The following is a 144,179-nucleotide window of genomic DNA, read 5'->3' as shown; positions in this document are numbered from 1 at the left end:
AAGAAGTAGAAAAAGCAATCATGAAATTTATTTGGAAAAATAAGAGACAGAAAAATAAGAGACACAAAAGTAGCAAAAGCAATCATGAAATTTTTTGGAAAAATAATAAGACATAGAAAAATAACGGACATATATAGAATATTTCATCCTCAGCAAGAAAAGTGAAGCAGGAGACATCACAATACCAGCCTTTAAACTATACTACAGAGCTATAGTAACAAAACCAGCATGTTATTGGCACCAGAGTAGACTTGTAGACAAATGGTACAAGATAGAGGACACAGAGACAAACCCACATAAATACGGTTATCTCATACTAGACAAGGGTGCCAAAAACATTCACTGGAGAAAAGATACCGTATTCAACAAATGGTTCTGGAAAACTGGAAATCCATATGTAGCAAAATGAAATTAACCTCTCTCTCTTACCCTGCATAAAAATTAACTCAAAGTAGATCAAAGACTTAGGCACTAGAACAAAGACCATGCACCTAATAGAAGAAAATTATGTCTCTTATGCAAAGTGACTTTTCAAGCCTCTTGCCTGCTTTTCTTTTGGGTCTCTCTAAACATTTCATGGTGTATTTGATTAAATGTGAGGAAATGAATTTCTTTGACTCTCTGACTTGTCCTTGTACCCTTTATTGGTATCATTTGATGAATACAATTTTTATTTATATTATATATTTATGAAATTTTGAAAAGTATTGTTTTGTGTAAGTTTGCAAAAAAACAGCTCTCTTTTATATTTGTTGTTACTTGTTCCCCTCCCTTTGTGATATTAGGGATAGAAGCCAGGGTATCCTATCACTGAGTTGCATCCTGAACCCTTTGAAAATTTTTATTTTGCCTCAGGATGTTGCTCAGTTGCTGGGGCTGGCCTCACAATTGTGATCCTCCTCACAATTGTGATCCTGCCTTAGCCTCCAGAGAACCTGATATTGCATGTGTGCATCATAAAATACACCCTAGTCCACCTTTCTTATACTGACTTTCCACTGCTTTATATTCTCTTTTTATTTCAGAACTTACTGCATTTGAAAATGACTTCTTATGTGGTGTTAGTGAAGGGTACAATAGCATTTTTATTTTCACATAGGTGTCTCATTATTTCATTTTTGGGGGACAAGAATTTCATTTTTTCTTATTCTCTTTAAGGAGTAAATTACACTAATTTTTCTAATGTCAAACTACTGCATCTCTGGAAGAACGGTCACTTGAACATGTATTCTATTCTTAATATGCTTTTGAATGCATTTTGCATTCAAAATATTATGGATTTTTGCATTTATATTTTCATCAGGGATTTGGATCTGTAGTGGTCTTTCCTTGGTGCATCTGTTGGTTTTGGGTATGAGGGCTATGGATTCATGGAATGATCCCTTTGATTTCATAGCATAATTTGAGAAAGACCAATGTTATTACTCCTTTAAAGATTTGGTAAAATTTATCTGAGAATCCTTTGGTCCTGTCTTTTCTTTGTTGGTAGGCCTTTAAATAGGGTTTCCAACTCATTTAGTTGATATTGGTCTGTTTAGGTTTTCTGCCTTTCTCTGGTTCAGCATGGGAAGGTCATATCTGTCTAGAATTTTTTTAATATCTTCTAGATTTTCCAGTTTGGTAGAGTCAACATTTTCACAGTAGTTTCAAATGATCCTTTGAATTTCAAAAGTGTTTGCACTAATATCCCCTTTCTCAGTTCTGTCTTTGTGGATTTGATCTTCTCTCTTTCCTTTAGTTAGTTTGGCTATGTGTTTTCCAATCCTTATTATTTCAAATATCAAATTCCCTGGTTGTTGTTGTTGTTGTTGTTGTTGTTTGTTTCTTTGTATTTTTTCTCACTTTCACTAATTTTTGCTCCCCCTCCCCATCTTCTACTGGTTTTCGAGCTAGTTGGTTGTTCTTATCCTAAGGCCTTGAGATGTACATATAATTTCACTTATTTGGAGTTATGGTTTTTTAAATGCATATATTCAATGGTAAACATTTTCCACTGGTTGTTTTCATACTGACTCAGATGTATTGATTGGGTTTTTTTCTTTGCTCCTATTTGTTTAAAGAATATCTTTATTCTGCTATTGTTCATTTGAAAGAATATTCTTCAATATCCATATGTTCATGCGGTTTTAATTATTTTTCTTGCTGTTGAATTCTATTTTAATTTCAGTATGGTCTGATGGGATTGTGAGATTATATTGCCTTTTTTCTATTAGCTAGGACTTATATTGTGAGATATGAAGGAGAGTTTGTTAGATATAGAAATCTTGTCTGGGAATTGTTTTCTTTTAAGTCTCGAAATGTCTCATTCTAAGTCTTCCTTCATTTTAGAGTTTAAATTGAGAAGTTAGAAGGGAGACTCGTTGGCTTGCCTATAAATATGATCAGGTTTTTTTTTCCTTTTACTTTTTTTTTAATTTTCATTGTTGGTTGTTCAAAACATTACAAATTTCTTGATATATCATATTTCACACTTTGATTCAAGTGGGTTATGAACTCCCATTTTTACCCCGTATACAGATTGCAGAATCACATCAGTTACACATACATTGATTTACATATTGCCATACAAGTGTCTGTTGTATTCTGCTGCCTTTCCTATCCTCTACTATCCCCCCTCCCCTCCCCTCCCCTCCCCTCTTCTCTCTCTACCCCCTCTACTGTCATTCATTTCTCCCCCTTGTATTATTTTTCCCATTCCCCTCACTTCCTCTTGTATGTAATTTTGTATAACCCTGAGGGTCTCCTTCCATTTCCATGCAATTTCCCTTCTCTCTCCCTTTCCCTCGCACCTCTCATCCCTGTTAAATGTTAATCTTCTTCTCCTGCTCTTCTTCCCTACTCTGATCTTAGTTACTCTCCTTATATCAAAGAAGACATTTGGCATTTGTTTTTTAGGGATTGGCTAGCTTCACTTAGCATAATCTGCTCTAATGCCATCCATTTCCCTGCAAATTCTATGATTTTGTCATTTTTTAATGCAGAGTAATACTCCATTGTGTATAAACGACACATTTTTTTTTATCCATTCGTCTATTGAAGGGCATCTAGGTTGGTTCCACAGTCTTGCTATTGTGAATTGTGCTGCTATGAACATCGATGTAGCAGTGTCCCTGTATCATGCTCTTTTTAGGTCTTTAGGGAATAGACCGAGAAGGGGAATAGCTGGGTCAAATGGTGGTTCCATTCCCAGCTTTCCAAGAAATCTCCATACTGCTTTCCAAATTGGCTGCACCAATTTGCAGTCCCACCAGCAATGTACAAGTGTACCCTTTTCCCCACATCCTCACCAGCACTTGTTTTTCCCCTGAGGATTGGATCCACTGAGCCACATTCCCAGCACTTCTTAGTTTGGTCTCACTAAGTTGCTTAGGACCTCGATGAATGGCTGAGGCTGGTCTGGAACTTGCAATTTTCCAGGCTCAGCCTTCCAATTTGCTAAGATTAAAGGTGTGTGCCACCACATCTGGCAGGATATCCTAGTTTAGAAGAGTCTTTTGAAGTATTTTCTTTCTACTGATGATAGTTAGGGGGAGATTTTTTTTTAAATGCTGACTTAAATTTTGTGACTTCTTTTGGGAAATATTAATGAGGAGAATGAAAGGAATATAGTGGAAGAGATTCTACACAATCTACTTTTCTATGAAAAGGAGGTGAGTATAGCAATAGAGAAAATGAATTCTCAGATATGTTCTCTATTCCTCTTCAAATATTTGAAAGTATGTATTTGTATGAACACATATTTTGAAATTTCAGCATATATGTCAGGCAAAGTATAAAAGAGAATAGTTTTACTATATGTAGGTATGTATTCCATATTTTAATATACTAGTGAGATTGTGTGTGCAAGCATTGGGGAGTAGTGGTGGCATTTTATAAATAAAATTGGAATTACCACTGAGAAGTCCTTTCCAGTGATATCGCTTATTGAATTATTTGACCTTCTGTTTATCATGGAAGGTTTTCATTTCATACTCAATTATGTAGGATCATTTGGGTGGGTGGATACAATAAGCTTGGTTGGTAACTTAGTTTTTTTTTTCAGGACATGAGAAATATGTTTTGAAGCCCTTTTGTTTTTTAATGTCACCACTAAAAAAAATTAGTTAAAATTCTAATTGGCTACCTCAAAATATGCCTTCCTGTTTTTTTCCAGGATTTCAAACTTCCATCCTCATTGCATATGGTAGACGTTTTGATTATAATGTGTTTTGGAGAACATCTTTTTTGCTCTTGTCTCTTTGGGGTTCTAAGTGTGTCTTGCATGGAGATTTATAACTCATTCCTAAGGTTTAGAAAATTTTCTATGATTTCATTAAAAACCTTGTGCTTTCCTTTAGTTTGTGCTTAGGTGCCTTTGTCTACACCAAGTATTCTTAGATGTATTCTCTTAATGTTATCCCGAATTTCTATAATATTCTGTGCATGGTATCTTAATGTCTTTTCTTTGTTAAAAATGTTACTTTGAACATTATAAACTTTCTCTTCAAGGCTTGAGAATGTGTCTGCCCTGTGGATTAATCTTCCTTTCCTAAGATTTATGTTTTCTTCTTTCATAGCATCTCTCTCTATTTATTGAAATTATATTTCTCATTCCATATTTCCCTCTAGTTCATTACTTAATTCTTATAGTTCATTGATGATTATAAATATAAATTTTCTGAATTCTTTCTTCAACATTTCATGTCAATGAGATCAGTTGTTGAAATTTGTGGGCTGTTTGGAGTGGCTTTCTCCTTTTTCTTTATTGTTTGTATGTCTACCCATGTGCTGGGATGATTCTTATAATTTCATGCAAAGGATTATTTAGTGTGTTGTTTTTTTTTTTATCTTAAGTTTCCTGGATAGGGCAAATCCCATACTATGTACACTTAGCTCTTCCCAGTATGAGCACCCATTTGAGATCAGATACTGAACTCTTGCTACTGCAGTCACTTCAGATCAAAGCAATCTATCAGCAAAACCTGGTGGTGGGGTGGCATGGAGAAGATGCCTTCCTTAGTTCCTTTCATCCGGGTATGAAAATTGTAGTAATATTTTGCTCTGTAAGTCCAGTGCTGTCAAATCCAGTATGGGCTACCCATGCTTATTTTGGTATGTGTGGGGGGTATGGTGGTCTCAGAGGCATGGTGCTACATGTCTCATGGTGGGTGCATAAGGGTCTGCTGCCTTCAGGTCACAGGACAGTGGAAAACTATTAGGGTAAACTGGGTAGTAGGTAACATATGTGGTGTTCATCTTTATAAGTCACTTTGTGGCTTTGGGGAACAATGTATGCCCAAGGTTCTGTGCTGGCTGCTTGGCATTTTCCTCAAGAGCTGTCTTCTGAAAGTCTGAATGAGAGTTGAGTTAACTAACTCCTCTGAGACTTAGAACTTTGCATCTCCTCATGCTGGTGGGGCACAGGTATTACTTTCTAGGTTGCTATGGTTTTCTCACCAGATTTTTTGTTGTTGTTCACTCCAGGGGCCTGAATTGCAGCAAGAATACCTCAGAGTATGTTATACTGCATCTTTTGGCTGGTTTTTTTGGGAGCAGAAACACAGGATGCAGGAGTCGTGGCTGTTACTGATGGTTGTAGAATGCTGAGCATGCACTCCTCTGCACCAGGTCTTCTTTCAAATGGCACAGAACTTTGTGGCTGCCTTCAAGAGTGGGACCTGTGATTGAAGACTGTGTGGGATCTTTGGCACAGTGGGCTCCATTCTGGCTGGTATACAACACAGGGGTATCATCCCTGAGTCTGGGGTGGAGCATCAGTTTGTCTGCTTGTGTCTGAGCTCCTGTTGTTGCTGGTGGTGATTTTTTGAAGCCAAGTCTCCTCTGCTGGAACTTCTGTAGAGTGGCTCTGTGTATTTTCTGCCTCTGTGTACCCCCTGACTATGGGATCTCTGTGGGCTGTGGGTGTCATAGAAGCCACTACCTTAGCTAGTGCATCCTTCCAGGGATTTTCCAGTACCATGTTTGAGGGTAGATGCCAGTTGCTCTGCATATACTGAGCTGCTGCAGAGTCTGTGGGGAGTTCTGGGTTAGGGTTAGTAATCATTTGTGTTTACTTCTTGAAATTTATTGGTCTGTATAAGTAAATCAGTGCCTTCACCAATATATTGGAATGTGAAACTCATATATTCTTCTAGCAGTTGCAAAGTTTCTTTCTTTGATCCACTTTAAGTTGAATTTTGTGTAGGATAAAAGATCTAATTTCATTCTTTTTTTTTTGAGTGGACAAATACAGTATAATCATTACAATGGAATACTACATAATTCCACAAGGGAGCAAACACTTGATATGTCAACATCAATAAGTCTACAAGCATTATTGATGGAAAAAATAAAAGTTATAAAGCTATGGGCAGAATAATATAAACATATATAAAGAATAATTTTATCTCTAAAACATCCAAATGTATAAATTTAGAATTACATGCTTTTTTACTATATATGAAAAAACATATATGTTAATGTGCAAAATATATATGAAGACATAGACATAAGATTCACAACCATCAGTAGTAGTCAGTAAGTCTGTGTGGGGAAGAAGGGAATTCACTCACAGGAGATAGAAAAGGGACGTAAAAATGTTTTAAGCCAGCTCAATAGAAGGTGAATAGAAGGACTCTTTTTGTTATTATTATTTAAATGTACATGAGATATATTCACTTCTCCATATGTTAATTAGAAATGTAAAACAAAAGGAAAGTGGGTGCTCACTCAAGACAAAAAAATTGCTTTTCACCCAGATAAATATACAAAAATGAGCAGCAGCAAAATTCACAATCCCCCAAAGGTAGAATAATATAAATACAGTTATACTAAAAATTACCAACAATAACATGGATAATTAATGTTTGACAGGTGATACACAAAAATATTCTAAGGAAAAGAGTCCCTTCACCTGAAGTGTATTCTGTTGTATCCTAATTGATAGCATTAACTGAATAAATTGAGATATTAATTAAGAGAACTCATCCACTCAAATGTCCATTGTCTTTGCCTTAAAGCTGTATTTCTCATAATAGAATATTTTTATGGGTACTTTATTGTCTTTAAAATATAACTTCTTTTTGAATTTGATTTACACATAATAAATTTTTCATATTCTAAGTACAATTCAGAGTTTTGCAAAATATATATGCCATATAACTGTCACCTCAAAATATACAACATTCTCCTCACTTCTCACAGTTTTCACCTGTTTATTTGCCATCAGTTCTCAGATTTCCTTTTAGTCTCAGGCCAGCCTTGCTTTTTATTTTTACAAATACAGTTTTTTCTTGTTCAAGAATATATTAATAAGTCATAAAGTATATATGCTCTGTATCTGATTTCTTTTGTTTGGAACATTTTTAAGAGTCATCATGGGCTGGGGATGTGGCTCAAGCGGTAGCGCGCTCACGTGGGGTGCGTGCGGCCTGGGTTTGATCCTCAGCACCATGTACAAACAAAGATGTTGTGTCCACCAATAACTGAAAAATAAAATGTTAAAGTTCTCTCTCTCTCCCTCTCTCTCTGCCTCTCTCTCTCTCTCTAAAAAAAAAAAAAAAGAATCATCACTGTTGTTGCAGTTTATCAGTGGTTAATTTCTTTTCCTTACTGTTCATAATTTGCTTATATGGATGTACCAAAATTTGGTTATTCTTCTATTTATTGACATTTGAGCTATGTTCAGTTTGTGCTCTTATACAGAAAGCCACAAACATTTGTGTACCAGTTTCTGTATCCATAAATGTTTTCAGATCCCTAGGGTAAATGCCTTGAGTAGCTGCACATTTAACTGTGTGTGTCTGTTTTCTAAAATGGTTGCACTGGGGTTGGGGATGTGGCTCAAGTGGTAGTGTGCTCGCCTGGCATGCGTGCAGCCCGGGTTCGATCCTCAGCACCACATACGAACAAAGATGCTGTGTCCGCCAAAAACTAAAAAATAAATATTACAAAAAACTCCTCTCTCTCTCTCTCTCTCTCTCTCTCTCTCTCTCTCTCTCTGTCTCTCTCTCTCTCTCTCTCTCTCTCTCTCTCTCTTAAAAAAATAAAATGGCCATACTATTTTTCAGTCTCATGAGGAATAGCAGGAATTCTATTGGCTCTACACTTTTTTCTATACTTGATACTGTCTTTTTAATTTTAGTCATTCTCCTTGTAATTTTAATTTGCATTTCCCTAATGATTACTAATGCAATTATATTTTCAATAGCCATTCATGTATCTGTGACTGTCTATTCAAATCCTTTGTCTTTCTTTGTTGGGTTGTCTTATTAAAAGTTATTTTTCTTGATGTGACTCCATTGTCAAACATAGGCTACATAAGGATTGTCTCCTAGTCTGGCCTTATTTTTTTCTTTTCATTATACTGTGTCCCAAAGAAAGTTTTTTATTTGTCGCTTTTAGATAGACATGACAATAGAGTATATTTTGACATATTGTACATACATGGAATACAACCCATTTGAATTACATCCCATTCTTGTGGTTGTATGTAATGTGGAGTTACACTGGCCATGTAACCGTTTATGAGCAAAGGAAAGTACTGTCCAATTTACTCTACTGTCTTTCCTGTTTGCAACTCCTGCCCTTCCCTTTATCCCCCATGTCTAATCTAATGAATTTTTAATATTTCCCTTCCTACCCTCCCTTGTTGTGGCTTAGCATCCACATACAGGTAGAACACTCAACCTTTGGCAAAGCATCATAGTATAAGGGGGTGGCATGTTCTGGAAGCCCAGATAGCCTAGGCCAGGTGGATTAGGGCCTGGCACTGGGTCCTGTGGGCCTGCAGCAAAGCTGTGTGCTGGGTCAGTGGGTCTGAGGGCAAGGCTGGGTTTCAGCAAGCTGGGTTGTGGGTGGGTGGCTGAGGAGTAATGTATGAAAGGTTTGAGCACAGTCATAAGGAGGCAACTTCTCACAAGCTGCAATAAGATGATCAGCTATAGCATTGCCCATTGTTGAGGGGCCTGGAAGTTTGGAATGAATTCTGATATGTCCAATTAAACAAGGATGCTGACTTGAATTGTTTTTTGTAAAGTATTAAATTGCTCTTCTGATGACATATATCCAATGGTGGCTGATTCAATATGCATAGTGACTCCTACTTCATAGGTACTATCACTGTAGGTATTAACTGGCTGGTTAGCAAAATAAAGTAAAGCCCAAATGAGAGCTTTAAGGTCTGCTTATTGAGCAGAAGTCTGCACCACTTTAGTATAAACAAGGCTATATTAACCAGCCTTAACTAAATTGGAGCCATCAGTAATATTGTGACTGCCTTAGCCACCAGCTGATTGCCTACAACTTGGGGGAAATTAGATGAGGTTATAGTAGTAAATTGAATAGCTCATCATGAGAAAAGTAATTTTCTATTTGTCCAGGAAAATTATCAAAATCTACCTGTCAAGCATGCAAAGATTAGCAAAGCCAATTTTGTTGTTGAACTGAAAAAGTTACCACAATAAAAGAAGGCTCAGTTCTCACCAATTGTATGACTCAAATTCTACCTCTAATAACAAGCTGAGTGAAAAAAAATCATGAAATGGGGTTAAAGATTTTGAAGAGTTTTCTCTACATTTCTTCTCTTCTTTCTCAAGCTTTTTGTTCACAGTAGAGATTGGGATCGACACCTCTGGTTTGAGCTTTAGTCATTTAAACTGTGGTTCCAGATCCTCGATAGTGATGATGAACTGCATGCTCAGGAACCCAGATAGGATGTGGTGCACCTTCTGGAAAGACACAGGCATAGCTTTTACCCCATATTATTGTTGGATATGGTCCATTACATTGTCCTGTTTGTAATTCTCTCCACCAGATTAGGAGGACTATAAGGAATAATTGGTGATCAATATGATATTGATCACAACACTGTCAAAAAGAACTAGTATAGCTGAACATTATCAGTTTTAATTTGTAGAAAGTGGCCCAGCACTGCAAAAGCTGCTAAGCAATGAGCATTTTTTCATGTTCAAGCAGTGGCAAAAATGAAATGAGAACAAGTATCAATAAAAACATGAGTATAGCACTGTGTGCCAAATTCAGGGTGTGAGTTATATCCATCTACCACAACTGATTTGGCCACAAACTGCATGGATTAACCCCAGTAGGTAAAACTGGAGTGTGTATTACAAAATGAGAACATTGACCTACAATTTTGCAAGCTTGTTCTTAGGTGATATGAAATTCTTTTCATAACTAAGAGCACTCTGATGGTGATTAGGAGGATCTGTGGTTCTCTACCACTCAATTTTATCTTTGTTTTTTTCTTGTGAATTACTGTCACACAGACCCCTATTTTCATGGGAAGTAAATCATCTTTCTGAAGCTCATAATCCCAAAGTGCATAAGTGACTCTTGTATTCATTATGCCATTGTCTCCTGAAATACATAAAGAAATTGAGAACACTATATGTAGTCATCCTCTATCTCCTCAAGCTTATGTGCAGAAGTCTGCATGTCACTGTAGGTCATGGTAAAAATAGCTGCTCCTGACTACCAAAAGCTTACACTTTGTTACATGAGGTAGTATTTTGTTACATAAGGTAGTACAATGCAATTGGGTCCATCCATCACTGTCAGAAACATTTATATATTCACACCAAACTGCACCAGGAACTTAATGATTTCTGTGTAGCCTGCACACAGAATTGTGGAGAGCTGTGATGCCTTCATCATTGGGCAGTCTTGGGTCATCAACCTTATAAATAATTCTCTGTATGAAGTCAAAACTCTCCTGCCAAAGATAAATGTAGGAGTAAAGCAAGAACATTGAATTTCACCCTCATTCTAATTTTCACCCTCTGAGCCAGTTTTAAACAAGTTTATACTTCTGCCAGGAGGCAGGGAGTCCTGCCCAGTGGTCTCAGGTGGGCACATGCTCATAGCATCTTCTCCAGCACTTCAGACTCCCCACATGGGTAGTATAGAGGCAGATATGGGGGGCACTCCTCCAGATACACTGCAAGCAGATGGGGAGCCTCTGAGATTGGTTCCTCTGCATTGTTCTGGAGATTTGGGCTGCTATCTAGGACTCCTTTTGGCACATAATCAAGGCTATGAGAAGAAGCTGGCATGTCAGTGTTCTGTGAACTGGCACTGCCCACATTCTCTGGGGAAAGTGGCTTAGGAGCTAAAGAGACCACCTCCTTCTCTGGCTCCATATATAAATATGAATTCAGAATTCATGTGGATCCTTCAGAGCCAGCAGCCACTGAGTTTGATGACTTAGATGGGTAGAATGGGACAGAAATGCTCTCCATTGCAGCTATTGTGGGCTCTGATACAAATTTTCTAAATATTTTGTCCATTAGGACCTTCTGGCTCTGTAATAAAGCTACATTTCTTTACTGGTCTGAGTGCATTAGACAGTTTTTTTTTTTTTTTCATAAGGCTTCTAAGTCAGCATCACTATGGTTTTGGTAATGGTTAAGTGAGAAAGGCAATAATTTGATTAGGCTGAGTAGTCAAGGAATTCTTTCATTTTCATGGTTCTCTTGAACTGAAGAAACAGGTTCTGTTTCAGGTTCTGAACTGCCATGCTTGCCCTGGCTGTTGGAGTAAATGTTCTCTGGGTGCTGCTGTGAATTTAGGAAGTAGCAATCACAGACATTCAGAGGTTCACCACACTTCAGCCAAACATCAGTCACTCTAGCCAGCCTCTGTGCACAGATCTACCACATCTCTGCATGTTGTCTCTTGAATAACTGGAACTTCTGTGCAGTGCTGCTGGTTGTTACTAAGGTACACTCTTAGAAATATCAGTATCATTTTGGATCCAAACTGCATCAAAGGGGGTGGTGAAACAGTGCTCCCAATAGAGCCAAAGCTCCCTGGGTGTCCAGGATGCACTGAGAAGGGCTGAGCAGAGGGCTAGGCTGCCTGTGATTTGGTGCACCTGTTGTGAGGCAGGGCAGGTGACACCTATGATGCTGGGGTACAACAGAAGCACTAGCCCATCCCCTGCTGGCCTGGGACTGGGATTTATCTCCTCCATGCTTACGGAGGCTCAGGCTCCCTCATCAGTTCCAAAGACAGCTAACTAATGCCAGCCCTGGCCTGGCTTTGGAACCTGCACTGGCCCTGTTCCCAATCTCATCCTGCCCAAGAAGTCCAATCACATCCTGCCCAAGAAGTCCAGACTGCTCTTGGGAAGGGAGTTGTGGGGCTGTAGACTGCAATTTTTAACTAGTAAAATTTAATCAAATGCCAAGCATATGAGAAGCACTCTCAATGATCTTTTGTTTGCATCAATTTGACTTAATGTAAGGCACCATGGGTTGTGAGATGATCCTATGAGTATGAAGAATATCTCATCAATGCTTCCAATTACTACTGTGGAACATCATGAATTGTAAGTGTCATTTCAACACTGGGGATGGTCAAATGTAAGAAGATCCTCTTGTACTGATTGTATTTCATAATCCTTTATAAACTTATCTGCCCATTAGGTATACTTGTGTTATTTTATTTCATGGAAATGTTATCATTGTGAAGTGATAGTGATGGCCACATAGTGATGGCCACAGTAGAGGGAAAATATTGAACTGTTGTTTTTACTGGAATTTCTACATCCACTTTATAGAAGCTCTCTTAGGCATCACTGTGTTATCCTATTAGGTAACTACTACTTCATTCCCAGTTTATGAGTGAGGAAAGGGACACATACAAAGACTAGGCAATATCTAGTAAGTAATATAGGTTAAAGTAAGACTCCAAGTGTAGTTGTGCTAACTGTGACATCCATGTTCCTTCTTTTCTACTAGGCTGCTCTGAGCAGGGCATGTACCTCGAGTGTACCATGCTTGCCTAGCATGAGTGAGGTCCTGGCTTGCAACTCCAGGATAACAGCCTCATCCCCACTCCCAGTCCTTCCAATAGGTAATTGATATTTTCAGTAGTTAGGCCTAAGAAAGATCATACTTTCTGCAGAAAATAATTAAGCATTTGTTTGGAAAAAGGAGGAAATATGTGATATTAAACATTTGCAGTTTTATAACTTATTTTTGATTTGGACATAGTGTTCTATACTTTCCTGAAAATCCTTTCATTTTCATAGGACTGCTCTGCATTACATCTGTGCCTGTGGCTATCCAGAAGTGGTGACACTCCTGATACAGAAGAAATGACACATTAACTTCTATGATAGTGACAACAGCACAGTTCTGATTAAGATGAATTTGATTAGAATTCCTAGAACCAATGCATTTTTTTTTTTTCATTCAAGTGTGGCTAGTTGGTGAAACCTGTCTCATATTAAATGTGAATTCCTGCAGATGATAGTCCCTTTCTTGGTGCAGTCCTGACACACTGCACAATTCCAGGAGGGACAATGTGCTGACTTTGCTGAAATCTGGTGCAGATCCAAATGTGATAGACGCCAGGGGCAGTACTGCTCTGCACTTCGCCATGACAGTGAGAATACAGGCACAGCAGCAGACCTGATGATGGACATGGCAATCATTGAAGCAAAAAACAAGGTGTATTTAGATCAACTTTATTTACAATTATTCGACATATTTTTTAACAGTTATACATTCAGGAGAATTTCAACATTCATCCTTTTAAAGAAATACTGGAAGTTGCAGGTTTTTTTTAAGGTCTTTAAAGTAAATATTAGTTCACAGAAGAGAAATCTAGTCATCAGTTTATTTTTTTCAAGCAATTTTTTCTAACAATTAATTTTTCTAATTAAACAATGCAATACAGCACAAATGTGCTTGTGAATTAAGCATTTGTGTGTGTTGTATATGTGTATAGTTATTTGTGTGTGTGTATGTGTGTGCACACACATGTATATGTGTCTGTGTAGTACTGAGAATAGAACTCAGGGATGTTCTACCTATGCCTACATTACCAGTTCTTTTAAAATTTTATTTTGATACAGGGTTTTACTAAAATGCCCAGACAGGTTTTGCAGTTGTTACCCTCACACCCAAACTGCCTCAGTATCTGATATTTCAGGAGTGTGCCAATGAATCCAGCCTGTAAACAGGCTTGATCTTTAAAAATGCAAACCAAAACAAAAATGCCTTTGATGAGCCAGAGGAATTTAGTTACTGTTGACAAGTTCTATAAAAGGGACTTATTTCTCAGTGATGAGGCTCAATTAGGGGAAAAGGAAAAGGAAAGCTATATATAGAACTATAGGCAAGTACAAGGAAAAAAGAGACTTGTGATGTAGAAAACCATTTTCTTTCGGTTTGTGTATAGACAAGGTTCTTTTCACATTGGGGAAAATAAAAATGTTTGTGACTGAAACTTAAAGACTTGCAAACATACACAGGAATCAGATTAGGAGGACTAATCTGATTGAAAAGGTGCTAAACAAGGGGGATAAATAGGTAATTGATGTCAAATTATCTGTGTCTGACAGAGGGAGCCACCTGTATGAATCTAAACCCTTTTCTGAAATGTATAATGTTTTGGTGGGAGTGGGAGAGATTTTCATTTTTGTGTGGACAAAAGGAAACATAATCACATTATTATTTGACTAGTCTCCATCCTTCCCCTACCTTGGAAAATGGTATAGGACTTTTGTACATGACTTTTGTACACTTTCTTCCTTTTTGCCCACTCTCCAAATGATAAAGGGTATATGTCTCTGAATAGAGTTGACCATGTAGTAGTGATTTTCTGTCAGGTTGTGCACTAAAATTGTGCATCAGCATGTTCTGGAGAATGTTTTGAAAACTTACAAGTATAGGATTACCCCTGCAGATCTAGATTCAGTAAACGTAATAAGGCCTGGACATGTACATTTAAATTTATTTCATGGAGATTCTGATAGGATTCCTAGATAAGAGCCATTATATACATTCAAGTCATATATGAATCCCAGTTGTCCAGAGCTGATGAAATTTCTGGAAGAGTGGGATATTGGTCATGCACTCCTTCTTTACACCTCTCCATTTCAATAATGGTAATCTAACTTTTAACCCACCTTTAACCACTTCTATGATTGATAATTTGAAAGGAGTGTTTGAGCATTATCTATTGACTTGCACAATAGCATCTTTTTTCTTTCCAACCATTACTCATTCACTGCCATTCAGGAGGCATTAGAAATGGGCTTATGGATCCCCTTTTAATAAAGAGAAAATGATGCTTTAAGTAATTTATGCCTCCTGGTTGTCTTCAAGGTCATTTTGACCACCAATATTTTTGCATGCAGAGTTTTCCCATTATAATAGAAGCAAATCATGAACACTTATTCAGCGGGAGTTGTGCAATAGACTGTCTCAGGAGGTCCGTTTGGTTCCTAAAGCCCTGGCATGACCTGGGAGTGTTCAACACTGCAAACCATGAAGTGTGTGAGAATACAGATGGGGAAACTTTTAATAAATATTTTTAAGAAGTTATTAAAAATAATTATTTATTAACAGAGAGTATTTTTTTACAAATATAGTATCAATTAAAAATAGAGGAAAAATTCTTAAATGAGGTATTCTCAGTCTTCTTTAGAATATTTTTGGACCGGATTTTTATGGTATCACAAGATACAACAAGAGAGAATGTTTATCTGACAAAATGTGGCTTTGAACACAGTCCATTTGATAAAATCCCACAGCAAATATACCCTCATCTACACACCAGGTCTATGGACCAAACATGGTCTATGCATATATACAGCTTCCCACTGTGAACTGAGTCAACATGAAAATTAAGGAGTTCCACGCAGAACCTGGCTATTAGGCCCACTGCAAGAATTGAATCTGTTCTCCTATGAGTCCATACTACACTCTTGTGAGTGTTGTGGAGTGAGGTCCTTTATCTGAGGACTATGAGTTCTCCAGTTCGCTGCTAATCCACATAGGTATTTCAACAAGTAAGCCCTTACCTCAAGAAGTATTTGAGTTTATTTTATTTCTTTTTTTATTGGTTGTTCAAAACATTACAAAGCTCTTGGCATATCATATTTCATATATTAGATTCAAGTGGGTTATGAACTCCCATTTTTACCCCAAATACAGATTGCAGAATCACATCGGTTACACATCCACATTTTTACACAATGCCATATTAGTAACTGCTGTATTCTGCTACCTTTCCTATCCTCTACTCTACCCCCTCCCCTCCCCTCCCCTCCCCTCCCCTCCCATCTTATCTCTCTACCCCATGTACTGTAATTCATTTCTCTCCTTGTTTATTTTCCCATTCCCCTCACAACCTCTTATATGTAATTTTGTATAACAATGAGGGTCTCCTTCCATTTCCATGCAATTTCCCTTTTCTCTCCCTTTCCCTCCCACCTCATGTCTCTGTTTAATATTAATCATTTCCTCCTGCTCTTCCTCCCTGCTCTGTTCTTATTTGCTCTCATTATATCAAAGAAGACATTTGGCATTTGTTTTTTAGGGATTGGCTAGCTTCACTTAGCATAATCTGCTCTAGTGCCATCCATTTCCCTGCAAATTCTATGATTTTGTCATTTTTTAGTGCTGTGTAATACTCCATGGTGTATAAATGCCACACTTTTTTATCCATTCATCTATTGAAGGGCATCAGGGTTGGTTCCACAGTCTAGCTATTGTGAATTGTGCTGCTATGAACATTGATGTGGCAGTATCCCTGTAGTACGCTCTTTTAAGGTCTTCAGGGAATAGTCCGAGAACGGCAATAGCTGGGTCAAATGGTGGTTCCATTCCCAGCTTTCCCAGGAATCTCCATACTTCTTTCCAGATTGGCCGCACCAATTTGCAGTCCCACCAGCAATGTACAAGAGTACCCTTTTCCCCACATCCTCACCAGCACTTGTTGTTGTTTGACTTCAGAATGGCTGCCAATTTTACTGGAGTGAGATGGTATCTTAGGGTGGTTTTGATTTGCATTTCTCTGACTGCTAGAGATGGTGAGCATTTTTTCATGTACTTGTTGATTGATTGCATGTCCTCCTCTGAGAAGTGTCTGTTCAGGTCCTTGGCCCATTTGTTGATTGGGTTATTTGTTATCTTATTGTCTAATTTTTTGAGTTCTTTGTATACTCTAGATATTAGGGCTCTATCTGAAGTGTGAGGAGTAAAAATTTGTTCCCATGATGTAGGCTCCCTATTTACCTCTCTTACTGTTTCTCTTGCTGAGAAAAAAACTTTTTAGTTTAAGTAAGTCCCATTTGTTGATTCTTGTTATTAACTCTTGTACTATGGGTGTCCTAATAAGGAATTTGGAGCTCAACCCCACAATATGTAGATCGGAGCCAACTTTTTCTTCTATCAGATGCAGAGTCTCTGATTTGATATCAAGCTCCTTGATCCATTTTGAGTTAACTTTTGTGCATGGCGAGAGGAGGGGATTCAGTTTCATTTTGTTGCATATGGATTTCCAGTTTTCCCAGCACCATTTGTTGAAGATGCTATCCTTCCTCCATTGCATGCTTTTAGCCCCTTTATCAAATATAAGATAGTTGTAACTTTGTGGATTAGTTTCTGTGTCCTCTATTCTGTACAATTGGTTCACCTGCCTGTTTTGGTACCAGTACCATGCTGTTTTTGTCACTATTGCTCTGTAATATAGTTTGAAACCTGGTATCGCTATACCGCCTGATTCACACTTCCTGCTTAGAGTTACTTTTGCTATTCTGGTTCTTTTATTTTTCCATATGAATTTCATGATTGCTTTAGCTATTTCTACAAGAAATGCCATTGGGATTTTGATTGGTATTGCATTAAACCTATACAGAACTTTTGGTAATATTGCCATTTTGATGATATTAGTTCTTCCTATCCATGAACAGGGTATATTTTTCCATCTTCTAAGATCTTCTTCTATTTCTCTCTTTAGGTTTCTGTAGTTTTCATTGTATAAATCTTTCACCTTTTTTGTTAGGTTGATTCCCAAATATTTTATTTTTTTGTGTGTGGATATTGTGAATGGGGTGTTTTTCCTCATTTCCGCTTCAGAAGTTTTGTCGCTGATATACAAAAATGCCTTTGATTAATGCGTTTTGATTTTATATTCTGCCACTTTGCTGAATTCATTTATTAGTTCTAGTAGTTTTTTTTTTTTTTTTTTTTTTTTTTTGTAGACCCTTTTGGGTATGCTAGGTATAGAATCATGTCATCTTCAAATAGTGATAATTTAAGTTCTTCTTTTCCTATTTTTATGCCTTTAATTTCTTTTGTCTGTCTAATTGCTCTGGCCAGTGTTTCGAGAACTATATTGAATAGAAGTGGTGAGAGAGGGCATCCCTGTCTTGTTCCAGATTTTAGAGGCAATGCCTTCAATTTTTCTCCATTCAGAATGATGCTAGCCTGAGGCTTAGCATAGATAGCTTTTACAATGTGGAGGTAAGTTCCTGTTATCCCTACCTTTTCTAGTGTTTTGAACATAAAGGGATGCTGTACTTTGTCGAATGCTTTTTCTGCATCTATTGAGATGATCATATGGTTCTTATCTTTAAGTCTATTGATGTGGTGAATAACATTTATTGATTTCCGTATATTGAACCATCCTTGCATCCCAGGGATGAATCCTACTTGATCATGGTGCACAATTTTTTTGATGTGTTTTTGTATCCGATTCTCCAGAATTTTATTGAGGATTTTTGCATTTAGGTTCATTAGAGATATTGGTCTGTAGTTTTCTTTCTTTGAGGTGTCTTTGTCTGGTTTCAGAATCAGGGTGATGTTGGCCTCATAGAATGAATTTGGAAGAGCTCCCTCTTTTTCTATTTCCTGAAATAACTTAAAAAGTATTGGTATTAATTCTTCTTTAAAGGTTTTGTAAAACTCCGCTGTATACCCATCCGATCCTGGGCTTTTCTTGGTTGGTAGTCTTTTGATTGCTTCTTCTATTTCATCCATTGATATTGGTCTGTTCAAATTGTGTGTATCCTCCTGACTCAGTCTGGGCAAATCATATGACTTAAGGAATTTATCGATGTCTTCACTATCTTCTATTTTATTGGAATATAGGTTTTCAAAATAATTTCTACTTGTCTTCTGTATCTCTGTAGCATCTGTTGTGATATTGCCTTTTTCATCCCATATATTAGTAATTTGAGTTCTCTCTCTTCTTCATTAGCATGGCTAAGGGTCTGTCAATCTTATTTATTTTTTCAAAGAACCAACTTTTAGTTTTGTCAAGTTTTTTCAATAGTTTCTTTTGTTTAATTTCGTTGATTTCTGCTCTGATTTTAATTATTTCTTGCCTTCTACTACATTTGCTGTTGTTTTGCTCTTCCTTTTCTAGGGCTTTGAGATGAAGTGTGAGCTCATTTATTTGTTGTTTTTTTCTTTTTTTGAGGAATGACCTCCAGGCAATCAATTTCCCTCTTAAAACTGCTTTCATTGTGTCCCATAGATTCCGATATGTTGTGTCTGTATTTTCATTTATCTCTAAGAATTTTTGATTTCCTCCTTTATGTCTTCTGTAACCCATTGATCATTCAGTAACATATTGTTCATTTTCCATGTGATGTAGGATTTTTCCTTACTTCTTTTATCATTGATTTCCAGTTTCATTCCATTATGATCAGATAAAATGCATGGTATTATCTCCACCCCTTTATATTTACTGAGGGTTGCCCTATGGCATAATATATGGTCTATTTTTGAGAAGGATCCATGTGCTGCTGAGAAAAAAGTGTATCCACTTGATGATGATTGATATATTCTATATATGTCAGTTAAGTCTAGGTTATTGATTGTGATATTGAGTTCTATAGTTTCTTTATTCAACTTTTGTTTGGAGGATCTGTCCAATGGTGAGAGAGGTGTGTTGAAGTCACCCATAATTATTGTGTTATGGTCTATTTGATTCTTGAACTTGAGGAGAATTTGTTTTATGAACGTTGCAGCACCATTATTTGGTGCATAAATATTGATAATTGTTATGTCTTATTGGTGAATGGTTCCTTTTAACAGTATAATGTCCTTCCTTATCCCTTTTGATTAACTTAGTCTTGAAGTCGATTTTATTTGATATGAGGATGGCCACCCCTGCTTGCTTCCAAGGACCGTGTGCGTGGTATATTTTTTCCCAACCTTTCACCTTCAGCCTGTGTATGTCTTTTCCAATCAGATGTGTCTAAAAATATGGAACACTTCAAGAATTTGCATGTCATCCTTGCGCAGGGGCCATGCTAATCTTCTCTGTATCGTTCCAATTGTAGTATATGTGCTACCGAAGCGAGCACAGTATTTGAGTTTACATCTCCTGTTTGATAATGTATTTTCATAAAGATGTTTATGTCTTTAAAATTGCTTATTTTAGAAAAAAAATAGGCCCAAATCTTCACCATGTTGGCTTAGTACCTGACTTCCTTAACAAAACTCCTAAAGCACAAGAAGTTAAATCAGAAATCATAAATGGAATGGATTCAAACTAAAAAGTTCTCAGCAAAGGAACCATCAATAATATGAAGAGAGAATGTACAAAATGGGAGAAAATCTTCACCACATACACCTAACATAGAGCACTAATCTACAGAATATGTAAAAAACTCAAAAAACTTAATTCCAAAAAATCAAATAATCCAATAAATAAGTGGGTTAGAACTGAACAGACACTTTACAGTAGAAGAAATATAACTGATCAATAAATATATTAAAAAGTTCAACATCTTTAGCAATTAGATAAATGCAAATCAAAACTACTCGAAGATTTCATCTCATTCCTATCAGAATAACAATTATCAATAATACAAGCAACAAAAAATTGGTAAAGATATGTGGAAAAATGTACACTCATACATTGCTGGTGGGACTGCAAATTGGAGTAACCATTATGGAAAGCATTATGGAGATACCTTAGAAAACTTGGAATTGAACCACCAATTGTCTCATTTATCCCATTCCTTCATTTATACCCAAAGAACTTAAAATCAGCATACTACAGTGACACGGCCACATCAATGTTTATAGTATCTCAATTCGCAGTAGCTAAACTATGGAACCAACCTAGGTGACTTTCAACAGATGAATGGATAAAGAAAATCTGGCAGATGTACACAATGGAATATTACTCAGCCTCAAAAGAGAATGAAATTACAGTATTCTCTAGTAAATGGATAGAATTGGAGAATATTATGCTAACCAAAATAAACCAAACAAAGAACTAAAGGTTGAGTGTTTTTTCTGATATGTGGATGCTAATTCAAAATAAAGGGGGTGGAGAATAGAGATATTTTGGATGAGACAGAGAGGACTGAGGAGAAGGGATGGGATATGAAAGTAGGAGTGGTATAGAATGAATTGGCATTATGATCATGTGTGCATATATAATTACATGACTTGTGTAACTGTACATTATGTACAACCCAGATTATGAGAAGTATACTCTATTTATACATGATGTGTCAAAATGCATTCTGCTGTCATATATAACTAATTAGAATAATGAACACATGCAAAAAGAAGAAATGAATATGAAATTCTAGCAATAAAAAATAAATAAACCACTAAAGCAAAAGACTATAAGTGCATATTTTTTTTGCCTCTTGATGAAATAACTAGAAATATCCATATTATAAGGACAACATGGTATTGTTATTTTTGCCTAAAGGCATCTCTTTTTGGTAATAGCAAATTATTTTGAAACTTATTATCTTTTTTTTAAATACCTTTAATGGTTTTAAAATTATTTTATATGACCAAATTGAAAATTTTAAAGATCTTCACTTTTACTTTATAATAAAAATTTATACTGATTTTTTCAGAATCAACAAAATGCCAGCACCTACTAATAAAGTTCATAAATATTTTTTACAGTGTCAGATAGAGACTCTTAACTGTGATGTTCAGCACCTTCAACCCCTGTACTATTCAAAAGTCAACTGTACTTGGTTCAGTGAATAAGTGATGTTGCTTGTATAGCATACTTTTTGTTAAAAAGGTACACTAAAATAATGAGTGAATAGATAAATGAAAAAAAATGATATTATTAGCCTTTTTTAAATTTTAGGCATTGACATAGGTGTCCCTTAGTATCTCATTGTGGTTTTAATTTAAATTTCCACAAAGACTAAAGGTATTGAATATTATGTATATCATAATATGTATATTATTCTTTAATTACATATAATATATATTATTATTTAATCAAATATGTATAATATGTAAAGTTTATAAATGAATGAAAATATTATATATATATATATATATATATATATATATATATATATATATATATGTATGTATATATATGATTTTTATACACACACACACACACACACACACACAGGCTTTTGTAAAGTGTCCAAATATTTGGCTTTCCTATTTTTAAATTGGGTGGGTGCACTGTATTATTAGGTGAAATTTCCATTATTCTTGGTCTACTGAGAGTGTTTATCACACATGGGTGTTGAATATGGGCATATATTTTCTTTTTTTTTTTTTCTTTTTCACTTTGATTCTGTCAATGCTATTCCAGTGCATAATTTTTCATATTCTAACAAACTTAATGTTTTAATGAACTTGCATTCCTGGAATAAACCCTGGTTCATCATGATGCAGTAACATTTTTCTATATTGGTGGATTTAATTGTTAATTTTTTGGGGGGCACCATAGATTGAACTCAGGGCATGCAACCATTGAGCCACATTCTGAGCCCCATTTTCATTTTTTTTAGAGACAGGGTCTCACTGAGTTACTTAGCATCTCACTTTTGCTGAGGCTGGTTTTGAAACTGCAATCCTTCTGCCTCAGCCACCCAAGCTTCTGGGACTACAAGTGTGTTAAAATTTTGTAAAGGATTTTTGCATATATACCCATGTGGAACTTTATACTCAAGTTTTATTTTTAATTTGTGCATTATAATTTTTACAGCAGTGGTATTCATTATGGCATATCCATACACACACATAACATAATTTAAACAGTACCCTTCCTTTCCCTCTTCTCCTCCCTCCTCCTGATCTACTTGCTCTACTCTACTGATCTCCATTCTATAATTATTTTAGTGCAACACACACAAACACACACACACACACATGAATATATATATATATATATATATATATATATATATATATATATATATAGTGAACATTACATAATTTGGAAGATTTTATTCCCCAGGGCTTCTCTATAGTCTCCCTTCCTCCCCCACTCTCAATTCCTTTTCTGTACACTATTAATCTCCCTTTTATTTTCATGAGACTATTTTTAATCCTTTTTTTTCTATCTGCAAATATGAGAGAACATATTTTACCCTTAACTTCTGATAGACTCAATTTTTCTTTTAATGTCTTGCTCTTTTAGAAAAAATTTTAGTTGTAGATGGGCACAATATCTTTATTTTATTTATTTACTTTTATGTGGTGCTGAGGTTTGAACCCAGTGCTTCACATGTGCTAAGCAAGCACTCTACCATGAGCTAAAACACCAGCCTAATATCTTGTCTTCTTTTGTCAGCGTAATACTGACCTCTTAAAATGAGGGAACCAAACTAATTATTTATTTCTTCAGTATTTCACAGGATTCTTGTTTCCAAAAGGGTAAATAACTCATGGATCTATTCTCCAGTTAAAAAATTATAAACAGTGAAAATTAGAAAAACAATGTAAAGACTTTAGAAATTGTCATAGAGGGCATTTAGCAAATGAATTCACATTCAAGGTCATAACACTCTCAGTAAAAACAGCAAGAGTCTGTAGCACTAGGTTCCACCCTCCCCCCACATCCCCAACCAGCAAAGTATGGCATTCATTATAGGTGGATGTCATGGATGTCACCAACCTTCTTGCCTGCTCCCCACAGTTCTCACCCAAGTTATATTCATCAGAGGAGCAGACAATTAGCATTTCTCACACACTTCCCAACTCTACATTGCAGAGGCTAAATTCCAGGAAAATGCAAGGGATTCCCTTCTTCCACTCATCTCCTCATTTATGGGATAGAGGTTTTAATTTAGGTGTAGCAGTGTGTCTGAGAATAATGAAATTCAAATCACTTGTACCCTAGCTTGTTCATTAGGCATAGGTAGACCACATATAGGGGGAGAGGGAGGCCATAACAACAGAAATTTCCAAAGCACTCCCCAACATCCATGACTTTATTTGAGAAGAACTTGAAGGAAATTCAAGCCCCAAAAGACTCCTGAAAACAGCAGAGATTTGCTAACTACAAAGGAGAAGATAACTCTATGGGGGCAACAGTTAACCACAGACCAGCTAGGTCAGGAGACTGACTCAAAGAAATACCTAAGAACTCTCCTGGGGGCAGAACAAACCTCAAAGACTAGGCATAAAAATTACTCCTGAAAGGAGTGTGCATTTAATTGGATCAAATTGTGAACAGATTCATGCCCTAGGTCATTGCTGAAAACAATAAAGGAACCATCAAGCAAGTGGTGAAGTCTAATAGTTGACTGTAATTCCAACAAAGGCAAGACTGGCTTAATAGAAAGATCAAAACTAGATACAAGGAGAGCCCTGTTAAAATCACTGTGGTTCCAGGATGACTGTGTATGCTCCCTATCCTGTGCCCTCTGAGGAGTGACACAAGAGGTTTCATATTGTATGGGAAACAAATTGCTCTAAAGTATTCCAACCAAATTACTGAACAAACAAATTAGCAAACAAGTCCACCACTCACTTTCCAGAATGGATCAGTATCCAGAATTCTGACAACAGAATTAACTAAAACGTCTAGTTCTCAACCAAAACAAACAAAAACTAATAAAAAAATAAAAAAGAACATGGAAAGAAATAAGAAAATATCATCCATAAAATGGAAAAATAAAAAGTAGCCAAAATAAATTTCATGTGAAAGGGTTCAGATATTAGAGATAACAAAGATTGCCAAAAAGGATTATAAATATTTCCAAATTACTAAAGGAAATGATGCTTAAAGAAGTAAATAAAAGTTTGATAGGAATGTCTTATCAAATAGAGGACATCAATAGAGATGGAATCCATAACAAGAATCAACAAATGGGACTTACTTAAACTAAAAAGTTTTCTCTCAGCAAGAGAAACAATAAAAGAGGTAAATAGGGAGCCTACATCATGGGAACAAATTTTTACTCCTCACACTTCAGATAGAGCCCTAATATCCAGAGTATACAAAGAACTCAAAAAATTAAACAATAAGAAAACAAATAACCCAATCAACAAATGGGCCAAAGACCTGAACAGACACTTCTCAGAGGAGGACATGCAATCAATCAACAAGTACATGAAAAAATGCTCACCATCTCTAGCAGTCAGAGAAATGCAAATCAAAACCACCCTAAGATACCATCTCACTCCAGTAAGATTGGCAGCCATTATGAAGTCAAACAACAACAAGTGCTGGAGAGGATGTGGGGAAAAGTGTACTCTTGTACATTGCTGGTGGGACTGCAAACTGGTGCAGCCAATCTGGAAAGCAGTATGGAGATTCCTGGGAAAGCTGGGAATGGAACCACCATTTGACCCAGCTATTGCCCTTCTTGGACTATTCCCTGAAGACCTTAAAAGAGCGTACTACAGGGATACTGCTACATCGATGTTCATAGCAGCAAAATTCACAATTGCTAGACTGTGGAACCAACCCAGATGCCCTTCAATAGATGAATGGATAAAAAAAATGTGGCATTTATACACCATGGAGTACTAGGCAGCACTAAAAAATGACAAAATCATAGAATTTGCAGGGAAATGGATGGCACTAGAGCAGATCATGCTTAGTGAAGCTAGCCAATCCCTAAAAAACAAATACCAAATGTCTTCTTTGATATAATGAGAGCAAATAAGAACAGAGCAGGGAGGAAGAGCAGGAAGAAAAGATTAACATTAAACAGATACATGAGGTGGGATGGAAAGGGAGAGAAAGGGAAATTGCATGGTAATGGAGGGAGACCCTCATTGTTATACAAAATTACATATAAGAGGTTGTGAGGGGAATGGGAAAATAAACAAGGAGAGAAATGAATTATAGTGGATGGGGTAGTGAGAGAAGATGGGAGGGGAGGGAGGGGGGATAGTAGAGGATAGTAAAGGTAGCAGAATACAACAGTTACTAATAGGGCATTATGTAAAAATGTGGATGTGTAACCGATGTGATTCTGCAATCTGTATTTGGGGTAAAATTGGGAGTTCATAACCAACTTGAATCTATTGTATGAAATATGATATGTCAATAGCTTTATAATGTTTTGAACAACCAATAAAAAAAAATAAATTAAAAAAAAAAAAGAAATGTCAATAATGGTGTTGAAAACTCAAAAATGGCAAGAAAAAGCTCATTAGAGGGACTCAGTAGTAGTTCTGAACTGACATAAGAAATAATTAGCAAACTTGGAGACAGATTGATAAAATAAGAGAGAAGAAAGAATGAAAATAAATTAAAGTCTCAGAGAAACATAAGCATATTAGCATACATGTAATGGCAGCACCAGAATAAAGGAGAGAAAATGAGCAGATATTAGATACATGTAATGGCTGAAATTTCACAAATTTGATGAAACAATCTGTACATCCAAAAAGTTCAATGAATTCAAGCAGGATAAAAGGTAGAAATCCATGATTAGTTACATAATAGTAAGAGTGTTGACAGTTCAATACAAAAGGAAAACCTTTAAACTAATAGGAATAAAACAAATTGTCAGGTACATAGGACTGTAATAAGATTAACAGCTGACTCCTCATCAGAAACAATGTAGGCTAAAAGCTAGAAGGATGGCATGTTTAATGTGCTAAGAGCAAAGACATTGAGCACTAAGACTCCTTTACTCAGCAAAAGTATCTTTCAAAAAAGAAAAGGAAATAAAGACATCCCTTATTAAACAAATCTCAGAGAAACCATTGCTAGCAGACCCACCTTATCAGATTTGTTTTTTTTTTTTTTTTTGGAGGGGGGGTTGGGGCTGGGGAATGTATCTCAGTGGTAGAGTACTCCTGAGTACTCAAGCTTTCTGTATTTCTAATACCTTTCTACTTACTCTTTAAATTATTAAGGAAATAATTTTTAAATTGCCATTTGTTATGGTTTCAATCTGGAACGTTCCCCAGAGTCTTACATGTTGAAAACTTCATTCTTAATGCAGAAAACTTCAGACATAAGCTTTTGGGAAACACTTGGATCATAAGGTCCCTGACCTCATTAGTGAGTCAATATATTGATAGCTGTTTTAGTTAGCTTTTGCATTTCTGTAACCAAAATACCTTACAAGAACAATTTAGAGAAGAGAAAGTTTATTTTGGCTCATGATTTCAGAGGTTAAGTCCATGGTTAGCAGACTCCAACGCAAGGGGCCTGAGATGAGGCAGCACATCAGGACGAAAATGCATGGTAGAGGAAAGCAACTCAGAACATGGCAACCAGGAAGCAGAGAAAGAGCGTCACTCACCAAAGACACTCCTCCAATGAGCTACTTCATTCAGCTAATCCCTACCTGGTGACATTTACATCCAATTAATACACATCAGTGTATATTCACCAATGAAGTTGCAGTTCTCATTACCTAATCATTTTACCTCTGAACATTGTTGGGTTCTCACATACATGAGCTTTTGAGGGGCACCTCATACTTTCTCCACCACAAGAACTGAATGGACTATGCGGAGGTGGTGAAAACTGTGGGCGGTATGGCATGGTTGGAGAAGTAGGTCCTTGGGAGCATGTCCTGGAAGGGTTTTTCTTGCCCCTAGCCCTGGTCCCCCTTTCTGACTCATGGCTGCCATGAATGAGCAGGGTTTCCTCTGCCACATTCTTCTGCCATGGTGTTCTGCCTCACCTTGGGCCCAAACTAGTGAAACCAGCTGGGTGATCGATCCTGGATGAAACCAGGAGCCCAAGGAAATCCTTCCTCCAGAAGTTATTCATTTCAGGTATTTTGGTCACAGGGTGGGGAAAAAAGCTAACTAACACATTATTTAATATTGTGGATATTTCTTTTTCTTTTTTGCTTTCTTTTCTCTTTCTTTTTTTATTTTATTTTATTTTTTTGTTTCTGTCAGTTTTTTGCCTCATACATCTTAAAACTTTGTTATTGAATATACACAAATTTAGGGCATTGTATCCTCTTCTGCACTGGATCACCACGACTTCACAACAAACCTAGTCCTCCTTAAATAGAGAAAGATTCAAGTTCAAGAGGCCTGCTAAATTTCCTGGGGTGAAATCCAATCTACACTTTTAACCCTTTTGCAGTCTGAGCGAGCTGGCCTTGCTCATTGCGCCTATGCAGCCTGTGTCAGCTGCTTTTTGCCTGGGTTTGGGGATTTGTTTTCTGTTTTGCAGTTGTTGTTGCGGGATTGGGGGTGCGCGAAGGTTCGGTGTGGGTTGGGTTGGGGTGGTGGTTGATGGTGCAATGCTTTTTTTAAAAAGGCGGGGAAGGGGGCGCAGAAGGGCGGGCAGCTGGGAATGAGAGAATGTGTCTTCGCGCTGGGAAAGTTCAAGGGTACAGCCCCTGAACACTTCCGCAGGAGTGAGGAGTGGTGATCCTTTGCAGGGAGCTGAGCTGACCCTGTGGGAGCAAGGGGGACCGTGATCGAGTGAGGAGGGCCATGAGCAAGTACTCAGGGTGGCAGGGCGAGCTGGGGAGAGGGCCGGGTGGGGGCGGTGTGGGTGGGGGGAATGGAGAGCCAGGGATGAGGGAGGGGGCGCGAGCTCAGATCTCCTGGGCAGAAGCCACCTCCACCTATGCCTGCGCTGGCCCCACAGTGCCAGCCTGCCCGCCCAAGTCTGACCCGGATGAGCGAAGAGGCAGCAGAGGTGGCTGCTGCTGCTGCTGCTACCGCCCTAGCTTACAGCCCAGGGGGATCAAAAGAACCTCCAGAAAAATCCCAAATGGTAAATCCCGCTCTCCCACTTGGCTCCAAGCTCCTCTCTTTTCTGCTCTAGGCTCTTTTTCCCCCTCCCTCTCTTGCTTTCTGTTTTGCAAAACTTGGAAGTTGGAAAATTCACCGATTCCACCCTCTGGGCCCCGCTAGAGCTAAAGAAATATTATAATCTTAGTGCACTTTTTCGGGATATGAATAATAAAATACCCAAACTGAAATTTTCATCGGGTGTGACAGCAAACTTGAGCCAGGAGAAAAATCAATGAACTTAAAAGCAAGTCATTTGATATTATATCCTTAGAAGGAAAAAGAAAAAGAGTGAAAAAAACTGAACAGAGAGGATAAAGCACTTTTAAAACACCATCAAGCAGGTCACTAGATGCATTATAAGCATTCAAGAAGAAGGAGGGACAGAGAAAGGAAGAAATATTGGCTAAAATCTTCTCAAATTTAAGAAAAGGCATGGCTCTGTAAATCCAAGGGCTCAGTAAAGGGTGTGTTAAACCCTAAGAAACTCATATATCAAGACACATTATTATCAAAGTGTCAAAAGACAAAGAGGGAATCCAAAAGTAGCAAGAGAAAAGCAACTCATTACATACAAAGGACTCCTAATAAGTTTATCAGTAGATATCCCCAATAATAAGAAGAAATCTTGCAAGCCAGAGACAATGGGATAATATATTTGATGTACTGGAAGAAAAACTGTCAACTGAGAATTCTGTACCTGGCAAAACTGTCTTTCAAAAATGAGAAAGAAATTAAAACATTGTCAGATATACAAAAGTGGAAGGAGTTCATTACCATTTTATCTTTCCTATAAGAAATTATAAAAGAAGCCTGTTAGGTAGAAATATGAAAGGGTGCTAGGCTGTAACTTGAAAGAAAAATGTAAAGTTGTCCAGTAAATGTAATAATTATATGGACAAATATGAAAATCAGCCTTTTTGTTATTTTAGTTTATAACTCCACTTTTTAAAAATTTCCACAGGATTTGAAACATAAAATGCATACATATACTTATAAATCTATGTTGATAAATACACAATATATAAAGATGTAATTTGTGACACCCATAACTTAAAGTTTGGGAACAAAGCTAGAAAATGGAAGTGTTAAATTAGTACCAGTTTAAAATAATTTTCTGCAATTTTAGGATGTTATATTTAATCTCCATGATAACAGCAAAGAATATATATATATATATATATATATATATATATATATATATATATATATATATATATTATGTACACACACAGAGAGAGATTGAAACACATACATGTCACTGCAAAAACACTAAATATAAAAGATTATGGAACTGGAAGAAAAGAGTGATTAAAAATCTATAACAGATACAAAAACATTCTTAAAGGCAATAGTAAATCCTTCCCTATCAATATTTCAATTGTAAATGGATTAAATTCTCCAGATAAAGACAGAGCCAAAACTTGTTTGCATTCATAATAGCTGCCATTCTGACTAAAGTGATTTAAATTGCATTAAATCACTATACAAATTTAATGCAATTCTGGTCAAAATCCCAGTAACATTCCTCATAGAAATAGAAAAAGCAGTCACAAAATACACCTAGAAAAATAAGAGACCCAGAATAGCTAAAGCAATCCTTAGCAAGAAAAGTGAAGCAGGTGAAATCATTATTCCAGACCTTAAACTATACTACAGAGCAATAGTAACCAAAACAGCATGGTATTGGCACCAAAACAGACTGGTAGACCAATGGTACAGAATAGAGGACACAGAGACTAACCCACAAAATTACAATTATCTTATACTAGACAAAGCGCCAAAAACATGCATTAGAGAAAAGATAGCCTCTCCAACAAATGGTGCTGGGAAATCTGGAAATCCACGTGCAATAAACTGAAATTAAATCCCTATCTCTCACCATGCACAAAACTCAACTCAAAAATGGATCAAGGTCCTAGGAATAAAGCCAGAGACCCTGCGTCTAATAGAAGAAAAAGTAGGTCCTAATCTCCATCATGTGGGATTAGGCCCCAAAACAAAACAAAACAACAACAACAAAAAAAAAAGACAGAGGTTGGCAGAATGGGAAGAAAACTGGATCCAGCTATATGCTGTCTACAAGAGACATATTTTAGATTTAATGACAAGAATAGATTGAAAGAGAAAAGACAGAAAAAGGTATTCCGTACAAATAGCAACAAAAATGGAGTAGGGGTAGCTGTGCTAATATCAGACAAAGTAGACTGTATTCAAAAATGATTAATAAGATACCAAGGAAATCATATAATGATTAAATTGTGAATTTACCAAAAGATATAACAATTATAAACATATATGCATCAAACATTAGTGCTCCAATATATATGAACATTAATTAAACTAAAAGGAGAAATTGACTGTTCTGCAATAACACCCAAACAAACAGAATATATATTTTTCTCAATTGCATAAGGAACAAACCATATGTGAGGCTGCAAAACATGCCCTAAAACTTTTTTTTAAAAGACTGAAAATATGGAAAGTATCTTTTCTGATCAAAATGGAAGGCAGCTAGGAGTTGACATTAGAAATACTGAAAATCTACAAAAATTTAGAAATTAAATAGTATATGATAAAACAACCAATAAGCCATAGACAAAAAAAATCAGAGAAATTAGAAAATGAATTGGGACAATGAAAATACAACATAGAAAAACTTACAGGATGAGGCAAAAACAGTTTTGAGAGAAACTTATAGCTATCAACAGTAAATTTTTAAAAGGAGGGAAAATAGCAAATCAGTAACATAGCTGTACAATTAAGGAATTTTAAGAATTTAAGAAGAGAAACATAAGCCCAAAGGCAGCAAAAGGAAAAAAATAAAGATGAAAGTGGAAATAAATAAAATATATAACAAAAAAGAAAGAGAAATCCATAACCAAGAGTCAATTCTTGAAAAAGATAAATTAAAAAAAAATTAACAAATCATTAGGTAAATTTACTGAGAGAAATATAGAAGACATAAATAACTAAACCTGGAAATACAAAGAAGAAATTATTACTGATTTCAGAGAAATAAGAAGGATCACAAGAGAGTATTATAAATAATCATACACCAAAAATTGGATAAACTAGATGAAATGGACAAATACATAGAAATGTAAAAACTAACAAGATTAAAACATGAAGAAGCAGAAAGATCTTAGTAGGTATAAATAGTAAGGACATGAATCAGTAACTGAAAATCCCTCAAAAACAATAACAACAACAAAAACCTTCTAGACTAGATCACTTCACTGGTGAATTACTACCAAGTATTTAAAGAATTAACACCAGTCCTCCACAAATACTTTCAAAAATTTTAACAAGAAGGAATATTTACTAACACATTTGTGAAGCTGCATTATCATTACCATGACACCAAAGCCAAATACACACACAAAAAGAAAGAAAGAAAGAGAGAGAGAGAGAGAAGAAAAAATGGAAGAAAACTGCAAACCAATATCCCAATGGACACTGACGCAAAAATCCTCAATGAAACAGTAGGAATCTAATTTTTAAAAGCATATTAAAATTACCATATGCCATAGGTGATATGCTCATGATATACAAGTCTAGTTCAACATATGAAAATCAACCAATGAAAAACACCATATTAACAGAATAAAGAAAAAATAATCACATGGTCATTTAAATTGATGCAATGGTATTTGACTCAGCCATAAAGAAGAATTAAATTGAATCATTTGCTGGTAAATGGATGGAACAGAGAACATTATGCTAAGTGAAATAAGCCAGACTCAGAAAGCCAAGGATCAAATGTATTTTATCCTATATGCAGAAGCTAAAGAGATATAAGGAACTAAAAAAGGGGAGTGAGGAGACCTCATGAAAATAAAAGGGAGAACTCTAGAATAAAGGTAGGGAATCCAAGGGGAGGAAGGAATGATGGGAAATGGGAGGAACTGTAGAATAAAATTGATCAAACTACGCTATAGGCATGTGTGAATATTTCAAAATAAATTCCATTTTGTGTATATCTATACTGCAACAATTTAAAAACAATAAATTAATGGAAGAAATATCAATAGAAGAGAGGAAGGGGTTGGTGGAGGGAGGAGGGAAAGGAAAGGGAAAAGCTTGGAATTGAAATGGAGTAAATTATATTGTATACATGTATGGATGTGTTAAAATGAACCCACTATTACATACAATTAATATTTTAAACATTGATACAGAAAAAAGCATTTGACAAAGTTCAGTGCTGTCTCAAAATAAAATAAAACACTCTGCAGATTACACACAGATGAAACTTACCTCAACATAATAAAGGCATATGTGAAAAGCCCATAGCTTTCATCATACTGGGTGGAAATACTGAAAACTTCTCCCCTAATAGGAGGAGCTCGACAACAATGCCCACTTTCACTTCTGCTTAACATATTACTGGACACAGAAATCAGGCAAAATAAATAGATAGATAGATAGATAGATAGATAGATAGATAGATAGATAGATAGATTAATTAAAAGGCTGGAAAGAAGTAAAATTACCACTGTTTGTGTATAGCTTTTTTATATATGTAGAAAACCCTAGAGCGCACACCACACGCGCATGCATGTCCAAGCTATTCCATCCCCAGCACCAAAATGTGGGGGGGGGGGGAAAATGTCAGAATGAATTGAGCAAAGTTTCAGGAAATAAAATTAGTAAGCAAAAATCAGTTGCATTGGTTCCCTGCCTGGCCTCTGCCTCCGCCTTGGCCTCCACCTCCCTCTGCTGGGCGATTGCTGCAACTGCCCCTCCCTGGAGCAGAAGCTGAGGCGCTGTGGCCACCCACCAGACTGGTTGCGCGGGAGGCTGGATCCGAAAGAAATAAACCAGAATGAGTTATGTAGAAAAGCCTGATGAAATCAGGAAAGATGAGTGGATGGAAAAGCTCAACAACTGACATATCCGGAGGGTGGACATGAATCGCCTCATCCTTAACTACTTGGTCACAGATGGCTTTAAGAAAGCAGGAGAGAACTGGGATTGAACCTAGCATAGATCCGGATACTCTTGATGAGACAATCAAGATTCAGGAGATGATTCTGGAGGCCACCGCAAGCTCTTGGACACAAACCTGTACCTTTACTTTCATCTGCAGCAACAACATGTAATTGAGCTGATCCGCCAGTGACAGATCTAGGCTGCTCTAGAGGACAGCAGGGCGAGGAGAGCAGAGTGCCTCACGGAGATGGAGCCCCTGCTGGCCCGCTATAGCCCTGAGGAGTCAAGCTTCAGAGACCTCCTTCACAAGATGCAAAAGCAAAAGGTTTGGAGTGAGGTTAACCAAGCTTTTCTACATTATAAAAATCAAGAGTCAACACCTAAGATGACAAAATTACAGAAACTGTTATTTTGGGCTCAGAATGTGCTGGACCAGAAGAAAGTAAAGTATCCCAAAATGACAGACGTTAGCAAAGGTGTGATCCAGAAGCCCAAGGAGAGCCTTGCAAGCCAACCCCGCGCACAGGACTCACCTTCTTTCCACAGGAACCAAAGACTTCCACTGCAGCAGAAACATTTTTCCCCTCTTACAGGTTTGTTTGTTTGTTTGTTTGTTTGACTCAGCATCTTTCTTAAAAGGAAAATGGCCCTTTTAAATGCTGGAAGCCCCACAGTGAAGGGAGCCTTCTGGGAAGGCTGTCTGTCTGTGCACTTGGTATGTCTTGAGGACCTCCACACCTTGGGTCACTGTCCTGCAGCTCCTGTGTCTGGCTGTCATAGGGGCTGGGTTCCTAGGGCTGCTGTTATAACCAGCCCTCCCTGGAGGGACAAAAAGAGCACCCATCACTCTTACTTTCTGCTGGCTTCTAGGCAGACAATTCCTTTGTTAAATTTCCTAAGTCTTATCAGGCCTTCACCTTCCAGTTTTTCCTCACACCATGCTTTCCATTTGTTTTTGGTTTTGTCTTCTCTAGGAAAAACTATACATAAATTTATAAATCCTAAAAAAATATCAGTTGCATTCCATACATTAACAATGAACAATCAAAAAAGAAACAAGAAATTAAGAAAACAATTCTATTTACAGTAACAACAAAGAGAATAAAATACTTGGGTATAAACTAAATTGAGGATTTGAGAAACTTATACACTGAAAACTATAAAAGATTATTGAAATTAAAGAACACACAAATAAATGGAAAAACATAAAGAATTTAATACTGGTAAGATTTCAATATTGACCAAAGTGATCTACAAATTCAATACAATTGCTATCAAAACCTCAACATTTTTTATTATTTAGTTATAGTTATACTTAATATTGGGATCCATATTGTTATAATCTTATGAGACTGGAATATAATTTGCTCCAATTCCATCCCCCATACTTCCCCTTGCCCTCCCCTCCTACCATTCCCATTCATTACCCTTTACTGGCCTTTAATTTATTTACAGTTCTTTTTAAATTAATGGTTTATAGATTACACATAAGGATGAAATTCACTGTGGTTTATTCACATATGCACATAGAATTGTTTGGTCAATTACATTCCACCATTCCTCCCTTTTTCCTATCCCTGCTCCCTCCACTCCAGTGCCTTCCTGTACACCCTGCCTGCACTCCACTGATCTCTTTTCTATTTTCATGGGATTCCCCTTCCCTCTTTTTTTCCTTATTTTGGTATAGCTTCTGCATATGAGACGAAATATTTAACTCTTGATTTACTGAGTTGGAATTATTTCATTTAGCACTATGCTTTTAAGTTCCATCCTTTTATCATCAAATGCCATAATTACTTTTTTTTTCTTAATGGCTGAGTAAAACACCATTGTGTATATGCTACATTTTCTGTATCCATTGCTCTGTCAATGGGCACCTGGGCTGTTTCCATAACTTGGCTATTATGAGTTGTGTTGCTGTAAACATTGATGTGGCTGTATCAATCTAGTATGCTATTTTTATTTCTTATCATAAGTACTCAGGAGTGGGATAGGTGGGTTACATGTAGAAAATGGTATGCTAGTTCCTTAAACAATTGAGCAGAACTATCTATCATATGACCCAGCAATTCTGTTTCTCCAAAATACCTCTAAAGAATTAAAAATATGAGCTCAAACAGACCCTTGTACCTCCATGTTTACAGCAGTGAAATGACATATGTGTCCACTGATGGATAAAGAGACAAACAAAGTGTGTTATATCTGTATAGTGAAATATTTTTCAGCCTTGAAAAGGAAAAAAAATTCAATGCATACTACAACATGGATGAGCCTATAAAAAATGCTAAGTGAAATAATCCAGTAACAAAAGAGAAATGAGGTGTCTAGAATAGTCAAATGCAAAGATAGAAAGTAGAATTATAGGGGGAAGAGGAATGGGATTATTTTTGTATGGGTTCAGTGAACTTAATTATCAGTGAACTGCACACAAAAATGGTTAGAAGGATATGTTTTATTCAGTATTGGTTTTACCAAAACAAGGAAAAAATTACCCAGAATACAATATAAGGGGACAAGACAATAGAAAATATAAAAGCCAAGTTAAAAGATATGGAGAGAATTAAATGACTAGCTTGTTCACAGAATAATTCATGATTATTTTTTACCTGAATCTTTGAGGCTAACATCTTGAAATTATATTCTCCATACTAGTTGCCCTACTGGCTTCAGAAACTAGAGGATAGGAGAAAGGGAGATACCAGGATATTTCTCCTCTCTCTTTGAGTTTTGTGGTAGTGTCTCCATCAATGACTGTGTGTCCTCTATCATACCTTTTCTTATAGGACAGAAACATAGTGTTTTTAGATACCCTCCACTTCTAAGTTCTGGTAAGGCTATTTTCTCATTGTATCCCTAAAGTCCTAGGAAAGTCAATAGTTTTTTTTGCTATTTCTAAATTTTAACTTGTCTCATTATTTCCTATTTGGCATTTAGATGCACCAAAATATTTGTAACTAGTTCCCTGTATTGAATTCCTTTTGTCAAATTGCCTGGCTTTAACTCTCTTTTCCTGACTGCTTAAGTCAAGCACACATCTCATCTAAGTTTGAGAGGAGAGAGAATAGAGAATGGGAAAAAAGCCATCAGTGATGGCTGAGTTTTCCCAAATAAGTTCAAGGTGTAAACACTCAAATTAAGAAGTTCAAATAGTATTATTAAAAGGAAATCCCCCCGGGCGGGGAATGAAATAGGACTATGAGTAGATCTTAACACCAACTCATCAATGCAAAAAAAAAAAACCCAGAAATTATTAGCCATAGATGATTTACAAGAGATCCACATAAAACCTACAGACAGAGAAATATTGGAAATAAAATAAGAGTATCATAGAAATACTAACAAAAGAAAGTGGTGTGTCCTAGATTAATATTGGACAAGATATGTTTTAAGACAGAAATATTTATTAGCAGTAAAAAGAGTCACTACATTTAATGAAGACTTAATCCACCAAAAAAATGTAAAAGTCCCAAACCATTGCAAAATATATAAAATAAAAAATGAAAAAAGGTAAATTGGAGAAATTCAGTTTTATTGGAAATGTTTATTGTACTTTCTCATTGATGTCATTCAGGTGGTGGCAAGGATACTGTAGGCCAAGTTTGTTGTGATAATCAGGAGCAGAAAGTAGGCAGAAAGATATGAAAAACTTGCAGTTTGGCCAGAAAATTGGGAGGAAAACTGGGACTAAGAAGGTGTGGTTGTTAAAGGGAATATGGTTGTTAAAGATAATTCACACTAAAAAATAATGCTAATTACTTCACCCAGAAACAATTGGAAAGAGGGCATCTCATGCTTAAGGACTAAAGTAAAAATTTCTTTGAAATGACACCATGGGGGAACTTGGCTTGCACAGGGGAGACCTAGGAAGTTGTTATGCCTTGCTCAGCCACCCATGCACTCAAAGACTGTTGCAACCATGGTCCCAGGTGGCTTGACTACTGCTCCAGATGGTGGTAGACCTTGGTGTCAATCATGTGGTGCTGATTCTGCAGGAATGTAGGATGCTGGAGTTAGGGGTCATGGAGGCTTTCACTGAGATTTCAAAGCAAGACTTTAGAGGCCAGGCAAAGTACAGCAAGAACAGAGTCTTTATGGGCCAATCTTGCAAGGGCAATGTGTGAAGATGTGAGAAGAAAAACAAAGCTGCAGTAGAGACTCCCAAGATTAAGATATGCCAGTAACATGGAACATCTGCCTAGGAAAGTTGAGAAAATCCAGTGGACATAAGCCAAGTGAGAGGCCATGTGGGCTGCAACCAGCAAAGCCATAGGGACAGAGCTATGCAGGCCATTTGGAGAGAACATCATGGTGTAATGTGCTCCAGATGTTGGACCTGGAGCTACAGGACTTGAACTAGTGATCTTCCTGTCTCAGGAGGTTATCATTTCAGAGAAATTTTCTCCATATTTAAAAAATAGCATTATAGAAAATTTAAAAATTGGAGGGTGCTGAAGATACCAGGCCGCTAGGCGGCAGGCTGCCTCCAGTGCCGCGGGATGTAGCTGAGGGACCATGGCTCCCAGCAGAGCCTGCCCACCCAGCCTGTTTGCCATCACAGGGAGATCTCTGCCCCCTGGGGCTGAGAGACCCCAGCCTTTTCCCAAGGTGAAGCTGCAGGGTACTGAGGTACCAGCCAGATGTCTTCCCACAAGGGATCTGTGGTGGCACAGGGCAACGGGGCTCCTGCCAGTAACAGGAAAACTGACTCGGTGGAACTGGCTGAACTGGGACACCTGCTAGAAGAGAAGGGCAAGCAGGTAATTGCCAACCCAAACAAGACTGAAGAAGAGCAAATATGCCCATGGCCCCAGGAAGAAAAAGAGGAGGAACGGGTACTGACACTTCCCCTGCAGGCCCACCATGCTATGGAGAAGATGGAGGAGTTTCTATGTAAGGTCTGGGAGGGGCGTTGGAGGGTCATCCCATATTATGTACTTCCTGACTGGCTGAAGGACAATGACTATCTGCTACATGGCCACAGACCACCCATCCCCTCCTTTCATGCTTGCTTCAAGAGCATCTTCCGCATCTACACAGAAACTGGCAACATCTGGACCCATCTGCTTGGTTTTGAGCTATCTCTCTTTTTGGGAATCTTGACCATGCTTAGGCCAAATTTGTACTTCATGGCCCCTCTTCAGGAGAAAGTGGCTTTTGGCATATTCTTTTTTGGTTCAGTGCTCTGCCTCAGCTTCTCCTGGCTCTTCCACACCGTCTATTGTCATTCAGAGAAAGTCTCCGGGATTTTTTCCAAACTGGACTATTCAGGGATTGCTCTACTGATTATGGGGAGCTTTGTCCCCTGGCGCTATTACTCCTTCTACTGCTCCCCATAGCCTCGGCTCATCTACCTCTCCATCATCTGTGTTCTGGGCATCTCTGCCATCATTGGCACAGTGGGACTGGTTTGCCACTCCTAAGCACTGGCCAACAAGAGCAGGAGTGTTCCTGGGACTTGGCTTGAATGGTGTTGTGCCCACCATGCACTTTAGTATCTCTGAGGGCTCTGTCAAGGCCAACACAGTGGGCCAGATTGGCTGGTTCTTCCTCATGGCTGTGATGTACATCACCGGAGCTGGCCTTTATGCTGCTTGGATTCCTGAGCATTTCTTTCTGGGAAAGTTTGACATATGGTTCCAGTTCCATCAGATTTTCCACATCCTGGTGGTGGCCGCAGCCTTTGTCCACTTCTATGGGGTCTCCAACCTTAAGGAATTCCGTTATGGCCTAGAAAGTGGCTGTACTAATGACTCCCTTCTCTGAGCCTTTCCACCTTGAGATGGAGGAGGAACTTCCCAAATACTTTTAAAGATAACTTCTTTAGTGAAGTGAGAGGAAGTTCTGAGTTGTCTGTTTCTAGAAGAAACCTCTTAGAGAATTCATACCAGTTAAGTTTCAGCTCACTTTCACAGACACTGGGCAATAAACTTTCCACTCCCTTTCCCCTAGCTGGGGAGGGTGGGGATGGTCAACACCATCCCCTCCTTGGCAGTTACCGTCCTCAGCAAGACAACTACTATTCCCTTGCAGAGATAGTACTTTGAAGCTCATTTTGAGATCTTACCCCCTCCTTCAACCATTTTGGGAAAAAAATTATGGCTGGGATTCTTCAGAAATTGTTTCCTTTTTTTTCTGGAAGAAAATGTCTCTCTCTTACCCCTGTCCTTACTTTGTAACGTGGCTTATAACAGGCCATCTATTTTTGTAGCAGACTTTTCAAAAACAATTATAACCTCATCCCATCTTTCTGGGGCTTAGGTCTGCTTACATAGCAGGAATAATAAGACACCAACTTTTACATAGCCCGGCTAATCATGGAAGTGTGTCCAGGCTTCAAATAACTTGAGTTTTATTTTTTTTTTCTTGGCAGAGTAATGTAAAATTAAACTGGGAAAATGTATTTAATATTTAATACTAAGCTTTAAAAAGAAATCTTCTATCATTGCTATGTATCTTGATGCAAAGATTATGATGATAATAAAAGAAAGTACAGCAAACACTTGGCATTCGAAGACTTTTTTAAAAAAAGAAAATTTAAAAATTGAAAGATGCCTTTTAAATCATTAGATAAATATTTTAAGTGCTAGAATAAAAGTAGGAGTAAATGTTATAGCTGTAAAATGGAATAATAATGCATGACCAAGCAAATTTTTAGAGTTGATATAAGTATCACCTAAATTTTATGAGGAAGTACTTTGTAAATTGTAATACAGGATTATTTTCCTCCACATTTTAAAGGATGGCTTATAGTTTGGACCACATAATTAACTGTTCAATTTAGTAAGGGATATTTCCAGAGTTAAAAAAAATACAAATGCAGATGTATAAAGGTACAAGGGAGGTGAAACACATGAGTGAAACAGGTCTTGATGAAATAATTCAGGGAGTGGCAGCCTTGTGGCAAAGTGGAGAGTGTATGTCCCATAAAAAGTGGGCAACACAGGGTTTTAAAGAAAAGCTTGGACTCTGGGAATTTATGCAAGTTTCACTGATTTGAAAATGTTGATAGGTAAATTGATTCCCATGTAAACATGTTTTAAGTTCAAATTCAGCTCTTAAACTATAAACCTATGATTTTTACATGAGGCTTTGTATCCTTATTAAATAATGTCCAAAAAACAAACTTATCTATGTTTAATTACCCTCAGATATAGGAACAATGGATAAAGACAATGGCCAGCATTGTTCTGTTGGCTTACTGTATTCCAAGTACCCATGTTCTTATAGTTCTGTATCCATTATGCCATTTGATACTTATAAGAAAATTTTAAGGAAAGTTATTATTGTAACCTATAATTTTAGAAAGAAGACAGAGGATTGGAAAGTACTTAAGGTCATAATACTGTAAATGAGTCAAGACACAAACCAGGTCAAAGTCCACAGTAAATCTTAGGTGTTTAGTAATATATGATTGCAGTTTAGTTTAAAAGAGCAATGCTTCCCATTCTGAGGTTCCTAATTCCCTATCTGTCCTCAAATTGATAAATAGACTTATGTGACTTAGTTTAAAAGCCTAATAGAAAACTATTTCCAGGGAAAGGGAATTGCTAGAATCACCTTTCAAATTATCAAATTATATAAACTAATTAAGGGATCATTGTAAGAAGAAAAGTTAGAAAATACAATGCAGAATTATTTTTTAATATTTATTTTTAGTTATAGTTGGACACAATATCTTTATTTTATTTATTTATTTTTATGTGGTGCTGAGGATCAAACCCAGAGCCTCGCATGTGCTAGGTAAGCACTCTACCGCTGAGTCACAACCCCAGCTCCAATGCAGAAATTATTAAAATGACAAATATTTTACATCAAACCTTTATATGTTACACAAAGAACTACATATCCTAAAGTATATTTAAGCTTTAAAATATTTGTTTGACAAAACTATTAGTAGCAATTTATGAACCTTCAAGTATTTTAGATTTAACAGATAAAAGATATTTTTCAAAGAATGTAAGCCCAAAAATATTATGCTGAAAAGACCGTTGAAAAAGGAATTGCAGGATGAGGCTATTACATTTTGCGATGTGACCAAAATCTCTTCCAATAGATACGTGTACTAAAATCATATTAAAGATCATCAAATTGAATCTCTTACTTTGCATTTTTGTCCCCAAGAATAATAATAAAGAGGGACCAATTAAGATGAGAGTAATTTTTCTCAAGCTAGACATCACATCAATATATTCATAAAGAATATATATTGAAAACTTATACATTACTAAATCTTCTCATTTTAAAACAACTCTTTAATAATGTATTAAAATCAATACAGCATCAACAACATACACCCATATTCATCTGTCAAAACTTAGCACTTAGGCTCTGCCAAATCCAGAAAATGTGTCAACCTTATCACCTACCTTTAGCAAAGCTTGAAAATATAATGTTCAGATACCAAGACACATAATACACATCTAAGGCTGCAGCTGGGGTCCTGGGTCTGTAACACACAACAACCACAAAAAAAATATGCCATTATAAGGATAAATATTCAGTATCTGAACTTAAACACGTTAGGCAAGAACAGCAAGACTGTAACTCATTCTTCGGGTTGAGCACTTTTACACAAGGAACACAAAGTTCCTAATTCACCTAAAATAACTCTAAAGCTACTGGACTAATATGAGTTACAAAAATTCTTGAGAGTTGGGACTCCTGGACAATCAGTTAATTCACCAAACTACAGAAACCACACGAAAAACCCATGAAAATACTTTGGATTTTCACACACATGCCCTTTTTTAAAGTTAATATCATTAAAACAGCTATGTCAAGGTTTACACGTCCATTTCCATTCTAACAATAACAAAGGCTTTTAAAAAAATCTCAAAGGGGGTTTTATGATGGTGCAAATACAAAGCCCTGGAGAAGAGAACAGGACAGCTGGTGAGCAAGCAGAGATGGATTCCATTTCAGGCAAGATTTCTCTGTTTCTTTATAAGAATCGCACTTCTCTGCTTTCTCTATTCTTAAAAGGAAAATTCCTTTATAGATGCTTTGATGGGACAGGGACCTAAGCTCCTAGAGGAATCAACTTTCAATACAATTTGGGGACTCAGGGTGGACTGTAGGCACCAGCGCATGCCACAGGACCTCACCAAGCAGACCAGGCCAGGGGCGCATTGTTAGGGTGTGCAAACAAGTCAAGATGGCGCCTGGCATTTTGCCAGGGGGAGTGGTTTGTGAAGTAATGCCAGAAAGCCATTAAGTGTGGAGATTCCTTATTGGTTGACTGCTGTATGTAGTTTTTATTAATTAAGATAAGCTGTGTGTAATGTATATATACCCCTCCTGTTCTACAATAAAGGGCTCTCACTCCTGCTGTATCAATCTACACAAGTTGCTCCTTCACCCCTGGTTATTTTGCTGCAGCCAGAGTATGGCAGCGCATTAGCTCTCCAGTTCACCCCTCCAGTCTCGCTCAATTGCTCCCTCTTATTCTCTCCTTAAAGTCAGCTCTCATAGCCCTCTGTATCCTAAAAAACGTTCTTGGCCTCTATGTTGGCGGCTAGGCGGCCTCCTGCTCTCTGAGCCCAAGTCCTCAGCGCCTGAGGTTCAGCGCTACGTTCCTGCCACCGCCCCTCGGGAGTCCCAGGTGCTTCCCCAACCCTTACTTGGGCATGAAGCTGGGAGCTCCTTAGTCCCTACTGCTCGCTGGCTGCAGGCGCTTCTGGAGGCAGATGGAGGGGTGGCCCAAAGCGCCTTTGTCTTGGTAGAAATGGGACCGAGAGGGGTGGGGCGGAGGTGGGCAGTAAGAGTGGATAGGAGTCACCTATGTGAAAGGCACCTGGTAGGTCTCTGTACCACCGCCCTATCCAGTGGAGGTTCTGCTCTTCCTCCTGCAGCGCGCACCACAGCCTCTGATTAACAGCCATTAGCAGTGGCTACTGACAGGACTCTGGGCTGAACAAAAAGGGGCTTCAGGGCTCCTCTGACTTGGCGTTGGAAGCGAAGGGAGCCCAGCGTCAACCCTGGAGCGACCTGGTTTGCAGGATCTCCCCTTGTCAAGGCCAAGTGCCTCAAGGGAAGTCTCTTTCATGCTCTGAAAGGTGTCCAAACCCCAAGGAACTTCCCCCAAATACGTGAGTGCTGGGACCACGAGGATGCAGTCTTCTGGCAGTCAAGCTCTGATCCTGGTAAAGAACCCTGGTTTCATTCCTGAGAGAGCAAGTGGCAAATAAGATCACCCCAGGCATCAGTTCACTTTGACAGCCTGCTAAGGAAGCTAGGGCCTGATAATCACCAGCCCTTTCTGGCCTGCAAAGTCCAGTGGGCTGGACACACTGGGATACTCGGTGGGAGGGGGGTGCAGGGATGAGATCCAAGCAGGCAGATTCCTTGAAAAGCATCATGGAACATTTTAGGTTATGCCTTTTTACCTTCAAAAGGCAAAGATAAAAATGTTCTTTAATTCTGTTAATAATCTAAATGGGTCTGTGGATTATATCAAAGGAGAATTATAAACGAGACCAAAAGAGACCATCTAGCTGGAGACTGCATCTGTCTTAAATGGGGGGGGGGGATATATATATATAGTTTCTTAGTGTTTATATAATTTATCAATATATAACTTCTATGTATAAATTTTATATACATATAAAATTTCTCAATAATCCTGCATTTTCTTATTTTTCTCGCATTTCTGCTACATTTTTCATTTTTAAAATCATTCCTGGCTATTTCATGTTCTTTCTTACAATTGAGAATGGGATCCGTTTTTTTTTTTTTTTTTCTATTGTATTTTGAGTATTGTTTACCTATATTAAAATTGCTGTTTTACTGTATGTGTATGTGCATATGGATGTATGTGTATAATATAAATGGAATTATTTGTCAGGCTGTCAAAAAGACCTTTGGCATATTCACAATCCTTTCTTGTAAAATAACTTAAAATTTAGATACTGAACAGTGGATTTTTAATACAGAGTATATTGAATCAATGGCCTAATGTATAACAGCTTCAAAATTGCAAGTTGTTTTTTTTAAAGATCACAACAAATATATTTTTAAACTTTTCTGATTGTTTGGAATGTATCTAAGAAAAAATAAGAATTAACAAGAAAACAGCCATACACACAATAGTGTCCGTACACACAATAAAGCAGCAGTTTTAAATAGGCAAACAATATTCAAAATACAATTAGAAAAAAAATGATTCAATTCACAAAGAAATAATTGAGAAAGATAAAAAATGAAAAATGTAGGAGAAACATAGGGAAAAATAAAAATAATGCAAGACTGTTGAGAAATTTTTTATAAGATTTTACTAATTGGAAAGATATAAGCTACCTAAGTGAGAACATGAGATTTTTAAATGTGCAAACTTCAAGTGCATTACCCTATTTTATATGCATACTATTCCTCTCTAATGAAAATATATATAATGTAGATATCTCTACTAATAAGGAAACTGAAGCAAAATAAAATGACTTCTCAAAGGTCATAATCTTTGTAATGTCTTTAAGATAATAAGCCCCAATAAAGCTCTGTAAATGCTCAGATTACAGTTTGATCCTCATGGAAGTACCAGAATGAAATTGTGCTGCTTCAAATGGTCTAGACACCATTTATTAGTTTCCCAAGCACAGGAAGATTAGCAAGAATAGGATTAGGCTTTGCTGTGCTGGAAGAAACTTCTTGGGACCTTTCCCTCCCTCCTCCTTCCATACTGAATACACATCTCTTCTCTACTTAACCAAACTGTTATAATCTCTGTTGTGATACACTTGTTTATTCCTTTCCTAGGGAAAACACACCGCACCCAGGGGGGAGGGGACTCCCCACTCTAGGCTGGAGTTGCCTCTAGCTGGGGTGTCAGGGGAACCCTCAACACCGCACCTAGGGTCAGGGACACCCCCTCTAGGGCGGAGACCCCTCAAACCAGGGTGATGGGGGGAGCTCCCACCACACCAAGTGAAGGGATTCCCCCACTATGGCGGAGACCCCTCAAACCTTTGTGTCGGGTGGAGCTCCCACAGCACCCAGGGTCGAAGGGACCCCACCTAGGGAGAAGACCCCTCGACCTGGGGTTGTGGGGGAAGCACCCACCGTACCCAGGGTCAAGAAGACACCCCAAATAGGGCAGAGACGCCTGGAATCGGGTGTCGTGGGAGCTCCCACTGCACCAGGTTCGAAGAGACCCCCCCTTCTAGGGCATATACCCCTTGAACCAGGGTGTCGGTGGGAGCTCCCAATGCACCTAGGGTCCAGGGGACCTTCAGTTCTAGGGCAAGGACACCTCGAACCGGAGTGGCAGGGGGAGCTCCCACCTCACTCAGGGTCGAGTGGACCCCCCTTTAGGGCGGAGACCCTGCATACTGGGGTGTCAGGAGGAGCTCCCACAACATCGAGGGTCGAGGGGATCCCCCTCACTAGGGGAAGCCCCTTCGAACCGGAGTGCCGAGGGAGCTAGTACACCATCGCACCCAGGGTTGAGGGGACGCACCCCTCTAGTGGGAAACCCCTTGAACCGGGGTGTCCGGGGAGCTCATACACTATCGCACCCCCCCCAAAATGGGGTGTCAGGGAGAGCTCCCGTTGCACTCCGGGTAGAGGGAACCCCTCTGTAGAACAAAGATGCCTCGAACTGGGGTGTAGGTGAGAGCTCGTACTGCACACAGAGTTGAGCGGACCCCTACTCTAGGGCGGACAACCCTCCAACCGGGGTGTCGGGGGGAGCTCCCACTACACCAGGGTCAAGAGGACCACCCCTCTGGGGGGAGACCCCTCAAACCGCGGTGGCAGGGGGATTTCCCACGCACCCAGGATGGAGAGGACCTCCTCTAATAGGGCAGAGACCCCCGAAGCGGGGCGTCGGGGGGAGCTCCCACTGCACCGAGGGTCGAGGGGACCCCCATCTTAGGCGGAGACCCCGCTAACCGGGATATTGAGGGGAGCTCCCACCGCACCCAGGGTCAAGGAGACCCCTCTTTAAGGCAGAGACCCCTAGAACTTGGGTGTCAAGGGGAATTCCAGCAGCACCAGGGTCCAGGGGACCCACCCTCTAGCAGGGAGACTCCTTGAACCCGGGTGTCAGGAGGAGCTCCCACCCCACCCAGTGTCGAGATTACCCCCCCACACACCTTATAGGAAAGAGACACCATGAACAGTGTGTTGGGGGGAGCTCCCACCGCACCCAGGGTCATGGTGAACCCCAATCTATGGCAGAGACCCCTCGAACTGGGGTGTCAGAGAGAGCTCCCACCACACCCAGGGTCGAGGGGACCCCCCTTCTAGTGTGGACACCCCTCGAACTGGGGTGTCGGGGGAGCTCGATCGGAGGTTCGGGAGCAGCTCCCACAGCACCCAGGACCCCCCACTAGGGGCGAGACCCCTCAAACCGCGGTTACAGGGGGATTTCCCAACACACCCAGGATCGAAGGGACCTCCTCCAATAGGGCAGAGACCCTGCAAACTGGGGCATCTGGGGGAGCTCCCACCATACCAAGGGTCGAGGGGACCCCCCCTCTAGGGTGAAGACCCCTCAAATCAGGGTGTCTGGGGGAGCTCCCACTGCACCCAGGGTCAAGGTGACCCCCCTTCTAGGGCGGAGACCCCTCGAACCAGGGAATCTGGGGGAGCTCCCACCACATCCAGGGTCGAGGGGACCCCCCTCTAGGTCGAAGACCCCTTGAATTGAGCAGTCGGAGTTAGCTCCCATTTCACCCAGGATCGAGGGGATACCCCCTCTAGAGCAGAGATCCCTTGAACTGGGTGTTGGTGGGAGCTCCCACTGCACCCAGGGTTGAGGGGATGCACCCTCTAGGAAGAAGAACCCTCAAAAGAGGTGTCGTGAAGAGCTCCCACCGAACCCAGGGTGGAGGGAACACTCCCCACTAAGGGGGGTAGAACCCTCGAACTGGGGTTTTGAGGGGAGTTCCCTCTGCACTCAGGGTTGAGGGGACGCTTCCTCTAGGGGGTAGAACCCTTGGCCCTGTTGTTGGGGGGAGCTCCCACTGCACCCAGGGTTGAGGGGACACCCCCACTAAGGGGGAGAACCCTCAAACCAGGGTGCCAGGGGGAGCCCCCTCCGCACCCTGGGTCGAGGGCACCACCCCTCTAACCGGTGTGTCAGGTGGGCCCCCTCCACTACACCCAGGGTCAGGGGAAGTCCCTCTTCTAGGGAAGAGACCCCTTGAACCAGGGTGTCGGGGACCCCCCCACCGCAACAAGGGTCAGGGTAACTCCCTTCTCTGGAGTGGAGACCTCATGAACTGGGTGTTGGGGGGACCACCCCCACCACACCAGAGTCGGGGGGACCCCCGCTAGGCAGGTGACCCTCAAACAGGGGTGTCAGGGGGAGCTCTTATACCATCACACCCAGAGTCGGCAGGACTCTCCTTTTTAGGGGGAGACCATCCAAAATGGGGTGTTGGGGGGACCTCCCACCGCATCCAGGGTCAAGGGGCCTCCCCCTCTAGAAAGGAAAATATCCTAACTGTGGTGTTGGGGGGACCTCCCTCCAAACCTGGGTTAAGGGGACTCCCCCTCTAGGGGGGAGACCCCTCAAACTGGGGTTTCTGGGGGACCACTCACCACATCCATGATCGAGGACACCACCCCCTTGGGGTGAGCCCCTTCATACCAGGGTGTCAGAAACCCTCAAACCCGGGTGTCGGGAGACCTCCCACGGCACCCAGGATTGAGGAGACTCCCCCCTCTAGTGGGGAGACCTCTTGATCGGGGTGTCTGGGGGAGCTCATATACCATCGCACTTCCCTCGAACCGGAGTGTTGGGGGGAGCTCCCATCTCCACCATCTCTAAGGCAGGACCACCCTCTCTAGGGTGGAGACACCATGACTGGGGTGTTGTTTGGAGCTCCCACCTCACCCAGGGTTGCAGGGACCCCCCCACTAGGGTGGATACGCCTCGTACCTGGGTGTCAGGGGGAGCTCCAACACACCACACCCAGGGTCGAGGAGACCCCCCACTCTAGGGGGGAGACCCCTCGAACCAGGCTGGCAGGGGGAGCTCCCACCTCAACCAGGGTCAAGGGGACCTCCCCATCTATGACAGAGACCCCTCAAACCAGGGTGTTGGGTGGAGCACCCACCATACCCAGGGTTAAGGGTACCCCCCCTAGGGCGGAGACCCCTAGAAGAGGAGTGCTGGGGGGAACTCCCACCGCACCCAGGGTCTAGGGTATCCCCCTTTAGGGCGGAGACCCCTAGAATCAGAATGTAGGGGGAGCTCCAACCTCACCCAGGGTTAGAGGACCCTCCCCTTAGGGTGGAGACCCCTTGAAATGGGGTGTCGTGGGGAGCTCCCACAACACCAAGGGTCGAGAAGATCCTCAATCTAGGGCAGAGATTCATGAAACTGGAGTGTCAGGGGGACTCCCACAGCACCCAGGGACGAGGGAATCCCCCCCTAGGGTGGAGAACCTTTGCACCGTGGTGTCAGAGGCAGCTTTTACCACATCCAGGTTTTGGGGGACCCCCCCACTCAAAGGCAGAGACCTCTTGAACCAGGGTGTCAGAAGGAGCTCCCACCGCATGGAGGTTCAAGGGGACTCCCGCCTGAAGGTGAGAGACCTTCTTAACCCGGGGGTCCTGAGGAGTCCCCATCACACCCAGGGTCAAGAGGACCCCCCTCTAGGAAAGAGACACTGTGAACTGGGGTCTTGGGGGGAGCTCCCACCGCACCCAGGGTCATGGTGAACCCCCCTCTAGAGCAGAGACCCCTCAAACTGGGGTGTCAGAAAGAGCTCCCACCGCACCCAGGGTACAGGGGTCCCCCCCTATAGAGCGGAGACCCCTCAAACCAGAGTGTCAGATGGAGCTTGTATACCATCGCAGCCCCCTCGATCCGAGGTTCAGGGACAGCTCCCACAGCACCCCGGGTATAGGGGACCCCCCCTCTAAGGTGGAGACTCCTCGAACCAGGGTGTCGGGGGGAGCTCCCACCACACACAGGGTCGAGGAAACCCCCCTCTAGGGCAGAGACTCCTGGAACTGGGGTGGCAGTGGGAGCTCACACCACACCCAGGGTCAAGGAGACCCCACAATCTAGTGTGGAGATGAGTCCTGGGTATCTTGGGGAGCTCCCACCGCACCCAGTGTCCAGTGGACCCCCCTTTACGTTGGAGACCCGGTGAACCGGGGTATCAGGAGGAGCTCCCACAACACCCAGGGTCGAGGGGAACCCACCTCTAGGGTGGAGACCCCACGATCCACAGTGTCGTGGGGAGTTCTCACCGCACCCAGGGTCAAGGAAGCCCCTACTCTAGGGTGGAGACCCCTTGAACCAGGGTGTAAGGGGGAGCTCCCACCACACCCATGGTTGAGGGGACACCCCCTCTATGACAAAGGCCCTCAAACCGGGGTGTCGAGGAAAGCTCCACCACATCAAGGGTGGAGGGGACACCACCTGTAGGGGGAGACCTCCCAAACCGGGGTGTCCTTGGATTTCCCACCGAACACATGGTGGAGGCAACTCCCCCTTCTAGGGGAGAGACCCTTAGAACCAGGGTGTCTGGGAGAGCTGTGTACCATCACACCCAGGGTTGAGGAGAATCAAGCTTCTAGGGGGAAACCCCTTGAAACAGGGTGTCGGGGGACCTCCCACTGCACCCAGGTTCGAGGGGACTCCTGCCTGTAGTGGGGAGACCTCCCGAACGAGGGTGTCCTGGGGAGTTCCCACCGCACCCAGGGTCGAGGGGACTCCTGCCTCTATGGGGGAGGACCTAGCGGGGAGACCCTTCCAACCAAGGGGTTGGGATAGCTCATATACCATCTCACCCAGGGTTGAGGGGACTCACATATCTAGGGGGAACCCCTTCGAACCGAGGTGTTGGGGGGAGCTCGTATACCATCATACCCAGAGTCAAAGGAACCCCCCCTATAGGGGGGAGACCCCTCGAACCGGGGTGTCGGGGAGAACTCATATACCATCGTACCCCCCCTTGAACCGAGGTGTCAGGGGAAGCTTTCACTGCATCCAGGGTCGGGAGGAAACCCCCTCTAGGGGGGAGACCCTTGAAAGAGGGGTGTCAGGGTGAGCTCCCACTGCACCCAGTGTTGAGGGGACCCCTCCCTCTAGGGGCAAGACCCCTCGAACTAGGGTGTCGGGGGAGCTCCCACAGCACCCAGGGTCGAAGAGACCCCACCATAGGGTGGAGACCCCTCAAACTTGAAGTCGGGGGAACTCCCACCTCACCCATGTTAGAGGATGCACCCTCTAGGGGGTAGCCCTCGAAACGGGGTGTCCGGTGGACCCCCACAAGGCACCCTGGGTGGAGGGGACTCCTCTCTCGGGGGGAGATGCCTCAAACCTGGTTGTCGGAGTGAACCCTACACCACTCCCAGGGTCCAGGGGACTCCCCACTCTTGGGGGGAGACACCTCAAAATGGGATGCGGGGGGAGCTCCTACCCCATCCAGGGTCGAAGGGACCCCCTTAGGGTGGACACCCCTCGAACTAGGATGTCGGGGGAGCTCCCACCATATCCAGGGTTGAGGGGACCCCCCACTTGAGGGTGGAGACCCCTCAAACCATGGTATATGGGAAGCTCCCATCGCACCCAGGGTGGAGGGGACCCCTCCAGGGCTGAGACCCATCCAACTGGGGTTTCTTGGGGAGCTCTCACCACACCCATGGTCCAGGAGACTCCCGCCTGTATGGGGGAGACCTCCCAAACCTAGGTGTTCTGGGGAGTTCCCACCACACCCAGGGTCAAAGGAACTCCCCCTTCTAGGGGGGAGACCCTTCAAACCAGGGTGCTGGGAGGAGCTTGTATACCATCGCACCCATGGTTGAGGGGACTCACCCCTCTAGGGGGAAACCCCTCAAACTGGGGTGTTAATGGGACCTCCCACTGCACCCAGGTTCGAGGGGACTCCTGCCTCTAGGGGGGAGACCTCCTGAACCGGGGTGTCCTAGGGCGTTTCCACCGCACCCATGGTCGAGGTAACTCCCCCCTCTGGGTGAGAGCCTTCAAACCGAGGTGTCTGGGGTAGCTCCTATACTATCGCACCCAGGGATGAGGGGGACTCACACCTCTAAGGGGAAACCCCTCTAACCGGGGTGTTGGGGGAACTTGTATACCATCGCACCCCCCTCAAATTGGGGTGCCGGGGTAAGCCTTCACCACACCCAGATTCCAGGGGACCCCCCTTCTAGGGGGAAGATGCCTGGAATGGGGGTGTTGGGGGGAGCTCCCACCTTACCCAGTGTCAAGAGGACCCTACCCTATAGAGGGGCCTCCTCCAACCAGAGTGTTGGGGAGAGCTCCCACTGCACCCAGGGTTGAGGGTACCCCCCAATATGGTGGAGAACCCTCAAAACCGCTTTTGTAGGGAGCTCCCACCGCACCCTGGTTTGAAGGAACACTCCCCACTAGGGGGGAGTACCCTCAAAATGGGGTGTTGGGGGAGCCCCTTCCACACCCAGAGACAAGGGGGCCACCCTCTAGGGAAGAGAGCCCTCGAACTGGGGTGTTGGGGGGAGCTTTCACCACACCCAGGGTCAAGGGGCCTGCCTCCACAAGGGGGAAGCCCCTTTGACCCGGGTGTCGGGGAAGCTCCCAACCAAGGTTGAGGGGACCCACCCCTCTAGTGGGAAACCCCTCCAACCGGGGTGTCGGGTGGAGTTCGTACACCATTGCAACCCCCGCCCCCCGAACCGTTGTGTCATGGAGAGCTCCCAAGGCACTCCAGGTAGAAGGACCCCCCCTCTAGGGCAAAGATGCCTTGAACTGGGGTATAGGTGAGAGCTCCCACCGCACCCAGGGTCGAGGGGATCCCCATCTAGGGCAGAGATACCATGAACCATGGTGTTGGGGGGAGCTCACACCACACCATAGGTCAAGGGGACCCCCCTCTAGGGCGGACACCCCTTGAACTGGGGTGTCGGGGAAGCTCCCACTACAACCAGGGTCGAGAGGACCACCCCTCTAATTGGGAGACCGCTGGAACCGCGGCGGGGGAATTCCCACCGCACCCAGGATCAGGGGGACCTTCCCCAATAGGGCGTAGACCCAGCGAACCAGGGTGTGTTAGTAGCTCCCATGGTACCTAGGGTCAAATGGAGCCCTTCATCTAGGGCAGAGACCGCTCAAACCAGAGTGTCATGGGGAGCTCTCACAGCACCCAGGGTCGATGTGATCCCTCTTCTAGGGCAAAGACCTCCTCCAATCAGGGTTTGGGAGGAGCTCCCACCACACCCAGGGTGGAGGGCCCCCCCATTTAGGGTGGACACTATTCGAACCTGGGTGTGGGGGCAGCGACCACCGCACTCATGGTTGAAGGTACACCTGTCTAGGGGGAAGACCCCTCGAATTGGGGTGTGAGAAGGAGCATCCAGGGTCAAGGGGACGCCCCCCCTAGGGGGAAGAACCCTTGAACCAGGGTGTCAGAGTGAGCTCCCACTGCACCTAGGGTCGAGGGGATCCCCCTTCTAGAGCTGAGACCCCTCAAACTGGGTTATGGGGGAGCTCCCACAGCACCAAGGGTTGAGGGGACTCACCCTCTAGGGGAGAGAACCCTCGAACTGGGTGTCGTGGGGAGCTCCCACTGAACCCAGGGTGGAGGGAACACTCCCCACGAGGGGTGACAACCCTTCAACCGGGATTTTCCAGGGAGCTCTCTCTGCAAAGCCCTGCCTTCCCGGACTGGAGTTTCCTGCTCTCCCCTGGCCTGGGCCCTCTCCTAGGTCCCTTGCCTGAGCTCCTTGCTGGGGTCCTGGCCCCCACCCCACTCACACCAGTCCTGAGGCATTTCAGGCTGTGCCCTGCTTTGGCCCTCCTGTCCTTTCTGACTGTGCCACACCCGCTTTCCTGATCCTCTTCCCAGGATGCTCACGGGGGTGGGGGGTGACTTGACCTTGCCTCTTGGCCCTAGGGGCTCCCTTTGGAAAACTAGCCCTGCCCCTTGCCTGGGCCCTTTGACCTCCCTCAGCCCAGGCCCTGCTCCTGACCCCTGATACCCTGCAGTGGACCTGGGCCAGGAGCCCTTCTCCCCCTGTACCACCCACTCCACTTTCTCCCTCCCTTCTTGTTGCTCACCCTCCATGTTTCTTTTCATTTACCCAGGCCGAGGTGCTAGCACTTGGCTCTCCATTACAGGACCTGGCTCCTTACTTGAGACCCTGGCTACCCATCTTGAGGACCCTTTTGTTAGAGTGTGTAAACAAGTCAAAATAACACCTGGCATTTTGCCAGGGGAATGTTAGAGTCTGTAAACAAGTCTGGATGGTGCCTGGCAAAATGCCAGAGGGAGTGGTTTGTGAAGTAACACCAGCAAGCCATTAAGTGTGGAGATTTCTTATTGGTTGACTGATGTATCTAGTTTATGCTAATTAGATAAGCTGTGTGGAATGTATAAATACTGCTCCTGTCCTGCAATAAACGGCTCCCACTCATGCTGTATCAACATACACAAGTTATTCGTCACCCCCCCCCCCGGGTTATTTTGCTGCAGCGGGACTGTGGCACCCTTTCCCTGTCCCTTGGTTTCAGGCCCCTTTTTCCAGGGCCCTCCTGTACCTCTCCTCTGATCCTCTCAAGCTGTGCTACCCTGGCACTGCCCAGACCCTCCGCTCCCCCTGCTTCTCCCTAGCCTATGCGCTTGAATGGGTCCTGGCAGCCCAACTCCTCCCTCACTTCTGCACACCAGGTATCCCCTCAGAGTACCTTCTTTGTCCCCTCCTTTGGTCCAGGTCTCTTCTCTGAGGATCTACTCACCTGGGACAGAGGAGCAGAATTGGCTTGCTTCTGCGCCCTGAATGCTCCCTATGGGAAACACAGCCCTGCCACTCGCCTGAGTTCTCTTCACTTACTGAACCTTCAGGCCTGGCAGTTAACATGAACTTGCTCCAACCCAGCCCTGAGCCATCCTCTCCCTTCTCTCCCCTGCACTCTGGCCTTGCATGCTGCCTCTACCACAACCCAGCCCTCTATACCCCTGACCCTTTGCACTCTAGTCCCTGGGACTGGGCATTCGCCTGAGCCCCTGACAGTGTTCCTCATGGCCCTTGGCATACAAAGGAGTCTCTTCGTGTTGGGTCTGACCTGGGGGCCCCTTGCTTGGGCCCACCAGTGGGCTCCCCTGGGTGCCCCTTGGCTTCTCCTGGTCCTCACACAGGCCTTTCCTCCTCTTCCCCTCACGCTTTATTCTGGCACTCGCAGGTCTCCTGCTCTTTGGGTCCCCCATCACCATCGATCAGGTGGGTCCCTTGCCTGGGCACCTGGCTTTGGTCCTGGCTCTCACCACTATGCGCACCCACTCTGACCCTCTGCCATGCCTTCCTGTTACCCTCCTTCTGGCCCCTTCCTTTTCCTGGCCTACTTTGTCAGAACCCTAGCCCTGGATTCTCATCTGATCCAGGATGACTTATGGGAAAAATGACCTGCCCCTCATGTGGGCCCCTTGGTCTCCCTGGGTGCTTGGTCCTGCACCAAAAACCCTGAAACCTGGAGGTGGCCCTGAGCCTGGAGTCTGACTGCCCCCTGTTGGATACCCTGCCTTCCCTCCCAAATCTTGTCCACTCTCCTGAGCCCCCTGCCCAAGCCCTGGCCCTTGCTCTCCATTCCCTGGAATGGCTCCTCACTTGAGCCTCTGGTAGTGCTTCGTGCTCACTGGTTTCTGGGCATTTCCTGAGGGCCCCTTGCTGGGTCTGCTTTCTTGTTCCCCTTGGCTTCCCTGTACTTCAGTGCCCTAGTACAGCCCCACCTTCCAGGCCTGGTGTTCCCTGCTCTCCTCTGGCCTGGGCCCTCCTCTAGTTCCCTTGCCTGGACTCCTTGCTGGGGTCCTGGTGCTGATCCCACCCACACCCATCCTGTGGAACTTCAGGATGTGCCCTCCTTCGGCCCTCCTGTCCTTTCTGTCTCTGCCACGCCCGCTTTCCTGATCCCCTTCCAGTTTGCTCACCTGGGCTAGGCTACTTGATCTGGTCTCTTGGCCATGGGAACTCCCTTTGGGAAAACGTAGCCCTGCCCCTTGCCTGGGCCCTTTGGCCTCCCTCACTCCAGGCCATGTTCCTGAGCCCTGACACCCTACAGTGGACATGGGCCTTGAGCCCTTCTCCCCCTGTAGCACCTACTCCACATTCCCCCCTCTATCTGCACCCCCTCCATGTTTTCTTTCATTCACCCAGGCATAGGTGCAAGCACTTGGCTCTCCATTACTGGGCCTACACCTTGCTTGAGCCCCTAGCTACCCAGAATTCTAGAGGACCCTTTCCCTGTCTCTTTGGTTTCAGGCCCCTTTTGCTGGCCCCCTCCTGTGCCTCCCCTCTGATCCCTTCATGCTGTGGTATCCTGGCACTGTCTGGACCCTCAGCTCTCCCTTCTTCTCCCTAGCCTATGCTGCTCGAATGGGTCCTGGCATCGTGACCCCCCCACTTCCACACACCCAGTATCCTCTCATAGTACCCTCTTTGTCCCCTCCTTTGCTCTAGGTCCCTCTATGAGGATCTACTCACCTGGGGCAAGGAGCAGAATTGGCTCTCCTCTTCACCCTGAATGCTTCCTATAGGAAACACAGCCTTGCCACTCGTCTGAGTCCCCTTCACTGCCTGAACCTTGGGGCCTGGCAATTAACATGGAACTTGCTCAACCCAGCCCTGAACAATCCACTCCCTTCCCTTCCCTGCTCTCTGGACTTGCATGCTGCCCCTACCACACCCAGCCCTCCCTAACCCTGACCCTTTGAGCTCCAGTCCCTGGGAATGGGCATTTACCTGAGCCCCTGACCATGTTCCTTATGGCCCTTGGCATAGAAAGGAGTCTCTTCATGTTGGATCTGACCTGGGGAACCCTTGCTTGGGCCCACCAGTGGGCTCCCCTAGGTGCCCTTGGCTTCTCCTGGTCCTCACGCAGACCCTTCCTTCCCTTCCCCTCGTGATTTTTTTCTGGCACTCACGGGTTCCTGATCCTTGGGTCCCACATACCATGTATTGGGTGGGTCTCTTGCCTGGGTACCTGGCTTGGGTCCTGGCTGTCACCCCTATGTGCATCTGCCCTGACCGTCTGCTGTTCCTTCTCGTCGCCCTCCTTCTGGCCCCCTTCCTTTTCCTGGCCTCCTTTGCCAGGACTCTGGCCATAGATTCTCATCTGATTCAGGGCGCCTTATGGGAAACAATGCCCTGCCTCTCCCCTGGGACCCTTGATTTACTTGGGTGCTTGGTCCTCCATCAGCAACCCTGAAACCTGGAGGTGGCTCTGGGCCTGGAGCCTGACTGCCCCCTGCTGAATCCCCTGCCTTCCCTCACACATCTTGTCCACTGTCCTGAGCCCCCTGTCCAAGCCCAGGCCCTTTGCTCTCAGCTCCCTGGCCTGGATCCTTGCTTGAGCCTCTGGTGGCCCTTCTTGCTCACTGCTTTTCTGGGCATTATCTGAAGGCTCCTCGCTGGGGCTGCTTCCCTGTTCCCCTTGGCTTCCCTGTACTGCAGTATCCTGTGCAGCCCCATCTTCCCAGCCTAGTGTTCCCTGCTTTCACTGGCATAGGCCCTCCTCTAGGTCCCTTGCCTGGGTTCTTTTCTGGGGTCCTGGCCCCCACTACATGCCTATGGCCCTTCAGGCTGTGCCCTCCTTCGACACTCCTGTCCTTTCTGTTTCTGCCATGCCTGCTTTCCTTATCCCCTTCCCAGGATGCTCACCCGGGCCAAGTGACCTGACCTGGCCTCTTGGCCCTGGCAGCTCCCTTTGGGAAAACATAGCCCTGCCCCTTGCCTGGGCCTTTTGGCCTCCCTCAGCCCTGGCCCTACTCCTGACCCCTGACACCCTGCAATGGACCTGGGCCTTGATCCCTTCAACCCCTATGCCACCCATTCCACTTTCTCCCCTCCCGCAGCTCACCCTCCATTTTTCCTTTCATTCACCCAGGCCCAGGTGCTACCACTTGGCTCTCCATTACTGGGCCTGGCTCCTTGCTTGAGCCCCTAACTACCCTTCCCGAGGACCCTTCCCTGTCCCTTGGTTTCAGGCCCCTTTTGCCGGCCCTCTCCTCTGCCTCCCCTCTGATCCCCTTATGCCGTGGTATCCTGGCAGTGTCTGGACCCTCTGCTTTCCCTGCTTCTCCCTAGCCTGCTCAAATTGGTCCTGGCAGCCCGATGCTCTCCCCCACTTCCGCACACATGGAATCCCCTCATAGTACCCTCTTTGGCCCCTCCTTTGGTCTAGGTCCCTCTCTGAGGATCTACTCACCTGGGGCAGAGGAGCGGAATTGGCTGGTCTCTGTGCCCTGAATGCTCCCTATGAGAAACACAGCCCTGCCACTTGCCTGAGTCCCCTTCATTGCCTGAACCTTGAGGCCTGGCAGTTAACATGGGACTTGCTCCAACCCAGCCGTGAAAGATCCCCTCCCTTCCCTCCCCTGCCCTCTGGCTTTGCATGCTGCCCGTACTGCAACCCAGCCCTCCCTAATGCAGACCCTTTGGGCTCCAGTCCCTGGGCATGGGCGTTCGCCTGAGCCCCTGACCCTGTTCCTCATGGCCCTTGGCATAGCAATGAGTCTCTTCATGTTAGGTTCGACCTGGGGGCCCCTTGCTTGGGCCCGCCAATGGGCTCCCCTAGGTGCCCCTTGGCTTCTCCTGGTCTTCACGCAGTCCCTTCCTCCCCTTCCCCTTGTGCTTTTCTCTGGTGCTCCCGGGTTCCTGATCCTTGGGTCCCCCATCACCATTGATAGGGTGGGGCACTTGACTGGATGCCTCACTTAGGTCCTGGGTCTCCTACCTATGCGCACCCACCCCGACCCCCTGCCATGCCCTCCCATTCCCCTCCTTCTGGCCTCCTTCCTTTTCTTGGCCTCCTTTGCCAGGACGCTGGCCCTGGATTCTCATCTGATCCAAGGTGCATTATGGGAAACAATGCCATGCTCCTTGCCTGGGCCCCTTGTTCTCCCTGGGAGCTTGTTCCTACACCAGGAACCCTGAAACCTAGAGGTGGCCTGGGCCTGGAGCCTGACTGCCCCCTGCTGGATCCCCTGCTTTCCCTCCCAAATTTTGTCCACTGTCCTTAGCCCCCTGTCCAAGCCCTGGCCCTTGGCTCTCAGTTCCCTGGCTGGCTCCTCACTTGAGCTTCTGGTGGCCCTTCTTGTTCCTTGCTATTCTGGGCATTGTCTGAGGGCCCCTCGCATGAGTCGCTTCTCTGCTCCCCTTGGTTTCCCTGTACTGCACTACCCTAGTGCAGCCCCTCCTTCCTGACCCTGGCCTTCTCTGCTCTCCTCTGGCCTGGGCCCTCCTCTAGGTCCCTTGCCTGGGCCCCACCCCACCCCCACCCATCCTGCGGCCCTTCAGGCTGTGCCCTCCTTCTAACCTCTTGTTTTTTCTGTCTCTCACAGTCCTGCTTCCTGCTTTTCCTTTTCTTGCAGTCATCCTTCCCAGGATGCTCATTCAGGCCAGGCGATTTGACCTTGCCTCTTGGCCCTGCGGGCTCCTTTTTTGGAAAACAGCCCTGCCCCTTGCCTGGGCCCTTTGTCCTCCCTCATCCAGGGACCTGCTCCAGACCCTAATACCCTGCAGTGGACCTGGGCCTTTACTCCCTTTGCCACCCATTCCACTTTCAACCCTCCCGCTGCATCCCAACCATGTTCCTTTTAATTCACCCAGGCCCAGGTGCTAGCACTTGGCTCTCCATTACTGATCCTTGCTCTTTGCTTGAGCCCCTGACCGCACTTTTCAAGGACCCTCTTCCTGTCCCTTGGTTTCAGGCCCCTTTTGCCAGCCCGCTCCTGTGCCTCCACTCTGATCCCCTCATGTTGTGGTATCCTGGCACTCCCCAGACCCTTTGCTACTCCTGCTTCTTTCTATCCTGGGGTTCCCAAATGCTTTCTGGCTGCCCACTGACCCCAACTCCAACACACACACACACCAGGTATCCCCTAACAGTGCCCTCTTTTGTCCCTTTTTTGATCCCGATTCCTCTCTGAGGACCTACTCACCTGGGGTAGAGAAGTGGAATTGGCTGGCCTCTGCTCCCTGAATGTTCCCTATGAGAGACACTCCCCTGACCTTGTCTGCATCCCTTTCACTGCCTGAAACTTGAGGCCTGGCAGTTAATATGTGACTTCCTCCAACCCAGCCCTGAGAGATCCCCTCCCTTACCTCCCTTGCCCTCTGGCCTTGCATGCTGCCCCTACCCCATCCTAGTCTTCCCCAACCCGGACTCTTGGCGCTCCTGTTCCCAGGTTTGTGCACTCCCTTGAGCCCCTTACCACTTTCCTCATGTCCCTTTGCATAGAGTAGTCTCTTCATGTTGGGTCTGAACTGGGGGCCCCTTGCTTGGGCCCACCAGTGGGCTCCCATAGGTGCCCCTTGAGCCTCCCTCTGTCTCATGGTCCTTGTGCAACTCATCCTCCCAATCTCCTCGCGAACTCCCCTGGTGCTTGTGAGTCTCCTGCTCCTTGGGTCTCTTGTCCTAGGTTGGTTGGGTGGCTACCTTGTCTCAGCACCTGGCTATGGTCCTGGCTCTCCTCTCACATGCACCTACCGCAATCCCTGGCCATCCCCTCCCATAGCCCTCCTTCTGACCCCCTTCCATTGCCAGGCCTACTTTGCCAGGTCCCTCTCCATGGATTCTCATCTAGGCCAGAGCACCCTATGAAAAGCAGAGCCCTACACCTCGCCTTGGCCTCTTACTCTTTCTGGGTGCTTGGTCCTGCACCAGGTAGTGGCCCTGGGCCCAGAGCCTTACTGCCCCCTGCTGGATCCACTGCCTTCCCTCCAAAGTCTTGTCCACTGTCCTAATCCCCCTGCTCAAGCCCTGGTCCTTGGCACTCCATTCCCTTGCCTGGCTCCTCGTTTGAGCCTCTGGTGGCCCTTCATGTTCCTTTCTTTTCTGGGCTTTTTCTGAGGGCCCTCACTGGGGCCGCTTCTCTCCTCCCCTTGGCTTCCCTGTACTGAAGTACCCTAGTGCAGCCCCACATGACTGGACCCGCCCTTTCCTGCTCTCCCCTGGTCTGGGCCCTACTCTAGGTCCCTTGTCTTAGCTCCTTGCTGGGGTTCTGGTCCCCACCCCACCCAGACCCATCCTGCAGCCTTTGAGAGTGTGCCCTCCTTTGGCCCTCTTGTCGTTTCTGTCTCTCCCAGGCCAACTTTCCTGATCCCCTTCCCAGAATGCTCACCAGGCTAAGTACTTGACCTGGCCTTGTGGCCCTATGAGCTCTCCTTGGGAAAATGTAGCCCTGCCCCTTGTCTGGGCACTTTTGCTTCCCTCAACCCGTGCCCTGCTACCCAATCCTGAAACCCTGTATTGGACCTGGGCCTTCAGCCTTCCTCCCACTGTGCCACCTGCTCAGATTTCTCCCCTTCTTCCCCTCCCCATCCATATCTGTGTTCATTCACCCTGCCCCAGGTGCTAGCACTTGGCTCTCCATTACTGGGCATGGCTCCTTCCTTGAGCCGCTGACTGCCCTTCTTGAGGACCCTTTCCTTTCCCTTGGTTTCAGGCCTCTTTTTATAGACCCCATCCTGTGTCTCCCCTCTGTTCCACTTGTGCTATGGTATCCTGGCACTGCCTGGACCCTTTGCTTTCCCTGCTTCTGCCTAGCCTGGGCTCCTTGAATGGGTCCTGGCTGCCAACCAACCACCCCCACAACCTCCATACACCAGGTATCCCCTCACAGTGCCCTCTTTTGACCCTCCTTTGGTCCAGGTCCCACTCTGAGGATCTACTCACCAGGGCAGAGGAGCCAAATTGGCTGTCCTCTGCACCCCTAAGGCTTCCTATGGGAAACACAGACTTGCCTCTTGCCTGAGTCCACTTTGCTGCCTGAACCTTGAGGCCTGGCAGTTAACATGTGACTTGTTCCAACCCAGCCCTGAGAGATCCACTCCCTTCCCTCCCCTGACCTCTCAACTTGCATGCTAGCCCTACCCAGCCCTCCCTAACCCTGACCCTTTGCACTTCAGTCCCCAAGCCTGGCGCTCACATGAGCCCTGACAGTGTTCCTCATGTCACTTGGCATAGCATGGAGTCTCTTCCTGTTGGATCTGACCTGGGGTCCCCTTGCTTGGGACTGCCAGCGTGCTCCCTTAGCTGCCCGTTGAGCTTTTCTCAGTCTCCTCATCCTTTCACAGCCCTTCCTCCCCTTCCCCTCTGGCTTTCCCCTGGCGCTTGCAGGTCTCCTGCACCTTGGGTCTCTCATCCATGGTTGGTCAGATGGGTCCTTTGCCTGGGCATCGGGCTTGAGTCCTGGACCTTGCCCCCCCACACGCACCCACAGAGACCCCCCCATAATGCCCTCTCATCTCCCTCCTCCTGGAACCCTTCACTTGCCAGGCCACCTTTGCCACGTCTCTGTCCCTGGATTCTCATCTGGGCCAGAGCACCTTATGGGAAACTTAGTTCTGCCCCTTGACTGGGCCCCTTGCTTTCTCTGGGCCTTTGGTCCTGCACCTGGAACCCTGACACCTGGCAGTCGCCCTGGGCCAGGAGCCTGCCAGCCCAATGCTGGATCACATCCCTCCAAAGTCTTGTCCACTGTCTTGAGCCCCCTGCCCAAGCCCTGGCCCTTGGCTCTCCATTCCCTGGCCTTCCTCCTCGCTTGACCCTCTGGGGGACCTTCTTGCTCCATGCTTCCCTGGGCTTGCACTGCGGGTCTCGATGGGGACAGTACCCTAGTCCCCTTGGCTTCCCTGAATCTCAGAACCCTACTGTCATCTGCCTGCCCAGCCCCGCCCTTCCCTGCCCTTTCCTGGCCTGGGCCCTCCTGTTGGTCCCTAGCATGGACTCCTTTCTAGAGTCCTGGCCCACACCCATCCACACCCTTCCTCTGGCCTTTCATGCTGTACCCTCCTTCATCCCTCTTGTTGTCCCTGTCCCTGCTGGGCCCCTTTTCAAGATCCCTTTCCCAGGATTCTCACCAGGTCCAGGGGACTGGAACTGGGCATTTGGCCCTGTAGGCTCCCTTTGGGAAAATGTAGCTGTGCCCCTTGCCTGGGATATTGGACTCTCTTCCCAGGCCCTGCTCCTTGATCGTGACACCCAGCAGTTAACCTGAGCCTTGATTCCTCCTCTTGCTGCGCCACCCACTACTCTTGCTCCCCTTTCTCCCCTCCCCAGCCCTGTCTGTTTTCATAGGACCCAGGACTGGGTCCTGGCACTTGGCTCCCCATTCTTGGGCCTGGCTCCTTGATGGAGCACCCAGTCGCCCTTCTTGAGGACCCTGTCCCTGTTCCTTGATTTCAGGCCCCTTGCTTGCCCCCCTCATGTTCCTCCCCTCTGTTCCTCTTGTACTGTGGTATTTTGTCATTGCCAGGATCCTTCTCTCCCCCTGCTTCTCCCTAGCTTGTTCTCCTCCAATGGTTGCTGGCTCCCCACTGACACCCCCACAATCCCAGATCAAAGGTATCCCTCCCATTGCCCTCCATTGGTCCTGGTCTCCCTCTGAGGATCTACTCACCTGGGGCAGAGGAGTGGAATTGGCTGGCCTCTGGGCCCTGAAGGATCCCTATGGGCAACATAGCCCTGGCCCTCACCCGGGGCCCCCTTTGCCCTCCAAACTTGACAACTGGCAGTGGACTTGGGCCTAGTGATCACCTTGCCCTGGGTGATTGTGGGAGGCCAACCTTATGGGTGACTGAGTTACACTCCCCAGCTGGGTGCTGAGGCACTCAGTCACAGAAATGGGTGTGTCTTGCTACAACCCAATGGGTGAAGCTATGCTCACCTGTTCCTTTGTAATATAACCCCTTGCCCTGTTTAGGATTGCCGCAGTCCGGCTGCAGCAAAATAACCAGGGGGTGACGAATAACTTGTGTACGTTGATACAGCAGGAGTAGGAGCCGTTTATTGCATGACAGGAGCAGTATTTATACATTCCACACAGCTTATCTAATTAACATAAACTAGATACAGCAGTCAACCAATCAGGAATCTCCACACTTAATGGCTCGCTTTTGTTACTTCTCAAACCACTCCCTCTGGCATTTTGCCAGGCACCATCCAGACTTGTTTACAAACTCTAACATTCCCCTGGCAAAATGCCAGGTGTTATTTTGACTTGTTTACAGACTCTAACATTTCCCCCTTTTGTTTAATTTAAATAACGACCATAGTGGTTTTTACAGAAACACCATAAATAACCTGCTACAAACAGAAAGGTAGGATACAAAATGTCACAAGACCAAGCCAATTGATGGCTCCATGCAAGAAGCCCTTGGAAAAATTATACCAGCAATGACACCATTAGCAAAGATACCAGGTTACAATTTGTTGTAGATTACAGTTTGTCTCAGTCGAGATAAAACAGTGTCTCAATAGATTAACTCACAGTCCAGGTAAATCACAGTCCAGGTAAGTTCTGCAGGCAGCTACCTTCATCCGAAGTCTCTTCCAGTTCTCAGCCGAAGTCTCCTTCGGTTTTCAGCAACACTGTAAATTCTTCCACCTTTGTTTTCACCGGCACTGGGAGGAAGGCAGGAACTCCGGATGGCTAAAGAAAATCCTGTAGCATTCTACTAAGAAAATAACCTTCTGAACAATTTAGTACATTATCTCAAGGTTTTTTACATTTGAAATAAGCCTTAATAGTGCTTATTACTCATCAGCTTCCAGGTGTGGGAGAACCATTGTAGCTTAGTTATTGGCATTGAAAATGACCAAACATCAGGGACACTGATGTTTGGCTGTAGCATCCCGGGCAGCCCCAGATGGCCCTGGGGAGAGTCCCGGTCTCAAACTGCTTCTGGGCACAGGGAGCAAGAGCCTGCGAGACTGTGCCTCCAGGTCAGGTCTAGATTTGGGCTCCTGGAAGTGGAAGAGCCAGCTCCCTGGCCAGGAGGCGGGGAAGAGCCAGTCGCCACAGCCTCTTGGAAAATTCTTGCTGCGCTGTGACTGGCTTGCACACTTGGCAGCCGCCTCTCTGCTTCACGCACCCTCTGGTAACAAAAATATTTAGTAATAGCCTTTTGCTGCAACCTTTTTCCTGATAATCCTTCTTCTTCTGAACTTTCTTTTTCTTTCTGACTAGAGTTCCTGGGCTCTTATCAACATATGACCTAATTATTCTTGGTTTCACTGGGGTGCCTTCTTCCCTTAGTAATTTACTTCTCACCCCTTCCATATTTTCATCACAAAGACAATACAATACACTGAGCAAAACAAGACACAAACATACTGTATCAATCTTCTCCATTTTCTCAAAATGGCCATTTTTCCTCTCACCCTATCTGCCTAGGGACGAGCAGATTTGCTCCCATCCTATCTATGGACTGGCAGCTTTTTTTCATCAACTTACCCCCGAGTGTCCCGGGGCTCCCGGTATGGGCCACCATCTGCTGCAGTCTGGCTGCAGCAAAATAACTGGGGGGTGACAAATAACTTGTGTAAGTTGATACAGCAGGAGTAGGAGCCCTTTATTGCAGGAGAGGAGCAGTATTTATACATTCCACACAGCTTATCTAATTATCATAAGCTAGATACAGCAGTCAACCAATCAGGAATCTCCACACTTAATGGCTTGCTTTTGTTACTTCTCAAACCACTCCCTCTGGCATTTTGCCAGGCACCATCCAGACTTGTTTATGAACTCTAACATTCCCCTGGCAAAATGCCAGGTGTTATTTTGACTTGTTTACAGACTCTAACATAGGATAGAATCTTTCATGGAAGTGCCTTGTGTGTGTCCCCTCCTCTTACTGTACCCTTGGGTGTGGCCTACACAGGTGTCAGTCAACCTGTTGACAGTGGACATCATGAAGATAGACTCAGCCCCCTGAAATCTGACCCCTTGCCTCATTTGAATAGCTTCTCCTCAATAAAAGGGGTCAGCGTGTGTGCTCCATCTCTCTCTTTCTGCGGACCCTTAAGGTCAGAGGAGCCATCACAGCAACCCCAAAGAAAAAGGTATTTGTGTCTCTTGTGTGGTTATTTTGTGCAGCCCAGTTAGCCCAGTTTAACTAGAGTGACCCCTGAGCCTTTTAGTCACCAGAACAGAAACCCGGCAGGCGATCCCCTCCCTTCCCTCTCCTGCCCTCTAGCCATGCAAGCTGCCCCTAAACCAACCCAGCCCTTCCTCACCCTGACCCTTCACCCTACAGTCCCCTGGACTGGCTGCCAGCCTGAGCTCCTTACTGCATTACTCAGGTTGCATTGCTTTCTGTGGTGTCTCTTCCTGTGGTGTCTGACCTGGGCGCTGCTTGATTTCACCCCTAAGCTCTCTCCCCTCTGTGCCCCTTGTGCAGCCCTCTGTCTCCTCATCCTAGTGATGATCCTACCTTTCCTTACCCTACTGTTTTTTTGTTTTTTTTTTTTTCCTGGAGCAGGGGCCTCCTGCTCATAGGGTCCCTAATACCTATTGGTGGGGTCACCCTTACGTGGGCTCCTTGTTTGGGTCCTGGCTCTTGCCCCTCTCTGCACTCACTGCGACCCCCCACTGTGCCCTCAAATTGCACTCCTCCTGGCCCCTGACCCTTGCCAGGCCCTTTGGCCTGGTTCCTGGCCCTTGGTCCTCATCTGAGCCAGAGCACCTTATTAGAAAAAGAACCATGACTCTTGCCTGGGAACTTGTTCTCCCTAGGCCCTTGGGGCAATACCAGAAACCCTGACACCTGGCAGTGGCACTGGGCCTGGAGCCTGCCTCCCCCCTGTTGGATCCCCTGCCTTCCCTCACCAGTCTTGTCCACTGTACTGAGCCAATTGCTCCAGCCCTGGCCCTTGGCTCTTCATTCCCTGGACTGTCTCCTCTCTTGAGCCTCTGAGGATCCTTCTTGCTCTGTGCTTCCCTGGGCTTGAACTGTGGGCCTCACTGGGGCTGCTTCCCCACTCCCCTTGTCTTCTCTGTATCTCAGGCAAGGGGCAGGGCTACGTTTTAACAAAGGGAGCCCCAAAGCCAAGAGGTCAATCCATGCCTACTCAGCCCCACCCTTCCCTGCTCTCCCCTAGCCTGGGCCCTCTTCTAGGTTTCTAGCCTGGGCTCCTTTCTGCAGTCCTGACCCACACCCCACAAAACCCTTCTTCATGCAGGGCCTGGGTGAATGAAAAGAAAAATGGAAGGGGAGCAGCAGGAGGGGAGAAACTGAAGTGGGTGTCACAGAGGGAGAAGGGCTCAAGGCCCATGTCCACTGCAGGGTATCAGGGGTTGGGAGCAGGGCCAGAGATGAGGGAGTACAAAGGGCCCAAGCAATGGGCAGGGCTACGTTTTACCAAAGGGACCCCCCCAGAGCCAAGAGGCCAGGTCAAGTCGCCTGACCTGGGTGAGTATCCTGGGAATGTTATCAGGACACGGGTGTGGCAGAGACAGAAAGGACAGGAGAGCCTAAAGTGGACACAGCCTGAAGTGCTGCAGGATGGGTGTGGGTAGGGTGGGAGCCAAGATGCCAGCAAGGAACCAAAGCAAAAAACCTAGAAGAGGGCCCAGGCCAGGGAAGAGCAGGGAACACCGGGTCTGGAAGGCAGGGCTACACTAGGGTACTGTGGAACAGAAAAGCAGGGAGGCAGAAAGCAGGGAGGCAGCCCCAGTGAGGGGCCCTCAGACAATACCCAGAAAAGCAGTGAACAAGAAGCGCCACCAGAGGCTCAAGTGAGGAGCCAGGCCAGGGAACTGAGAGCCAAGGGCCTGGGCTTGCACAGGGGGCTCAGGACACAGGACAAGATGTGTGAAGGAAGGCAGGGGATCCAGCAGGGTGCAGTCAGGCTCCAGGCCCAGAGCCACCTCCAGGTTTCAGGGTTGCTGGTGGAGGATCAAGCATCCAGGAAAACCAAGGGGCCCAGGTGAGGGGCATGGCATTGTTTTCCATAAGGTACCCTGGATTGCCGCAGCCTGGCTGGCTGGGCAAAATAACCGGGGGGTGATGAACAATTTGTGTAGATTGATACAGCAGGAGTGGAAGCCGTTTATTGCAGGACAGGAGCAGTATTTATACATTTTACACAGCTTACCTTAATTAGCATAAACTAGATACATCAGTCAACCAATAAGGAATCTCCACACTTAATGGCTCACTGGCATTACTTCACAAATCACTCCCTCTGGCATTTTGCTAGGTGCCATCCAGACTTGTTTACAGACTCTAACATTTCTCTGGCAAAATGCTAGGAGCCATCCTGACTTGTTTACAGACTCTAACACTGGATCAGATGAGAATCTATGGCTAGGGCTTGGCAAAGGAAAAGGAAGAAGGCCAGAATGAGGGCAACAGGAGGGCAAGGCAGGGTTTCAAGGTGCACATAGGTGCGAGACTGAGGACCCAAGCCAGGTGCTCAGGCAAAACACCCACCTGATCATTGGTGATGGACCCAAGGAGCAGGAGACCAGTGAGGGCCAAAAAAAGCACGAGGGGAAAGGGAAGAAGGGGATGTTGAGGACCAGGAGAAGCCAAGAGGGGAGCCCGCTGGTGGGCCCAAGCAAGGGGCCCCCAGGTCAGACCCAACACGAAGAGACTCCTTGCTATGCCAAGAACCATGAGGAATGTAGTCAGGGGCTCAGGCAAAAGCCCAGACCCAAGGACTGGAGTGAAAAGGGTCAGGGCTAGGGAGGGCTGGGTTGTGGTAGGGGCAGCATGCAAGGCCAGAGGGCAGGGGAGGGAAGGGATGGGATCACTCAGGGCTGGGTTAGAGCAAGTCCATGTTAATTGCCAGACCTCAAGTTTCTTAGTGTGAAGGGGACTCAGGTGAGTGGCAGGGCTGTTTCCTATAGGGAGCATTCAGGGTGCAGAGGAGAGCCAATTCTGCTCCTCTGCTCCAGGTGAGTAGATCCTCAGAGGGACCTACACCAAAGGAGGGGCAAAAGAGGGTACTGTGAGGGAACACCTGGTGTGCGGAAGAGGGAGGGGGCAGGATGCCAAGACCCACTCAAGCAGCATAGGCTAGTGAGAAGCAGGGGGAGCGGAGGGTCTGGGCAATGCTAGAATACCACAGCATGAGGGGATCAGAGGGGAGGCACAGGAGGGGGCCAGATAAAGGAGCCTGAAACCAAGGGACAGGGAAAGGGTCCTCAATAAGTGTAGCCAGTGTTTCAAGCAAGGAGATGGGCCCAAAAATGGAGAGCCAAATGCTAGCACATTGGCCTGGGTGAATGAAAAGAAAAATGGAATGGGAGCAGTGGGAGGGGAGAAACTGGAGTGGGTGGAACAGGGGGAGAAAGGCTCAAGGCCCAGGTGCATTGCAGGGTGTCAGGGGTCAGGAGCAGGCCTGGGCTGAGGGAGGCCAAAGGGCCCAGGCAAGGGGCAGGGCTACGTTTTAACAAAGGGAGCCCCAGAGCCAAGAGGTCAGGTCAGGTCGCCTGGCCTGGGTGAGCATCTGGGAAGGGGATCAGGAAACAGGAGTGACAGAGACAGATAGGACAGAAGGGCCAAAGGAGGGAACAGCCAGAAAGGCGGCAGGAGGGGGATGGTTGTGGTGGGGGCTAGGACCCCAGCAAGGAGCCCAGGCAAGGAACCTAGAAGAGGGCCCAGGCCAGGGAAGAGCAGGGAATGCCAGGTCTGAAAGGCAGGGCTGCACTTGTGTACTGTGGTACAGGAAAGCCAAGGGGAGCAGGGAGGAGGCCCCAGTGAGGGGCCCTCAGACAATGCCCAGAAAAGCAGTGAGCAAGAAGGGCCATCAGAGGCTCAAGCGAGGAGCCATGCCAGGGAACTGAGAGCCAAGGGCCTGGGTTTGGACAGGGGGCTCAGGACAGTGTACAAGATGTGTGAGGGAAGGCAGGGAATCCAGCAGGGGGCAGTCAGGCTCCAGGCCCAGAGCCACCTCCAGGTTTCAAGGTTGCTGGTGGAGGACTAAGCACCTAGGGAATCAAGGGGCCCAGGGGAGGGGAAGGGCAATGTTTCCCATAATGTGCCCTGGATCAGATGAGAACGTATGGCCAAGGTCCTGGCAAAGGCAGCCAGGAAAAGAAAGGGGGCAAGAAGAAGGGTGATGAGAGGGCATGGCAGGTGTTCCTGGTGGTTGTGCATAGGGGTGGGACCCAGCACCCAAACCAGGTGCCCAGGCAAGGGACCCACCCAATGGTGATCAGGGACCCAAGGAGCAGGAGACCTACCAGCGCCAGATAAAAGCTCAAAAGGAAGGGGAGGAAGGGGCTGCATGAGGAACAGGAGAAGCCAAGAGGCATCTAGGGGAGCCTGCTGGTGGGCCCAATAACAGGGCCCCCAGGTCTCCTTTCTATGCCAAGGACCATGAAGAACACGGTCAAGGGCTCAGGCAAAAGCCCTCTCCCAGGAACTGGAGAACAAAGGGTCAGGGCTAGCCAAGGCTGTGTTGCAGTAGGGGCAGTATGCAATGCCAGAGGGCAGAGGAAGGAAGGGAAGTGATCGCTCAGGGCTGGGTTGAAGCATGTCCATGTTAACTGCCAGGCCTCAAGTTTCATGAACTGAAGGGGACCCAGGCGAGTGGTAGGGCTGTGTTTCCCATAGAGAGCATGCAGGGCGCAGAGGAGAGCCAATTCCACTCCTCTGCTCCAGGTGAGTAGGTCCTCTGAGAGGGACCTGGACCAAATGAGGGGCCAAAGAGAGTACTCTGAGGGGATACCTGGTGTGCAGAAGAGGAAAGTGTGGGCTGCCAGGACCCATTGGAGCAGCATAGACTAGTGAGAAGCAGGGGGAGCAGAGGGTCCCAGCAATGCTAGGATACCACAGCATGAGGAGATCATAGGGGAGGCACAGGAGGGGGCTGGCAAAAGGGGCCTGACACCAAGGGACAGGGCAAGGGTCCTCAAGAAGGGTAGCCAGGGTCTCAAGCAAGGAGGGGGGCCCAGTAATGGAGAGCAAAGTGCTAGCACCTGGGCCTGAGTGAATGAAAAGAAAAATGGAGGGGGAGCAGAGGGAGGGGAGAAACAAGAGTGGGTGGCCTAGAAGGAGAAGGGCTCCAGGCCCAGGTACACTGCAGGGTGTCACGGGTTGGGATCAGGGCCTAGACTTAGGTAGGCAAAAGTGCCTTGGCTAGGGACAGGGCTACATTTTACCAAAGGGAGCCCCCAGAGCCAAGAGGCCAGGTCAAGTCGCCTGGCCTGGATGAGCATCCTGGGAAGGGGAATCAAGAAATGGGCGTGGCAGAGACAGAAAGGAAGGAGGGCCGAAGGAGGGTTGAAGGAGGGCACAGTTGAAGGGCTACAAGACGGGTGTGGGTGGGGTGGAGGCCAGGACCCCAGCAAGGAGCCCAGGCAAAGAACCTAATAGAAGGCCCAGGCAAGGGAAGAGCAGGAAATGCAGGGTCTGGAAGGCAGGGCTCCACTAGGGTACTGTGGTGCAGGAAAGCCAAGTGGAGCAGGGAGGCAGATCCAGCGAGGGGCCCTCAGACTATGCCCAGAAAAGCAGTGAGCAAGAAGGGCCACCAGAGGCTCAAGTGAGGAGCCAGGCAAAGAAACTGAGAGCCAAGGGCCTGGGTTTGGACAGGGGGCTCAGGACAGTGTACAAGATGTGTGAGGGAAGGCAGGGGATTCAGAAGGGGACAGTCAGGCTCCAGGCCCATTGTCATCTCCATGTTTCAGGGTTGCTGGTGGAGGACCAAGCACCCAGGGAAAGCATGGGGCCCAGGTGAGGGGCAGGGCATTATTTCCCATAAGGCGCCCTGGAGAAGATGAGAATCTATGGCCAGAGTCCTGGCAAAGGAGGTCAGGAAAGAAAGGGGGCCCAAGGAGGGTGATGGGAGGACACGGCAGGGGTTTGTGGTGGGTGTGCATAGGGGGGAGACCCAGGACCCACGCCAGGCACCCAGGCAAGGGACCCACCCAATCAATGGTGATCAGGGACCCAAGGAGCAAGAGACCTGCAAGCACCAGAAAAAAAGCACAAGGGGAAGAGGAGGAAGGAGCTACATGAGGACCAGGAGAATCTAAGGGGCATATAGGGTAGCCCACTGGCAGGCCAAGGCGAGGAGCCCCCAGGTCAGATCCAACACGAAGAGGCTCCTTGCTATGCCAAGAACCATGAGGAATGTATTCAGGGGGTCAGGCAAAAGCCCAGGCCCAGGGACTGTAGCACAAAGGGTCAGGGCTAGGGAGGGCTGGGTTGTGGTAGGGGCAGCATGCAAGGTCAGAGAGCACTGGAGGGAAGGGAGGATACCGCTCAGGGCTGGGTTGCAGTATGTTCATGTTAACTTCCAGGCCTCAGTTTCCTGCAGTGAAGGGGGCTCAGGTGAGTGGCAGGCCTTTTTTTTCCCATAGGGAGCATTCAGGGCACAGATGAGAGCCAATTCTGCTCCTCTGCTCCACGTGAGTAGATTCTCAGAGAGGGACCTAGACCAAAGGAGGGGCCTGTTGCAGTAATTCACTTGCAGGTCAGCATGAGAAAGAAAGAAGAAGCAGAGCAAGCAAAGCAGCAGCAGACAAAAAGTCCTTTATTGTATACAAGCAATCTTTTTATAGTATTGTGAACAAAGAAGGCAGCCTTCCAACATCAATAAATCATGTCTTTCATCTAATTAAACATAGCATACAGAAGTTTTACTTTCTAATCAGAAGTGACCTGCTTCTCATGGCTAATCTACTCTCGGCCCGGAGCATGCTGAGCTCTGCTCTTTGTTAAGAACAGATAATTATTTTTTTTCTCAGCGCCCTAGGAGGCAGAACATCCCGTTTGCAGGCAAGTCCTTCAAGGACAGCAGACATCTCATTTTCAAGCATGTCTGCTGTTACCTTATCTAAACCTTGAAGGAGCCTCATGTTTGTGAGCAGGCCCTCCCAAGGACAGCAGACACCTCGTTTTCAAGCATGTCTGCTGTTACCTATCTATACCTTGACAGAATATCCCATTTGCAGGCAGACTCCATCAAGAACAGTAATAGTAAGGCAGTCACATCTGATTCTCTACAGGGGCCAAAGTGGGTACTGTGAGGGGATGCCTGGTGTGTGGAAGAGTGGGGGCAGGATGCCAGGACCCATTTGAGCAGCATAGGCTAGCAAGAAGCAGGGGGAGCAGAGGGTCCAGGCAGTGCCAGGATACCATAGCATGAGGGGAGGAGAGGGGAGGCACAGGAGGGAGCCGACAAAAGGGCCCTGAAACTAAGGGACAGGGAAAGGATTCTCAAGAAGGGTAGCCAGGGTCTCAAGCAAGGAGCCAGTCTCAGTAATGGAGAGCCAAGTGCTAGCACCTGGGCCTGGGTGAATGAAAAGAAAAATGAAGAGGGATTAGCAGGAGGGGAGAAACTCTAGTGGGTGGCACAGGGGGAGAAGAGCTCAAGGCCCAGGTCCACTGCAGGGTATCAGGATTCGGGAGCAGGGCCCGGGATGAGGGAGGCCAAAGGGCCCAGGCAAGGGACAGGGCTATGTTTTACCAAAAGGAGCCCCCAGAGCCAAGAGGCCAGGTCAAGTCTCCTGGCCTGGGTGAGCATCCTGGGAAGGGGATCAGGAAACAGATATGGCAGAGACAGAAAGGACAGGAGGGCCGAAGGAGGGCACAGCCTGAAGGGCCGCAGGATGGATGTGGGTGGGGTGGGGTCCAGGTCACCAGCAAGGAGCCAAGGCAAGGAACATAGAAGGGGGCCCAGACCAGGGAAAAGCACAGAACACCGGGTCTGGATGGCAGGGCTGCACTAGAGTACTGTGGGGACAAGGGAGGTGGCCCCAGTGAGGGGCCCTCAGACAATAACCAGAAAAGCAGTGAGCAAGAAGGGCCACCAGAGGCTCAAGCGAGGAGCCAGTCCAGGGAACTGAGAGCCAAGGGCTATGGCTAGGACAGGGGGCTCAGGTCAGTGGACAAGATGTGTGATGGAAGGCAGGGGATCCAGCAGGGAGCAGTCAGGCTCCAGGCATAGAGCCACCTGCAGGTTTCAGGGTTGCTGTTGGATGACCAAGCACATAGGGAAAGCAAGGCCTGAGTCAAGGGGCAGGGCATTTTTTCCCAGAAGGCACACTGGATCAGATGAGAATCTATAGCCAGGGTCCTGGCAAAGGAGGCCAGGAAAAGGAAGTGGGCCAGAAAGAGGGTGATGGAAGGGCTTGGCAGGGGTTCAGGGTGGCTGCGCATAGGGGTGTGACCCAGGGCCTAAGCCAGGCACCCAGGCAAAGGGCCCACCTGATCAATGTTGATGGGGAACCCAAGGATCAGTAGACCTGTGAGCTCCAGAAAAAATCGCAAGGGGAAGGGGATGAAGGGGATGTGTGAGGTCCAGTAGAAGCCAACTCTGTAAGGACAAAGGAGACAAGGCACCGAATATAGCAGGAAACAGTTTTATTTTCTGCAGCCAGGGCACAGCTTTTGCTGTAATCAATCATTCCCCTTAACCCCGAGTTCAGGGAGTTGCAGAGTTTTATAACCAGCATGTAAGGGGACGGGCTCAGAAGTTCACAGTATGCAAAATTCACATAAAAGCTGCTTTTTCTTTCACTGTTCTTGGCAAGTTAACTCTTCAAGGACAACACCTGGGAAAGGGAGAGCTTCTTCTCCCCTTTCTTTCCTCCCCCTGCCCATTGTTACCATGGAGTCTAATTGGTAACTTATCTTAAAAATGTACACGTCTTTGTGAAGCCCAGCTCAAGGCCAGAGGCCTTGTTTGCACATTTTCTTCAAATTACTATACTGGATATGTTTGTGAAAAACTAGTAAGGGGATGTCCAGCACCTGGAGTGCTGGTATCTTCCCAGCCGTGACCAAGTAACAGGGCGACACAAATACAGGAAGTTTATCTACAATGGACTCTTTCACAAGGACTCTTTTGCTGACAGTCCTAAAATCAGCCATGGTGAAGTGGGCTTTTCTGTTGAGAAAGGGGGTTCCACTTCAATTCCACCCTTTAATGATGCTCCCCATAATTTAATCCTATAAATTTGAGATCCTCATTACATTATCTTGGCTTAAAGCCTTATATAATGCCAAAATCTTAATTGTTGTCATCCTTTCAATAGCAGCTTCTATAGTGGACCCAATAGTTTTAATGCACAGTGGAGCCAAACACGGGAACAATAAACAGATTAACAGCAGAATACCCACTACACCAGTTAAGCTTTCAAATCTACCTAGAGTTTAAAACTATCTCCCAAAAGCATGTTTGGGATCCAAACTTTAATGCCCTTCTAGATATGAACTAGCACATGTGCTAGTTCTCTTTTTCAGTTGGCTATATCCTTAAATGTTTTTCTATTGTCATCCATTTGGATGCAATAATCTGAGCTGTTGAACTCTCCATATATTTCTCTTTCCTCAGCAAGTAGGTAATCTAATGCCAAGTGGTTTTGATAGTTAGCCACTCGCATCTGGTCTGTTGTGTGGCCAGGAGGTCAAAGGCTGTGGTAGTCTGATTAATAATAATTTCCAGTACAGCTTATAAGTGAATAATTCTGTTTAACATGTAAATTGGAGTTCTATAACTCCAACTGTCATTTATGCCCAGGTAGCTGGAGCATAAGTGGCAATAATCCTCTGGGGTGGCCAGTTACCTTCAACCCAAGATTGGTGACCTCCTAAATCAAGTTTCTTTCCAATGGACCTCTTTTGACTTTCCAAATAGTCATCCATCTATAGCATTCCTCTGGTGGGACAGGTCCTAAATATATGTTTTACCACCTCTTAGTTATAGAGGATTGTCTTGACACATGGTTCACATGATCTCTATGATTGGAATAGGAGAAGGGCAGAATTCCTTATGATTATCAAAGGAAACCAAACTAAATAATAGACTAACATTTTGATTAGCATAAGTTAACTGAATAACTTAACAAAGCAAACTGATAACACCATGCAAATCCTAGAAAACTTATATAAGCAAGATAAAAACTATAAGTGAATTTTATTTTTACCCAGAGTCCAGTCAGTAGGAGTTACTGTGATCAAACGAGTAGCTAAAAACCAAACAGAGAATTAAGAAGCAAGGGGTGGCAATTCATTACAGTATAAGAACTGTCTCAGATGTTGAAAGAGTTCATTAGTTCTGCTGGGAAGTTTATCTTTCACAATGCATTGATCAGCCAGTCCCTCCTGTGTGGCTGAAACATGGCTGTAGTCTCCTCAAGCTTCGGCCGTGCATAGACCAGTCAGCTTCCAGAGTGACTGGAACAGGGCTGTTGTCCTTCTGATCCTCAAGCTTCTCTGGTGCTCCTTTTCTTGTCAGCTTCAAGGGCATAGCAGCATCTGGAGAGTACTCCCAGTACGCAGCTGCAGGCATGAGTCTGGTGTAGTGAATCGAGGGACCTATCTCTGCAAACTTGACTGTAGTTGGGGTGGATAAAATAACAGTGAAAGGGCCCTTCCAAAGAAGTTTAGGGATTGAATATTTCATTCTTTGACCCAGACTCAATCTGATGTCTTGAAGGAGTGTGCACCTATAGTCAAATTTACTGTCAATCATTCTCTAACCCATTGGTTGAGAACCTCTAAAGTTTTCCCTAAGGCCTGAAGCTGTTGTCTCAGGGTTAATTTTCCTACCTCTCTTAAGTCTCCCTTTAGTCCCCTAATAAGAGGAGGAACATCCCATATATTATCTCAAAAGAAAAGAATCCATTCCTCCTAGTGGGAGTGGACCTAATGTCAACAGTGTAATAGTGGGAGTAAACCTAATCCTCAACAGTGTAATAGGAAGAAATCCATCCCAATGTAAGTGACTCTCCTGACACAGCTTACCCAATGGAACATTAATGTCCTGTTCATCCTTTGAACTTTACCAGCACTCTGCAGCCTATAGGCAGTATGTAACTTCCATCTGATGTTTAAACTCTTGATCAATAATCATATCACCTCTGCCCAAAAGCTGGACCATTGTCTGAGCCAATAGTTATTGGAATACCAAATCTGGGAATTATTTCCCAGAGAAGCATCCTGGTTATCTCCCTAGCCTTTTTAGTGCAGGTAGGAAAGGCTTTCACCCAGTCAGAGGATGAACACACAAAAATGAAAAGTTACTTATAGCCTGGTGAGTGTGGTAGTTCAGTGAAGTTTACTTCCAAGTCTTCAAAAGGTGCTCCTCCTATAGTTTGGATTCATGGTGGGAACTCTGGCCCCTGACAGGAATTCTTGTGAGCACAAACCTCACATTGTTTGCAGATCATCCAGGTGTTGCTTGTGAGCCAGGGAACATAGAAATGTTGACTCAGAACTGTCTCAAGTACCAAGTACGTATGTCCAACATGTTCCTGTGAAACTGTCTGATAAAGGCTGGGGCTAGAATATCCAGGATGGCTATTCTGGCCATCAGAAAATCTCCACCATCCACCTAGGAGAAATTTTTTTTTCAGTCTTATATCACTTACTTTCATGTTGGGAGTATGTTGGCTCCCATTCTGTTAGCTAGTCAGCCAGGCAAAAGGGCAGCATTTAAATCTGGGACTGGATTTTTCTTCCCATTTCTTGCAGACAGCTAAGCTGGCCTCTCTGTCAGCTCTCCAGTTGCCCTGAGAAACTACAGTGTTTCCCTTTCAATGACCTTGTCAATATATGATCACAACCTTCCTGGGAGCCCACAGTGCATCCAAAAGTTTAAGAATTTCTTGCCCATACATCATGTCCCTTTTTTCCCTCTCCTGAGTTAATTAGCCTACATAAGGCCCTATGAATATGATAGGTAGAGAACGCATATTTTGAGTCTATGTAAATATCCACATAGACCCCTGCTGTCAACTGAGGTGCTTGAATCAAAGCAATAAGTTTTACTTTTTTGTGCTGAAGTTCCCTGAGGCAGAGGTTCTGACTTGACAGTGGAGTCCAGAGTGACCATTGCATATACAGCAAAACATACCTCTTCTTTTATAAAACTGCTTCCATCTGTGAAGTACTCTGCATTAGCCTCCTTGAGAGGCTGGTCTGTTAGGTCTGGTCTGCTGGAGAACACTTCATCCATGACCTCAACACATTTGTGATCAGGTTTTCCAGGTCCAAATGGGCATCGAAGTTGCTGGGTTTAGAGTTCTGATGACCTCAATGCAGATACGTGGATTTTCACATAACATGCCCTGATATTTGACCATTCTTTCATTAGTCAATCAATAGTGTCCTTTGTATTCTAACAATGTCAAAATTGAATGAGGAACTCTGACAGCCAGTTCTTGTCCCATGGCCAGTTTATCAGCTTCCAACACCAGTAGAGCTGTGGCTGCAAGGGCCCGTAAAAAAGGTGGCCAGCCCTATGCTACAGAGTCCAGCTCTTTGGACAAATTGGTCACTGGACAGTGCCATGTCCCCAGCATCTGAGTAAAAACTCCTACAGCCACTCCAGACAGATCATGGACATACAGAAAGAAAGGATTTGTGAGGTCAAGGAGACCTAATCCAGGTGCACTGATGAGTGCTTGTTTAATGTCCTCAAAGGCCTGTTGCTTAATTGGCCCCCACATCAGAGGATCTCGTTCTCGTCCCTTTGTGGCTTCATAGAGGGGTTTTGCCATGACTGAAAAGTTAGGGATCCATATATGGCTGAACCCAGTAGCCCCCAAGAATTCTCTAGTCTGACAGCAAGTTGAAGGGTCTGGAATTGAGCAGATCTCCTGTTTCTTTTGAGGCCCAGTTGTGGTTCTGTTCCGTTGTTAAGTCAGATGGTAACCAAAGTATTTGACCTTTTTCTTGATAGATATGGGCTTTTAAGTCAGAGTCCAGTGCTGTCCCAAGGATGTTGTACTCAAGCCCCTGGGAGGAACTGTCATTTAGGGAAGGGAGGCATACATAGAGCTTCTGGCACTTTAAGATGCAGGAATTTTTTTGTTATCTCCCGGTGCAGGATCTTGACTGATGGGATTCTCCAACTCTTACATTTTAATGTAAATCTTAGCAGAGACTGATGACTTGGGACATTATTTGTATAAAAGACACCTATGTCGATCTCACCATGGGCCATCTGCCAAGGTTGGAGAGCAGTGGCGTGGTCCTGTGCAGGTCCCAGTGTGGCAGTCACATCGTGCCCACATAGGTGTTTCTCTAACTGCATGGCTTTCTCCTCCTGCCAGTTGAGAGCCTGCTCTAATTTTATATAGTAGCTGCCCCACTTGTGTTTTTGTTCAGTAGGCCTAGGTGCACCTTCCTGCTGGTGGCTCACAGCATGTGGCTTGGAGCCACTCTCTTGGAGCCAGGGTGGCATGTCCTTTTGGAGTGAGCACCCTATGGCCCACAATTGGATGTTAACATGAACATATTCCTGGTTCGTTTGGGGGCTTGCAGCAGCTGAGCCCTCCTGAGGCGCTGGGTCCCATGCATCAGACACAGTTGTGTGTGTCTATCAGATCCCTGCCATATTTGTCAATTATCAACTTCCAAGCAAGTGTGAAGAAACTGAAAGGAGGGGCTGGGGCCAAAGGCTCGGGGGAAACATTCATTCCTTTTTTTGTTCAAGGCTTACATTTGAGCATGGCAGTGGGTGCCTGCCCCCCGGGGCCACTGGAGGCTTCCCATTTTGTCTGGCCATGCTTTTTTTTCCTTATAAACATTTGGACCATTGGCTTTGTTCTAGTGAGACCCCCCTTTGAGTGAACTCTGGGTTTGTGGTGAAGGCAGCTATAAGGAGATCCATCCTCCTTTTTATCTTTTTGGTCTGCCTGTCTTTGAGCCTCTGGATCTCGATTGATGAAAACTGTGGTGGCCACCTTAATCAGCTCACTGGCACATGTCTCAGTAAAGCCCTCTAGGATTGTAATTTTTGACAAATGTCTCTCTGAGCCTGTCCCAAAAAGGCTGCATTGATCACCTGTTGCTTGTGCCTGTGCATTTCTTCACTGACAAACTTGCACTTTGGCTGCAATGTTTGTATGGTGCCCCTCTTCCCCTGGGCACCTCTGGGCAGGGAGAGGGGTGGCAGAAGTGGTGGCCTGGACATTTAGCTCTGAGTCAGTTGGGCACATTTCTTTTGATCATTGCTGCCAGTTTCACAGGGCAGAGGGGCCCTAGGCAGATGTGGGGCTGAGAGAAATGTTCAGGGCTATCGAGGGTTTTAGAGGGAGATGCTGGAGCAGCAGGAGACTTAGCTCAGCTCTGTTTGTCTGCAGATGTGCTTAGCTTAGGCTAGGGCTCAGAGCTGGCTCCAATTCCTTCTAACTCTTGGGCACAGACAGTGTGTTTTGTTCTCTTTTTTTTTCTATTCTTTTTTTAGACTTTCTCTGAGGGACTCTTGACATTTCTTTATCTTTAGAACTTTTTCTTTGTTGGGGCCCCATCCTGGGTCTGGATAATAGACTGCATCAGATCAGTCATGGCCCAGAGTTTCTCCATGTAGGAGGAAGTATGATTTTTCCAGCTTATGAGCACAGTAGTGGAGAAAGGCTGGTACACAAAACTTCCTTGTCTCCCTCGGGCATTTCCCTCTGGTCAATATGGGCAGGTCCTTTAATCCCTTGCAGGGGCATCTGGAGAGCTTTCATCTGAGTTGTGGCTCTAGTCTTGGGACAAATCTCCCACCTTAATCTTGGGAGTTGAAAGAGTCTTTGGTCCTAGGAAGCCTTTGGCTCTAAGGACATCACAGAAGAAGTAACAGCCAGTATTCAGGGGCCATCATTTGTTGCCTCTGAGGACTAGGGGGCTAGGGGACAGTCTGTTGTCCCAATGGTCTTGGCAAAATTAGGTAGAGTGGCACATAATGTCCTGGGTCCTCTTCTGGCTCACAGGGAAAACTGTTTCCTTTCCTGTCTTTCCTAGTCAGGTTTTCTGTTTAGCTGCTTTCTGCTGGGTCTTAGAGACCACTATGCTCCTGGCTAACATCAGCTTGGACTGTCCACCTAGACAGGCTCTCAACCAAGGGGGCTGTTTCTGTACTATCTCTTGACAGCAATCAATATAAGAGAATTAGTTCAGGGGTTCCAACAAGAATCAGAAGGACTTCAGCAATGATTCTCTCATCTAAAGATCCTTCTGGTGGCCAGCCCACATGTTGGGTGAGCTACTCTAATTCACAGAGTATGCAACCTTTGTGGAGTGAGTTTCACCCCAGTTACCAGGAAAACCTTCCTAAAAGTTTCTAACACACATTTCAGAAGGCTCAGTTTCCTTAGTGTACCTCCCATGTTCCACCCTGCATGGGTGTCCCACACTTAGCACAAAATACACTTAAGCTAAAACTCGCTTTGTCCATCTCTGGCCATTCCACTCAGGGACTTAGGGCCCTCTTAGCCTTGAGGGTCAGTATCAACCCCTGACCTGGAGCTTTCACCTAGATGTTGGTTGGTGAAATTCCACCATAGACTGTATGAGGTGCCACAGAACAACGGATCAGGACTCTGCACTCGCTTTGGCCACACACTTTCACACAGACATGGCCAAACAAAATTTCTATACCGCCCAAATTCCAACAAATCCAAACCAAACAAAAGGGAGTCATGGTTTCACCTCTGCTTGCTGACCCTGAACAGAGACTACTCAGTTGACTCCCAGGGTCTGTTTCAGCTCCAACCACTTTGGAGTGTACTCGGGACCCAACACAGGTTGATCAAGCTTCTCTTCCACCCTCTTAGGCCTTGAAGGAGAAGTCAGGTGGACTGCAAAACCAAATGGACCCGGGTCCTATCCGTTCAGTTGGGCAGTGCTCCAAAACCTAATTCTGGTTCCTGCTGCCTGTGGGTTCCTTTGTGCTCCAGGGTGGCAGCCCCAGGGTGCTGGGTGAGTTGATCATCCTTCAGGCCAAAAGTGGCCTGGGCTCACCAAGGGGACCTTTGTCCCCCATCATCCCATGAAAGCCAGTCCCTGGAGACAAGAAGGCAGAATAGCCTTTCCTACCTCCTCTATCTCTTCGTGGTCACAAAAAATGTTGTAGGGACAAACTAGGCAAGAGAGCAGGAAACAGATTCATTATTTGACTGCAGCCAGGTTCAGAGGGCACAGCTTTTGCTGTAATCAGTCAATCCCCTGAACCCCGAGTTCAAGGAGTTTCAGAGTTTTATACTCAGGATGTAAGGGGAGGGGCTCAGAAGTTCACAGTCTGCAAAAGTTCACATAAAAGCAGCTTTTTTCTTTCACTGTTCTTGGCAAGTTAATTCTTTAAGGACAACACCTGGGAAAGGGAGAGATTCTTCTCCCCTTTCTTTCCTCTCCCTGCCAGTGGTTACCATAGAGTCCAATTGGTAACTTATCTTAAAAATGTACACGTCTCTGTGAAGCCTAGCTCAAGGCCAGAGGCCTTGTTTGCACATTTTCTTCAAATTACTATACTGGGTATGTTTGCAAAAAACTAGTAAGGGGATGTCCAGCACCTGGAGTGCTGGTATCTTCCCAGCCAGTGGTCAAGTAAACAGGACAACACGAAAATAGGAAGTTTATCTACATTGGACTCTTTCACAAGGACTCTTTTGCTGACAGTCCTAAAATCAGCCACGGTGAAAAGGGATTTTCTGTTGAGAAAGGGGGTGCCACTTCAAAGGGGCACCTAGGGAAACCCACTGGCAGGACAAAAAAGGGGACCACAGATCAGACCCATCACAAAGAGACTCCTTGCTATGTCAAGAGCCATGAGGAACCCAGTCAGGGGCTCAGGCGAACACCCAGGCCCAGGGGCTGGAGAGCAAAGGGTCAGTGCTAGGGAGGGCTGGGTTGTGGTGAGGGCAGCATTCAAGGCCAGAGGGCAGGGGAGGGAAGGGACAGGATTGCTCAGGGCTGGGTTGGAGGATGTCCATGTTAACTGCCAGGTCTCAAGTTTCAAGCAGTGAAGGGGACTCAGGAGAGTGGTAGGGCTGTGTTTCCCATAGGGAGCATTCAGGGTCAGAGGAGAGCCATTTCTGCTCCTCTGCTCCAGGTGAGTAGATTCTCAGAGAGGGACCTAGACCAAAGGAAGGGACAAAGAGGGTACTATGAGGGAATACCTGTTGTGTGGTAGCACGGGGAGGGACGGACTGCCAAAACCCATTCCAGCAGCATAGGCTAGCGAGAAGCAGGGAAAGCGGAGGGTCCAGGCAGTGCCAGGATAACACAGCATGAGGGGATCAGAGGGGAGGCACAGGAGGGGGCCAGCATAAGGGGCTTGAAACCAAGGGACAGGACAAGGGTCCCAAGAAGGGTAGCCAGGGTCTCAAGCAAGGAGCCAGGCTCAGTAATGGAGAGCCAAGTGCTAGCACCTGGGCCTTGGTGAATGAAAAGAAAAATGGAGAGGGAGCAGTGGGAGGGGAGAAACTAGAGTGGGTGGCACAGGGGGAGAAGGGCTCAAGGCCCAGGTGCACTGCAGGGTTTTCAGGGGTCAGGAGCAGAGTCTGGGGTGAGGGAGGCCAAAGGGCCCAGGCAAGGGGCAGGGCTACATTTTACCAAAGGGAGCCCCAAGAGCCAAGAGGCCAGGTCAAGTTGCCTGGCCTATGTTAGCATCCTGGGTAGGGGATCAGGAACCGGGCATGGCAGAGACAGAAAGTACAGGAGGGCCAAAGGAGGGCACAGCCTAAAGGGCAGCAGGATGGGTATGGATGGGGTGGGGGCCAGGACCCCAGCAAGGAGCCCGGGCAAGGAACCTAGAAGAGGAACCTAGAGACCCCTCCCACCTGGGTTTCAGGTGGAGCTAGTATACTGGGTCAGCCAGGGCAGAGGGGACTTGCCCCTCCAGGCGGGAGACCCCACCCACCTGTGTGTGGGTGAAGGAGCTCATATACCACTGTAGCCAGGGTAGTGGGGACTCGACCCTCCAGGGAGGAGACCCCTCCCACCTGGGTGTAGCTTGGAGCTTGTATAACACCTTAGCCAGGGTAGAGGGGACTTGCCCCTCCAGACGGAGACACCTTCACCTGGGTGTCAGGGGAGCTCATCTACTACAGCAGCCAGGATAGAGGGTTCTTGCCCCTACAGGCAGGATATCCCTCCCACCAGGGTATCAAGGGGAGCTCATATACTGCAGCATCCAGGGTATATGGTAGACCCCACGCACGTGGGTATGGTGGGGGGGGCTTGTATACCACCATATCCAGGGTAGAGGGGATTCTCCACTCCGTGCGGGAGACCTCTCCCACCTGGGTGTCTGGGGGAGCTCCTACACCACTGCAGCCAGGGTAGAAAGGACTCACCCATCTAGGCAGGAGACCCCTCGCACCTGGATGTCTGGGGGAGCTCCTATACAGCAGCAGACAGGGGAGAGCCGACTCGCCCCTCCAGGAGAAGACCCCTCCAATCTGGATGTCAGGGGAAACTCATGTACTGCTGCAGCCAGGGTACAGTGGACACACTCCTTCAGGCGAGAGACCCCTCCCATCTTGGTGCTTGGGCGACCTTGTATTCCGCCTTAGCCAGGGTAGAGGGTACTCGCCCCTCCAGGCGGGAGAACCCTCACATCTGGGTATGGGGGGGCTCGTATACAACAGAAGCCATAATAGAGGGGACTCGCCCCTCCAAGCAGGAGACCCCTCCCATCTGGGTGTCTGGGAGAGCTGGTACACCCTCCCAGCCAGGGTAGAGGGAAGTCACCTCTCTAGGCAGGAGACCTTCCCACCTGGGTGTCAGGGGAAGCTCCTTAACTGCTGCAGCCAGGTTAGAGTGGACTAGACCCTCCAGGCGGAACACCCCTCCTAACTTGGTTTCAGATGGAGCTCATATACCCCAGCAGCCAGGGTAGAGGCAACTCGCACCTGAAGCAAGTAACATTTCCCAACTGGGAATGAGAGTAACTCCTATACCCCTTTAGCCCGGTAGAGGGCACTCGCCCCCCAGGTGGAATAACCCTCCTACCTGGGTGTTAGGTGAGCTCATATACCCCAGCAGCCAGGGTAGAGGCAACTCGCAACTCCAGGATATAGACACCTACCACTTGGGGATGGGGGTAACTCCTATACTGCCTTACCCCAGGTAGAGGGGTGTCTGGCGAGTTTGGGTTCTCATACAGCTGCAGCTAGGATAGCAGCGACTTGCCCCTCCAGGTGAGAGACCCCTCCATATTGAGTGTAGGAGGGGGCTCTTATACCCCTGCAGCCAGGGTTGAGGGTACTCGCCCCTTCAGGCGGGAGACCCTCCCACCTGGGTGTCACAGAGAACTTGTATACAACCTTAGCCAGGGTAGAGGAGACTCACCTATCCAGTCAGGAGACTCCTCCCACCTGGGTTTCAGCGGGGGCTCATATACCACCACAGCTAGGGTAGAAATTACCTGCCCCTCCTGTTGGGAAACCCGTCCAACCAGGGTGTCAGGGGGAGCTCATATACCCCCATATCCAGTGTAGAGGTCACTCGCCCCTCCAGTCAGGAGACCCCATAACCTAGGTGTCAGGTGGAGCTCCTAAACCGCCAGAGCCAGGGGAGAGGGGACTCGACCCTCCAGGCAGAAGACCCCTTTCACCTGGTTGTCAGGGGAGTTCATATATTGCCACAGGCAGGGAAAAGGGGACTGGCCATTGTAGGCGGGAGACCCCTCCCACCTGGGTGTAGTGGGGAGCTCCTATACTACTTCAGCCAGGTTAGAGGGGACTTGCCTCTCTGGGCGTAAGACCCCTCACACCTGGGTGTTCAGAGGAACTTGTATTCTGCCTTAACCTCGGCAGGCAGGAGACCTCTCCCACCTGGGTGTCCTGGGAGCTCTTATATGGCACCAGCCAAAGTAGAGTGGACTCTCGCCCTTCCAGGTGGGAGACCCCTTCCACCTGGGTGTGGGGTGAGCTTGTATCCCTCCAAAGCTAGGATACATGTGAGAGGCCCCCTCCAACCTGTATGTTGGGGTAGTTTGTTAGGGTCCGTAAACAAGTCAAGATGGCGCCTGGCATTTTGCCAGAGGGACTGGTTTGAGAAGTAACAAGTAACGCCAGTGAGCCATTAAGATGATAGAGATTCCTTAACGACTGACTGCTGTGTCTAAATTATGTTAATTAAGTTAAACTGTGTGTAATCATTAAGATGATGCCTTATTGGTTGACTGCTGTACCTAGTTTATGTTAATTAAGAACAAGCTGTGTATTCAGTGATGTATATATACCCCTACTGTCCTACAATAAATGGCTCCCACTCCTGCTGTATCGACCTTCACAAGTTGCTTTTCACCCTCCGGCTAGTTTGCCCAGCCAGAATGCAGCGTACCACCACAGCCAGGGTAAAGTGGACTCGCCCCTCCAGGCAGGAGACTTCTCAAAAGTGGGGAGCTCTAATGCCACTGCAGCCAGGGTAGAGGGGACTTGCCCCTCCAGGAGTGAAACCTCTTCCACCTGGGTGTTAAGGGGAGAACCTATACAGCCATAGGAAGGGTAGAGGGGAGTCTAGCCTCGAGGATGGAGAATACTCACACCTAGTTGTCAGGGGATGTCCTATACCGCAGCAGCCAGGGTAGAGGGGACTCCCCCCCCTCTAGACGGGAGACCCCTCCCACCTGGGTGCGGAGGTATAGCTAGCATATGCCTGCAGCCATGGAATGGGGACTCGCCCCTCCAGACAGGAGACCCATCCCACCAGGGTGTCAGGGGAGCTCTTATTCCGCCATAGCCAGCGAAGAGGGGACTCACCCCTCCAGGAGGGACACCCCTCCCTCCTGGGCATCAGGGGAGCACTTATACCGCTGCAGCAGGTTAGAGGGGATTCTAGCCTCCTGGTGGGAGACTCCTCCCAACAGGGTATCAAGGGAGCTACTATACTGCAGCAGCCAGTGTAGAGGGGACTCACACCTCTGGGTGAGAGACCCCTTTCACCTGGGTATCAGGGGGAGTATCTATACCACTGCAGCCAGGGTAGATTGGACTTTCCCTTCCAATCGGGAGACCCCTCCCACCTGGGTGTCACGGGGAGCTCCTTGCTGCCACAGCCAGGGTACAGCAAATATGCCCTTGCATGTGGAAGACACCTCCCACCTGGATGTACTGGGAACTCTTATATGGCAAGAGCTAAAATAGAGGGGACTCACACTTTCAGGTGGTATACCTCTCCCACCTGGGTGTCAGGGGAGCTTCTATGTTGTGAAAGTCAGAGTAGAGGGGACTCACCTGTCCAAGTGGAAGACCAATCCCACCTGTGTGTAGGGGGGTGCTTGTATATTGCTTTAGACTGGGTAGAGAAGACTTGCCCCTCCAGGTGGGAGATCCTTGCTGAGAGACACAGCCGAGTCAGAATGGCCCCTGGCATTTTGCCAACAGTATTGGTTGAGAGGCGAGCCATTACTATCCGCATCAGCCCACTACTTTGGAGTTCTCGCGCTACTTTGGAGTTCTCATGGAGATTCCTGGAGAGTTTGCATTGGTTGGGGAAGTGCCAGAGGAGGGAGTTCCGGTTGGTGGTTGCTGGAGGAGCCGCGTGGTGTTCAGGGGAGTTCCAGGGAGCGTGTGAGGAGTGTGCTGGCAGAGTTCAGAAATAAAGTTTGTTCCTGCTTCAGTGGCTCCTGGTTTGTGCCCAGCCAGACTGGCATTTGGCTGCCCATGTGGGGAACACCTGAAGCTCAGAGGTAAGTGAAATTCCTTGCCCCTGAGGGAAGGCGAGAGAATGGGTGACCATTTCAAAAAACAATGTATTCTTGTTTTGATTTGTTTTGTTTTTGTTTCAAGCTGCCTATCCCTAGAATTTTCTCAGGCAAACTGGGAAAAATGGTTGGCTCAAGGTTTGAAGTTTTTTGCCCCTGAGGAAGAGGTAGAAATAGACCACAAATGCACATGTCAAGAAAATAGGAAAATTGATACAATGATTTTTTGTTCCGTTTTTGTTTCATTCTGTTTCGGTTTTGTTTTGTGTTATCTTGTTGGGTTGCGTTATCTTTATAGTAGATTAGAAATTAGTAAAAAAAACTGAAAGAGTGTTAAGTAAATTGTTAGAGGTCCAGACTATGGTAGAAAACATGTTAGATTGAGCAAAAGAGAAGGTCTCTCGAGCTAGTCAGATAGAGGAAGAAAATTTAAAGGAAGAAGGCTTAGAGGAGAAAGAGCTATCAGGGGGGAAGCTACAACAGGAGGCTGCTACTAACTCTGTTCTATCACCAGAGGGCATAATTCAACCAACAGTTCCACCTATGGAGACAGCTGAGTGGCCCTCAACCCCCGTAGTTGATAGATGGGATCCTGAGACAGGACCTCAAAGATTAGCATGTCCTGTACTTGATCAGGCAGGAGGGCAGCGAATTCACCGTGCTTTAGATTTCAAAACAATGAAGCAGTTAAAGGAGGCTGTGACAACCTATGGTCCCCAAGCACTCTTCACTGTAAGCATGGTCGAATCCATTACCAACTTGGACATGACACCAGCAGACTGGGCTAGCATGTGTAAAGCTGTGCTAAATGGAGGACAATATTTGTTATGGAAGGTTGCCAAAGAGGAATTTTGCACGGAAACAGCTAGGTGAAATACAGCAGCTGGTTACCCTCAAAGAAATCTAGATATGTTGTTAGGAAAAGGACCTTATGAGGGTCAATGGCAACAAATTGAATATGATCCTGCTATATATGCACAAATTGCTGCAGATGCAGTTAGGGCATGGAAGACTTTACAAGGACATGGAGATTTACAAGGTCAATTATCTAAGGTAATACAGGGAGCTAATGAACCTTTCGCTGAATTTGTAGATAGGCTTATTCAAACAGCTACCAGAGTTTTTGGGGACACAGAACAAGCAATGCCATTAATAAAACAACTGGCTTATGAGCAAGCAAATCATTGGTGCAGAGAGGTCATTAGACCAAGGAAACATGAAGATTTAAAGGCATATATTAAATTATGTAGAGACATTAATGAACAAGGGCAAAACTTGGCAGCTGCAGTACAACAGGCTTTAGATGCTAGGCCAAAACCATGCTACAATTATGAAAAAACAGGACATTTTAAAAGAAAGTGCCCAATAGGGGGAGGGTTTAACAAAACTAGGTACCAAAGGGGTAGAATACAGGGTATTTCCCATGATGCCATAGAGGCTAATGAATGCTATTCTCAAACCACCATAGAGGGTACTCCGTTATCAAAAAACAGACAAGAACCAGGTGTTTACCCATGATATCATGGAGAAAGGCATCAGGCTCCATTGCCAAAAAACGGACAGGGGGGCCCAATGCTCCGGGGCCCATTACCAAAAATATATGGGGCACTGGAGGAACCCAGAAACACAATGGAGGAACCCAGCAACACCATCAGGGTAGTGCCCAGGACACATTATCCATCAGATCTCTCATCAGACAAACCACAGGGAGCGCAGGTTTGGACATCTGTGCCTTTGCCACAGCAGTACTAACTGCAGAGATGGGAGTTCAAATCATTCCCACAGGAGTAAAAGGACCTCTTCCCCAAAGAACAGTAGGCTTATTGTTAGGATGCAGTTCTTCTACTCTAAAAGGACTTATGATAAGTCCTGGGGTAATTGATCCTGATTATGAAGGTGAAATAAAAATTATAGCTAATTCTCCGAAGGGTATATCAGTAATTTCACCAGGAGGTAGAATAGCACAGTTATTAATAATACCCAGCCTACATGATAAATTTTCCAGCAGTAGAATAGAAAGAGATTCCAGGGGATTAGGCTCCACAGGTGTAGATAGGGCTATGCTGTCTTTAAATTTAGATTCTCACCCAATGCTAAAACTAAATATTCAAGGACATGAGTTTAATGGGCTACTGGACACAGGTGCAGACCTTAGCATCATCTCTCCTCAAGAATGGCTGAAACATTGGCCATTACAACAAGCCACTCTAATGCTTCAAGGCCTAGGAGTGGTGACTAATCCCCATAGAAGTGCAATGGTATTAGATTAGAAGGATCCTGAAGGATGTGAAGGAACTATACAGCCATATGTATTGGATCATCTTCCTATAAATTTATGGGGATGAGATGTCCTAGATCAATTAGGTTTGACATTAACAAATAACATCAATCCAAATGTGCCCACTATTAGGGCTAGACAATGTTTCAGGAAAGAAAAAAGATAAGGAGAACGAGAACAAGGTATAGCAGCACCAATTCAAATAAATCAAGGAATAAATAGACATGAATTGGGTTTTCAGAAGGGGTCACTGAGGCAATAAAAATTACTTGGAAATCAGAAAGACCAGTATGGGTTCCTCAGTGGCCCCTGACTAAAGAAAAGATACAAGCAGCCCATGACCTGGTCAAACAACAATTAGCGGAGGGACATATACAACCTTCCATATCTCCCCATAATACTCCCATTTTTGTCATTAAAAAGAAATCTGGTAAATGGAGATTATTGCAAGATTTAAGAGCCATTAAAATGAGATGGTTATTATGGGACCTGCTCAATCAGGGATTCCCCAATTGTCTGCTTTGCCAAAAACCTGGTATGTTTTAGCTACAGATATTAAATATTTTTTTTTCAATTCCAATTCATCCTGAGGATAGTCCACATTTTGCATTTACTATCCCTGCACTAAATCATGAAGGTCCCGATCAGAGATATGAATGGAAAGTACTCCCTCAAGGGACGGCTAACAGCCCAACTGTGTGTCAAATTTATGTTAACAAAGCAATCCAGCCACTTAGAAATCAAAATCCTGAACTACAAATATTTCACTATATGGATGATATATTGTTAGCACACAAAGATAAAAACACATTGCTATAATGTTATGCCACACGTACAAATTTATTACAAAATTATCATCTAGAGATAGCAATAGACAAAGTACAATTACATTTTCCGATTAATTATTTAGGAGTTCTATTATCCTCAACCATGGTCCATCCACCAAAAATTCAAATATGAGTAGATCAACTTAAAACACTTAACGACTTTCAAAAGTTTTTAGGAGACATATATTGGATAAGGCCTTATCTAGGCATACCAACAGGAGAATTGGGACCTTTGTTTGATATCTTAAAAGGTCCATCAGATCCAATTCACCCCACACGTTAACACCTGAAGCAAGAAAGACATTAAAAAATATTGAAACATATATGGAAAATATGCATTTGGATAGAATTGATATAAGTTTGCCTTTATTATTTATTGTAATACCAACAAAAAATATTCCTATAGGAGTATTTTGGCAAGAAGGTCCATTATTATGGATACATTTATCTTATTCTCCTAACACTATTCTTTCTAGGTATCCTGAGGCTGTAGGACAATTAATACTCAAAGGAATAAAAGCAGCAAAGGGAGTGTTTGCAATTTCTCCCAATAAAATTATTACTCCATATACTATGGATCAAATTGATGACTTAGCTAATGAGTTAAATACTTGGGCAATAATCATGTGTAAATCTAATGTTTCATTTGATAATTCCTTACCATCTAAGCCTTTATTTTCTTTTTGGTCTTTGCATCCTGTAGTTTTTCCAAAAATTACAAGAAAAACCCCTATCATGAATGCTCCAAATATATTCACTGATGGGTCAAATAATGGTACAGCAGCAATAGTTACCCCTGATAAAACTTTTACATTTTTAGTACCCAAACAATCAGCTCAAAAGGTAGAGCTTAATGCAGTATTACAAGCTTTTGTGATGTTTAAAGATTCTGTATTTAATTTATTTTCTGATAGTCAGTATGTAGTTAGTGCTATAGTATCCCTTGAAGATGATGGTAAGATTTCTCCTTCCTCTACTGTTTTCTCTTTGTTGTCCACTATTCAAAGTCTAATCTGGACAGAAAAGATCCATTCTTTACAGGACATATCAGGGCACATACAGGATTGCCTGGAGCCTTTAGTTTGGGCAATGATTTAGCAGATAAAACTACACATGACATACATATTTTCTCTACACTAGAAGAATCTACAAATTTTCATAAAAGATTCCATGTCAATGCTAATACTTTACAAAAGTGTTTTAAAATAACTAAGAAACAAGCTAGACAAATAATAATAAAATGATGTCAAAATTGTGTGACGTTTTTACCACAAGTTAATCTTGGAGTCAATCCTAGAGGATTGATACCTAACCATATTTGGCAGATGGATGTCACACACTTGCCAGAATTTGCAAAATTAAAATATTTGCATGTTACAGTTGATACTTCTTCTGGATTTTTGATGGGCTCCCTTCATGCCGGAGAAAAAACTAAAGATATTATAGCTCATTGCTTACAAAATTTTGCCACTGTGGGCATTCCAAAACAGTTAAAAACAGATAATGGTCCTGGTTATACTTCTACCTCTTTTAAACAATTGTGCTCATCATTTGGCATTACTCATATAACAGGAATCCCATACAATCTACAGGGACAAGGCAGAGTTGAAAGAGCTCATCAAACTATTAAAATGTACTTATTAAAGCAAAAAGAGGGAATTGGAGAGGGGTATATATCCCCCAAATATAAACTTAAAATAACCCTTTTTACTCTGAACGTTTTAAATTTGGATTCATCAGAGCTTAGTGCTGCACAAAGGCATACTTGTCCAAAAAATGTACATAAGCCTAAGGTACTTTGGAAGGATATTCTAACAATACAATGGAAAGGTCCTGACCCATTGATTGTCTGGAGTCAGGGGTCTGTTTGTGTGTTTCCACAGGGAGAACAGCAGCCGATTTCGATTCCAGAGAGATTAACCAAAGCGATTTCTACAGACCAAAAAGAAGATGATTTGACTCAAATCCATAACAGCAGATATCCTGAGCTCCAGCTTGGCTATTCTTACATCTTCAACAGTGATTCTCCCACACCTGAAGGCTAATGAATAATGAACACCATTAAGGCCTATTTCAAATGTGAAAAACCTTGAGGCTTGCTTGTGGGAATACCTTCAGACCCATATGCAAGTTACAGAAAAAAGGATGGGATATCCAAAAAAGAGTCAAACCCAGGTGGTAAACAGGATGTCTTTTTTCAATATCTATTTTATTATTGCCCTTTCCCACATCATAAAGTTCTATTTTATTTTTTGAGCTCATACAGAACTAGGTTGATGTTTTTCTGATCAGTTTTATTTTTTGACTGTGGAGTTTTTAAACATTGCAATGGAGATTTCAGCTGTGAAAAGCTACAAGGCCTTTACTATTATGTTATGTGTTGTATGTATTATGTTATGTGTGCACACCTCTGTTTGGTGTTGTATGTCTGTATATGCGTATGTGCGTATGTCCATATATATGAGGAGTGATCATGAAAAAAATGGATCCGAATTTTTTTATTCATGTGGTTTAAATGGTTTAATTTAAATTGGGTAAACAGCTGTTGAGGATTGTTTTAATACGTGAACAAAAAAAAGGAGGTTAACACATCTGTTTTTTTACTTTCACCTTTCCTTTTCATTATATTTAATAATTCTGTTCAGGATAATATAAATTGTTCAGAAAATTGTTTTCTTAGTACCTGTTGTAATGTTACATAATTTTTTTAAGCCATCATTGCCAGAATTCCTATCTTCATCCCAGTGCCGGTGAAGACAAAGATAAAACCAAACTACATCTTCTTCGATAGCTATCACAGTAAACTGTATAAACTGATGCATCAATGAATAATAACTCAACAAGTAATGCTCAATCAATGAGTCAATTTACTTTGAGAGGAAATGAACATATTAATAGATTCCTCTGCTTTGAACTTCTTGCAGAACTTGCCTGGACTATGTATCACTTGTATGCATTGTGAACTATCTGTTGGTGCAGCAAATTGTGGTAGTGCTGGAGTATCTTTGCTGATGGTGTCATCGGTGGTACATTTTTTCCAAAGGAGCCATCAATTGGCTTCGTGTTGTGGCATTTATGTATCTTCCTCCCTTCTGCTAGTGATGGTCTAAAATTTGGGGGCCAACAGAGGTGAGGCAAAGAACCTCACCCCCCACTGGCACCAAGGCCAAATTTGGGGGCCAACAGAGATGAGGCAAAGAATCTCACCCCCCCACTGGTGCAAAGGCCAAATTTGGGGGCCAACAGAGGTGAGGCAAATAACCTCACCCCCCCACTGGTGCAAAGGCCTATCCACAAGTATGGCTGTATGCTGGACCAGTAGTCAGTGACAGGTATGATCCAATTGCAGTGGTACCAACCTAAGACAGGAGGCTGACGCCTTGAGGTCAGCTCATCCGATGACGGGTAAGGACCATATGTAGTATTGGACAACCTAACAGGCATGGTCCCTAAGCCACATTGCTTGTTGTTTAATTAAACAGAAGGGGGGAGATGCTGAAAGCCACAGCCGAGTCAGAATGGCCCCTGGCATTTTGCCAACAGTATTGGTTGAGAGGGGAGCTATTATTATCCACCTCAGCCCGCTACTTTGGAGTTCTCCTGCTACTTTGGACTTCTCGTGGGGATTCCTGGAGAGTTCGCATTGGTTGGGGAAGTGACGGAGGAGGGAGTTCCGGTTGGTGGTTGCTGGAGGAGCCACGTGGCGTTCGGGGGAGTTCCCGGAACCATGTGTGGAGTGTGCTGGCAGAGTTCAGAAATAAAGTTTGTTCTTGCTTCAGTGGCTTGTGATTTGTGCCCAGCCAGACTGCTGCAGATCCTCCCCGCTGGGTGTCTGGGAGAGCTTGTATACTGCCACAGCCAGGGAAAAGAGGACTTGCCCCTCCAGGCGTGAAACCCCTTCCACCTGGGTGTCTGTGGGAGCACCTATACAGCCACAGGTAGGGTAGAAGGGATGCCATTTTCCAGGCTGGAGACTCCTCACACCTACTTGTCTCAGGAACTCCTATACCACAGCAGCCATGGTAGAGGGAACTAGCCCCTGCAGATGGGAGACTCCTCCTACCTGGGTGTGGGTGGTGGAGCTCCTATACCCCTGCAGCCAGGATAGTGGGGACTCGCCCCTCCAGGCAGGAAACTCCCACCTGGGTGTCTGGGGGGAGCTCTTATACCACTGCAGCCATGTAGAGGGTATGTTACCCTTCAGACTGGAGACCCCTCTCACCTGGGTGTCTGGGGAGCTCAAATACCACCTCAGCCAGGGTAGAGGGGACTTGAAGCTCCTTTCAGGAGACTCTTCCCACCTGTGTGTCAGGGATATCTCCTATACTGCCACAGCCAGGCTAGAGGGGACTTTCCCCTCCAGGCAGTAGACCCCTCCCAACTGGGTGTCGCATGGAACTTGTATACCACCTTAGCCAGGGTAGAGGAGACTCAGCCATCCAGGCGGAAGACCTCTCCAACCTGGCAGTCGGTGGGAACTCATCATATACCACCCCAGCCAGGGTATAAAGTACTTTCCCTGGGCTGGGGATGTGGCTCAAACGGTAGCGTGCTCGCCTGGCATGCGAGAAGCCTGGGTTCGATCTTCAGCACTACATACAAACAGATGTTGTGTCCGCCAAAAACTAAAAAATAAAAATAAATCCCCTCCTGGTGGGAGACCCCTCCCACCAAGGTGTGGGGGGGGGCGCTCATACATCACCACAGCTGGGATAGAGAGGACTCGCCCTCCAGGCAGGAGATCCCTCCCACCTGGGTGTCAGGGGGAACTTGTATACCTCTGCAGCCAGGGTAGAGGTGATTCACTCCTCCAGTCCAGAGACCCTTCCTACCTGTATGTTGGGGGATCTCATATACCGCCACAGCCAGGTAGAGGGGACAAACAGAGCACTTATGTAGCAAGAGCTAAAGTAGAGGGGACTCGCCCTTTCAGGTGGGATACCCCTCCCACTTGGGTGTCAAGGGAGCTTGTATACTGCAAGAGCCAGGGTAGAGGGGACTCACCTGTCCATGTGGAAAATCACTCCCACCTGTGTGTATAATGCCTTAGCCAGGTTAGAGAAGACTTGCCACTCCAGGCGGGAGAACCCGACCACCTGGGTGTCTGGGAGAGCTTGTATACCACCACAGCCAGGGTAGAGGGGACTTATTGCTCCAGGTGGGAGACCCCCTTCCACCTGGGTGTCAGGGGAGCTCGTATACCCCCGCAGCCAGTGTAGAGGGGACTCACTTCTCCAGTCGGGAGAACCCATAACCTGGGTGTCGGGGGAGCTCCTATACCGCCAGAGACAGGGGAGACTTGACCCTCCAGGCAGAAAATCCCTTCCACCTGATTGTCAGGGGAGTTCATATACTGCCCCAGGCAGGGAAGAGGGGACAAACCACTCGAGATGGGAGACCCCTCCCACCTGGTTGTAGTGGGGAGCTCCTATACCACTGTAGCCAGTGTTGAGGAGACTCCCCAATCGGGTGGATGACTCCACATACCTGGGTTTTGGGGGGAAATTGTACTCTGCCTTAGCCAAGGTAGAGAGGACTCTCCCCTGCAGGCCAAAGATCCCTTCCACCTGGTTGTCAGGGGAGATCATATACTGCCACAGCAGTGTAGAAGGAACTCACCCTTCCAGGTGAGAGACCCATCCTTCCCGGGTGTCAGGGAAAACTAGTATACCACTGCAGCCAGGATAGAGGGGACTCTCCCATTCAGGCGGGAGATCCCTCCCATCTGGGTAAGGGGGGATCTCAAATACCAAAGCAGACAGAATAGAGGGGACTTGCCCCTCCAATCAAAGGACCCCTCCCACCTTTGTGTCTGGGTGAGCTGGCACACCCCTCAGCCCAGGTAGAGGGGAGTTATACCCCTCTAGGCAGAAGACCCCTGGTAACTGGGTATCAGGGGAAGCTCCTTAACCACTGCAGCCAGGGTAGAATGGATTCACCCCTCCAGACAGAAGGTCCCTCTCTCCTGGTTGTGGGTTGGAGCTCATATACCCCAGCAGCCAGGGTAGAGGAAACTCCCACCTGAGAATGGGAGTAACTCCTATACTGCCTTAGCCAGTGTAGAGGGGACTCGCCCCTCCAGGCAGGAGACCCCTCCCTCCTGTGGGTAGGAGGGGGCTCTTATACCCCCGCAGCCAGGGTTGAGGGGACTCAACCCTTCAGGCAGGAGACCCTCCCACGTTGTTGTAGAGTGGAACTTGCATACCACCTTAGGCAGGGTAGAGGAGACTCGCCCATCCAGGTGGCAGACCTCTCCAACCTGGCTGTCAGCGGGAGCTCATATACCACCACAGCCAGGGTAAAAAGTACTTGTCCCTCCTGGTGGGAGACCCCTCCCACCAGGGTGTCAGGGGTGAAAGGAAAGTGACCACACTCTCGGAGTGACCACTGTTTTATTACAGCAGTACCAAAGAAGAAAAAAAGAAAGAGAGAGAGAGAGAGAGGGAGAGAGAGAAGAAAGAGAGAGCAAGGGAGAGTGAAAGCAAGAGAGGGGTTCCCGGCAGGAGGGAGTTTTTATAGCCAAATTCTAATGGGGTCTCCGGGTCTGCAAGCTGCCTTGTTGACAGACAATGATTGGACCACACAGTAGTTTCTAAGGGTGTCATCTTCTGCCTTCAGGCAGATGGAGCAGGTCAGATGTAGGTTTCTGCTGCACCAGACAGGTGGGGGTCGAGTGATCAGCCTTGAATGGGGTTGAGCATTCAGACTTGATGCAAACAGGTGATAAAGGACCAGACAGAGGGGGGTTTGAGTGTTTGGGTTATCCTGCAGCTAATGTTTGTTCAGCCTGTCCTGCACCTAACAAGGGGGAGTGCATATACTGCCACAGCCAGGATAGAGGGAACTCGCCCCTCCATGTGGGAGACCCCTCCCTCCTGGATGACTTTGGGAGCTTCATTATTGCAGCAGCCAGGGTAGAGGGGACATGCCCCTACAGGTGGGAAACCCCTCCCACCTGGGTGTCCATGTGGAAGACCATGCCCACCTGTGTGTAGCGGGGTGCTTGTATATCGCCTTAGCCTGGGTAGAGACCACTTGCCCCTCCTGGAGGAAGAACCCTCCCACATGGTGTCTGGGAGAGCTTGTATAAGGCCACAGCCAGGGTAGAGGGGACTCAATGCTCAATGTTGGGGGAAGCTTGTATAACCCCGCAGCCAGTGTAGAGGGGACTTGCCTCTCCAGTCAGGAGACCCCATAACCTGGGTGTGGGGGAGCTCCTATACCGCCAGAGCCAGAGGAGAGGGGACTCAACCCTACAGGTGGAATATCCCTTCCACCTGGTTGTAAGGGGAGTTCATATACTGCCACAGGCAGGGTAGAGGGGACTCACCACTAGAAGTGGGAGACCCCTCCCACCTGGGTGTAGGGGGGAGCTCCTATTCCACTACAGCCAGTGTCAAGGAGATTCACCTATCCAGGCTGGAGACCCTCCCACTGGCTGTCAGGGGAAGATTCTTTACCACCACAGCCAGGGTTGAGGGGACTCACCCCTCCAAGAGAGATACCCATCCAAACTGGGTGTCAGGCAAAGCTAGAAAACCAGTGCAGCCAGGGTAGAGGGGCCTTGCCCCTTCAGGTGGGAGACCCCTCCCATATGGGTATGTGGAGGGAGCTCATATACCACAGTGGCCAGAATAGAGGGGACTCGCCCCTCCAAGCAGGAGACACCTCCCACCTGTGTCTGGGAGAGCTGATACACCCCCTCAGCCAGGATAGAGGGGAGTCACCCCTCTAGGCGGGAGATCCCTCTCACCTGGGTGTCAGGGGAAGCTCCTTAACTACTGCAGCCAGAGTAGAGTGGACTCACCCCTCCAGGCGGAAGACCCCTTCTACATGGGTGTCAGGTGAAGTTCATATACCCCAGCAGCTAGGGTCGAGACTACTCGCAAGTCCAGGTGAGAAACACCTCCTACATGGGAATGGGAGTAACAACTATACCGCCTTAGCCAGGGTAGAGGGGACTCGCCCCTCCAGGGAGAAGACCCCGCCCACCTGGGTGTCAGGTGGAGCTCATATACCCCAGTAGCCAGGAAAGAGGCAACTTGCACCTCCAGGCAAGAGACACCTCCCACCTGGGAATGGGGGTTACTCCTTTACTGCCTTAGCCAGGGTAGAGGGGACTCGCCCCTCCAGGCGGGAGACCCCTCCCACAGAGTGTCTGGCAGGGGGTGGGGTTCGTATAAAGCTGCAGCTGGGGTAGCAGTGACTTGCCCCTCCAGTCAGGAGACCCCTCCCTCCTGGGGGTAGGAGGGGGCTCTTATACACCTGCAGCCAGGCTAGAGGAGACTTTCCCCTCTAGGCCAGAGACACCTTTCACCTGGGTGTCAGGTAGTGCTCTATACTGCCTCAGCCAGGGTAGAGGAAACTCGCCCCTCCAGGTGGGGGACCCCTCCCACCTGGGTATTGCAGGGAGCTTGTATACAAAGTTATCCAGGGTAGAGGGGACTGGAGGTATGAGTTCCCTCTACCCTGGCTGTGGTGGTATATGAGCTCCCCCCAAAACCCAGGTGAGTGGGGTCTCTGGCCTGGAGGGTGAATCACCTTTACCCTGTTTGTGGATGTTTTGAGCTCCCCCAACACCCAGGCATGAGGGGTCTCCTGCCTATAGTGGTGAGTGCCCTGTACCCTGGCTGCAGCGGTATAAGAGCTTCCCCCAACACCCAGGTGAGAGTGGTCTCCCATCTGGAAGGGCAAGTTTCCTCTCTACTGGCTGCGGCAGTATTGCCACAGTCCGACTGGCTGGGCAAAATAACCGAGGGGTGACGAGGAACTTGTGTAGATTGATACAGCAGGAGTGAGAGCCATTTATTGTAGGACAGGAGCGGTATATATACATTCCACACAGCTTATCTAATTAACATAAACTAGATACAGCAGTCAACCAATCAGGAATCTCCACACTTAATGGCTCACTGGCGTTACTTCACAAACCACTCCCTCTGGCATTTTGCCAGGCGCCATCCAGACTTGTTTACAACACAGTATATGGGGAGAAAGGGGAGTAAGGGGAATGGTGTAAAGGAAGAGGAGGGCTCAAGGCCTAGATTCACTGCAGGGTGTTAGGATTGAGTGACAGGCCCTGGGCTAAAGAAGGCCAAAGCCCCCAGGCAAGGTGCACTGCTACATTTTCCCAAAGGAAGACTGCAGGGCCAAACATCCCAGTTCCAGCCCCTGGCTCTGGTGAGCATCCTGGGAAAGGGATCTGGAACAAGAGCCAATCAGGGATAAGGACAATAGGAGTGTCGAAGGAGGGCACAGAGTGAAGTTCTGGAAGAAGGGTGTTTGTGGGGGGCAAGCCAGGACCGCAGAAAGGAGCCCAGGCTAGGGACCTAGAGGAGGGCCTAGGCTAGGGGAGAGCAGGGAAGGGTGGGTCCAGGTAGTCAGGGGCTGCACTAGGGTTGTGAGATGCAGGGAAGCCAAGGGGAATGGGGAAGCAGCCCCAGCGAGGCCCACAGTTCAAGCCCAGGGAAGCATGGAGCAAGAAGGACCCCAGAGGCTCAGGAGAGGAGCCAGTTCAGGGAATGGAGAGCCAAGGTCCAGCACTGGGACAGGTGGCTCAGAATAGTGGACAGTGCTGGGGAGGTAAGACAGGGGATCCAGCAGGAGGGAGGGAGGCTTGAGGCATAGCACCACTGCCAGGTGTTAGAGTTCCTGGTGCTGCCCCAAGGGCCTAGGAAGGGCAAGTAGCCCAGTCGAGGGTCAGGGTTCTGTTTGCAATAAGGTGCCCTGACCCAGATGAGGATCAAGGGCCAGGGACCAGGCCAAAGGGCCTTGCAAGGACAGGGGCCAGGAGGAGTGCGATGTGAGGGCACAGTGGGGGATCACGGTGGGTGCAGAGAGGGTCAAGAGCCATGACCTAATCAAGGAGCCTAGATAAGGGACCGGCCCCACCAAAAGTTATTAGGGACCCAATGAGCAGGAGGCCCCTTCTCCAGGAAAAAGCAGTAGGGGAAGGAGAGGTAGGATCGGCACTAGGATGAGGAGACAGAGGGTTGTGCAAAGGACACAGAGGGGAGCAAGCTTGGGGGCCAAATCAAGGGGCGCCCAGGTTAGGCATGACAAGAAGAGACACCACAGAAAGGAAAGCAACCCAAGTAAAGGATTGAGGAGCTCAGGCTGGCAGCCAGGCCAGGGGACTGTAGGGCGAAGGTGTCAGGGTGAGGAAGGACTGGGTTGGCTTAGGGGCAGCTTGCAAGGCTAGAGGGCAGGAGAGGGAAGGCAACGGATCGCCCAGGGCAAAGTAATCTCTAGGCCCAAGTCCACTGCCAGTTGTCACGTTTGGAGGGCAAAGGGGGCCCAGGTGAGAGGAATAGCTGTGTTGCCCATAGGGATCCTTCAGGGCCCAGAGGCCAGCCAATTCCACTCCTCTGCCCCAGGTGAGTAGATCCTCAGAGAGACCAGGACCAAACGAGGGCAATGGGATGGATACCTTTGGTCCAGGACTGGGGGGGGGGGTCAGTGGGGAGCCAGCAACCATTGGAGGAGACCAGGCTAGGGTGAAGCAGGGGAAGGGAAGGGTCCTGGCAATGACAAAATACCACAGTACAAGGGGAACAGAGGTGGAGGCACAGGAAGGGGCCAAGCAAGGGGCCTGAAATCAAGGGACAGGGACAAGGGTCCTGGAGAAGGGCTACCAGGGACTCCAGCAAGGAGGCAGGCCCAAGAATTGGGAGCCAATTACCAGGACCCAGTCCTGCATCCCATGACAACAGACAGGGCTGGGGAGGGGAGAAAGAGGAGCAAGGGTAGTGGGTGGCACACCAAGAGGAGGGCTCAAGGCCCAGGTTAACTGCTGGGTGTCAGAATCGAGGAAAAGGGCCCAGGCTGAGAGAGCCCAAAAGGCCCAGGCAAGGGGCACATCTATGTTTTCCCAAAGGGAGCCCACAGGACCAAACAACCAGTTCCATTCCCCTGGATCTGATGAGCATCATGGGAAAGGGAACTTGAAAAGGGGCCCAGCAGGGACAGGGAAAACAGAAGTGATGAAGGAGGGTACACCGTGAAAGGCCAGAGGAAGGGTGTTGATGGGGTGCGGGTCAGGACTCCTGAGAGGAGCCCACGCTAGGGACCAACAGGAGGGCCCAGGCCAGGAAAGGGCAGTGAAGGGCAGGGCTGGGCAGGCGGGCAACAGTAGAGCTCCAAGGTTCAGGGAAGGTAAGGGGATTAGGGTACTGGCCTCAATGAGGCCTGCAGTCCAAGCCCAGGGAAGCACAGAGCAAGAAGGGCCCCCAGAAGCTCAAGCGAGTAGGCAGGCCAAGAAATGGAGAGCCAAGGGCCAGGGCTTGGGCTTTAGGGGGCTCAGGACAGTGAACAAGACTTTGGAGGGATGGCAGGAGTTCCGGCAGGGGGCAGGCAGGTTCCTGACCCAGGGCGACTGCCAGGTATCAGGGTTCTGGGTGCAGGACTAAAGGCCAAGAGAGAGCAAGGGACCTAGGTGAGGGGCAAGACTCAGTTTCCCATAAGATGCTCTGGCCCAGATGAGAATCCAGGGACAGGGACCTGGCAAAGTAGGCCTGGCAAGTGAAGGGGGCCAGGAAGAGGGAGATGGGAGTGCACAGCGGGGGGTCTCGGTTGGTGCTTTGGGGGCAAGATACAGGACCCAAGCCAGGTGCAGAGGCAAAGGATCCATCTGACTGACCATGGATGCAAGACCCAAAAATAAGGAGACCTGCAAGCACCAGGGGAAAGCACAAGGGGAATGGGAGGAAAGGCTTCGCAAGGACCAGGAGACAGAGAAAAGAACAACAGGCACCTAAGGGATCCCACTGGCAGGTCCAAGCAATGGGCCCTAGGTCAGACCCAATATGAAGAGACTCCTTGCTATGTCAAAGGCCATGAGGAATGCGGTCAGGGGTTCAGGCAAATGCCCAGGCCCAGGGAATGGAGTGCAAATTGTCAGGGTTAGGGAGGGCTGGTTTGCAATAGGGGCAGCATGCAAGGCCAGAGGGCAGGGGAGGGAAGGGAAAAGATCACTCAGGACTGGGTTGGAGCAAGACCCATGTTAACTGCCAGGCCTCAAGATTCAGGCAGTGAGGGGGAATCAGGCAAGTGGCAGGGCTGTGTTTCCCATAGGAAGCATTCAGGGCGCAGAGGCCAGCCAATGCCACTCCTCTGCCCCAGGTGAGTAGATTATCAGAGAGGGACCTGGCCCAAAGGAGGGGCCAATGAGGGTACTGTGATAGGATACCTGGTTTGCAGAGGTGCCAGGACCCATTTGAGGACTGGAGGGCCAAAGGAGGGCACAACCTGAAGGGTTTCAGGTTGAGTGTGTGTGGGGTAGGTGCCAAGATACCAACAAGGAGCCCAGACAACAGGCATAGATGAAAGCCCAGGCCAGGAGAGAGCAGGGAATGCCCACCTGGGAAGACGGGCCTACACTAGAGTACTGTCATACAGGAAAGCCAAGGGGAGCATGGAAGTGACCCAAGCGAGGGGCCCTCAAACAATGCCCAGAAAATTACTGAGCAAGAATGACCACCAGAGGCTCAAGCGAGAAGCCAGGCCTGGAAATGTAAAGTTAAGAGCCAAGCCTGGGGGAGGAGGTTCATTACAGTGGATAGGGCTGGGGAGGGAAGGCTGGGATCCAGTCAGAGGGAGCCAGGTTCGAATGCCAGTGCCCCTGCTAGGTGTCATGGTTGCGGGTGCAGGACCAAGGGCCCACGGAGAGCAAGGGGCCCATGATATGGGCAGCGCTCTGTTTTCCACATGATGCCCTGCTGCAGATGAGAATCAAGGGCCAGGGACCAGGCCAAGTGGCCTGGCAAGGGTCAAGTCCAGGAGGACAGCAAACACAAGGCATGACTCAGGGTAGCAGTGGGTGAAGAGAGGGGCAAGAACCAGGACTCAAGCAAGGATTCCAGGTAAGGGACCAACCCGCCCTAAAAAGGATTAGGAACCCAAGGAGCAGGAGGTCCGCTCTCCAGGGTAAAGTGCTAGGGGAAGGAGAGGAAGGGGCAGTGCTAGAATGAGGAGACAGAGGGCAGTGCAAAGGGCAAGGAGAGGAGCTCAATAGGGGAACAAGCAAGGGGCCCCCAGGTCTGTCTCATCAACAAGAGACCTCTTGGGAAGCCATGTGACAAAAGGAACACAATCAGGGGCTCAGGTGAGCAGCCTGGTGCTGGAATTGGAGTGCAAAATGTCACCGTTAGGAGGGCTTTGTTGGGGTAGGAGCTATATGCTAGGCTAGAGGGCAGGGGATTGAAGGGAGAATATCAGGCAGGGCAAGGTCAGCACTAGGCCTTCAGTGGGAAGAGTCCAACCAGTTCCACTCCTCTTCCCCAGATGTGTAGAACCTCAGAGAGGAACCTGGATTAAAGGACTACCAAAGACGACACTATGAGGATATACCCGTGTTCAGAATTGGGGGGGTTGGTGGAGAGCCAGGACCCATTTTTGGAGCCCAGCCTAGGGAGAAGAAGTGGGAAGGGAGAGTCCGGGCAATGCCTGGATAGCACAGTACTGTTGTAGCGTCAAATGAGGCAAGGCACCGAACATAGTAAAAAATAGTTTTATTTGGCTGCAGCCAGGCTCAGAGGGCACAGCTTTTGCTGTAATCAATCAATCCCATGAACTCCGATTTCAGGTACTTTCAGAATTTTATACCCATCATGTAAGGACAAGGGCTCAGAAGTTCACAGTCTTCAGAAGTTCACATAAAAGCAGCTTTTTCTTTCAATGTTTTGTGCAAGTTAACTCTTCAAGGACAACTCCTGAAAAGGGGAGAGATTCTTTTCCCCATTTTTTCTCTCCCTGCCAGTTGTTACTATGGAGCCCAGTGGGTAACATATCTTAAAAATGTAGACATCTCTGTGAAGCCCAGCACAAGACCAGAGGCCTTGTTTGCACATTTCTACAAAGTACTTTACAGGATGTGTTTGTGAAAAACTAGTAAGGGGGTGCCCAGCACCCGAAGTGCTGGTATCTTCTCAGCCAGTGGCCAAGCAAAACAGGGCAACAGGAAAATAGGAAGTTTATCAACATTAAACTCTTTTTCAGAGACTCTTTTGCTGACAGTCCTAAAATCAGCCATGGTGAAGATTTGTTTAGAATCCCAGGTAGGATTTTTCTGTGGAGAAAGGGGGTATCACTTAAATTCCCCCCTTTAATAATGATCCTCATAAATTAATCATTTAAATTTAAGAGCATCATTACCATTATATTGACTTAAGGCCATATATAATGTCAAAACATTAGTTGTTGACATCTTTTCAAAAGCAGCTTCCATAGTGAACCCATTAGTTTTAATGCACAGTGGAGCCAAATATTGGAGCAATAAACAGGTTAACAGCAGAATACCCATGAGAGCAGTTAAGCTTTTAAATCTACCAAGGGTTGATAACCATCTCCCAAAAGTGTGATTGGGACCCAAAGTTGAATGCCCTTCTAGGTATGCACTAGCACATGTGCTAGTTCTCTTGTGTTGTTAGCTATATTCTTAACTATTTGTCTATTGTCATTCATTTGGATGCAACAATCCGAGCTGTTGAACTCTCCATATATTTCTATTTCCTCAGCCAGTAGGTAATCTAATGCCAAGCAGTTTTGATAGTTACCACTTGCATTGGGCCAGTCTTGTGGCTAGGAGGTCTAAGGCTGTGGCAGTCTGATTAATAATAATTTCTTATTGTCTAATTTTTTGAGTTCTTTGTATATTCTGGATATTAGGGGAGAGAGAAGGGAAATTGCATGGAAATGGAAGGAGACCCTCAGGGTTATACAAAATTACATACAAGAGGAAGTGAGGGGAAAGGGAAAAATAATACAAGGGGGAGAAATGAATGACAGTAGAGGGGGTAGAGAGAGAAGAGGGGAGGGGAGGGGAGCGGAGGGGGGATAATAGAGGATAGGAAAGGCAGCAGAATACAACAGACACTAGTATGGCAATATGCAAATCAATGGATGTGTAACTGATGTGATTCTGCAATCTGTATATGGGGTAAAAATGGGAGTTCATAACCCACTTGAATCAAAGTGTGAAATATGATATGTCAAGAACTATGTAATGTTTTGAACAACCAACAATAAAAATTTAAAAAAATAAAATAAAAAAAGAATAGAAATTCAAAAAATAATAATAATAATAATTTCTAGTACAGCTTGTAAGTGAATAATTCTGTTTAACAGGTAAATAGGAGTTCTATAACTCCAACTGCCATTTTGTGCCCAGGTAGCAGGACCATATGTGGCAATGATCCTCTGGGGTGGCCAGTTATCTTCACCCCAAGATTGGTTACCTCCTAAATCAAGTTACTTCCCAATGTACCTCTTTTGTCTTTCCAAACAGTCATCGATCCATTGCATTCCTCTGGCAGGACAGGTCCTAATTATATGTTTAACCACCTCTTGGTTATAGTGGATTGACTTGACATATGGTTCACATGATCTCCATGGTTGGAATAGGAGTAGAATGGAACCTTTTAAGGTTATCAAAGGAAATCAAACTAAATAACAGACTAACATTTTGGTTAGCATAGGTTAAACAGCATAAATTAACAAAGAAAAACTAATAACACCAAACAAATCCTAGAAAATTTATATAAGCAAGATAAAAAAGTATAAATGATTTATTTTTACCCAGTGTCCAGTCAGTAGGAGCTACTGTTATTAAACCAGTGGCAAAACCAGAGAATTATGTATATATCTAGAAGCAAGGGGTCACAATGCATTATAGTATAAGAACTATTTTAGGGGTTGAAAGTGTTCATTAGCCATGGTGGGAAGTTTATCTTTCATGGTGCATTGATCAGCCAGTCCCTCCCGTGTGGCTGAAGCAGGGCCATTGTCTCCTAAAGCTTCAGCTGTGCATACACTAGTCAGCTTTCGGAGTGACTGGAGCAGGGCTGTTGTCCTTCTGACCCTCAAGATTGTCTGGTGCTCCTTTTTTTTATAGAAAGTCAGCTTCAAGGGCATAGCAGCATCTGGAGTGCATGCCCAGTCTGCAGCTGCAGGCTTGGGTCTGGTGTAATCAATCAAGGGACCTATTTCTGCTAACTTGACTGCAGTTGGGGTGGATAAAATAACAGAGAAAGGGCCCTTCCAAAGAAGTTTAGGTGTTTGAATATTTCATTCTTAGACCCAGAATCAATCTCCAGGCTTGAAGGAGTGTGAACCTGTGGTCAAATTTAGTGGCAATCTTCTCTAACCCATTGGTTGAGAACCTGTAAAGTTTTCCCTAAGGCCTGAAGCTGTCATCTCAGGGTGAATTCTCCTATCTCTCTTAAGTCTCCCAATGGTCCCCTAATAAGAGGGGGACCTCACATACATTATCTTATAAGGAGAGAATCCAGTCTTCATAGTGGGAGTGGATCTAATCCTCAAGAGTGTAGCAAGGAGAAGTTCATCACAATGTAAGTGAGTCTCTTGACACAGCTTACCCAATTGAGACTGAAAGTCCTGTTCATCCTTTGAACTTTACCATAACTCTGCAGCCTATAGGCAGTATGTAACTTCTGATGTTTCAACTCGTGTTCAGTCATCATATCACCTCTGCCCAAAAGCTGGCCCATTGTCTGAGCCAAAACTGATTGGGATAAAAAATCTGGAATCATTTCTCAGAGAGGCATCCTGTTTATCTCCATAGCCTTTTCAGGGCAGGTGGGAAAGGCTTCCACCCAGTCAGAGTAGGAACACACAAAAAACAAAAGTTACTTATAGCCCCCTGACCATGGTAAGTCAGTAAAATCTACTTCCAAGTCTTCAAAAGGTGTTCCTCCTATAGTTTGGATTCCTGGTGGGAGCTCTGGCCCCTGACAAGGATTGTTGTGAGTACAAACCTCACATTATTTTCAGAATATCCAGGTGAAGTTTGTGAGCCAGGGGACATAGAAATGTTAACTCAGAACTGTCTCAAGTGCTGTATGTCCAATGTGTTCTCCTGTGGAACTGTTAGATAAACGCTGGGGCTAGAATCTCCGGGATGGATATGCTGGCCATCAGAATATCTCCATCATCCTACTGGGAGAAAATTTTCTTTTTCAATCTTAAACCATTTATGTCCATGTTGGGAGTATGTTGGCTCCCATTCTGTTAAATATTTGGCCAGGAAGAAGGGCAGCCTTTAAACCTGGGACTGGATTTTCTTCTCATTTCTTGCAGACAGCTAACCTGGCCTCTCTTTCAGTTTTCCAGTTTCCCTGAGAAACCACAGTGTTTCCCTTTCAGTGACCTTGGCAATATATAATCACAACTTTCCTGGGAGTCCACAGTGCATCCCAAATGCTTAAGAATTTCTTGCCCATACATCATGCCTTTTTTTTCTCTTAAGTTAATGAGCCCCTTTTCCTTATATAAGGCCCTATGAACATGAAGGGTAGTGAATGCATATTTTGAGTCTATGTAAATATCCACACAGACTACAGCTGTCAACTGAGATGCTTGAGTCAAAGCAATAAGTCCCGCTTTTTGTGCTGAGGTTTCCTGAGGCAGAGGTTCTGCCTTGACAGTGGAGTCCAGAGTGACCACTGCATATCCAGCAAAACATACCCCATCTTTTATAAAACTGCTTCCATCTGTAAAGTACTCCACATCAGAGTCCCTGATGGCTGGTCTGTCAGGTGTTGTCTGCTGGAGAACATTTCCTCCATGACTTCAATACAGTTATGATCAGGTTGTCCAGGTCTAATGTGAAGCAAGGTTGATGGGTTCAGAGTCTGGACGACTTCCCCACGGATACATGGGTTTTCTCATAAATGCCCTGGTATTGACCATTAGTCAACCAATATTGTTCTTTGTACTCTACCAATGTCAACACTGAATGACGAACCCTGAAAACCAATTTTTGTCCCATAGCCGGTTAATCAGCTTCCAACACCAGAAGATCTGTGGCTGTAAGGGCCCATAAACAAGGTGGTCAGTCTTGGGCTACAGAGCCCAGCTCTTTGGAAAGATGTTCATATCAAGACTCCTACAGCCATTCCAGAATGTTCCTGGACCCACAGAAAGTAATGCTTTGTGAGGTCAGGGAGCCTAGTCGAGATGCACTGGGAGTGCTTCTTTAAGGTCTTTTGCTTAGGTGGCCCCCATATTAGAGGATCCCATTCTCTCCCCTTTGTGGATTCATAAAGGGGTTTTCTATAACTGAAAGTTGGAGCTCCACATATGGCTGAATCTGGTTAGCCCCCAAGAATCCTCTAGTCTGATGGCAGGTGAAAGAATGGAATTGAGTGATTTCCCGTTTCTTTTGAGGTCCAGTGCCTATTGTCTGTTCTGTTGCTGAGTCAGATGGTAACCAAAGTATTTGACCTTTTTCTTGATGGATATGGGCTTTTAAGTCAGAGTCCAGTACTGTCCCAAGGATGGTGTCCTCAAGCCCCTGGGAGGAACTGACCTTTAGGGAAGGGGAGCACACATAGATCCTCTGGCAGTAAAAGATGCAGGAATGTTTTTGTTATCTCCCAGTGTAGGATCTTGGCTGATGGAATTCTCCAACTCTCAGATCTAAAGTAAATCTTCACAGAGATTGATTACCTGGGACATCATTTGTATAAAAGGCACCTATGTCAATCTCATCATGGGCCATCTGCCAATGTTGGAGGGCAGGTTCCCTGCAGGTCCTAGTGAGGCAGCCACATTTTTCTCACCCAGGTGTTGCTCTTTGTCTGCATGGCTTTCTCCTCTTGACAGGTGGGAGCCTGCTCTAATTGTATATGTAGCTGCCCCACTTGTGTTTTTGCTCGCTATGCCTTGGTGCATGGGGCTCTATGTCCCTTCCTGTTGGGAGCTCACAGCATGTGACTCGGAGCCAGGGTGGCATGTCCTTTTGGAGTGTGCACCCTATGGCCCACTATCTAGTATTAACAAGAATATATTTCTGGTTCATTTGGGGGCTTGCAGAAGTGGAGCCCTCCTGAGGCGCTGTGTCCAGGCTATCAGATGCAGTTGTGTGTGTCTATGGGACCCCTGCCATATTTGTCAATCATCCACTTCTGAGCAAGTGGGAAGAAACTGAAAGGAGGGGTTGAAGCCAAAGGCTGGGGAAAAAACATTCATTCCTTCTCTGTTCAAGTCTTAGCATTTGAGCATAGCAGTAGTTTCTTGCCCACCAGGGCCACTGGAGCCTTCCCCTTTTGTCTGGCCACACTTTTTTTCCTTATAAGCATTTGGACCATTGGCTGTGTTCTAGTGAGACCTCCCTTTGAGTGACCTCTAGGTTTGTGGTGAGGGAAGCTGTAAGAGGATCCATCCTCCTCTTTATCTTTTTGGTTTGTCTGTATTTGAGCCTCTGGGTCTCCACTGAGGAAAACTGTGGCCATCTTTGTTAGCTCTCTGGCTCACTTCTCAGGAAAGCCAGTTTGTAATTTTTGGCAAATGTCACTCTGAGCCTGTTACACAAAGGCTGCATTGGTCACCTATTTCTTGAGCCTCTGCATCTGTTCCCTGACAAACGTGCATTGTGGCAACTATGCTTCTATGGTGCCCCTCCTCTCCCAGGCACCTTTGGGCAGGGAGAGGGGCAGCAGCGGCAGTGACCCAGACACTCAGCTCTGAGTCAGGTGGGCAAGATTCTTTTGATTATTACTGCCAGTTTCATAAGGCAGAGGGGCCTTAGGCAGATATGGGGTCCAGAGACATGTTCAGGGCTATCAAAGGTGCAAGAAGGAGATGCTGGAGCAGCATAAGGCTTTGTTCAGCTATGTTTGTCTGCAGATGCACTCTGGCTTAGGCTAGGGCTTAGGGCTGGCTCTGATTCCTTCTAACTCTTGGGCATAGTTTCTTTATTATTTTTTTTCTCTTAGACTTCCTATGAAGGATTCTTGATATCTCTTTATGTTTATCCCTTCTTCTTTGTTGGGGCCTTATCCTAGCTCTGGATAATGGGCTGCATCAGATCAGTCATGGTCCAGGGTTTCTCCATGTAGGAGGAAGTATGATTTTTCCAGCTTATGAGTGCAATGGTGGTGAAAGCCTGGCACACAAAACTGCCTTGTCTCCCATAGGTGTTTCCCTCTGGTCACTATGGGCAGGTCCTTTAATCCTTTGCAGGGGCATCTGGAGTGCTCTCATCTAGGTTGTGGCTCTGGTCTTGGGACAAATCTCCCTCCTTAATCTTGGGAGGTGAAAGAGTCTGATTCTAGGAAGCCTTTGGCTCTGAGGACACCAAAGAGGAAGAAATAGCCAGTATTGGGGGCCATCATTTGTTGCTTCTGAAGATGAAGGGGCTGATGGGACATTTTGGTGTCCCAGTGGTCTTGGCAATGTTGGGTAGAGTGGCACATAAGGTGGTGGGTCCTCTTCTGGCTCATGGGGAAAACCGTTTCCTTTCCTGTTTTTCCTCTATCAGGTATTCTGGTTAGCTGCTTTCCATGTCTTAGAGACCACTAGGTTCCTGACTAACATCAGCTTAGACTGTCCATATAGACAAGCTCTCAACCAAGGGGGCTGTACTATCTTTTGACAGCAATCAATGTAAGAGAAATGGGTCAGGGACTCCAACAATAATCAAAATGACCTCAGCAATGACTCTCTCATCTAAATATCATTCTGGTGGCCAGCCCACATCTTGGGTGGGCCATTCCAATTCAGAGAGTATGCCTCCATTGTGGAGTGAGTTCCACCCCACAGTTACCAGGAAAACCTTCCTAAAGATTTCTAACAAACATTTCAGAAGGTGCAGTTTTCTTTGTGTGCCTTCCATGTTCCAGCCTGCATCGGGATTGCACATTTAGGACAAGACTTGCTTTGTCCATCTCTGGCTGTTCCCCTTGCAGGGGGAATTAGGACCCTCTTAGCCCTGTGGGTCAGCATCAACCCCAGACTAGGAGCTTTCACCTAGACGTTGGTTGGTGAAATTCCACCATAGATTGTATGAGTTGCCATGGAACCTTGGTTCAGGACTGTACACTCACTTCGGCCCTGGGGTTGGGTAGGAAACCTTCCCTTTTTCTTCTCATTTGCATACTTTTCCCACAGATGGTCAGAAAAAAATTCTATACTGCCCAAATTCCAACAGTTCCTAACCAAACAAAAAGTGCATCATGGTTTCCCCTCTGCTCGCTGACCCCAAACAGTCTACTCGGGTGACTCCCCAGGTCTGTTTCAGCTCCAACCTCTTTGGAGAATACTTGGGACCCAACAGAGGTTGATAAAGCCTCTCTTCCACCCGCTGAGGCCTTGAAGGGGAAGTCAGGTGGGCTTCAAAAACAAATGGACTCAGGTCCTAACTGTTCAGTTGGGCAGTGCTCCAAAATCCTAATTCTGGTTCCTGCTGCCTGTGGGTCCTTTGTGCTCTGGGGTGGCAGCCCAAGGGTGCTGGGTGAGTCAATCCTCCTTCAGGCCAAGAGTGGCCTGGGTGTCCCAAGGGGAATGCTGTCCCCCATTGCCCCAGGGTAGTGGGTCCATGGAGACAAGAGAGGCACAATATCCTTCCCTACCCCCTCTGTCCCATCTGGGTCCCGACAAATGTTGTAGAGACAAATGAGGCAAGGCACCGAGCATAGCAGGAAACAGTTTTATTTGGCTGCAGCCAGGCTCAGAGGGTACAGCTTTTGCTGTAATCAATAAATCCCATGAAACCCGAGTTCAGGTAGTTTCAGAATTTTATACCCAGCATGTAAGGGGAGGGGTTCAGAAGTTCATAGTCTGCAGAAGTTCACATAAAAGCAGCTTTTTATTTCACTGTTTTGTGCAAGTTAACTCTTCAAGGACAACTCCTGAAAAGGAGAGAGCTTTTTTTTCCCTATTTTTCCTCTCCTTGCCAGTTGTTACCATGGAGCCCAGTTGGTAACATATCTTAAAAATGTAGACATCTCGGTGAAGCCCAGCTCAAGGCCAGTGGGCTTGTTTGCACATTTCTTCAAACTACTATACTGGATATGTTTGTGAAAAACTAGTGAGGGGTGCCCAGCACCTGGAGTGCAGGTGTTTTCTAGGCCAGTGGCCAAGTAAAACAGGGAAATAGGAAAATAGGAAGTTAATCAACATTGAACTCTTCTGCAGAGAGTCTTTTGCTGACAGTCCTAAAAACAGCCATGGTGAAGAATTCTGGAAAATCCCAGTTAAGACTTTTCTGTGAAGGAAGGTGGTGACACTTCAATACAAGGAGAACAGATGGGAGGCACAGGAGGGGGCTTGATAAAGGGGCTTGAAATCAAGGGAAAGGGACAGGGTCCTGGAGAAGGGCAACATCCAGCAAGGAGCCAGGCCCAGGAATGGAGATCTAAGTGTGTTGGCCCTGGCAGGGGTCCCATGAAAACAGACAGAGCAGGGAGGGGAGGGAGGGGAGAAAGGGGCATGGGTGGCACAGGGAAAGGAGGTCTCAAGGCCCAGGTCCACTGATGTGTGTCAAGGTTGGGGAGCAGGGCTTGGGCTAAGGGAGGCCAAAGGGTCCAGAAATAGGGGAAGGGCTACATTTTCCCAAAGAGAGCCCGCAGGGACAAAGGCTAGGTCCAGTCCCCTGGCCCTGGTGAGTATGCTGGAAAAGGAATCAGGAAAAGGGGCACCACAGGGAGAGTGAAAACAGGAGGCCCCAAGGAGAGCACAGCAGGAAGTTCTGGAGGACACCTTTGATGGCGTGGGTGCCAGGTCTCCAACAGGGATACCAGTCTAGGTATCTACAGGAGGGCCCCATCCTGAAGGAGCAGGGAAGGGCAGGGCTGGGCAGGCAGGCAGCACTAGAGTTCTGCCATGCAGAGAAGCCAAGGAGAGCAGGGAAGTAGACCAAATGAGGGGCCCCCAGTACAAGCTCAGGGAAGCACAGTGCAAGAGGAGCCACAAGAGGCTCAAGTGAGGAGACAGGACAGGGAATCGAGACACAAGGACCAGGACTGGGCTGGGTGATCAGGACAGTGGACATGGCAGAGGAGGGAAGGCAGGGGATATGGAAGTGGGGAGGCAGGCTCCAGGCCCAGGGCCATTGCCAGGACTCAGATTTCCAAAAGTAGGACCAAGGGCCCAGGGAGAGCAAGAGGACCAGGCTAGGGACAGGGTTCTCTTTCCCATGAGGTTCCCTGCCCACACAGGGGACTGGCAAGAGATGGGGGCCATGAGGAGGAGGATGGGAGGGCAGGGTGTGGTGTCACGATGGGTGTGGAGAGGGGCAAGAGCCAGGACCCAAGCCAGGATCCCAGGCAAGGGACCAATCCCACCAACAGAGCATTAGAAACCCAAGCAGCAGGAGGCCAGCACTCCAGGGGAAAGTGTGAGTGGAAGGAGAAGAAGGGTTGGCGCTAGGATGTGGAAACAGGGCAGAGCAAAGGGCACCCAGTGGAGTGCACTAGTGGCCCAAGCAAGGGACCCCAGGTAAGCCCCAACGTGAATTGCCACCTTGGAATGCCATGCAACATGAGGAATGTGGTCTGGGGCTTAGGTAAACAGCCAGGTCTGGAAACTAGAGTGCGAAATATCAGGGTTAGGGAGGGCTGGGTTGTGGTAGGGGCATTATGCAAGGCTAGATGGTAGGGGAGGGAAGGGAGATGATGGAACAGGGCAAGGTCAGCTGAAGGTATCAAGGTTTGGAAGGAGAAGTCCACTGCCAGGTATCAAGGTTTGGAAGGAGAAGGGGGCCCAGGTGAGGGGCAGGACTGGGTTTTCCATAGGGAGCATTCAGGGCCCAGAGGCCAGCCAATTCCACTCCTCTGCCCCAAGTGAGTAGAACAGCACAGAGAGACCAGGATCAAAGGAGGGCCAAAGAGGGCACTATGAGGGGATACCTTATGTCCTGAATTGGGGGTGGGGATGGTGGGGAACAAGGACCCCTTCGAGGATCACAGGCTAGAGAGAAACAAGGGGGAGGGGAGGGTCCAGGCAGTGCCAAGATACCACCATACAAGGAAAACAAAGGAGAGGCCCAGGAGGGGACCGGGGAAATGGGTCTAAAATCACAGGACAGGGACAGGATCCTCGAGAAGGGCAGCCAGGGGTTCAAGCAAGGGATGAGGCCAAGGAATGGAGAGTCAAATGCAGAACCTAGGATGGTGTCTCATGAAAATGAACAAGTCTGGGGAGGGGAGGGAGAATAGAAATGGGAGTGGGTGGCACAGGGAGAGGAGAGTTCAAAGACCAGGTCCACTGCTGGGTATCAGTGTTGGGGTGTAGGGCCTGAGCTGATGGAGGCCTAAGGGCCCAGGCAAGGGACAGGGCTACATTTTCCAAAAGGGAGCTCAAAGGACCAAAAGGCCAGGTCAAGTTCCAGCCCTGGTGTGCATCCTAGTAAAGGGATCAGGAAAAGGGGCATTGCAGGGACAAAGACAACAGGAGGGTCAAAGAAGGGCACAGCAGAATAGGCCAGAGGATGTGTGTTGTTGGATTGGGGGCCAGGACCCCAGCAAGGAGACCAGGCTATGGACCTAGATATGGTCCAATGCCAGGGCAGAGCAGGGAAGGGTAGGACTGGGCAGGTGGGCAGCACTAGGGTTCTACAAGGAAGGGAAGCCAAGGGTGGCAGAAAATTGGCCCAAGAAAGGGGCATAAAGTCAAAGCCCAGGGATGCTGGGAACAAGAAGGGGCACCAGAGGCTCCAGGGAGGAGCCAGCACAGGTAATTGAGAGCCAAGGGCCAAGGCTGGGGTTCAGGACAGTATACAGGGCTAGAGAGGGAAGGCAGGGGATCTGAGAGGTGATAGGCAGGCTCGAGGCCCAGGGCCATAACCAGGTGTCCAAGTTCCATGTTCAGGACCAAGGGCCAAAGGAGAGCTAGGGGCCCAGGTGAGGGGCAGGGCTCTGTTCCCATAAGGTACCCTGGTGCAGATGAGAATACAGGGCCATTGAATGGGGAAAAACAGGCCCGACAAGGGACGGGGCCCAGGAAGAGGGCAACAGGAGGGTACAGTGCAGGGTCGCAGTAGGTGCGGAGAGGGCCCAGAGCCAGGACACAAGCAAGGAGCCCAGACAAGGGTCTCACCCAACCGACCAAAAATGAGGGACCCAAAGAGCAGGAGGCTCCAGGGTGTGCCCAGGTAAAACACAAGGGGATGGGAAGAAAGGGGTGACACGAGAAGGAGGAGTCAGTTGGAAGCACAGGGCAAACCAAGAGAAGCACGCTAGGGGTCCCAAAATGGAATGACACCAGGTGAAGCCACAAGATGCAACTTGACTCGCGGTGGTCAGGGGCTCAGTTGAAGGTTCAGGGTCAGGGAGGGCTGGGTTGGGATTGTAGCAGCATTGAAGGCCAGAGGGAAGGTGAAGAAAGGGAGGGAATGGTGCAGGGCATGTCTGGTGCAAAGCACACTTCCACTGCCAGGTGTCAGGTTTCTAGCAGTGAGGGGGATCAGGCGAGGGGCAGGGCTGTGTTTCCATAGGGAGATTTCAGGATTTAGAGGCCAGTAGTCTGCCTTGGATGAGTAGATCCTCAGAGAGGGACCAGAAGCAAAAGAGGGCCAAAGGAGGGAACTGTGAGGAAATGCCTTTCGCCTGGATGTGAGGGGCAGTTGGTGGGGAGCAAGGACCCAATCAAGAGCCCAGTCTAGGCAGAAGCAATGAAGGGAAGGGTCCAGGCAGTGATAGGATACCACAGCACAAGGAAAACAGAGGGGAGGCATAACAGGGCTCCGAGTAAGGGGCCTGAAATCAAGGTACATGAGCAAGGTCCTCGAGCAGGGCGGCCAGGGTCTCAAGCAAGGAGCCAGGCCTAGGAACAGAGAGCCAAGTGCAAGGGCCAGGGCCAGGGATGCATGAAAATGGACAGGGCTGGGGAGGGGAGGGAGGCAAGGGAGAGAGCTGGTGGTGCAAAAGAGGGAGGTTCAAGGCCCATGCCCACTGCAGGGTGTCAGTGTCCAGGAGCAGGGCCCGGGCTGAGGGAGGCCAAATGGCCTATGCAAGGAGAAGGGCTACATTTAACAAAATGGATCCCACAGGGCCAAGAGGCCTGGTCCAGTCTCCTGGCCTGGGTAAGTATCCTGGGAAAGGGATCAGGAAAAGGGGCCTGGCAGCAACAGGGAATATAGGAGGGTTAAAGGGGGCATGGCCTGAAGGACCAGAGGACCAGTGTGGGTGGAGTGTGGGCCAGAGTACAATCAAGATCCCAGGTTAGGGACCTAGAGGAGGACCCAGGCCAGGGGAGCAGGAGCACAGGGAAGGACGGGGCCATTAAGGTGGGGCTGAACTAGGGTACCCCAGTACAAGGAGTCCATGGGGAGTTGGGAAGCAGCCCTAGAGAAGGGCCCGCACACCCAAGCCAAGGGAAACACTGAGCAAAATGGACACAGGGGCTCAAGCGAGGAGCCAGGCCAGGAATGAAGAGCCAAGGGCTGTGGAAGGGGTCTCAGGTGAGTGGACAGGGGATCCAGCAGGGGGAGGAAGGTGTTCCCCCTAAGGGCCACCATTTGCCATAGTCCTGCTGTGTTAAATAACTGAGAGGTGACAAGCAACTTGAAGGTTGAATCAGGAACTACTTTATTGCGAGTGAACTCAGCAGGAACTGAGCGAGAACTCAAAGTAGCGGGCACCGGAGATAGCAAAAGCCCCTTCTCTGCTAGACAGCAGAGGTGTATATACTTAACTAATTACACACAGCTTAACTCAATTAACATAAACTAGATACAGCAGTCAACCAATAAGGAATCCTCATCATCTTAATGGCTTGCTGGCATTGCTTCACAGACCACTCCTCCTGGCAAAGTGCCAGGTGCCATCTTGACTTGATTTCAGCCCTCAACAAGACTCCTCCCACCAGGGTGTCAGGGGGAGCTCATATACTGCAGCAGCCAGGGTCCAGGGGTCTCACCCCTCCATATTGGAGACCCCTTCCAAGTAGGTATGATGGAGAAGAGTTCTTATACCGCCTTAGCCAGGGTAGAGGGTTCTTGCCCCTCCAGGCAGATGATCCCTCCCACCTGGGTGTCAGGGGAAACTCATATGCTGCAGTAGCCAGGTAGAGTGTCACGCTCCTCCAGGCAAGAGACCCCTCCCATCTTGGTGCCAGGGTGAGCTTGTATTCCACCTTAGCCAGGATAGCAGGGTCTCGCCCCTCCAGGCAGGAGACCCCTTTCACCTGGTTGTCAGGGGGAGCTCTTATCCTGCAGCAACCATTATAGAGGGTACTCACCCCTCAAAGCAAGATACCTCTCCCCCCTGGGTTTTGGGGGGAGCTCCTAGATCTCCAGAGCCAGGGTGGAGGGGATTCACCCCTCTTGTTGGGAGGCACCTAAATCCTGGGTGTCAGTGGAGTTCCTATACTGCCACAGGCAGGATCCAGGGAGCTCTACCCTCCAGGCTGGAAACTCTTCTCACCTGGGTGTCACCAGAGATCCTATATTGCAGCATCCAGGGTTGAGGGGACTCTCCCCTCCAGGCAGGAAACCCCTTCCACCTGGGTGTGTCAGGGAACTTGTATACCACCTTAGCTAGGGTAGAGGTGACTTACCCCTCCAGACAGGAGACCCCTCCCACATGAGTATTGAGGGGAGCTCATATACCACTGGGAGCCATGGTACTGGCCCCTTCAGGTGAGAGACCCCTCCTACTAGAGTGTCAGGGGGAGATTGTATACTGCCACAGCCAGGGTAGAGGGGACTCGCCCCTTCAATAGGGAAACCCCTCCCACCTGCATGTGGGTGGGGAGCTCCTATACTGCCAAAGCAGGGTAGAGGGAACAGGCCTCTCCTGGCAGAAGCACCTCCCACCTGGGTGTACTGGGAGCTCGTATATGGCAAGAGCTAAAGTAGAGGGGACTCTCCCATCCAGGTGGGATAGCCCTCCCACCTGGGTGTCAGGTGGAGGTCATACCCCAGCAGCCAGGTTAGAGGAGACTTGCACAGCAGGCAAGAGACACCTCCCACCTGGGAATGAGGGAAACTCCTATACCACCTTAGCCAGGGTACTTCCCCTGTAGGTGGAACACTCCTCCCACCTGGGTGTCAGGTGGAGCTCACATACCCCAACAGCCAGGGGAGAGGCAACTCGCACCTCCAGGTGACAGACACCTTCCACCTGATATTGGGGGTAATTCCTATATCACCTTAGCCAGGGTAGAGGGGACTCGCCCCTTCAGGCGAGTATGGGTATGGGGGGTGGGGAATCTCCTATATCACAGCAGCCAGAATAGAGGGGACTCACCTCTCCAGGAAGGAGACCCCTCCCACCTGGGTTTCACAGGTAGTTGGTAACCCCCTCAGCCAGTGTAGGGGGGACTTATCACTCCAGGCAGAGGACCATTCACACCTGGGTGTTGGGAGAATTCCTATATTGCTGCATCCAGGGAGAGGTGACTCGCCCTTCCAGTCAAGAGACCCCTCTAACCTGGGTGTTGAGAGGAGCTCCTATTCCACCTCAGCCAGAATAGAGGGCACTCGCCCCTCCATGCTGGAGACCCCTCCAAACTGGATGTCTAGGGGAGCTTATACACCGCCAATGCCAGGGTAGAGGGGACTCACCACTCTAGGCGGGACACCCATCCCACCTTAGTGTCACGGGGAGCTCCTGTCCTGCTGCTGCCAGGGTAGAGTGGACTCCCTCCTCCAGTGGGAAGACCCCTCCCACGTGGGTGTCTTTTGGAGCTTATATACAGCTTGAGCCATGGTAGAGGGGACACGACCCTCCAGGCATGGGACACCTCCCACCTGCATGTCAAGGGAGCTCATATATCCCAGCAGCCATGGTAGAGGCGAGTCACCCATCCAGGTGGCAGACCCCTCCCACCTGGGTGTCCTGGGGTGGGGGCTCATATACCACTCCAACCAGGATAGCAGGGATTTGCCCCTCCAGGGGAGAGACCCTCCCACCTGGATTCGGGGGAGCTCCTATACATTTGCAGCCAAGGTGTAGGGGAATCGCCCCTACAGGTGGGAGACCCCTCCCACCAGGGTGTTGGGGGAAGCTCCTATACTACCAGAGCCAGGGTAGAGGTGTTCACCACTGCAGGTGGAAGACCCTCCCACCTGAGTGTCCAGGGAGCTCTTATAGGGCATCAGCCAATGTAGAGGGGACCCCTCTCCAGGCAGGAGATCCCTCCCACCTGTGTGTCAGGGAGACCTTGTATACCACTATAGCAAGTGTACAGGGGACTTGCCCTCCATGTGGGAGACTCCTCCCACCTGGGGGTCCTGTGGAGCTCCTATACTGCTGCAGCCACCATAGAGGGGACTCGACTGTCCAGTTGGGAGACCCCTCCCACCTGGGTTTGGGGAAAGCTTGAATTCGGCCAAACAAGGGTAGAGCGTACTCGCCCCTCCAGTCAAGATACCCCTCCCACTTGGGTGTCAGAGAGAGCTCATATACTGCTGCAGCCAGGGGAGAGGGGGCTTGCTCCTCTAGGCGGGAGACCCCTCCCACTTGGGTGTCTGTGGAGCTCATATACCGCCATAGCCGGTGCAGAGGGGACTCACCCCTCCAATCGGGAAACCCCTCACACCTGGGTGTCCAGAGGGAGCTTGTACACCATTGCAGCCAAAGTAGAGTGGACTTGCCCCTCCAAGCGGCAGATCCTTCTCACCTGGGTGTCATAGGGAGCTCTTATACTGACAAAGCCATGGTAGAGGGGACTCTCCCATCCAGGCGGGAAACCCCTTCCACCTGGGTGTCCTAGGGAACTCCTATTCAGCTGAAGCCAGGGTATTGGGGACTCACTCTTCCAGGCGGGAGACCCTCCCACCTGAGTGTCAGGGGGAGTTCTCATATCGCCAAGGTTAGAGGGGACTAGCCCCTCCAGGCGGGATACCCTCCCAGCTGGGTATGGGGAGTGGGGAGCTCCTATACAGCTGCATCCAAGGTAGAAGGGACTCGCCCCTCCAGTCGAGACACCCACCTGGTGTCCCGGGGAGCTCCTATACCGCCCCACCCAGGGTAGAGAGGACTTACCAGTCTAGGTGGGAGACCCCCCCACACCTGGGTGTCAGAGGGGGCTTGTATACCACTGCAGCCAGGGTAGCAGGGACTCTCCTCTTCAGAAGAGAGACCCTTCCCCTCCTGGGTGTCTGGGGGAGCTCATACACTGCCACATCCAGGGTATAGGGGACTCACCATGGAAGGCAGGAGACCCCTCCCACCTGCGTGTCAGGGGAAGCTTGTATACTGCTGCAGCCAGGGTAAAGCATACTGGCCCCTCCAGTTGAAAGACCCGTTTCACATGGGTGTCATGTGGAGCTCACATACCACCGAAGCCATAGTAGAGGGAACTTGCCCCTACAGGCGGGGAAACTCTCCCACCTGGGAGTCATGGGAGCTCATATACCCCAGCAGCCATGATAGAGGCAACTCACCTCTCCAAGCGGGAGACCCTTCCCACCTGCGTGTGTGTGTGGAGGGGGTCTCCTACACTGCTGCAGCCAGGGTAGCAGGGACTCGCCCCTCCAGGGGAGAGACCCCTCCCACCTGGATGTTGGGGGAGCTCCTGTACCTCCGCAGCCAGGATAGAGGGTTCTTGCTCCTCCATTCAGGAGACCCCTCCCACCTGGTTGACAAGGGGAGCTTGAATACTGCAGCAGCCAGGGTAGAGGAAACTTGCCCCCATAGGCGGGAAACCCCTCCCACCAGGGTTTCTGGGGGAGCTCCTATACTGCAACAGCCAGGGTAGAGGGGTTTGCCCCTGCAGGAGGAAGACCCCTCCCATCTGGGTGTCCAGGGAGCCCTTATAGGGCACCAGCCAAAGTAGAGGAGACTCGTCCTTTAAGGCGGAAGACCCCTCCCACCTGGGTGTCAGGGGAAGCTCCAATACTGCTGCAGTCAGGGTAGAGGGGACTCGCCTACGCAGGCGAAAGACCCCTCGCACCTATGCTTTGGGGTGGGGCGAGCTTGTATACAGCCTTAGCCAGGGTAGAGGGGACTTGCCCCTTCATGCAGGAGACCCCTCCCACCTGGGTGTCTGGGGAGCTTGTATGCCGCTGCAGCCAGAGTAGCGGGGACTTGTTGCTACTGGCAGGAGAACCCTCTCACCTGGGTATCAGGGGAGCTTGTTTCCTGCCACAGCCAGGGGAGAGGGGACTGGCCCCTCCAGGTGGGATACCCCTCCCACCTGGGTGTCAGGGGAAGTTTGAATACTGCCACAGCCAGTGTAGAGAGTACTCGCCCCTCCAGTCAAGAGACCCCTCTAACCTGGGTGTAAGGGGGAGGTCCTATACCCCCTCAGCCAGAATAGAGGGGACTCGCCCCTCCATGTGGGAGACCCCTCCCACAGCCAGGGTAGAGGGGACTCACCACTGAATGCAGGAGACCCCTCCCAGCTGGGTGTCAGGAGAAGCTTTTATACTGCTGCAGCCAGGCTAGAGCATTCTTGCCCCTCCAGGCGGAAGACCCCTTTCATGTGGGTGTTGGGTGGAGCTCTTATACCTCTGCAGCCATGGTAGAGGGGACTCACCCCTGAGTGGGAGACTCCTCCCACCTGGGTGTCATGGGAGCTCTTATACCTCAGCAGCCATGGAAGATGCGGCTCACCCCTCCTGGCGGAAGACACATCCCACCTGGGAATCAGCGGGAACTTGTATACCACAGCCAGGGTAGAGGGGACTAACCCCTCCAGGCAGGAGACCCCTCCCACCTAGGTGATGGAGGTGGGACTCATATACCGCCACAGCTAGGGTAACAGTGGCTCGCCACTCCAGGGGAGACACCCCTCTTACCTGGGTGTTGGGGAAGCTTCTATACCTCACAGCCAGGGTAGAGGGGACTCGCCCCTCCAGTCGGAGACCCTTCCCACCTAGTTGTGGGGGGAGTTCGAATACTGCTGCAATCAGGGTAGAGGAGACTCGCCCCTACAGGCGGGAGACCCCTTTCACCAAGGTGTCAGGGGGAACTCCTATACTGCCACAGCTAGGGTAGAGGAATTCGCCCCTGCAAGCAGGAGACCCCTCCCACCTGGGTATCCAGGGAGCTCTTATAGGGCACCAGCCAAAGTAGAGGGGACTCACCCCTCCAGGCGGGAGACCCCTCCCACCTGTGTGTCAGGGGGAAGTTGTATATTGCCTTAGCCAGGGTAGAGGGGAATTGCCCCTACATGCGGGAGACCCTTCCCACTTGGGTGTTTAGGGGAGCTTGTATACCGCCGAAGCCAGGGTACAGGGGACTTTTTGCTCCAGGCGGGAGATCCCTCCCACCTGGTTGTCTGTGGAAACTCGAAGACGGCTGCAGCCAGGGAGACCCCTCCCCACTAGGGTGTCTAGGGAGATCTTATATGCCACCACTCAAAGTACAGGAGACTCCCGCAAGGCAGGAGACCCCTCCCACCTGGATGTCAAGGAGAGCTCACATACTACCACAGCCAGGGTGAGGGGACTTGTCCCTGCAGGCAGGAGACCCCTCCCACCTGGGTGTCCTGGGGGCTCTTATATGGCACTAGCCAAAGTAGAGGAGAATCGCCCCACCAGGCGGGAGACTCCTCCCACCTGGGTGTCTGGGTGAGCTTGTATACCTCCTCATCCATGGTACAGGGGACTCGCTGCTCCAGGGGGGAGACCCCTCCCACATGGGTCACGGTGGTGGGGGGAACTCCACTGCAGCTAGGGTTGAGTGGAATCGCCCTTACAGGCGGGAAACCTCTCCCGCCTGGGTGTTCAGGGGGAGGTCCTTTACAGCCACAGCCAGTGTGGAGGGGACTCGCCTCTCCAGTCAAGAGACCACTCTAACCTGGGTGTCAGGGGAGCTCCTATACTTCAACATCCAGGGTAGAATGGACTGGACTAACCACTCTAGGCGGAAGACCCTCCCACCTGGGTGTCAGCGGGGGAAGGTCCATATACCTCAGCAGCCAGGGTAGCAGGGACTCGCCCCTCCAGGGGAGATACCCCTCCCACCTGGGAGTCAGGGGAGCTCCTATACCACTGCAGCCATGGTAAAGGGGACTCGCCCCTCCAATTGGGAGACCCCTCCCACCAGTGTGTGGGGGGAGCTCATACACCACAGTCGGGCAGAGGGTTTCACCTCTGCAGGCGGGGACCCCTCTCACCTGGGTGTCCAGAGAGCTTTGATAGGGCACCAGCCAAAGTAGAGGGGCTTGCCTTTCCAGGCGGGAGATCCCTCCAACCTGGGTTTCCAGGGGAGCTTGTATACCACCTTAGCCAGGGTAAAAGGGACTTGCCCCTCCATACGTGAGACCCCTCTTACCTGGGTGTCTGGGGGAGCTTGTATACCGCAGCAGCCAATGTAGAGGGGATTCCTAACACCAGGCCGGAGGCCCCCCCACTTGGTTGTTGGTGGAGCTCATTTACTGCTGCAGCCAGGGGAGAGGGGACTTGCCCCTCCAGGCGGGAGACCCCTCCCACCTGGGTTTTGGGGGAAGCTTGAATACCTCTGCAGTCAGGGTAGATGGGACTCTCCCCTCCAGTCAAGAGACCCCTCTAACGTGGGTGTCGGGGGTGCTGCTATACCACCTCAGCCAGAATAGAGGGGACTTTCCCCTCCATGCAGGAGGCCTTCCCACCTGGGTGTCTGGGGGAGCTCATACACTGCCGCAGCCAGGGTAGTGGGGACTCACCAGGCTAGGCCAGAGACCCCGACCACATGGGTGTTTGGGGGAGCTTGTATACTGCTGCAGCTAGGGTAGAGCGGACTCATCCCTCCAGGCAGAAGACCCCTCCCACGTGGGTATCAGGTGGAGCTCCTTTACCACCACAGCCAAGGTAGAGTGGACTCACCCCTCCAGGAGGGGAACCCCTCCCATCTGGGTGTCATGGGAGCTGGTATACCCCAGCAGCCATGGTAGAGGCAACTTGTTCCTCCAGGCAGGAGACCCCTCACACATGGGTGGTGTGGGGTGCTCATATACTGCTGCAGCCATGGTAGCAGGGACTCTCCCCTGCAGTCGGGAGACCCCTCCCACCTGGTTGACAGGGGAAGTTTGAATACTGCTGCAGCCAGGGTAGAGGAAACTCTCCCCTACAGGCTGGAGACCCCTCCCACCAGAGTGTTTGGGGGAACTTTTATACTGTGAGAGCCAGGGTAGAGAGATTTGCCCCTGCAGACGGAAGACTCCTCCCATCTGGGTGTCCAGGGAGCCCTTATTGGGCATCAGCCAAAGTAGAGGGGAGTCGTCCTTCCAGGCGGGAGACCCCTCCCACCTGGGTGTCAGAGGAAGCTCCAATACTGCTGCAGCCAGGGTAGAGCAGACTCCCTGCACCAGGCCAAAGACCCCTTTTACCTGGGTGTTGGGGGAACTCTATTACCATCACAGCCAGGGTAGAAGGGACTTGCACCTCCAGGCAGAGACCCCTCCCACTTTGGTGTCAGGGCGAGCTTGAATTTCGCCTTATCCAGGGTATAGGGGATTCACCCCTCCAGGCTGGAGACCCCTCCCACCTGGGTGTCAGTGGCGGGGTGGGGGTGGGGCTCATATACAACTGCAGCCGGGTAGCAGGACTGGCCCCTCCAGGCGGGAGAACACTTTCATCTGGGTGTTGGGGGGAGCTCATATCCTGCCGAAGCAAAGATAGAGGGGACTCGCCCCTTCAGGCGGGAGACCCCTCTCATCTGGGTATGGGGGGCAGCTCATATACTGCCACAGCCAGAGTAGAGGGGACTCACCCCTACACTCGGAAGACCCCTCACACCGGTTGTCCTGGGAACTCTTATAAGGCACCAGCCTAAGTAGAGGAAACTCGCCCCTCCAAGTGGGAGACACATCCCACCTGGGTGTCGGGGGGAGCTTGTATTCCTCTGAAGCCAGGGTAGAGGGGACTTGCATCTCCAGTAGGGAGACCCCTCCCACCTGTGTTTTGGAGGAGCTTGTATACCACCAGGGTGGAGGGGAATCGCCCCTCCAGGCATGATACCCTCCCATCTGGATATTGAAGAGGGAGCTTGTGTACAACTGCAGCCAGGAAAGCCGGGACTCACTACACTAGGCGGGAGACCCCTCACACCTGGTTGTCAGGGGAGCTCATATGCCATCTCAGAGGGGACTCACCACTCCAGGAGGGAGACACCACCTACCTGGGTGTACAGGGGAACTTGTATATTGTCGCAGCCAGGGTAGAGGGGAATGGTCCCTCCAAGCGGGCAACCCTTCCCACCTGGGTGTCAGGGGGAACTCATATACCGCTACAGCCAGAGTGGAGACTTGTCCCTGCAGGAGGGAGACCCCTCCCATCTGTGTGTCCGGCAGAGCTCCTATACCTCTGCAGTCAGGGTACAGGGGACTGGCCCCTCTACTCCGGTGACCCATCCCACCTGGGGGTTGGGGGGAGCTCGAATAACCCCACAGATATCAGATTACGGGGGACTCGCCCCTACAGGAGGGACACCCTTCCCACCTAGATGTAGGAGGGAGCTTGAATACTGCCACATCCAGGGTAGAGGGGTTCGCCTCTTTAGGCGGGAGACCTAAATACTAAATACTCCAACCTGGGTATTTCTGGAGCTCTTATAGAGCACCAGCCAGGGTAGAGGGGACTCTGGACTCCAGGGGGAGATCCATCTCACCTGAGTGTGGGGGTGGGGGGCTTGCATACCGCCTTAGCCAGGGAAGAGGTGACTTGCCCCTCCAGGCGAAAGTCCCCTCCCTCCTGGGTATCTGGGAGAGCATGTACACAGCAACAGCAAGGGTAGAGGGGACTCTCCCCTCCAGCCGGGACACCCCTTCCACTGGAGTGTCAGGGGAGCTCCTTTACTGCCACAGCTAGGGTAGAGTGGATTCACTCCTCCAAACGGGAGACCTCTCCCACCTAGGTGAAGGGTGGGGGTGCTCATATCCCGCCAAAGCCAGGGTAGAAGGGACTCGCCCCTCCATGGGGGAGACCCCTCTGACTTGGGTGTCTGGGGATAGCTTGTACACCCCCGAATTCAGGGTAGAGGGGACTTGCCCCTCTAGGCGGGAGACTCCTCCCACCTGAGTGTGGGGGAGCTCCTATACTGTGGCAACCATGGTAAAGGTGCTCGCCCCTCCAGTCAAGAGACCCCTCCCACCTGGGTACTGGGGGGGGCTCCTATAACACAGCAGCCAGGGTAGAGTGGACTCGCCCATCTAGCTGGGAGACCCCTCCCTCCTGGGTGTCTGGGGGGAGCTCTTACACTGCTGAAGCCAAGATAGAGTGGACTCGCTCCTCCAGGTGGAAGACCCCTCCCACCTGGGTGTCATGGTGAGCTTGTATACCACCTTAGCCAGGGTAGAGCTGACTTGCCCCTCCAGACGGGAAATCTCTCCCACCTGGGTTTCAGGGAGAGTTCCTATACCACAGCAGCCAGGGTACCAGGGACTCCCCCCTCCAGGCGGAGACCCCTCCCACCTGGGTGTCAGGGGGATCTCATATACTGCCCCAGCCAAGGGAGAGGGGACTCGCCCCTCAAGGCAGGAGACCTCTCCCACCTGGGTGTCCTGGGGAGCTCCAATACTGCTGCAGCAGGGTAGAGGGGATTCTAGACTCCTGGCAGGAGACTCCGCCCAATTGGGTGTCTGGGGAGCTCCTATACCACAATCAGGATAGAGGGGACTTGCCCCTCCAGGTGGGAGACACATCTCACCAGTTTTTTTCAGGGAGAGCTCTTATACTGATGCAGCCAGAGTAGAGGGGACTTGCCCCTCCAGAAGGGAGACCCTTCCCATGTAGGTTTTGGTTTGGGGTCCTCGTATACCACCACAGCCACGGTAGAGGGGACTTGCCCCTCCAGGCCAGAGACCCTCCCACCTGGGTGTTGGGGGGAGCTCCTTTACTGCCACAGCCAGTGTAGAGGGAATGCATGCCTCCATGCAGGAGACCCCTCCCACCTGGCTGTCAGGGAAAGCTAGTATACCACTACAGCCAGGGAAAAGAGGACTCACCCCTTTGGTCAGGAGACCCCTCCACAGGGCCAAATGCCCAGTTCCAGTCCCCTGGACATGGTGAGCATCATGAGAAAGGGACCTTGAAAAGGGGCCCAGCATGGACAGAGACAACAGGAGGGATGAAGGAGTGTATAGCATCAAAGGCCTGAGGAAAGGTGTTGATGGGGTGCGGACCAGGACTCCAGAGAAAAGCCCAGGCTAGTGACTAATAGGAGGGCCCATACCAGGAAAGGGCAGTGAAAGGCGGGGCCTGGCAGCTGGGCAAAAATAGGGCTCTGAGGTTTAGGGCAGCCAAGGGCAGCAGGGTACTGGCCCCAGTCCAAGCCCAGGGAAGCACTGAGCAAGAAGGGCCCCCAGAGGCTCAAGCAAGGAGGCAGGCCAGGGAAAGGAGATCCAAGGGCCAGGGCTTGGGCAGGGGCCTCAGGAGAGTGAACAAGACTTTGGAGGGATGGCAGGGTATCTGGCAGGAGGCACGCAGACTCCTGGCAAGGTGTCAGGTTTCTGGGTGCAGAACCAAAGGCCCAGAGAGAGCAAGGGTCCTAGATGAGGGGCAGGACTCAGTTTCCCATAAGGCACTCTGGCCCAGATGAGAATCCAGGGACAAAAAAAATGGCAAAAGAGGCCTGAAAAGTGAAGGGGGCCAGGAGGAGGGTGATGGGAAGGCACTCCAGGGAGTCTCAGTGGGTGTGTGGGGGGCAAGATCCAAGACCCAAGCAAGGTGCCCAGGCAAAGGACCCACCTGATGGACCATGGATGAAGGACCCAAGGAGCAGGAGACCTGCAATCGCCAGGAGAAAGCATGAGGGGAAGGAGAGGAAGGGCTTTGCAAGGACCAGGAGACAGAGAAAAGCACAATGGGCACATAGGAGAGCAAGCTGGCAGTCCCAGACAAGGGACCCAACAGGAAGAGACACCATGCTACACCAAGTGACATGAGGAACACTGTCAGGGGCTTACATGAACGCCCAGGCCCAGGGACTGGAGTGCAAAGGGTCCAGGTTAGGGAGAGCTGGGTTGCAGTAGGAGCAGCATGCAAGGAGAGAGGGCAGGGAAGGGAAGGGAGAGGATCACTCAGGGCTGGGTTGGAGCAAGTACCATGTTAACTGCCAGGCCTCAAGGTTCAGGCAGTGAAGGGGATTCAGGTGAGTGGCAGGGCTATGATTCCCATAGGGAGCATTCAGGGCACAGAGGCCAGCCAATTCCACTCCTGTGCCCCAAGTGAGTTGATCCTCAGAGAGGGACCTGGACCAAAGGAGGGGCCAAAGAGGGTACTGTGAAGGATACCTGGTTTGCGGAGGTATGTGGTCGGTTAGGCTGCCAAGACCCATTTGAGAACCAGAGGGCCAAAGGAGGTCACAACCTGAAGGCTCACAAGTCAAGTGTTAGTGGGTTTGGGGCCAGGACCCCAGCAAAGATCCCAGGCAAGGGACATAGATGAAGGCCCAGGCCAGGGGAGAGCAAGGAACGCTGACCCAGGAAAGCGGGCCTGCATTAGGGTACTGTAGTACAGGGAAGCCAAGGGGAGCAAGGAAGCAACCCCAGTGAGAGGCCCTCAGACAATGTGCAGAAAAGCACTGAGCAATAATGGCCATCAGAGAATTTAGTGAGCAGCCATGCCTGGGAATGGAGAGCTAAGAGCCAAGGTTGGGATAGGGGGTTCTCGATGGTGAACAGGGCTGGGGAGGGAAGGCTGGGTTCCAGTCGGTGGGAGTCAGGTTTGAGTGCCAGCACCCCTGCCAGGTGTCATAGTTCCAGGTGCAGGACCAAGAGCCCAGGGAGAGCAAGGGGCCCACATGAGGGGCAGGGCTCTCTTTCCCACAAGATGCCCTGGTGCAGATGAGAATCAAGGGCCAGGGACCAGACCAAGGGGACCTGGCAAGGGAAAAGTCCAGCAGGACAGCGACCGCAAGGCATGGCACAGGGTCACAGTGGGTGCGGAGAGGGGCAAGAGGCAGGACCCAAGCAAGGATTCCAGGTAATGGACCAACCCCCCAAAAGAAGATTAAGAATCCAAGTAGCAGTAGGCCCACTCTCCATGGGAAAGCCCTAGGGAAAGGAGAGAAAGGGGCGTTGATAGGATGAGGAGACAGAGGGCAGCACAAAGCGCAAGGAGGGGAGCTCAATAGGGGGCCCAATCAAGGGGCCCCCACATCTGTCCCAACAATAAGAGACCCCACGGGAAGCCACGCAACACAAGGAATGCAATCAGGTGCTTAGGTGAGCAGCCTGGTCCTGGAATTGGAGTGTGAAACATCAGGGTTAGGAGAACTGGGTTGGGGTAGGGGCAGCATGCAAGGCTGGAGGGCAGGGGATTGAAGGGAGGGGACAAGACAGGGCAAGGTCAGCACTTGGCCTTCAGTGGGCAGTGGCCAGCCAATTCCACTCCTGTGCCACAGAGGTGTAGATCCTCAGAGAGGGCCCTGGATCAAAGGAGTACAAAAGGGGGGCACTGTGAGGGGATACCTTGTGTCTGGAATGAAGGGTCAGTGGGGAGCCAGGACCCAATCTTGGAGCCCAGCCTAGGGAGAAGCAGTGGAATGGGAGATTCCGGGCAATGCCAGGATAAAATAGTACTGTTGTAGGGTCAAAGAGGCAAGGCACCTAACATAGCAGGAAACAGTTTTAGTTGGCTGCAGCCAGGCTCAGAGGGAATAGCTTTTGCTGTGATTAATCAATCCCCTGAACCCTGATTTCAGGCAGTTTTAAAATTTTATACCCAGCATGTAGGGGAAAGGCTCAGAAGTTCACAGTCTACAGAAGTTCACATAAAATCAGCTTTTTCTTTCACTGTTTAGGACAAGTTGACTCTTCAAGGATAATACTAGAGTAGGGAGAGCTTCTTTTTCCCATTTTTTATCTCCCTGCCAGTTGTTATCATGGAGCCCATTTGGTAACATATGTTAAAAAGTTAGAAATCTCTGTGAAGCCCAGCTAGAGGCTAGAGGTGTTGTTTGCACATTTCTACAAACTACAATAGAGGATATGTTTGTGAAAAACTAGTAAAGGTGCCCAGCACCTGGAGTACTGGTATCTTCTCAGCCAGTGGCCAAGTAAAACACGGTAACAGGAAAATACAAAGTTTATCTACATTGACCTCTTTTGCAGAGCCTCTTTTGCTGGCAGTCCTAAAATCAGCCATGGTGAAGATTTCTTTATAATACCAGGTAAGATTTTTCTGTGGAGAAAGGGGGTGTCACTTAAATTCCCCCCTTTAATGATGCTCCCTATATATTAATCCTGGAGGCTTGTGTCTGGTGTAGTCAATCAAGGGACCTATTTCTGCTAACTTGACTGCAGTTGGGGTGGATAAAATAACAGGGAAAGGGCCCTTCCAAAGAAGTTTAGGTGTTTGAATATTCCATTCTTTGACCCAGAATCAATCTCCAGGCTTGAAGGAGTGTGCACCTGTGGTCAAACTTAGTGCCAATCTTTCTCAAACCCATTGGTTGAGAACCTGTAAAGTTTTCCCTAAGGCCTGAAGCTGTCATCTCAGGGTGAATTCTCCTATCTCTCTTAAGTCTCCCAATGATCCCCTAATAAGGGGGAGCCTCATGTACATTATCTCATAATGAGAGAATCCAGTCCTCCTAGTGGGAGTGGATCTAATCCTCAACAGTGTAGTAGGGAGAAGTTCATCACAATATAAGTGAGTCTCAAGAAACAGCTTACCCAATTGAGACTTAAAGTCCTGTCCATCCTTTGAACTTTACCATAACTCTGCAACATATAGGCAGTATGTAACTTCCATCTGATGTTTAAACTCTTGGTCAGTAATCATATCACCTCTGTACAAAAGCTGGACCATTGTCTGAGCCAATAGAGATTGGGATAAAAATCTGTAATTATTTCCCAGAGAAGCATCCTGTTTATCTCCCTAGCCTTTTCAGGGCAGGTGGGAAAGGCTTCCACCCAGTCAGAGTAGGAACACACAAAAACCGAACATTACTTATAGCCCCATGAGTGTGGTAGTTCAGTGAAGTCTACTTCCAAGTCTTCACAAGGTGCTCCACCTATAGTTTGTATTCCTGGCAGAAGCTCTGGCCCCTGACAAGGATTGTTGTGAGCACAAATCTCACATTGTTTTCAGAATATCCAGGTGAAGTTTGTGAGCCAGGGGACATAGAAATGTTGACACAGAACTGTCTCAAGTGTGGAATGTCCAACATGTTCTCCTGTGGAACTGTTTGATAAAGGCTGGGGCTAGAATCTCTGGGATGGCTATACCAGCCATCACAATATCTCCATCATCCTCCTGGAGAAAATTTTATTTTTCAGTCTTAAACCATTTACATTCATATTGAGAGTATGTTGGCTCCCACTCTGTTAAATAGATGGCCAAGCAGAAGGGCATCCTTTAAACCTGGGATTGGATTTTCTTCTCATTTCTTGCAGACAGCTAACCTGGCCTCTCTGTCAGCTCTCTGGTTGCCATGAGAAACCACAGTGTTTCCCTTTCAATGACCTTGGCAATCTATAATCACAACTTTCCTTGGAGCCCACAGTGCATTCCAATGTTTAAGAATTTCTTGCCCATTCTTCATTCCTTTTTTATCTCTTGAGTTAATGAGCCCCTTTTCCTTACATAAGGCCCTATGAACATGAAGGGTAGCAAACGCATATTTTGAGTCTATGTAAATATCCACACAGACTCCTTCTGTCAACTGAGGTGCTTGAGTCAAAGCAATAAGTTTTATTTTTTGTGCTGAGGTTCCCTGAGACAGAGGTTCTGCCACGACGGTGGAGTCCAGAGTGACCACAGCATATCCAGCAAAACATACCCCATCTTTCATAAAACTGCTTCCATCTGCGAAGTAATCCACATCAGGGTTCCTGAGGGCTGGTCTGCCAGGTGTGGTCTGCTGGAGAACATTTCATCCATGACTTCAATACAGTTGTGATCAGTTTGTCCAGGTCCAATGGGCAGCAAGGTTGCTGGGTTCAGAGTCTGGATGAATTCCCCATGGATACATAGGTTTTTTACATAACATGCCATGGTATTGACCATTAGTCAACCAATATTGTCCTTTGTACTCTACCAATGTCAACGCTGAATGAGGAATCCTGAAAACCAATAGTTGTCCCATAGCCAGTTTATCAGCTTCCAACACCAGAAGATCTGTGGCTGCAAGGGCTCGTAAACGATGTGGACAATCTTGGGCTACAGAGCCCAGCTCTTTGGACAGATGTCCATGTCAAGACTCCTACAAACATTTTACACTGTTCCTGGATGTACAGAAAGTAAAGCTTTGTGAGGTCAGGGAATCCTAGTCCAGATGAACTGAGAGTGCTTGTTAAATGTCCTCAAAGGTCTTTTGCTTAGGTGGCCCCCATATTAGAGGATCCCATTATCCCCCCATTGTGGCTTCACAGGGGCACCTAGAGTTCTCTCATCTGGGTTGTGGCTCTGGTCTTGGGGCAAATCTCCCAACTTAATCTTGGGAGGTGAAAGAGTCTTTGGTTCTAGGAAGCCCTTTGGCTCTGAGGACCCCAAAGAGGAAGAAATGGCTATTATTGGGGTTTGCTATAACTGAAAGTTGGGGATCCATATATGGCTGAATCTGGTAGCCCCCAAGAATTCTGTAGTCTGATGGCAGATTGAAAGGAATGGAATTGAGCAGATTTCCTGTTTGTTTTGAGGCCCAGTGGCTATTGTCTGTTCTGTTGCTGAGTCAGATGGTAACCAAAGTATTTGACCTTTTTCTTGATAGATAGGGGCTTTTAAGTCAGAGTCCAGTACTGTCTCAAGGATGGTGTCCTCAAGCCCCTAGGAGGAAATGTCATTTAGGGAAGGGGAGCATACATTGTTTCTCTGGCGCTTTAAGATGCAGGACTTTTTTTGTTATCTCCCAGTGTAGGATCTTGGCTGCTGGGATTGTCCAACTCTCAAATCTAATGTCAATCTTCACAGGGATTGATGACCTGGGACATCATTTGTATAAAAGGCACCTTTGTCAATCTCAGTGTGGGCCGTCTGCCAAGGTTGGAGGACAGCTTCCCTGAAGGTCCTGGTGTGGCAACCACATTGTGCTCACCTAGGTGTTGCTCTTTGTCTGCGTGGCTTTCTCCTCTTGGTAGGTGAGAGCCTGCTCTAATTGTGTATAGTAGCTGCCCTGCTTGTGTTTTTGTTTGTTATGCCTTGGTTCATGGGGCTCTGTGTCCCTTCCTGTTGGTGGCTCACAGCATTTGTTTTGGAGCCAGGGTGGCATGTCCTTTTGGAGTATGCACACTATGGCCCACTATCAGGTATTAACATGAATATATTTCTGGTTCATTTTGGGGCTTGCAGCAGCTGAGCCCTCCTGAGGTAGTGGGTCCCATGCATCAGATGCAGTTGTGTGTGTCTATGGGACCCCTGCCATATTAGTCAATCATCCACTTCCAAGCAACTGGGAAGAAACTGAAAGGAGGGGTTGGGGTCAAAGGCTAGGGGAAAACATTCAATCCTTCTTTGTTCAAGGCTTAGCATTTGAGCATGGCAGTGCTTGCCCACCGGGGCCACTGGAGCCTTCCTCTTTTGTCTGGCCATGCTTTTTTTCCTTATAAACATTTGGACCATTGGCTTTGTTCTAGTGAGACCCCCCTTTGAGTGACCTCTGGGTTTATGGTGAGGGCAGCTGTAAGGAGATTCATCCTCCTCTTTATCTTTTAGTCTGCCTGTCTTTGAGTCTCTGGGTCTCCATTTTGGAAAACTATGGTGGCCCTCTTCATCATCTCTGTGGCTCACTTCTCAGTAAAGCCAGTTTGTAATTTTTGGCAAATGTCACTCTGAGCCTGTTCCACAAAGGCTGCATTGGTCACCTGTTGCTTGAGCCTCTGCATCTGTTCCCTGAAAAACTTGCATCATGGCAGCTATGCTTGTATGGAGCTCCTCTTCTCCTGGGCAACTCTGGGCAGTGAGAGGGGCAGCAGTGGCAGTGGCCTAGACACTCAGCTCTGAGTCAGTTGGGCACAAATCTTTTGATCATTACTGCAGGTTTCATAAGGCAGAGGGACCTTAGGAAAATGTGGGGTCCAGAGAAATGTTCAGGGCTATCAAAGGTGGGAGATGCTGGAGTAGCTGAAGGCTTTGATCAGCTCTGTTTGTCTGCAGATGTGCTCTGGCTTAGGCTAGGGCTTAGGCTAGGGCTTAAGGCTGGCTCTGATTCCTTCTAACTCTTGGGCACAGTTTCTTTCTTATTTTTTTTCTCTTAGACTTCCAATGAGGGCTTCTTGATATCTCTTTCTTTTTAGCCCTTGTTCTTTGTTGGGGCCCCATCCTAGGTCTGGATAATGAGCTGAATCAAATCAGTCATGGTCCAGGGTTTCTCCATGTAGGAGGAAGTATGATTTCTCCAGCTTATCAGCACAATGGAGGTGAAAGGCTGCCACACAAAACTGCCTTGTCTTCCTCAGGTGTCTCCCTCTGGTCAATATGAGCAGGTCCTTTAGTCCATTGCAGGAGCACCTGGAGTGCTCTCTTCTAAGTTGTGGCTCTATTCTTGGTGCAAATCTCCCAACTTAATCTTGGAAGGTTTAAGAGTCTTTGGTTCTAGGAAGCCTTTGGCCCTGAGGACCCCAAAGAGGAAGTAATGGCCAGTATTGGGGGCCATCATTTGTTGCATCTGAGGATGATGGGGCTGAGGGGACAGTTTGCTGTTCCAGTGGTCTTGGCAATATTGGGTAGAGTGGCACAAAATGTGGTGGGTCCTCTTCTGGATCATGGGGAAAACTGTTCCCCTTCCTGTTTTTCCTTCATCAGGTATTCTGTTTAGCTGCTTTCTGCTGTGTCTTAGAGACCACTAGGCTCCTGGCTAACATCAGCTTGGACTGTCCATCTAGACAGGCTCTCGACCAAGGGGGCTGTTTCTATACTATCTCTTGACAGCAATCAATGTAAGTGACTCCAACAATAATCAAAAGGGCCTCAGTAATGATTCTCTCATCTAAAGATCCTTCTGGTGGCCAACCCACATTTTGGGTGGGCCATTGTATTTCAGAGAGTATGCCACCATTGTGTTACCAGGAAAACCTTCCTAGAGGTTTCTAACAAACATTTCAGAAGAGGCAGTTTTCTTTGTGTGCCTCCCATGTTCCAGCCTGCATCGGGATTGCACATTTAGGACAAGACTTGCTTTGTCCATCTCTGGCTGTTCCCTTTGTGGGGACTTAGGGCCCTCTTAGCCTGCGGGTCTGCCTCAACCCCCGACCTGGAGCACTCACCTAGATGTTTGTTGGTGAATTTCCACCATAGACTATATGAGGGGCCATGGAAACTCAGATTAGGACTCCACACTTGCTTCCGCCCTGGGGTTGGGTAGGAAACCTTCCCTTTGTCCGTCTCATTTGCATAATTTTCTCACATACATGTTCAGAAGTAAATTTCTATAGTGCCCAAATTCCAACAATTCCAAACCAAACAAAAAAGGCGTCACTATTTCCCCTCTGCTCACTGACCTGAACACTGTCTACTTGGGCAACTCCCTGGGTCTGTTTCAGCTCCAACCTCTTTGGAGAATACTTGGGACCCAACAGAGGTTGATCTAGCCTCTCTTCACCTGCTTAGGCCTCCAAGGGGAAGTCAGGTGGGCTTCAAAAACAAATGGATCCAGGTCCTAACTGTTCAGTTGGGCAGTGCTCCAAAATACTAATTCTGTTCCTGCTGCCTGTGAGTCCCTTTATACTCTGGGGTGGTAGCCCCAGGTTGCTGGGTGAGTTGATCCTCCTTCAGGCCAAGAGTTGCCTGGGTGAGCCAAGGGGAACGCTGACCCCCACCACCCCAGGGAAGTGGGTCCCCAGAGATAAGAGAGGCACAATAGCCTTTCCTACATCCTCTGTCCCATCTGGGTCCCCACAAATGTTTTAGGGACAAACGAGGCAAGGCACGGAACATAGCAGGAAACAGTTTTATTTGGCTGCAACCAGGCTTAGAGGGCACTGCTTTTGCTGTAATCAATCAATCCCATGAAACCCGAGTTCAGGTAGTTTCAGAATTTTATACCCAGCAAGTAAGGGGAGAGGTTCAGAAGTTCACAGTCTGAAAAATTTCACATAAAAGCAGCTTTTTCTTTCACTGTTTTGGGCAAGTTAACTCTTCAAAGACAACTCCTGAAAAGGGGAGAGGTTCTTTTCCCCATTTTTCCTCTCCCTGCCAGTTGTTACCATGGAGCCCAGTTGGTAGCATATCTTAAAAATGTAGACATCTCTGTGAAGCCCAGCTCAAGGCCAGCAGCCTTGTTTACACATTTCTACAAAGTACTATACTGGATATGTTTGTGAAAAGCTAGTAAGGGGTGCCCAGCACCTGGAGTGTTGTTATCTACTTGGCTGGTGGCCAAGTAAAACAGGGCAATAGGAAAATAGAAAGTTAATCAACAGTGAGCTTTTTTGCAGAGATTCTTTTTCTGACAGTCCTAAAAACAGCCATGGTAAAAAATTCTGGAGAAGCCCAGTTAAGACTTTTCTGTAGAGGAAGGGGGTGACAATTCAATAGAAGGAGAACAGAAGGGAAGCACAGGAGGGGGCTCAAAAAAGGTGTTTGGAATCAAGGAAAAGGGACAGGGTCCTAGAGAAGGGTGGCCTCAAGCAACAGCCCAGCCCAGGAATGGAGATTCAAGTGCATTGGCCTGGGCAGGGGTCCCATGAAAACAGATACATCTAGGGAGGGGAGGGAGGGAAGAAAGGGGCGCAGCTGGTGCAGGAAGAGGAGGGCTCAAGGCTCAGGTCCATTGATGGGTGTCAGGGTTTGGGAGCTGGGCCCAGGCTGAGGGAGGCCAAAGGGTCCAGAAAAAGGGGATGGACTACATTTTCCAAAAGAGAGCCTGCAGGGCCAAAGGCCAGGTCCAGTACCCTGGCCCTGGTGAGCATCCTGGTAAAGGGATCATGAAAAGGGCCACCTCAGGGAGAGTGACAACAGGAGGTCCCAGGAGGGCACAGCAGGAAGTGCTGCAGGATGTCTTTTGAGTGGGTGGGGGCCAGGACCCCAGCAGAGATACCAGGCTAGGGACCTAGAGGAGGGCTGCATCCTGAAAGATCAGGGAAGGGTGGGGCTGGGCAAGCAGGCAGTGCTAGTGTTCTGCCATGCAGGGAAGCCAAGAAAAGCAGGGAAGCAGCCCAAAGGAGGGGCCCCCAGTACAAGCTCAGGGAAGCAGAGAGCAAGAAGAGCTGCCAGAGGCTCAAGTGAGGAGACAGGCCAGGGAATGGAGAGACAAGGGCCAGGGCTGTGGCCAGGGATCAGGACAGTGGACATGGCAGAGGGGGGAAGGCAGGGGATATGGCAGTGGGGAGGCAGGCTCCAGGTCCAGGGCCATTTCCAGGACTCAGGTTTCCAAGAGTAGGACCAAGGGTGCAGGCTAGGAACAGGGCTCTCTTTCTCATGAGTTGCCTTGCCCAGATGAGGGCCTGGCAAGGGATTGGGGCTATGAGGAGGATGACGGGATGGCAGGGCAGAGGGTTGTGGTGGGTGCGGAGAGAGGCAAGAGCCAGGACCCAAGCCACGATAACAGGCAAGAGACCAATCCCACCAACAGAGCATTAGAAACCCAAGAAACAGGAGGCCAGCACTCTAGAGGAAAATGAGAGTGGAAGAAGAGGAAGGGTTGGCACTAGGATGTGGAAACAGAGGGCAGAGCAAAGTGCACCCGGTGGAGTGTACTAAGGGGCCCAAGCAAGGGATCCCAGGTAATCCCTAAGGCGAAGTGCCACCTTGGGATGCCATGCAACATGAGGAATGTGGTCTGGGGCTTAGGCAAACAGCCAGGTCTGGAAACTAGAATGCAAAACATAAGGGTTAGGGAGGGCTGGGTTGGGGTAGGGGCATCATGTAAGGCTAGATGGTAGGGGAGGGACGGGAGATGGTCATGCAGGACAAGGTCAGAAGGCCCAAGTCCGCTGCCAGGTTTCAAGGTTTGGAAGGTGAAGGGGGCTCAGGCAAGGGGCAGGGCTGGGTTTCCCATAGGGAGCCTTCTGGGCCCAGAGGCCAATCAATTCCACTCCTCTGCCCCAGGTGAGTAAACTCATAGAAAGACCAAGACCAAAGGAGGGCCAAAGCAGGGCACTGTAAGGGTTTACCTTGCATCTGGAATTGGGGGTGGGGGCAGTGGGGAGCCAGGACCCCTTCGAGTATCCCAGACTAGGGTGAAACAGGGAGAGGAGAGGGTCCGGGCAGTGCCAGGATACCACAGTACAAGGGGAACAGAGGAAGGCAAAGGAGGGGGCTGGAAAAATGGGCCTGAAAAAATGGGACAGGGACAGGATCCTTGAGAAGGGCGGTCAGGGGTTCAAGCGAGATACAAGGCCAAGGAATGGATAGCCAAGTGGCAGGACCTAGGCAGGTGTCTCATGAAAATGGAGAGGGCTGGGGAGGGGAGGGAGAATAGAAATGGGTGCTGGTGGCGCAGGGAGAGGAGGGCTCAAAGACCAGGTCCACTGCTTGGTGTCAGGGTTGGGGAGTAGGGCCTGAGCTGATGGAGGCCAAAGGGCCCAGGCAAGGGGCAGGGCTACATTTTCCCAAAGGGAGCTCAAAGAGCCAAATGGCCAGGTCAAGTCCCAGGCCCTGGTGTGCATCCTAGTAAAGGGATCAGGAAAAGGGGCAGGGCAGAAATAGGGACAACATGAGCGAGGTCCAAAGAAGGGCACAGCAGAATAGGCCAGACCATGTGTGTTGTTGGGTTGGGGGCCAGGACCCCAGCAAGGAGACCAGGCTAGGGACCTAGATGTGGTCTCATGGCAGGGAACAGCAGGGAAAGACAGGAATGGGCAGGCAGGCAGCACTAGGGTTCTGCAAGGAAGGGAAGCAGAAAATCAGCCCAAGCAAGGGGTGCAAAGTCAAAGCCCAGGGAAGCTGGGAGCAAGAAGAGGGACCAGAGGCTCCAGGGAGGATCCAGGACAGGGAATTGAGAGCCAAGGACCAAGGCTGGGGCAGGGGACTGAGGACAGTATACAGGGCCGGGGAGGGAAGGCAGGGGATCTGAGAGGCGACAGGCAGGCTGGAGGCCCAGGGTCACTGCCAGGTGTCCAATTTCCATGTTTAGGACCAAGCACCAAAGGAGAACAAGGAGCCCAGGTGAGGGGCAGGGCTCTGTTCCCATAAGGTGCCCTGGCCCAGATGAGAATCCAGGGCCATTGAACAGGCAAAGGGGGCTTGGCAAGGGACAGGGCCCTGGAAGAGGTCAATGGGAGGGCATGGTGCAGGATCAAGGTGGATGTAGAGAGGGCCCAGAGCCTGGACCCAAGTAAGGAGCCCAGGCAAGTGCCTCACCCGACTGACCAAAAATGAGGGACCCAAAGAGCAGGAGGCTCCCAGGGGTGCCCAGGTAAAACACAAGGGGATGGGAAGAAAGTGGCAACACAAGAAGGAGTAGTCAGCTGGAAGCACAGGGAAAACCAAGAGAAGCACCCTAGGGAGCCCAAAATAGAATGACACCAGGTGAAGCCACATGATGCCACACAGCTAGGGCATGTGATCAGGGGCTCAGTTGAAGGTTCAGGGTCAGTGAGGCTGGGTTAGGGTTGTAGCAGCATTGAAGGCCAGAGGGCAGGTGAGGGAAGGGAGGGAATGGTGCAGGGCATGTCTGGTGCAAAGCACACTTCCACTGCCAGGTGTCAGGTTTCCGCAGCAAGGGGGATCAGGGGAGGGACAAGGCTGTGTTTCTATAGGGAGATATCAGGACAGAGAGGCCAGTAGTCTGCCCTGGGTGAGTAGATCCTTAGAGAGGGACCAGAAGCAAAGGAGGGCCAAAGGAGGGGACTGCGAGGAAATGCCTTTCATCCTGATATGGTGGGGGAGTTGGTAGGGAGCAAGACCCAATCAAGTAACCCAGTCTAGGCAGAAGCAGTGAAAGGAAGAGTCCAGGCATTCCCAGGATGACACAGCACAAGGAAAACAGAGGGAAGTCATAACAGGCCCCCGAATAAGGGGCCTGAAATCAAGGTACATGAGCAAGGTCCTCAAGAAGGATGGCCAGGGGCTCAAGCAAGGAGCCAGGCCCAGGAACAGAGAGCCAAGGGCAAGTTCTGGGGGAAGAGGTGCATGAAAACAGACAGGGCTGGTGAGGGGAGGAAGGCAAGGGAGGGAGCTGGTGGCACAAAGGAGGGAAGTTCAAGGCCCAGGCCCACTGCAGTTGTCAGCATCCGGGAACAGGGCCTGGGCTGAGGGAGGTCAAATGGCCTATGCAAGGGGAAGGGCTATGTTTAACAAAATGGAGTCTGCAGGGCCAAAAGGCCTGGTCCAGTCTCCTGGCCTGGGTGAGTATCCTGGGAAAGAGATAAGAAAAAGGGGCCCAGCATTGACAGGGACTACAGGAGGGCCAAAGGAGGGCACAGCCCAAAGGTGGAATATGGGCCATAATACAAACAAGGAGCCCAGGTTAGGGACCTAGAGGAGGGCTCAGTTATGGGGAGAGCAGGGAAGGGCGGGGCTGGTAAGGTGGGGCTGCACTAGGGTACTGCAGTACAGGGAATCCAAGAGGAGCAGGGAAGCAGCCCTAGAGAGGGGCCTGAGGGAAACCCTGAGCAAGAAGGGCCACAAGAGGATCAAGTGAGGAGCCAGGCCAGAGAATGAAGAGCCAAGGGCTGGAGCAGGGCCTCAGGTAAGTGGACAAGGGTGGGGAGAAAGGCAGGGGATCCCGCATGGAGGAAGCAGGCTCCAAGCCCAGGGCCACTGCCAGCTTTCAGTGCTCCGGGGGCAGGACCAAGGGCCCAGGGAGAGCAAAGGGCCCAGGCCAGGGGCAGGGCTCTGTTTCCTATAAGCTGCATTGGCTTATAGGAAAGAAAGCCAGGAACTGGGCAAAGGTGGCTGGCAAGGGAAAGGGGGCCAGAAGGAAGGTGAGGGGAGGGCTTCACACAAGGTCCCAGTGGTGTGGAGAGGTGCGAGAGCCAGGAACCAAGCAAGGAGTCCAGGCAAGGGACAGACCTGACCCAAGATGATGAGAGACCCAACAAATAGGGAACTGCACAAGTGGCAAGCAGGGAAGGGGAGGAAGAGGTGACACAAGAATGAGGAGACAGTGGGCAGGTGGGCAATGCAAAGGTACTGAGGGGAGTGAGATAGGGGGCAAAAGAAAGGGACCCCCCTTCCCACCCCATATGAAGAGATACCATGTGAAGCCATGTGACACTACTCCACACGAAGAACAAATGCAGTCAGGGGCCTAGGCGAGGAGCCAGGTCTGAAGACTGGAGCACAAAGGGTCAGGGTTCTGGGAGGCTGGGTTGGGTTAGGGGCAGCATGCGAGTCAAGAGGGCAGAGGTGGGAAGGGAGGGGATCAAGCAGAGCAAAGTCTGCACAAGGCCTAAGTCCATTGCCAGATATCAAGTTTCGGGCAGCCAAAGGGGCTCAGGCAAGGGGCTGGGCTCTGTTTCCCATAGGAACTTTCAGTGCACAGAGGCCAGCCAATTCCACTCCTGTACCCCAGGTATGTAGATCCTCAGGGAGTCACCTGGACCAGAGCAGGGCTGGGGAGGGTAGGGAGAGGAGAGAGGGGAGCTGGTGGCCCATAGAGATGAAGGCTGAAGGCCCAGCTCTACAGATAGGTGTCAGGGTTGGGGAGCAGGACCCCGGCTGAAGGAGGCCAAAGGGCCCAGGCAAGGAGCAGGGCTACTTTTTCCCTTAGGGAGCCAGGAGGGCCAATAGGCCAGGTCGACTCCCCTGGCGTGGGTGTGAATCCCGGGAAAGGGATCAGGAAAGGGGGCTTTGCAGGGACAGGAACGAAAAGAGGTCCATAGAAGGGCACAGCAGAAGGGCCAGAGGATGGGTGCTGGGTAGGACCTGTACCCCAGCAAGGAGCCCCGGTTAGGACCTAGAGGAGGGCCCACACCAGGGGAGAACAGGGAAGGACAGGACTGGCCAGACGGGTGGCACTAGTGGACTGCAGTGCAGGAACACCAAGGGGAGCAGGGAAGCAGCCCAAGCAAGAGGCCCACAGTCAACACCCAGGCACACTCTGGGCAACAAGGGGCATCAGAGGCTCAAGAAAAGAGCCAGGACAGGGAATGGAGAGCCAAGGCCTGGGGCTGGGGCAGAGGGCTCAGGACAGTGGCAAGACTTGGGTGGGAAGGCAGGGGATCCAACAGGGTCAGGCAGGTACAGGCCCAGGGCCACTGTCAGGTGTCAGGATTCTGGGTGCAGGACCAACAACCCAGAAAGAGCAAGGGGCCCAGCTGAGGGGCAGGGCTCTGTTTTCCATTAGGTGCCCTAGCCTAGATTAGAATCCAGGGCCAGGGACCTGGCAAAGGAGGCCTGAAAAGGAAAGGGGGACAGGAGGAGGGTGATGGGAGTGAAGGTGGGGGGTCATGGTGGGTGCTCACAGGGGCAAGACCCAGGACCCAAGCCAGCAGCCCAGGAAAGGGACCCACCCAACCGATCATGGATGAGAGACCCAAAGAGATGCATGGAAGACACAAAGAGAAGGAGACCCACAAGCACCAGGATAATTCTCAAGGGGAATGCAAGGAAGGGGTTGTAAGAGGACCAGAAGACAGAGAAGAGTGCAAGGGGCACCTAGGGAAGCCCACTGGTAGGCAAAAGCAGGAGGCCCCCAGGTCAGACCCAATACAGAGACTCCATGCTATGCTAAAGGACATGAGGAAAGTGGTCAGGGGCACAGGTGAGCAGCCAGGCCCTGGGAGTGGAATGCAACAGAGCAAGGTTAGTGAAGGCTGGGTTGGGGTAGGGGCAGCATGCAAGGCAGAGGGCACTGGAGAGAAGGGAGGGGATCTCTCAGGGCTGGGTTGGAGCAAGTCACATGTTAACTGCCAGGCATCAAGGTTCAGGTGGCAAAGGGTGCCGCTGTCTGGCTGGGCACGAATAACCAAGCCACCACAAAGCCTTGTAGGTTCAAACAGCAACTACTTGGAATGACGCATGGCTCTCAGCAAAAGGGGGCACAGGTGAGTGGCAGGGCTGTGTTTCCCACTGGGAGCATTCAGGGTGCAGAGGCCAGCCAATTCTGCTCCTCTGCCCAGGTGAGTAGATCCTCAGAGAAGGACCTGGACCATAGGAGGGGCAAAAGCAGGCACTGAGAGGTGATACCTGTGGTTTGGGTTTCAGAGTTTGGGGTGGGGTCAGTGGGCAGTCAGGACCCATTGAGGAGCCCAGTCTAGAAAGAAGCTGGGGGAGCAGAGGGTCTGGGCAGTGCCAGGATACCTCAGCATAAGGGGAACAGAGGGAAGTCACAGGAGAGGGCTGGTAAAAGGGGCCTGAAAACAAGGGACAGGGACAGGGTCCTCGAGAAGGGTGCCAGGGGCTCAAGCAAGGAGTCAGGCCCAGTAATGGAGAGCCAAGTACTAGGACCTGGGCCTGGGTGAATGAAAAGGGACATGGTTGTCTGTGGAGCTCTTATACCTCTGCAGCCTGAGTAGAGCAGACTGGCTCCTCCAGGTGAGAGACCCCTCCCACCTTGGTATCCAGGCTAGCTTGTATTCTGCCTCAGCCCATGTAGAGTGGACTTGCCATTCAGGCAAGAGACCCCTCCCACCTGGGTTTGTAGTGTGTGTGTGTGTGTGGGGGCTCCTATACAGCTGCAGCCCCTGTAATAGGGACTGTCCCCTCCAGGCGGGAGACTCCTTTCACGTGAATGTCTGAGGGAATTCATATACCTCCACATGCAGAGCAGAGGGGATTCGCCCCTCCAGGCGGGAGACCCCTCCCTCCTGGGTGTCTGGGGGAACTCCTATACCTCCTCAGGCAGGGTAGAGGAGACTCACACCTCCAGGCAGAAGACACTTCCCAACTGGGTGTCAGAGGAGCTAGTACACCGCCCCAACCAGGGTAGAGAGTACTCGCACCACCAGGCAGGAAACCCCTCCCACCTGGGTGTCTGTGGGATCTTGTATACCGCTGCAGCCAGTTTAGAGGGGACTCACCTCTCCAGACCAAAACCCCTCCCACCTGGGTGTCCAGGGGAGCTCATATACCACCACAGCCAGGGTAGAGGGGACTCACCCAGCCAGGCTGGAGACCCCTCCCACCTGGGTGTTAGGGGAGGCCCTATACTGCTGCAGTCAGATTAAAGGGGACTCGCCCCTCCAGGCAGAAAACCCTTCCCACCTAGGTGTCTGGGGAAGCTTGTATACCTGAACAGCTATGGTAGAGGGGATTCGCTGCTCTAGGAGGTAGTCTCTTCCTACCTGGGTGTCCAGGGGAGCTCTTATACTGCAACAGCCAGGGTATAGGGGATTCGCCCCTCTAGGCAGGATACGCCTCCCACCTGAGTGTCAGAGGGAGCTCTTATACCACCATAGCCAGGGTACAGGGGACGCGCCCCTCCAGGGGGGAGACCCCTTCCATCTTAATGTCCAGGGAAGCTCCTATACCGCCACAGGAAGGGTAGGGGAAATTTGCCACTCCAGGCGGGAGACCCCTCCCTCTTGGGTGTCAGGAGGAGCTAGTATACTGCCCCAGCCAGGGTAGAAGGGACTCACCCCTCCAGGTGGGAAACCTCGTCCACCTGGGTATGGGTGGGGGAGCTCATATACCACTGTAGCCAGGGTAATGGGGACTCTCCCCTCCAGGGAGGAGACCCCTCTCAACTGGGTGTCATGGGGAGTATGTATAACACCTTAGCCAGGCTAGAGTGGACTCACCCCTTCAGGCAAAAGACTCCTCCCACCTGAGTGTCAGCCGAGGTCATATACCACAGCAGCCAGGATAGAGAGTTCTTGCCCCTCCAGGCGGGACACCCTCCCTAGAGTGTCAGGTGGAGCTCATATACTGCAGCAGCCAGGGTAGAGGG

The 144,179-nt window shown here is 48.2% G+C and overlaps 1 long non-coding RNA gene, 1 other non-coding gene and 3 pseudogenes across 2 annotated transcripts in view; 3 read left to right on the top strand and 2 right to left on the bottom strand.

Moving 5' to 3' along the window:
- Positions 1-10,214: 10,214 nt before the first annotated feature.
- On the bottom strand, positions 10,215-11,971 carry LOC124079057 (apoptosis-stimulating of p53 protein 2-like; annotated as a pseudogene).
- Positions 11,972-20,003: 8,032 nt separating this feature from the next.
- LOC124079060 (U6 spliceosomal RNA) lies at positions 20,004-20,110 on the bottom strand. The gene has a single exon (XR_006847138.1). It is a non-coding gene; the product is annotated as a U6 spliceosomal RNA (small nuclear RNA).
- A 13,427-nt stretch (positions 20,111-33,537) lies between these two features.
- LOC124079059 (glucose-induced degradation protein 8 homolog) lies at positions 33,538-93,686 on the top strand (annotated as a pseudogene).
- On the top strand, positions 35,626-40,155 carry LOC124079058 (adiponectin receptor protein 1-like; annotated as a pseudogene).
- A 47,055-nt stretch (positions 93,687-140,741) lies between the features above and the next one.
- Positions 140,742-144,179, top strand: part of LOC131423396 (uncharacterized) — an 8,267-nt gene continuing 4,829 nt past the window's right edge. Inside the window, exon 1 of the long non-coding RNA XR_009224883.1 lies at positions 140,742-140,861. This is a non-coding gene — a long non-coding RNA (uncharacterized LOC131423396). The remainder of the gene's footprint in view (positions 140,862-144,179) is intronic.

The sequence above is a fragment of the Marmota monax genome, unplaced genomic scaffold (genome assembly GCF_021218885.2).
Source record: "Marmota monax isolate L192 unplaced genomic scaffold, Marmota_monax_Labrador192_F-V1.1 WCK01_AAM20220418_F8-fsc00529, whole genome shotgun sequence".
Lineage (NCBI taxonomy): Eukaryota > Metazoa > Chordata > Mammalia > Rodentia > Sciuridae > Marmota > Marmota monax.
The sequence above is the reverse complement of the archived record's forward strand: the minus strand, read 5'-3'. Positions and strand labels throughout refer to the sequence as shown.